A 138,088-nucleotide genomic window follows, 5' to 3' on the forward strand; every position below is an offset into this window, starting at 1 on the left:
GGCACCAGGCGAACGATCCAAAGAAGCAAAATTAGCTTCTTTTATGTATTTGTACAACTTAAAATATATCAATTTGAGTGATATATTCATGTGACCAGACTATGTGGAGAAACCAGAGACTGTCTGTGGTCCCCCAGAGGTCTAGATAGTAGCTCACATTAGTCCAGAGACCAGACCAGACTATGTGGAGAAACCAGAGACTGTCTGTGGTCCCCCAGAGGTCTAGATAGTAGCTCACATTAGTCCAGAGACCAGACCAGACTATGTGGAGAAACCAGAGACTGTCTGTGGTCCCCCAGAGGTCTAGATAGTAGTCCACATTAGTCCAGAGACCAGACCAGACTATGTGGAGAAACCAGAGACTGTCTGTGGTCCAAACAACAAGGTCTCTGCTGTATTTATGTCCACATGACCTTATTTGGAGTGTTGATGGAACAGCTACATTGTTAGCATAGCCTAGCACCCATCAACCAGACTCCATTCAGAAAACAAGCATTTTAAAAGTAGTTAGCTTGTCTCCTTGCAGACAGACCTAACAAATCATGATTTCAGACTTTTTATTGATCACCATCATTATGGAGTTATTTCAGCTTTATTTGTATTTGTTTATTGCTATTAAATCACAGCTATATTGTTTATTTTGGGTTCATCCAGCTGAGGTGTATCTTGTTAGATCCAGTGAATCCAGCTTGGTGAAATCAGACAGGATGGTGTTTGGTTTCCTGGTGTATCTGGTACTTCACAACATGAACCAAACAGCAATCGTGGTTATTTCAGCTATGATGGAGGAAGCCCCGCCTCCTCTCTGACACCAATAAAATAATCTTACGTAAGTAACGAGAGGCTGAGAGCTTTGTGTTTGGTGTGAACACGGCATTACAAAGAGAAGGAAAGTCTCCATGGACTCCAGTTGTTTTTATACAGTGGTCAGTTCTTTGTCTTCTTCCACAGTTCAGTGATTCCTGGTGGAGATCCAGACATTACAGCCATGTTGGCTCACTGGCAGAGTTTTCCTCTGTGATCCTTGAAACCGATTTGCCTCTTTTATATAATGAGGAGCTTTTACATGTGCAGTAGGGATGTGACTCTTTGTATTGTCATAGTTTACACACACAGGGGGACAAATTACACATTCAAATCTATTGATCTGTGAAAATCACTTGTCAATTCAATTTTGCAACAACTGCTGCCTGAGTTATCATGTTTTCAAAGATAGAAATAAGGTTGTTGGCCATAGAACAGAACAGACATTCCTCTTGAAATCTAGGTAGCAGGATGATCAGAAGTCAGTAGAGTAGTAATGTTACGACGCAGAGAGAGACGGACTAGATGAATAACATTTGACTTAAAGTCAAACTGAAATTCAAATTTGTTTTTATACGAGGTAATATTAACCATAATATTACTGCAGCTACTGTGCCTATTTTTCCATCCAAAGAGGCTAAAACCTTTTTTTGGATATAGTGTAAGCCTCTGGGTGGAAGTTTCCCATGGCAACAGTTGACTGACATCCAAGCTTTAGAGTATTTTAAGACATCTGCACACCCAGGGACGAATCACAGAGAACGGACGTGGCTGCTATCTGCCCCGACTCAAGGTGCAATTCACAAAAGATGAGTGCAACTTGCCCTTTTTTGTGATTATCCATGTGACAAAGTCAAAGGTCTACTGGCCTTTTTACCATCACAATACCAATTCTGATACCTGTACATGATTTTTTTTAAATATTTATAATTTTTGCCCAGATAAGTACATAATTCAAAACAAACACCAAGGATTATACACCGTCTAATATCTCAGAAAGAAAAAATATTGAATATCAAAAACAGCTTTAATCGTTCCTTTATATTATTAGAGACAAACTGAATTGTGGGAATGAGTGAAAACGTTTGAAGAGAGAGTGGTTTAACGCAGGCCCTCATCCTAAGTTTTCTGTTACACTTCTGTATAGTGTACAACACGTGCCTTGATCATCCTGCCTCAAGGTTTACAATCACAATATAGACTACTAATAATCTCTCCAGTGACTAAGTGGTTATAAAAGGTACACTCATGCCTATGTGAAACTGCTGTCGCTACAGGGAATGGTTGTAAATGTGATATTCATGGTGCTTTATCTCATTACAATCATGGGTAATTAGGTGTAAATATAGAAACTGAAGGGCTCTCAAACATTTTGAGGCAACGACAGCACTTGAGATAAACAAGAGTCATCGTGATTCGTCATGTTCATTGAAAGAATTATAATTTTACAGCCCTTAAAATGTGTTTCTTCTTGACCGAAAATTGTTTCCTCATGTTGTACATATTTTACATAAGGTTTCTACAACATGTAGATTTGTGTATAGACTGTTAATTAAAACAAATTAGATACAGTTAATGCTAATTGTATTATTTGTGTCATGCTTTCTTGTAGTTCTCTTTCTGTGATGAATGTACAGTAGTGTTTCATCACAGCACAACAGGGCTAAATCATCAGCGTAGAGCAGCGCCGAAAACTGATTTTTACTGTTGTCACCACAGCAATCATGATTGACACTGTGTTTTCATTGTGTGAGTGTTTTTGTTTACTTCTAAATTCTGTTGGTATTGATGTTTTTTTAAACATCTTTAATCAGTTGGACAATTTGCAGGCATCAATTAATCGACTTCTCCTGTTTGTCTGACTAATGTATATTACATTGTATATAATACATAAACTGTCAGGAATGTGGGTTATTGTTAAAGAAAACACTTCTTAAATGGATTTGTTGATGTTATTTTATTTTTTACAATGTGTTATTTACTGGAGAATGTGAAGATTCTGTGTTTTAAAGTTGATCTTAATTCGTAAGATCAATACTTGAGGATTTAATAAAACATAAAGTTAACAGCTGTTGATGTGTTGATGTTGTTTGGTCACAGCAAAGATGAGACAAGCAAACAATCCGACAGAAAAAGCTACGTCATGTGTGTGACGCTGCAGGGTTTTGTAAAGAAAGAACAGTTTAAGTGTTTAGGGTAACTAATGTGTCTTTTATTAACAAGAAATATTAGGATCTCTTAGATTATTTGAAAGGACATTCCATGCGGTTGCCTCAGATAGGAGGCAACTTCCGGTTCTGAAAAGCGAAGCCAATTCTGAAGTTCCTCAATCTTTCATTCTCTCTCCTGGCCATTAGGGGGCGACTCCTCTCTAAATTGTATAGAAGTCTATGAGAAAATTACCCTACTTCTTTCTCTCTTGATGTATTATCTCAGTAAACATTGTAAGGAGTTCATGGTCTCAATCTCTAGTTTCAAGTCTTCTATACAGCATGATGTTCATTTAGGACATTATGGTCCATATATTAAAATAGATCATAAAGCAGGGTATGCTTTAGGGTTGGGCTACCTTGTGATTGACAGGTTATTACCACAGTGTTGTCTGTGTTTTCATCTTACATCTGTAACCCTTTCAGTTTGTTTTGACTTCATGAAAGTCTTTTAAAAATGTTAATGTTTTGGTCGCCTAGAACTCTTGAACTCTTGTTCAGAGTTTAGTTGTACTTAGCTCCACCTTCCTGTCTGCAAAAATGTTTTTAAAGTAAGACATAGGTAATATAAAAGTGCTGTTTTATTCAAAGCCAGGTGACAGTGTGCTCTCCGTCACAATGTTGACATCTAGATTTAAATGTTATGATCAGGGCAATATTTGACTGTGTCCAATACATTTCTTTATGTAATACCTGCAGAACTAATGACATCAGCCTCAGCTGCACTTCGTGTTTACTGCTAATAAACAAATATTGGCATGCTAACGCATTACTATGCTAAATATCAGCATATTGGCATTGTCATTGTTATGCTGTTGACAGCATTTAATTCCCCTTGTTAGCATACATGTATAGTATAATAAATAAAAGTTAATCAGCAGACTGCATCTTTGTGATCAGCCTCTAAAGCTTTCAGTGTTCTACAAGAGAAAAAATACTTCATCACCACCATTAAAATCATAATTGCACAAGTGTGCTCAATATTCTGAATTGAGAGAGATTTTTGAATTTCTAAAGCACCTCCTGGCAGAATGACTTGTATTTTTAAGACCCTCTTGTGGTTTGTAGCAGGTCAGTGAAAGCGAGGATATTTTTATCCCCGCTAAGCCACTGTATGTTTTCCTGTGAGGAAATCCGTCCCAGCGGCAAGAACAATGTGACAGATATGTGAACAATGGAGCATCCAAGAGACTTTGTCCCAAACTCCCAGAACTTGGTGTGACAATGACATCACTACACGCTGGAAATCCATCATTCATCCACACAAATCCAGCTACTGTATGTTTACATGCATTTACATTATACATCTTACCTGTTGGAGAAGCCATATTACAGGAAGATCACTTTTACGTAAACTTGGTTCCTTAACCTCAATTACCAAGTTACGGGGGTGGGGATTAGCTCAGGAGATAGAGAGGGTTGGCTGGCAACCGCAAGATTGCCGGTTCGATCCCCAGCTCCTCCTAGCTGAGTGCCTGGTGTCCCTGAGCAAGACATGTCACCCTAATTGCTCCTGACGAGTTGGCTCTCGCCCTGCGTGGTTGACTCCGCTGTTGTGTGTGAATTTGTGAGTGAATGGGTGAATGTCAGTCATTCCTGTAAAGCGCTTTGGATAAAAGCGCTATATAAATGAGGACCATTTACTCTCCAAGTCCAGGGTTGCCAGGTCCTGCAAACATTTCTGCCCGATATTATGTTCAAAACAGAGATACACAGATATGAGTGAGTAATGAACTAATACTGTCATGTGTATAAAGATGGGTTAGTTTAAATGTTATAGTGATAGCAATATTATTATACCAAAAACTATAAAGCTGTGGTTTTTAGGCGTGGGCCTGTTATGTTCCTGCCAAACATCCAGAGAGGAATCTTCCAAAACAAACCATGTAAATTCCTGGTTACTGGTTTGCCAGGCTTGCACGCTGTCTTATACATGCAGCCCCAGTTAACACCCAGTTAACACAGTTGTTTTTGTTGGGTAGCCATGGTTACAGGTGTCCTGGTTATTTATGAGGTCTGCATTCCACTTCACAGCCTAGAAGTTGTTTTGTCAGAACCTGGGTGTGACAGTCAGCCAGTTTCATTTAACTCATACCTTTCCTGTGTAACCTTAATGAGATCTTCCACTGATGATATTGCTGACAAGGCTCATACTGTATTTGTATAATAACAATTTCTTAAGGAAAATGTGACAATATGTGGCATCTCTGGTAGTAGAAAAAGTAGTAGTTTAAAAAGCCAAGTTGAAATGTTTACAGGCTGTAGACAGGTCATTACTTTCATCAGCACATCAGACATTCCATCCATCCATCCATCCATCCATTTTCTACCGCTTATCCTGTATTCAGGGTCACGGGGGGGCTGGAGCCGATCCCAGCTGTCATTGGGCGAAGGCAGGGTACACCCTGGACAGGACGCCAGTCTATCGCAGGGCCGACATGTAGAGACAGACAACCATTCACACTCACATTCACACCTACGGGCAATTTAGAGTCACCAATGAACCTATCCCCACATCAGACATTCAGTAAATGAAATCAATTTCAAAAGAAATTTCATCTCAGTTAATTGAACAGGCAATTTTACAATGTAATGACATCAATAGCTCACTAAGGCTGACACAGGCACAACTATCTAAGCAGGTGAGCTCTACATATTTAGGGCCCGAGCGCCGACAACATTGGGCTGCGAAGCCCTATTGTTTTTCGCATTAACAGGATTACGACGCAGCATGTCACATCTGTCCAAAACCATCAGCTGTCTCTGTTCTACTCTCCGGTCGTAAAATGCTGGAAACAAGATTGTTCCATCGCATGTCAGCAGAAGAAAAGGAACAGAACCACGTAGGGACACCAAGCTGACGTACACAAGCCACTAGGTCACGCTGGGCTCCCTGCCAGAAAGATGGAGTACCTCTAATAGGTTTGAGGAAACGATATCCATCATCACACTCCAACAATTTCTTCAATGATTCTGGGTCTTTCAACAAATTATTCACTAATTGTTTTGTACGACCTCCTTGTCTTTTTCTTAAGGCTATCGACACCTTGGAAACAACCTGCTCTACCTCAGACATGTACTGAGCATAGTTTCCATATACACATCATCAGTAATGTAACCTGGGTGCACTGGGTGTTTCGGGTCTCGCAACATCATACACCCTCGCCCAGGCGACCCAGCCGGGGTTGACCAAGCCCCGGCTTGTTTCTAAGTAGAATGTGTAACCCCGCTCAATCCATAGCCATCTCAACGCCTTTTCTGCCGCGTCAGTGATGTTCTTGATGGCTTTTCTTATGTGCAGCCCCTTCATTCCCAACATCTTGAGTGCCCTGATGAGGGACTGGCCGGTGAATCCTCTGCATCCGACCTCGATGGGGTTGCACCGGGTCCTCCATCCCCTGCTTCGGCATTCTCCTGCCAGCACCTCATACTTGGCCCTCTTCCTCTCAAAGGCCTCCTCCATCCGGTCTTCCCAGGAACAGTCAATTCCAGCAGGACTACTTGCCTTGTTGTTACTGACACCAGGACCATAGCTGTGTCCCAATTCAGGGTCTGCAGCCTTCAGAGGACCCAGCCTACGCGGTCTACGGAGGCAATGCCTTCGGAGACTCCTCTAAAAGGCTAGGTCAACCGCAAATGGGACGGTCTAACCAACGGAGCATTTCCTGATTGCATCGCGACGTCATCACTTCTGCTGGCAAAGCCCGGGAAAAACACCGGTCACAACTTAAAATAAAACTGACAGATGACATTACATAAAATACAACTGACAGACGACATTAGAGTAAACACAACTGACAGAGGACACAGACAATACGACAGACGACAATGATGGAGCTAGAGGTTTTGCTTTTGTTTTTGTTTATATATTTTTTGTTGGAGGAAGAGAAAGAGGAGAGGCGGCTGCGGCGACACCTTGTTTATCTCCGGCTGGGAGAGAGGCGTGGGGAGGTAATGTTAAAGCTGTTATTTTAACCCATATTAATGTTCATACATAGCTACATAGATAGATACATAGCCGTTAATAAACGATACCGTTAAGTGACAAGCCATATTAAGTACAGATTGACATGGTTAATGTCATTTAACCATAAGACTTAATACAGGGTTCGTACAGGTGCTTAAAATCTTTGAAAATGCTGTCATTTTAATGCTCTGTTTTTCAAGGTCTGAAAATTGCTTGAATTTTAGTTTAAATATGGGGTATGTAATCCTGTTTAGAAGCTAATTTCAGAGGGATCAGTACATTATGTCATCAGGAACGGAATTAAACAGAGCTCTGTGGCCGCCGTGGGACTGAGAAAACAAACAACCAATCTGCGCCCCTCGCACCAAAGGGCCAGATTGGTCGGAGTAAAAAAACAAGCAGATGCCTTCATGTCTAGTTCTGCACCTGCCCTCCCCGCCAAAGCGCGAGTGCACAGCCTTCACGTCTCGCTGATGCCAGAAGAATCAGCTTGGACGGACTCACTGATGGGAGGGGGGGGAGGGGGAACTTAGAGGAGGCAGGGGGAGGTGCTATTTTCAAATCTTGCTAGCTCTCTTGCTAGCTTTCCAACATTACATACCCCAGCTTTAAATGGTTGGTTTATAAAGTGATTGAATTGAATAGTAAAATGTGTACGAACCCTGTTAATAACCCTGACTTAATTCAATATTAAAATGGTGTGTCTTTAAACATCAAAACCATATTGAGAAACCAAAGTGGATAGATGGACAGATAACGCATTATTGGTCTCAGTTTTAACATTAATTAGAATTGTAGTATTGACTGAAATTCAATAGCTATTGTTTAATCATTTATGTCCTCCTGTTCTTACCCTCCTTTATCCATCCAGACAATGCCACTGTACTGCCGGATCAATTTAGATGTTCCAATTTTTCAACTGTTCTTCGATGATCATGACACGACCAAAGACTTCATGCTGAGCAGAGAGTCCCTGGCGGTGCTGCTCGACCTTCTCCACTAGGAAAGACGTCATGGATGGGGTGCCCCAATAGAGACCTTGGTCTTTCTCTTCTGGTTGGCGAGTGGGACATCATACAGGGTGGTCTCAAGGGTGTTTGGGATGCCTCGCTCCACTGTTCACCGATCGAGTTACTGAGTTGGTGGTGGCCATTCGCCAGAGGGTCTTCTACCTCCCCAAGACCGCAGACGACCTGGCAACAGTAACTCAGGGGTTTGCAGGGCTGGCAAGACACAGAGCTTTTCGAAAAGCTGCTGGAGCCATCGACGGCTGCCATGTCAGGATCAAGCCACCAAGTGGCCCTGATGGTCAGTGCTATAGAAACAGGAAACTGTTTCCTTCCATCCTCCTGCAAGCAGTTTGTGACCATCAGGGCCGCTTCATCGACACGTATGTGGGCTGGCCGGGGTCGGTGCACAACTCAAGGGTCCTCCGGCACAGCCCACTGTACAGGCGTGGCATCTACCCTCCTCCAGGGTACTTCATCTTGGCAGACGGTGGATACCCATGCCTCCAACATCCACTCCCCCTCATCACTCCCTACAAACAACCAGTGCAAGGTGTGGGAGCCCAGCGCCTCAATGTCCATCACTCCAGGGCACGCTCCATCATAGAGCGTGCCTTTGGGATGATGAAGACCAGGTTCAGGGCCATCTTCCTCCAAGCGCTGGAGGTGCACCACACCTTTCTGCCTCAGGTATGTCATTACACAACAGAACAGAATTATTTTTAAATGGTGAATACCAGTAAATTAAGTTAATTAAAATAAAATTACAATTACTTTAAATTAGTGCTGTCAAAATTAACGTTAATCTTTGCGTTAATTATGAAATATTTAACGCGTTAATTTGTTTTTTAACGAAATTAACGCAGCTGTGTTTTGTTTACTTCCCGTGGCGGCTGACATAAGACCTATGACGACGTGTGCCGCAAAGCCGTTAGCCATTAGTTTTTAACGGAGTTCAGCGTAGATTTTGGCTGAGGCTGCGGCGTCAGCAGGGGGGGGGGGGGGGGATCGTGGCGAGTGATCGCCGAGCAGTTTTTTAAATTATCCTGGTAATTTGTCTGCGTGAGAAACACTAGATGTGGCGTGTGCTGCTTTGTCCTCTGACAATGTAAACAGACTGGTCTGTCTCAGTAACTGGTTGAATGTAAAGGAGGACTAAGCTGACTTGTTGTTCTATGGAGTGAAAAGGATTTATCATTCTGACTTCACAGCAGAATATTTCCTTGTTCTTTTTTCCATATTTGCATGTTCTATTGTGGACCTTTTTGAAATGTTCAGTTAATTGTGATGGTCTTGATGGTTTCTTTGGAAATCTGTAGTTCACATGAGAGAATCTGTGCTTAAAGGTTGTATCAGCGATTCTGGGCCGAAACATAAATGATCACATTCATCTGTTTTTACCCCACGATCCGCTAGCTGCCCGCCCCATAAGCAGGCCGTCAAAAAAACGCGTCTCTCTAGGCAGCTAGGCTCCAAGATCGCACACAAAAACAAATGGTATACTACCAACACCTCAAAAGCAAAATAAACAGTGTTCCAACCAATCACGTCCATGAAAATGTGCGTCCATGATCATTTTCAAAACATGGGAGGGAGGGGCTAGCTGGCTCTGTTTGTTTTGGATCTCGCAACGGAAGTGAGGGCAACCAGAATCGCTGATACAACCTTTAACAATAGTATTTAAATTTAAATACTTCCTTTGTGTTGATCCTACATAAATTCCATCATTTTACATTTAAATATCCATTATAACATACTTTAAATTAATCTTAGTTTTCTCTTGTTTTCTACAGGTCATAACAGCATGTGCCGTCCTGCACAACATTTGCCTGGGTGCTGGTGAAATCATGGCCCCAGAGGATGAAGTACAGGACGACATGCCGGAGGGTGAGGGAGAGAACGGGTTAGAGGCAGCCAGTGGTGCAACGTGGCGGGACCAGCTGTCTGCCGAGGTGTCTGCCCTGGAGGAGGGTGTACTCGGCATGACAACCTTTAGAGGGCAAGTAAAATAATTGTAAAGCTATTCCTATTTAAAGTGTTTTGTAAACAGTTTTGTTTGTTGAAGTAGTTTGTGGTGGGATGTATAAAATGTTGTGCAGTAGTATTTAGTATTAGTATTTTATTCTTGCCTCTCTTTTAAACATTTTAGTAACATGGCAGCCATCGATTGCATCAGCACTGCAAAGCCCGATGATGGACGATGTGGTGGACAGTGGAGACATGCATCCCACAACCCCCACCTTCCAGATGATGTCCCACTCAGAGCCAGAAGAGTCCAGGGTCCTTATTGTGGCATCCCATCCAGTCCAGCAGCACCACCAGGGACTCCTGCTCAGCCGATACTGTATATATGTTCTCTGTAAATAGTCATTTGTTAATTACACAAAAAATAAATTATTTTCTTGTCATTGAAAAGCAGTTCAAAACTTTACTTAAGTTGTAAATAAGAAATGGAACAGATAGTGTTACAAGGTTATAAGACTTTAATTGAACTATATACAATATTTTTAATTAACAAATTAAATTACAAACAACACAGAACTTAAAGTCCCAGTCTGCAAAAAATGTTTTATCATAGCCAACACTATGCTCCGATAGAACAACATAAATCAAACGGTTTTAGAAAAAAAAGCACACCTCTCCGTGCACGTAGAGCCTGTTATTTGTTTTGCAAAAATACGACAGCGCCCGGATCATCCTGTCCAATCAGCACGCAGGGCTGTGTTCGTGCACACACAGAGCCCCTCCCCCCTTAGGTCGTACCACTTTCACAGGGGGGAGGCGGAGGGAAGTAGCAACAAGCTTCCAATTCCTCGGTTAAAAACCGAAACGAGGAGGTCCAAAACAACCAAGGAAAAGAAAACACCAGTGGAAAAGAAGGAAAAAAAGAAAGATTGCGACAGTGCCCGTGATAAAACCAGAGTCAACATCGAACCTGCGTTTCAAAGGTGGCGTGATCTAAGGGATTTCAAAGGGCACGGAGTCGAGGGGGAGGAGCTCGGTGGTCGTGGGGGAGGAGCGTGAGAGTTGTAAACATTCAAAAATCTGACAGAGTGCCCTCGATCCACCGGACTTGCCGACTGGGACTTTAAGTGAAAAAAAAAAAAAAAACATCCACCCGGAAAAAAACGCCTCTCAATTATTCTCTCCAATAAACTAAAAAGTCTCTCCATCCTCTCTCTGCTCTCTTTCTCTCCTTTCCTTGTTCTCACTCTGTAACTTCCTGTCCTCCCTGATCAAATCAATCAATCCGTCCCTTTTCCTCTTTCTTCTTCCTTTTGTCGGTGGCCCTGGCTGCCTCTCCTCGTCCTCCTGCTGCTCACCCACTACAGCACTTGGCCCTGGTGTGTCCTCAGGGATGGAGGCAATTAGGACAGGCGGCGTAATGGACGACCTCTGTCCCAATACCTCATCTATGAGGAAAAACCAGGGCCAGGTGGCAGCAGTGGGCCTCCCGCTGACTCCCTGGCCTGTCCCTGGATATTTGCATTCCTAAGGCAGAGGAAATCAATCACTTAAACAACAGCAAATTTGTACAGCAAAGTGTTTATTTAAAAAGTCTTGAAAAAGGAGTACTTCATGGACTAAAAAAAAAAACCTGTTTGAGGTGCTCTTTGTAATGGGATTCATGCAGTGATAAAGAAACGAAGAAAATGAATGTTTAACTTCCTGATGAAGGCTTGATGCCAGGACCGATGAAGGACTGTTTTTTTTAAGTTTATATGACCATGCCATGAGGTGCCTTGGAGGTTTTTTCTGTTCCTTTATCAAAGTATTTATTAACTTGGGTAAATGAAATGTAGCTTTCATATCATTATCCAAACCTGCACACATACTTTATATATATATATATATTTTTTTTTTTAATTGTCCCACTTCTTCTTTGCTTGTTTGGGCTGTACTTTTCCCTCCAGGCCCATTTTTTGCAAGATTGTTCTAAACAAGAGAGAAGCATTGACAAAGGTAAACACACAAGATCACATAACAAATATGTAAAGATTTCCACCCCATCCAAAAACAACATTAATTTAATGTGATCCAAAGATGATATATTTGTACTTTGATCTTTGTACAGGATTTAGGTTAATTTATGTAACTTTTACATGAAAATATGTAAAGAACAAATGGGCTGTTTATTTATGCCTTAACAGTTACCTCCAAGTGTGGCCGTGTTCGTGAACCCTGTGAAGAGGTGGTCGTTCTGACCACAGAGTTTTATGAACTCCTCCGTCTGCTCCTTGCTCCCTACAACAAAACGACATATAAAGCCGTCGACAGGGAAAATGATTGTACGATATAATAACGATATTAACAGTAATAATGCTCCTAAGGTTAGCTCTGTATTCAATCCAAACGTTTACAGTTTTACAGTGTGTTTTAACACTCAAATATGTTTTAAGGTCTCTAGTTAGGTCGCAAAAATCCGTTACTTACATTTAAATATGTACTCTGCACTGCTACCGATGCCGGTGCTGCTGCCGTTGTTTGCCGCCATTGTTGTTGAACAGCGGCCCGCAAAGCATCTAGGGATATGGGGCCGCGAAGGATAGTAGCGGTGCATCCTCCGAATACAGGGAAAAGGAGGACGCATTTGTCGGCTGTGTTTGGCTGGATGTCATGGTGGAAATTACCTAGGGTGCATTTTACTCCGAAGCACCACTTTAACGATCTCGGCAAAGTCCTCCATTCGGCAACGCTATCCGGCTCCGTCGGGGTCTTTGTGTTCACCATCGTTCCACACAGGCTTTACTAGTCAAGGTCGCTGGTCGCTAGCTTGTTAGCAAAGTCCATGCAACAGCATTAGCTACGAAGTCAGCAGCTAACTTAAACGTCTGTCTTTTTGTGCTGAGCAGTTCACTCAAACTGACAGAACTACTACCATTAAATTTTCTCTAAGAGTCCTTGTCGAACACTTTCACTACAAATGGTGTAGACATTAAACGTAATACTTTGTGCTCCACTTCTAAGCAGACAACACACTTCTCACGTCTCACTAGAAGGTCGCTCTCTCAAACTTTTCTTCTGTCTCCGTTTTTCTCATGTCTCTCCACTCACTTCCTTGTCCTCTCACCCCGAATGTGATTGGCTCATTCACAAACGTTCACGAAATAAAATAAATCCACAACACATTTGTGTAAATCTTTCTTCCTATTCTTACAGGCATATTTAAAGCATTTTCACATATATTATTTCACAACAAATATTTAACATGCATCATCTGAAATTTGACATTTTTGACACTTTTATGTTTAAGTAGAGTCTACAGGGCTCTCAAGTCTCATGCATTGAGTGAAATGTGTTTCTGAAAACAATTTATGCGAGATATAAGCTATGCAGTTGCCGAATCTGTCTTTATTTTAGATCGACAACGGTCAGTTGCACGGCTTCTTACATAGACAATAAATGGGAACATCCAACTCCGTGTAAAGTTATAAACTCAGACAGGACGGGCGTTTAGTTTCCCGGTGTGTCCGGGACTTCCACAACATGTACAAAGCAGTAATAGTGTTTATTACGGCCATGAATGATGACACATTATCGGTGTAAATGCAGCGGGTGCCGGTGGGACTTCTCTCTCACCCTGACTTACCCCCCGCTGACGCTGCAGCCTCAGCTAAAAGCTCACTTTGAACTCAGTTAAAAACTTGCGAGCCCTGGTAGAGGCAGGCAACGTAGTCTCAATCTGTGTCTTTACTATAGTAATTAGGGCCCGACCGTCGAAGAGGTCGGGCTGCGAAGCCCTATTGTAATTGTACGGTTTCTTCTTTCACAGGTTCGACATGCCTTTTGGGGGCCTCAGCATTAAAAAAAAACACACCAAATTTGGTGTGTCCATGCAGCCTGGTGAAAAATTGAGAATTTGGCAGTTTCTTTAAGGTTATTTAGGCTTTTTTAAAAAGCATTTTTTTTATTATATGTTACCTGTTAATTGTTTTTTACATTTAAGTCCACACATGTTATGCTTTGTGGCAATCTGCACTTTAAAAGATTCATCTCAGTGGTGACTTTTTGAACACCATAATGTATTGAATAAATACAAACACACTTTTTGACTTTTCATTCATATTTTTTCCTATTCAGCTACACAAACATCATCTTTACACCACTCAAAATTGTACTATAAATGAGAGTATACCAGAGTCCTACACCGTAGTAATTTATTGATATGCCGCATAATGTCCTCCTTTTTGGTGTTATGGAAATGGTCACCCTAGCTGTCAGGCCTGTAGACACTTGTGTCACTGTTTAAAGCAGTAATGATTTAGCAATGCAGGAAAATAAACCTTTTGTTGTTTTTTTATACCACAAGATCCATTCAAAGCAAACTGTGGCATTGTCAGGATTACGAAACATGATGCGACCACTTCCTTTATTTTAAAAAAGCCATTCAGCCCTTTATGTGATGGACTGCGACAGTTTCTGTTTCTGTTTTCAGTCTCTGTCGGTGGTTTGTAGGGCAGACCAGGTAACACAATCTTCTCAGCTCATGTTTCACACTCGACCACTGTTGCTGCCTTGTGTGACCATCAGCTAAGAGAGAAAGGTTACCAGTCTATCAAAGGGCTGACAGGTAGAGACAGACAGGTAACCAGTCTATCACAGGGCTGACATGTAGAGACAGACAGGTAACCAGTCTATCACAGGGCTGACATGTAGAGACAGACAGGTTACCAGTCTATCACAGGGCTGACAGGTAGAGACAGACAGGTTACCAGTCTATCACAGGGCTGACATGTAGAGACAGACAGGTTACCAGTCTATCACAGGGATACATGTAGAGACAGACAGGTTACCAGTCTATCACAGGGCCGACATGTAGAGACAGACAACCATTCACACTCACATTCACGCGTACAGGACATTTAGAGTCATCAATGAACCTATCCCCATCCTGCATGTCTTTAGGGGGAAGCCGGAGAACCTGAAGAGAACCCACGCTTACACGGGTAGAACATGCAAACTCCACACAGAAGGAACCCGAACCCAAACCGGGAATCGAACCCGGGACCCTCTCACTGTGAGGCGACAGTGCTACCCACTACATTAGCATATCCTCCATAATAATCTGAAATAAAAAGAATACAATATCATCTTTGGCTCCATTTTATTCCAACGTTAATCTTGTCAATGAGAGTTGGTTGCTAGGCGACGTGAGCAACAAAGGGTAGGGGCCAGGAACAGCTGGTGATGCAAGCAGGTTCGGCCTTCGGTCTACATGGGCCACGTCCTTTTGTAGACCACGAGGGCCACGTCTCCCAAGCAGATGCTGAATTGGGACTTTGTGTTCTCTTTCTACTGAAGAGATTACCCACAACAGGTGATCCACAAAGGACAGTGCATGACTTTTCTAAAATAGTGATGAGACTTTAATGAGACATGTGAACATGTTGCTTATTACTTTAAAGTTACTTTCTCAAAGTCACACTAATCTGTAGCTGCTGTGAAAATTTAAGTTTCAAACAAAGTTCTTGTCAGATCAAGTTCAGCACATGATTCATATTTGGTCAACTGTTTCTGCACATGATATTTATATTCAGTGGCCATCTTAGAATGTCTTTTTAACCCTTTTAGGTCACATCCCCAGTCATATCGTTCAACTATTTACCAATTATTATTGGTATTATGTACCAAAAATTACAAAAACATGTATTTCTATGTATTTTAACTAAAAATGTTTTCCTAGAAAACAAAACATGACGTGAGCTTACATAAGTTAGTACCAACCACTTTCAATCAATAATAACATGACATCTATTCAACAAACAATCTGTAACTTTTGTTGACACTAATCGTTTCAACGATGACCTCAGTCATACATATGGAACTGAGTTTCCAACAACATCACCAAAAAACAGCAACCTCCGGTGCTGAGAAATGAAGCAACAAGGAAGTGCCACAAGCTGTAGTTCCTCAAATGACCACTTCAGGCTTACAAAATGAGTCATTCCCCATAGACCTCCGTGTTAAAATGCTTAAAAATGCAGCAGAAATGAATAGGTTCATAGCCTTGCACACAAAATGTTTTTGGTCTCTGTAACTAATATCCAGGTTCATGACAACTTTACAGTGGGTGAATTTTTATGTAACTCACCCTTTTGAATTATATTATTATTTTAGCTTAAACTCATGCATAATTATGCAGTTCCGTCATAGCTTCTAGCATGGCCATGTTTGTAGGGTCGGTGCCCTCTGCAGATTTTTTCATGCAAATACTGGATAAATAATGTGACTTGCTTTGTGCGGTTATTTGTACTGTATTTGTACCACACATCAAACTCAAAAACAAGCGGCGATGAAATTGCAGTTGTCATATATTTATACAGAATTACAGCAGTGTGTGTTCTGTTAGTTCCATGTCACCCTGGTGGAAAGACACGACAATATTGGCTTATCTGTGTGTAACCGGAGGGGTATTCCACCAAACTCGCTAATTAAAGCGGCGCTTACCTAGTTAAGCCTGGTTAGAACTAACGCCAACTTCCACTTGCGGCTAAACCCATTCCATTAACGCATTTCAGCCGCGCCTTGTTGAGGCTAATTCAAGCCAGGTTAAAGTTGTCTTGTGTTACACCGTTCACGGGATATGAAGCCAGACCAGAACCGTGAATGTTGAATCATCGAGAAAATGGCAGAAAAGACCAGAGCAAAAATTATTGATGGAACTGTACGAGGAGTACAAACCCATCATAACCAATAAAGGGAATACTGTAGTGATAAATAAAAATCGCGAGGCTGCTTGGGCAAGAATTGCCAAACGATTAAATACGGAAGTACCGTTAAGAGTGACATGTTCTAATATAACACTGACGACAATTTCTTAGACGTGAAGATAGTGTAAAGGTAACGCGCTGGCTTTGCATGCGGCAGGCCATGGTTCAATTCCCGTCTATGGAACTTTGTGAAACTTCTTTCTTTGGCCTGAACTCTCTCTCTCTCTCTCTCTCTCTCTCTCTCTCTCTCTCTCTCTCTCTCACTCTCTCTCTCTCTCTCTTTTTTTTAGATAGGCCTAGTAAATGCATCTACATTGACCAACTCATTTATCTCAACAATTCAATGAACACATTCAATGAACCTATTAATGAACTCACCTGAAAGGAATTTATGTGGCTGAAAATTGCATGCAGCAATGCCTTTGTCATTGGGATCTATAACATGCTATTAATAATAACATATTTATGCCTATCATGTTTTTGCTATTTGGGTTCTGGGGAAATTGTATGACATATTTATCATAGTTAAGGTAAAATGTTGGTCTAATTCTCTGATCTAAAGACAATTATACATTAAAAAAAACACACAAAAAAACCACACATGAGATGTTCTCGCCGGGATGTGAACCTGCGATGCCCACATTTGAGGGCAGGTGCATCACCAATCACGGGATGTGAACCTGCGATGCCCACATTTGAGGGCAGGTGCATCACCACTCACCCAACTGGGGGCTTTAGATAATGACATGGCCAGTCGGTCTTAAACAAAATAAACGATTTATTCATATTTTTTTAATTGCAAGCATGTATTCTTAGACGCTTGATGAAAATATAGTCTGTTTGTACTTCATATATGTAGTTTTGGTAATTTTTGGTCTTTGACGTGACAAAATCACGAGGACTAGGCTTGGCGGAACCTTCTGCTGGTACAGTTGTTTCCGACAGACGGACTTCTCTGAAACCCCCGCTAAAGTAAGCCTGATGGTTAGCCTGCCCCGGGGCAGGCTAGTTTGGTCGGATAAATTCCCATGGTTAATTAGCGGAGAGTGCCTCAAGTCACGTTGATGGAACGAAACTCTCGCTAAAGGTAGCGAGGCTTATCGAAATTAGCCCGGCTTTGCGCTTAGCGAGTTTGATGGAATACCCCTCTGGTCTCCAACAGATTCAATTTCATCACAACAGAACTGCAGGATTGAATTTTGTTGTGGATAACATTTGCTCTTGATGTATCACAAATGAGTTTTAAACAAGTCTGCGGAGGTTTGTATATGGAGTAGGTTGGGGTAGTGGATGGGTCAAAAACGGCATTGTGATGATGAGTAATCTACATCTTCAAAGTCATATGTTATTTGTTGTGCTGCCTTTGTGCTGTTGTTGTAGTGTTGCTAATGTGATTGTGACTGTACAGTTTTTATACTACTTCTTGACTTATTGGGCCCTAGTTTCGTGGCGCAGCGCAGGGCGGCGCAGGGTGGCGGAGCCGGCGCAATGCAAGTTTCGACCCGCGCAGCCTTGCGCACGGTCAGTTTGGCAGTTTGGTGGATCGCCTGCGCCAAGATGGGTGTGGCGGCGCAGCAGGGGGAGGCGTCACAGATTCAGCTTTGCGTAGCGGAAGTTTCGTGGCAAAAAGCCTCTCCGAGACTGCGCTGAAAGCTCGCCAGCTCCAACCTGGTCTACTTTCGGCGCAAGGCGTAAATAAAGTCCATTCATTCAATGCGAATCACAGCTGGCGGAGTGGAAGTTTGGCTGACTGCGCGCAGTGCGCACACGTCACCGAGACCTCACAGGCAGGTTTCCACAGTTCCAGGCACATTTAAATGCAATAAATAATCACAACAAACACTATTTAATGCAACTAATTGAATCAACACGTGAATGTATATCTATATAGATTGTCCCGTCACATCTGACGTCAGATCAAAGGCGGATGGCACGCGTAACGGAAACTCAGCCTCTCGGACCAAAACATCTCCCTCTCTCTCTCCTGTTTTTTATAATATCGGCATTGTTATTATTATGATACGCGCGCACAGCGCGTGATGAGCGTGGTGGGAGCGGCGGCGCTGCTTCTGTCATCGGGTTGTCAAGTGACGGAACTTGCACTGAACCTCCCCTAACGCATTAAAGGAGAGGAGAGGAGCTCATTTGATTGGTGAAGATCTGAATCGGCTGTATTAATCCCAGTCCACGCCTCATCTCCTCCTCGTCTCCCACTCACGCCTTCTTCTCCTCCCTCTTTCCCACTTGCGCCGGTGGGCGAGACGGGAGGTGTGCCTGCGCGAGCCTGCGCGGTGCACGAAACTTGCAAAGTCCAGGCGGACACACCCCGTCGGCGCGGCGCAGGTGCGCTGAAAGCTGACTGCGCCTGGTCTACGAAACTAGGGCCCATTGGGTTAAAATGTCAAAGTTAAGATATTTTGCAGATTAAGTTGCCTGGGAATTCTTTCGCTATGTAACTGACACAAGTCTCTCTGCCCATGGACTCAAAAAAAGGTATTTTAGTCTGTTTTGCAGGAGTTGACAACAGGAATCTTGACTGGATCCTTTTGCCACAAGATAGACATGTGAAAGTTGAAGTTGTTTCCTGCTGTGGATGGTCCACTCTGACCTGGAAACAGCTGACATGTTCAGCTTTACATAATGTAAATTCAAAATCATCCAGATCCTGCTTTGATATTTTGTATTTTATTTCTCAACAAACCATTTTGAGTTTGTCAGTAACAGTGACGTCATTCCTGAAAATCAAATATAGATCTACACAATATTCAGGGAACTGCTGGCTCAGTGTAAACATGACCTATTTGGATGCAGCAGCAGCTTTTCCTGCAGCAACAAACTGGGACTTTGATTGTTGTTGTGCATCTTGCTGATATCTTCAGGATGCAGCATTCTTCCTGTCTCTCATTGCTATTTTCTGCTGTGCGTTTATACAGTATCAGGCGTGGAGTTTGTCCGTGCTTGCTCTTGGGAGTTAGCACGTGCAACTCTGTTCATCTCCGAATGTGCTTGGCGGTCTGTGTCTCTTGGGTGCATATTTTTTGGTCCAGCTTTGATGCCACTGTTGTGAAATTGGCTCAAGCAGTGGCAGGGAGACATGCTTAAAAAAGATGGTTTAGTGGGCAAGCAACTTAACCACATCAAATCCAAACTATTATTGTTCAAGCTAATGATTGTTATTTCCAGTTCTCCACATCTCATTTTGAGTATCATTGTAATTGTTGTCATGGAGGCTTTTAAATCAATGTAGAGAGCTTGACGTAAACAGGAAAGAAGCTGTGTGGCCTGAGATCTATATCGTGAATCTGCTGTATACATGTCCAAAGAATGCTCCCTAAATAATACCAGCATATCACATGTCTTAATCTGAAAATGATTTATTCAGAATAAGGCCTAATTGAGAAAATCCGAATGGAATATGATGTTTATAAGACACATGTCAAATATGGAATATTATTGTTGTAGTATGAGTGTGCAAGTAAATGTATTCAGTGTTTACTCAGAATTCAGAGTGAATTCCTTCCAGGGTTTTTACGTTGGTTTGTCACCTGAGGCAGAAGCCGAGTATCAGTCAAGTCACACTGACTCACACACTGACATACACATTACAAACGAAGCTCTCTGACTGTCTAAGTCTGTGAACAACTCCTTGACATCTCTAAACCCAACGTTGGTTTTGTTGTCTAAACCCAACGTTGGTTTTGTTGTCTAAACCCAACGTTGGTTTTGTTGTCTAAACCTAACGTTGGTTTTGTTGTCTAAACCTAACGTTGGTTTTGTTGTCTAAACCTAACTTTGGCTTTGTTGTCTAAACCCAACGTTGGTTTTGTTGTTTAAACCTAACGTTGGTTTTGTCGTCTAAACCTAACGTTGGTTTTGTTGTCTAAACCTAACGTTGGTTTTGTCGTCTAAACCTATCGTTGGTTTTGTCGTCTAAACCTAACGTTGGTTTTGTTGTCTAAACCTAATGTTGGTTTTGTTGTCTAAACCTAACGTTGGTTTTGTTGTCTAAGCCTAACATTGGTTTTGTTGTTTAAACCTAACTTGACTGCTCTGCTCAGAGCCCTGACCTCGACTGCATCCAACACCATTGGGATGATCTGGGACACCGACTGTGATCCAGACCTAATCCCAAGCATCGATTTTGGACCTCTTAGTGCAGCCAGGTTCAACAACTGGCTGCAAGTCTGAAATGCTTGTGGAGGTCATTCATGAACATGGTATTAGAATAAAACATTCAACAATTCCATACAATTCTGTTGTGTAAGTTGCTTATTAAGATCTTAAATGTGGCACTGCATGTTGATGGTCATTGAATCTTGGAAGCAAAAGACCTTGGGTTCCCCCTCATATCAAACATAAAACCAATGTTCCATCACACACAGTGCTTAAAGGGCTGCCAGTAAACCTCCTTCAAACCACATTTTGTCTGGAGAAAGGAAGGAAGCTGCTTTGTCTCTTGTTGGTAAGTCAGAAACTAATTGTAGATTTGGGTTCAGGCATTGTGTGAGTAAAGCTAGTTGTAACATTTAGTCTTGTGCTGATAGCTTGTTGTTGAAATCCTAGTGAAACTGCCTATGCTAAGTGAGTAATCAACTAAGTTTGAGCCAGCTCAGGTGTAGTGAATAGACTTGATTAGAGGGAGGGGTCACACACAGTACTTGCGGTAAACTGAGCACTAAAAAGGCTGTCACTACAGCGTCAGCTGCAGCGTCTGGCCATCTGAACGAAGACAGTTGAACAAAGACAAGGGAGTCTATCTGCGGGAGTCCACCGAGGTAGGCATAACATCTTACCCCCCCTCGCAGCCATGTGTCTTATCCCAGTCAGGACATCACACTGGAGAAGATTTCACCGGAGACCCTTCACTCGAGGCTGTAACCCATCCAATCTCTGCTACCCACCATTCTCCACCGGTAAGGACCTTGAAGTACTAGGGGGGCTGTGGAACTGCCAGTCTGCAGTCAAGAAGGCGGACACCATTTCAGCCTATGCGTCCCTGCAGTCTCTCCACTTCCTGGCCCTCACAGAGACCTGGATCACCCCAGAAAACACTGCCACTCCAGCTGCCCTTTCAACTGCCTACTCGTTTTCACACTCCCCAAGACGAACAGGCCGAGGAGGAGGAACTGGGCTCCTCATCTCACCCAGATGGTCCTACCAGGTCCTTCCTCTGGACCACCTACCCCGATCTACACTTGAATTCCACGCCGTCTCTGTCACCCTTCCTTTCAAACTCAACATCATAGTGATCTATCGGCCACCCGGTCCTCTCTGTGACTTTTTGGATGAGATGGATGCCCTCCTGAGCTGCTCCCCTGATGATGGCACACCACTCGTCATCCTCGGTGACTTCAACATCCCCTCGGGAAAGCTGCACTCATCTGAATTCATCGACTTCTTTTCCGCATTTGACCTTACACTCTCCCCCTCTCCACCAACTCACCGTGCCGGGAACCAACTTGACCTTGTCTTCACAAGATCCTGTGGCATCTCGGCACTCTCTGTTACCCCGCTCACCATATCCGACCACCACTTTGTGACTTTCTCCCTCCCCATGGAGCCCACCACATCCCTCCCCTCTACGCCTCGAATGGTCACCAGCCGCCGCAACCTGAAATCCCTCACTCCCTCCGCTCTCTCCTCAACTGTTATCTCCTCGCTACCATCCTCAGAACAGTTCTCCTTAATGCCTACTGAGGAAGCCTCCTCCATCCTGATGTCCTCACTCTCCTCTTCTTTGGACACTCTCTGTCCCCCAATCTCACGACCTGCGCGATCATCTCCCTCCCCCCCCTGGCTGTCTGAACCTCTGCGAACCAACAGATCATTGTTGCGAGCGTCAGAGAGAAAATGGAAGAAATCGGGCCAGCACAAGGACCTTACTCACTACCACCACCTCCTCTCTGACTTCACCTCAACTGTTTCGGCAGCTAAATCTGCCTTCTACCTGGCAAAGATCAACTCTTCTGCCTCCAACCCCAGGAAACTCTTCTCCGTGTTCTCCTCCCTCCTCACCCCTCCCCCCCCTTCCTTCCTTACTGCCGATGACTTTGCTACTTACTTTACCAAGAAAGTAAATGACATCAGCTCCTCATTTACGCCTATTCCCTCCCAGAAGACATCTCCCCCAACCCTCAACTCGGATGGTCTTACCAGCTTTACCCCCCTCACCTCTGAAGATGTTCACGCACTTGTTACATCTAACCGTGCCACCACCTGCTCCCTTGACCCGATCCCCTCCTCTCTTCTCCAAGACATCTCACACGACATCTTGCCATTCCTCACCACCCTGATCAACTCCTCCCTCACCTCAGGTGTCATTCCAGCGGATTTTAAGACAGCTACCGTGAAGCCTCTCCTTAAAAAACCCACCCTAGACGCTACTGACATCCAAAGCTACAGACCTGTATCTCTTCTTTCATTCCTCTCTAAAACCTTGGAACGTGCCGCCTACAACCAACTGTCATCCTATCTCTCGCTGAACAACCTCCTAGACCCTAATCAATCAGGATTCAGGACTGCTCACTCCACTGAGACGGCCCTCCTCACAGTGACCGAGTCCCTGCGAGACGCCAGAGCCTCATCCCACTCCTCCGTTCTCGTTCTCCTCGACCTATCTGCTGCATTCGACACAGTCAACCACCAAATCCTCCTCTCCACTCTGGCTGAACTTGGCATAACTGACTCTGCTCTCGCCTGGTTTACATCATACCTGACAAATCGCACCTTCCAGGTCACATGGAATGGCTCTATGTCCAAACCCTGTTCTCTGGACACGGGTGTCCCTCAAGGCTCAGTATTAGGACCGCTTCTGTTCTCACTATACACCAGATCACTAGGTTCTGTTATCACATCGCATGGATTCTCCTACCATTGCTACGCAGATGATACCCAGCTGTTCCTCTCTTTTCCCCCGTCCTCTGACACTCACATTGCAACTCGCATCTCGGACTGTCTGGCTGACATCTCTGTCTGGACAACTGCACATCACCTCAAGCTTAACCTGAATAAAACCGAACTCCTCTTCATCCCAGGGAAAGACTGCCCTCACATGGACCTGTCGGTCACTGTCGAGGGCATCACAGTATTGCCGTCGTCAACTGCGAGGAACCTGGGTGTAATCCTCGATGACCAACTATCCTGCACCCCCAACATCACTGCTGTGGCCCGATCCTGCAGATTTGCCCTCTACAACATCCGCAGGATTCGGACCTTCCTCACAAAGGATGCAACGCAACTCTTGGTCCAAGCACTGGTCATCTCCCGCCTTGACTACTGCAACTCTCTCCTGGCCGGACTCCCGGCCTCTGCGATTAAACCATTGCAGCGTATCCAGAACGCTGCAGCACGCCTTATCTTCAATCTACCCAAATTCTCCCATGTGACCCCCCTCCTCCGTGACCTCCACACTGCATGAAAAGTCGGATTTTCGTCCCTGTAAACGCCCGGAAATCTCCCTAATTTTCGGGAGTTAACGACAATTTACAGGCTGCGAACGCCGCGTTCGTCTGTGCCGAAACTTGTCGAAAATGAACCACAGCGAAGGCTCTAATTAGCATATGAATAGCAGCGAAACCGCGCCTGGCCAGAGATGGCTTGAATATCCTCACTCAGGATTGGATGAAACCACTAGTTTTAAACAAGTATAATCGCTCGTGATTGGTTGGCAGATCTGGTCATTATAAATGTAAAGCCAACCCACGTTGGCAGATCTGTCACTATTGGTCAACCTGATGAGTCATTATAAATGTAAACCCCACCCCCGTTGGCAGATGTGTTACTATTGGTCACACTGGGTCTTTTAAACAAGAATAATCACTAGTGATTGGTTAGCAGATCTATCACTATATATATATATATATATATATATATATATATATATATATACACATATATATATACATATATGTTTATATATATATATGTATATTTATACATATATATACACACATATATTTTTTTTTTTATTTATATATTTATAAATATAAATATGAATTAATTTATTGAGGAAAGGAAAAATTGCCAGGAGGAAGTATTCAAAGAAAGAGCTTTATTGACAACACAACACACAACTGTACAAATTTGCCCACACAACAAACAAATGAACTGGCGACATTCTGTCCGAATTTGGTCAATTTTACAGCCGCCTGCGGTGCGTGGCCCTGTACTTGGGAGTCTTCTCTAATCGCGACTGTAGAGTCGCACAGAGCTCGGTGAGCTCCTGGCTACGAGAGGATGGAGGTCGCACAATCCATCCAGACACCCCGCCAACGACGCCGTCCTCCTCATCAGACATCATGTCTGTGGTGGCGCACTTCACCTCATCGCCAGCAAGCACACTCCGTCTCGCTTCCAGCAGCTGTAAAACAATCAATAAAGACAATCAGTACTGCGCGATGCACTGCGCATGGACACAACACATCTATTAATGCACCTGAAAAATAGGTTTAGGTAGGTTTGGTCACATTGACCAAAAACGGATCTAATAAATCTAATAAGTCTTACCCTCTTTCTCCTGGAACGACTCCGAGCTGACCTCTTCACAGCTTCCGCCTGCGATGCGAGATCAGGGTGTGTGTGTCTGAAGCTCCTGCGTACCGTTTCATAGTATGTCTTACAGGCAGCTGGAAAACAATTAAATGAGTGGTATGAATAAGAAAACTTAAGTCACAGTAAAATTAAAATAATATCGTTATGAGGCGAGGTTCGTCTGTGAAAACAAAATTAACAGTTAAGATTGGTATCTACTGTTAACGCATCTATTTCCTTATACAGCAGAATGAAAGCATATGCTTTAAATCGTACCCTTGCTCCGGTTCGTAGCGCCTACAATTCGTCTCCGAGTTGTGAAGACGGCGTACTGCTTCCTGTAAAAGACCAACAACATACACTTAACAAAGCAAGTTAACGTTACACTGGTTCCTCTCTCTTGTTCTTTTACAAGGCTACTATGCTACTTTTAGCTTGGACTATTAGCTTTTAAGCTACTTTTAGCTTGGGCTTGCTTTGCTAATTTTAGCTTAGCTAGCAGTCACCGAACATATTCTTACCGCAATCATCCTGAGAGTCTCCAGCAGTCCTGGATATAAGAATTATAACATTTAAACCACATTTTCTTAAGTGAAGCCTCTCAGAGCAGCATCCCTCCTGCCGGTGAACGTGAACGTCTCCTCATCGTTCCCTCCACTGAATGAGGCGCCCGGTGTCTGCATCCGTCCCTTTAACGGACAACGGTGCACGGCGTTATTAATCACCGTTAGTAAATATATAACCACGGTTTAGCATAAGCACTATATTATTAGTTAACGTCGGTAAAAACGGCACATTTTCCGCTTCGCTTGCGCTCGCTAACCTCTATGGTAAATTACCGTCTGTAGGCTAGCCGGCTGGCAGGACCTTCGATTCGTAACGTTAACGTACAATGCCAACAACAATAAAGTAACGTTCATTATCAATACGATTTAAAAGTCAGCTGGAAACATAAAAGTCATGTTACAGTATACTTACATGTGTACGCGGTTTGTGTCGGGCTCCTCGCCAGAATCACCGCAGTCGTCCGCCATTATCCAAAACTCAGGGGCGGATCTAGAAAAATATGTATGGGGTGGCGAGAGGGGGGCAGGAATTTTTGAGGGGTGGCAACATATGGCAGACGTCTATATATATACTGAATTTACTCACAGTTATCACAGTTTGATGATAAATAGTATGTACACACTACATAAGGGCACAGGCTGCCATTTACATTATATTTATGCTCTCTCTCCTCCATATCTTGACCGCTGTGATGTTCTCCCACCTTCTTCTGTCCCTGGTCGCCTTGGCCTTGTATTCTATCTCTGGCACCTTTCTGTTGCCCTTCTCTCTCTCCTTCCACCTCATATTCGTCTTCTCTCTCTCCTTCCACCTCTTTTCTCTCTCCTTCCACCTCATCTCCTCCGTCTACCTTGCTTAGATCATTTTCTATTTTTCTCTCCTTTTTCTTTGGTGAGAAAAAACTAAATATGCTACCTTTCCTCTTCATTTCTGTAAGATTCAAAGTAACTTTAGTACAATGTTTTCCTTGACAGACGTTGAATCAATATTAGCTTTCTTAGCCTACTTTACACAGAACTAACGTCAGACCTAGCTAACATTACATGTATAGTTAGCGAAATAACGTTCTTCAACCGGATTTTTATCATCTCAAATCAGCATCGCAACTATACTAGCACTGTGCTTTCATTATTATTTCATTTTGTGATAGATAGTTAATCAGTTTTTAAGCTCTTTCCTTGCGACTCCTGGCTCCAGGTACGTGTCCACAGGGGCGATTTTAGACGCGAGTGGACGCGCCGCTTCCCAGTATTGCACGCTTGGCACGCTGCCACTAGAGGATGAATGACAGGCGCTCTCCTTCATACAATCAAGGTGCGTGTCCACAGGCAGCGGTGTTTCCCCGCGTCCCATTCATTGTCTATGTGAAAAGCTGTGCAATGCATTCTGGTAGCGTCGCGGCGAATGTCGAGAGACGGCGCGCGAGTTGGCCGCTTCTCATTTGCCTAAAGTTGAAGTCGAATCTACTTTATGCTAATCAGAGGCGCCGGGCTCGACTCGCCGCCTCGGGAACGCTCGCGAACGCTCGCAAAAAAGTGTTGGTCAAAGGAGAGCGCCTGTCAATCATCCTCTAGTGGCAGCCCACCAAGCGTGCAATACTGGAAAGCGGCGCGTCCACACGCGTTTAAAATCGCCCCTGTGGACACGCACCTAATGAATGGGACGCGGGGAAACACCGCTGCCTGTGGACACGTACCTCCCTTCGCTTCGCGAATCGCGCCACTCAATTTTTCTAAACAAAGCAGCGTCTTGCTGATCTGACGTAATCTCGTGCTGCATTCACTGCAGTCGGACATAGGAAATTTGCGCTCGTAAATGTCAAATTGGACATAACTTTTCTTTTAATTCGTTGCTGCAAACTGGGGTGGCAGCAGGGGTGGCAAGGCTTTCTTTTAGGGTGGCATTTGCCACCCTATGCCACCCCGGTAGATCCGCCCCTGCCAAAACTTGTGAAGTCAGACGAGCCGCAATGCATTTTGGGAAGTTGAGTAGATTTAGCAAGGTCCGCTGTATAGGCCTACTCAGAAAGTCTTGCCAATGCAGTATACATCCGGGCATTTCTCGCGTACACAAATTCACATACTATTGTATGTGAACGCACTACGTACTCAAATTTACGTCACAATTAAGTACGAGTAGGACGTTAGTATGGCATTTCGAACACAGCCGAGATCTATGATCTATGAACCCATCCTTGACCCTCTAGCAGAACTACGACCAGTCATTATAAAGCAGTTTATAGTTGTTAATGTTGTGTCAAAAGGTACTGCATTTAAACATGTTATTGCGCAAGTTTCCTGGCTTCATCCCCATCCGGACAGACATTTTTATGGAAAGCCAATAGAAGTTTGGAGCTTGCAGGGAACAGACACGTCATACCCAGCATCATTTCTGCCTGTTGAGCGCATTGCTGGGAGATGTGTGGTTAACACATCCACTGTGCATTTAAGCAAGACCAAAGAAAGGGTCACTGTAGTCATGCCACTATGCACAGTGGTTGAGCTCTAGGAGACTGTGATGTTGTTTGCATGAATGTACATTTTACCTTTGTGGCAAAGCCTGATTAAAAGTAATTGTTGAAGCAAATTGTTTTGTGTATCTTTGAATGAAGATGAAATGAAGTTATATCTTTGAATGAAGATGAAATGAAGTTAACACCTTTCAGAAAAATGTCACCTGGGGGAAAACTCCCCCTGCTTCCCTGATTTGCATTTGTATAGCTCACAGCATTTTCATTTACATGTTAAAGTCTCCCCTAGGATTACGGGGAGGGGGGTCATGGGGGGACAACTGCCAAGCAAGGCCCACGTCAATTCCCGGCAATTTACGTCAGTTTTCGGTGTTTCCTGCAAATTGCCGTTTGCAGTCGTAAACCTGAACTTCCACGGCAATTTACAGGGCCGCTAACTGACAAAAATCCCACTTTTCATGCAGTGCCACTGGCTCCCTGTTGCAGCACGCATCCAATTCAAGACGATGACACTGGCCTTCAGGGCCATCAATGGAACGGCACCCATCTACCTTCAAACACTGGTCAAACCTCATGCCCCGAAGCGAGCACTTCGCTCCTCTACTTCAGCTGGCCGGCTGGTACCACCATCGCTGAAATCAAACAAATGTAGCTCAGCAAAGTCCAGACTCTTCTCTGTTCTGGCGCCTCAGTGGTGGAACGAACTCCCGACTAATGTCAGGACAGCTGAGTCATTTGCCATTTTCCGAAAAAGGCTCAAGACTCACCTGTTCAGACTTCACCTCGACTAGCATGACCCACTAAAAAAAAAACCCTTACCTATAGCACTCTGATCGTAGCACTGTTGCTCTTGAAGTACTAGTTTACTCAGATGAGGACCTAACACTTGTTCTATTTTTAGCTCTTACTTTATCGGCAATGATTCGTTGTGGTTTCCTTGTTTCCTTCTTTTGACAAATGTACTTATTGTAAGTCGCTTTGGACAAAAGCGTCTGCTAAATGACCTAAATGTAAATGTAAATGTAAATGTGTCAAGATTAATTGTAACACACAAAAACAGTCTCATTCCAAAGGCCTGATAAGCTCAAGTTGACTTTTGGTTTTGATAAGAATATACAATACATACAAGAGCAATCAGCATCATTAAGCAGGGTTCCACTGGGCGCGTTCCACTCAGCACACTGTGGCTTACCTTTTGTTGCAGAGGAATGTATTGGAATGTATTAAGAGATCAAAGACAAGCAGTTGTGGTTTGAGGCTTTAGTAGCAAAACTGGTTCCAAGGAAATGGGGTATCAGTCATGTAAGGGAAGAAAAAGACAGACAGAAGCACTGATCCACTCCCCACAGGGAGGGGATCCCTGTGATGTACCGGATGTGGAACCACGAAAAAGATGGCGCCCCTGTGTTTGGCTGGCCGTCTCCCTCTGCTGAGTGTGTTGCTGTTTTTCTTGTGCCTGCTGTTTGTTGCGAGGATTGTGTCACCGCTGCGGGTGTATGATCACCTGACACTTCTTAATATTCGTGACTCTTTCGAAAAGTTACCAATTTGTGGCTTTGATGGACACTCAAAGACGCCGCCGCCTCTCCTAGCGTCCATACCGCCACATCTACGGCGTCTCTCCTGCTGGTTACCTCGCAAAAGTCGCCGCAGAAGACGCGGAAAGCGAGGAGGGATCTTAATCAAAGTGAAAACTTATCTGGCTTCCTTCAACGATCCCTGTCGTTTGCCTGCCGGTTCCCCCGCAGACTACAGCGGCTACGATCTGCGGAGTTCCACGGAGTACAGATATCGATGGCTCCGGCCAGTTCTCCGGGACACCGGGGTGCTGCTCCCGTGTTGTCGGCCCGTACGGATCTCCCAGCGGCAGTGGTGTAGTGGAGGGTATACGCAGGTATACGGGGTATACCCACTTCTTTTTCTGGTGGTTTACAGTATACCCACCTAGCAGCCAGAAAGCCATTGGAATATATGGGAGAGTATACCCACTTCCTCCTCTGTAACCTACCCATCTACCTAGCAGTACACCCACCTCATCAACTACCACCACACCACTGCCCAGCGGGACTGTGTGCCGGGGAATCTCCGCCCGCTCAGCTGCTTTTCTAACCTGTCTGGTCGTTTCTCAGTTCATATGGCGCTGTTAAACACTAGATCTCTCACAAATAAGACGTTTATTTTGAATGACTTTTTCACAACACGTGATCTGGATTTCCTCCTGTTGACAGAGACCTGGTTGAAACCAGGTGCGATCAGCGCCTTCTTGGAGCTCCTCCCACCCAGCTGTTCCTTCTTCAGCACCCCCCGAGCTGCCGGTCGTGGCGGCGGTCTGGCTGCTATATTTAAAGACAGCTTCAGATGCAAAATAATAACTGCTAATAATTATTCAAGCTTTGCGCTACAGTTATTTGTGATCAACCTCTCTTGTCCTGTGCTGTGTGCCACAGTTTATCGCCCACCCAATTTTAACAAGAACTTTCTCCAAGAGTTCTCTGAGTTTTTGTCTGATTTTATTCCAAAGTTTGATAAACTATTGATTTGTGGGGACTTTAATATTCATGTTTGTTGTGCAGCAAATCAACTGGCAAATGAGTTTAAGGGCCTTTTGGATTCGTTTGGCCTCACTCAATCTGTTAATAGCTAACAGCTCCAATCATCCAAGAGTGCTATTTAAAACTATTGACTCTGTTATTAACCCACCCTCTACTGTCCTGTCTGATGCCTCCACCACAACTTGCGAAGAGTTTCTCTCTTTTTTTATAAACAAAGTGGCATCAGTCAGGCAGAATACCAGTAGTATGCTTATGTCCCCTGATGATGTGTGTGCTCCTCCTGCACAATCTGCCTTTTTCGAGAAATTTGAAACAATTTCCTTGCCATCCTTCATTAAGGTGATTAGTGGCTTAAAACCCACTAACTGTCCCCTAGACATTATTCCAGCCAAGTTTCTGAAGGAGGTTTTTAGTTCTATTGGATCAAGTTTGCTGGCTTTTATAAACACCTGTCTTAGCTCAGGGTCTGTCCCGGCTGCCTTCAAGCACGCTGTGGTTAGGCCCCTCCTCAAAAAACCACATCTTGACCCCTCTGTACTGTCCAATTTTAGGCCTGTCTCCCACTTGCCTTTTCTTTCTAAGGTATTGGAAAAAGTTGTTTTTATTCAATTACAAACATTTTTAGAAATTCATTCCATTCTTGATAAATTTCAGTCTGGTTTCAGATCCAGACATAGCACCGAGTCAGCACTTTTGAAGGTGCATAATGATATTGCCTTGTCTGTGGATGCTGGAACCCCGCTGTGCTGGTTCTGCTGGACCTCACTGCGGCTTTTGATACAGTTGACCATGCAATCCTTGTATCTCGCCTAGAGCACTATGTAGGCATCCGTGGCACCGCCCTCAAATGGTTTAGGTCGTACCTGGCAAATAGGAGCTTTTCTGTAATAATTGGTAACCTCTGCTCCTCACAGACATCTCTCTCTTGTGGGGTGCCACAGGGCTCTATTCTTGGCCCTATTCTGTTTTCCTTGTATATGCTACCGCTGGGATCAATTATAAGAAAACACAATCTGTCTTTTCATTTTTATGCTGATGATTTACAGTTATATCTGCCCATGAGACCCAATGAAAACACTGCACTTACTCAGTTACTGGACTGTATCTCTGATATAAAACAGTGGCTGGCTCTGAACTTTTTGCACCTGAACGACAGCAAAACTGAATGTGTTCTGTTTGGCACACCATCTATGTCAAGTGTTTTAACTACAAACTCTGGGACTCTGGCACCCTTTTTTAAACCTCATGTAAAGAATCTTGGGGTAACATTCGACAGTGGGCTCAGATTCGATAAACAGATTCGGTCTGTTGTTAGCACAAGCTTTTTTCAGCTGCGTCTCCTGGCCAAAGTGAAGCCTTTTTTAAGTCGGCAGGACCTCGAGAAGACGATCCACGCTTTTATTAGTTCAAGACTGGACTATTGTAATGCACTTTATGTCGGCATCAGCCAGTCTTTAATCTCCCGTCTTCAACTTGTTCAGAACGCTGCTGCTCGCTTTTTAACAGGCACGTCCAGGCGTGAACACATTACCCCTGTACTGTCGTCACTCCACTGGCTTCCAGTTAGTTTTAGAATTGATTTTAAACTGTTATTGTTTGTTTTTTACACCATTAATGGCCTGGCTCCCTCCTACCTGTCGGAGATTTTAACTGTCCGTGACCATGGCAGGGCCCTCCGTTCTTCCGGCCAGCTCCTGTTAGAAGTCCCAAGGTCAAGACTCAAACAGTGGGGCGATCGTTCTTTTGCTGTCACAGCTCCCAGGCTGTGGAACAGATTGCCCCCTGACATTCGCACCATTACTGACATCAGCCTTTTTAAATCAAAGCTGAAGACACACTTTTTTAGATTGGCATTTAACTGTGACTAGGGTAGTCCTGCTCTTAGGCATACTTATTTTGCCTGTTTTTACTTAAATGCACTTTAGAGGGCCTCAAACACCCTGCAGCACTAGTAGCACTTTTCCTGTGTTTTCTTGCAGCACTGTGGCACTTATGTATGCTTATGTATTGTTTTAATGTATTATTTTATTGCTTTGCTGTAAAGCACGTTGGGCACCGTCTGGCTATTGTAAAGTGCTATACAAATAAAATTTGATTGATTGATTGATTGACTGATGGGGAGAGAAAACCAGGGATAATGAATTTGTAAAAAAAAAAAAAAAAATGTAAATATCAAAATCTTCGCCGTTTTCTATTAGCATGCTAATTCTTTTCAACTTCTGAATATGATAAGGCCTCCAAAATGGCACCCGAAGTGGCGAAAGAAATGAATAAATAATAATAATAATAATAAACATTCGCATTTCAATAGGGCTTCGCAGCCCGACGTCGGTGCACGGGCCCTAAACAAAGAACTGCATCTTAAATTGTACCTTTTTAAACTGTAAACTTTTCATATAATTTTCCTTTGGTTCAATTGACAGAATTTTACAAAACCGTTCTGATTCCCATGGCATCAAACAAACACAGGACTTTCAACCAGGAGACCAATGTTTGGGTCAGAGTAGTAGTAACTTATAAGTTACGTTAGTGATGTTTGTGACTTGTTACATTGACATTTACATGCACCAAATCTATTTGTTTTTTTGTCCTTATTCCAAAAAGACAATATGCCTACTAAGCTGTTAACATGATAGTACATGAAAATTCATATTCCCCTATATTCCAGTTTACATGCAGCTGTTCATATTCAGATTAACGTAATGTTTGTAGTCTTCGTCCCTGGTCCGTATTGAGGAGCTCACCATCACATCCTCAACACCAGGTCAGTGAATTCCACGTCAACACCGTTCTCTGCTGTTTGATGGGTCGAGACTCTAACATGCCGTTTATCACATTAAAACATGAAAAGTGGAACGACAGGAGCTGCTTGTCGCATTTAGATACTTTGCTTGTTCAAAGTAGTCCAGTGGTGGTGGACTTGTTGGACTGTGTGAATTCAGCTTTCCTCTTTCATTCCTTCAACCTCCTTCTTGAAGAGTTTGGAGTTATTGGTTCATATCCAAAAAACTGTTGATCTCCAAGTCCTTCATAATGTTAAAAGTAGCTGTGTTTTTCCTTCTTTTCTTCTTTCGTCTCCATGCATCTCTACTCCAGCTTTATTAACTGTTGGCCAGTTGGTTTGTGTCCAACGAACAGAGCTGGACGGAAACAGGAAACACGATGTCTTAATCAGAAATTGCTTCATTCAGAATAAGGTCTAATTCAGAATATCTAAACAGAATAGGATGTTTACATGACCCATCAAAGTTGGAATATTGTCATATTTGGAATAAATGTGAAGTATGAGTTGGCATGAAAACGTAGTCAGTGTTTACTTTTGACTTAGTTTACGTAGACAACCAGGATGTTTTTCCTAAACCTAGCTGGGTAGCCTACCCAGCAAGTGAAGCCGAGGGGCCTGACCAAGCCTCAGAATGTGACGTGTTGAGAGGGGAGCATTTTGGGTGGACAGGATGCATAAATAAGTCGACAAAGCAAAAAACCAAGCATGTTTATAGAGGTCAACCACGGTTGTGCCATCTGCAGTGTAGAAGTGCCCTGCTCGATTTTGGCCGATGGCGTAGTCCTGTTAGTGTCATAGGACAGCGCCTTCCAGTGGTCCACGTACAGAGATTTCTGTTTGCAAAACGTTCTGAGCTCGATTTAGGAGTCTTAAGCCAAGACAACAGTGAAGCATGTGTCACCCATTAGGCATGTTTCCTACCTGCACATATGAGCCAAGACATGCACACAAACATGCACTCAATTTTGTGTTTTTGTGTCTTTCAGTTGGCATCACACATGAGACACATGACTCATAATGGGAAAACAGAGCTACGAATAACAATGGACCATGTGGTTGTTGTCTTTACTCTGCTGCAACTTTTTCTCTGTCTGTGTTTGTCTTGTGTTTCACCTTTACTTAGTTTGTCTCTTCATTAGCGTTTTGCAATCAGTTGCCTTCGCTTTGTTCCTTCCACACTCAGTAGGAAGCATTGATACTTAATGCCTATTTTAAACCTCAACATATTCATGAAGCCGGGGTGCAGGATTGCTCAGTTGGTAGAGTTGGTGTCCCATGTACGGAGGCTAAGACCCCACTGCAGCGGCCGCGGGTTCCAATCCGTCTACCTTACTCTCACACTCTTCTCTCTGAATAAAGGCAAAAAGGCCAAGAATCAAAACATGGTATGCAGTAAACTGATGTCCACTATACTTTATGTGATTTCTTTGAATTTATATTTGCAACCAGACATCACATCAAACGTTTTTTTTGGCAGGAGAGAGGCTTCCAAAACAAGAAACCACAAAATGCTAATAAATTCAGATGAAGTTCTGTAAGAAGTTGATGAGGGGAAGCTGCTTTAACCACCACAGTAAGTGTAGAAAGCTCTGTGTTGAGTTGAAGTTTACAGGAGATGCTTGGACGGTTTCAGAAAAGATGCTTACTCTAACTTTATCAGTACATTTGGTCAATACAATACAATTGTTGGGGTAAGATGCTGCTCAGCCTCCACAAGAAAGTTTCCAGGCTCCAAACGATTGTTGAACCTCAGATCCATGAGGAGCAATACAGATTCCATCCTGTCTGTGGGACAGCTCTTTACCTTTCCATGGCCGTTTGATGGTTCATGGGAGTTTGCTTATCCAGTCTACATGTGTTTAGTGGACTTGGAGAAGACTTATGACCAAAGTACACTTTGAATCAGATCTTGTGACATGTTGTCTGCACGCATCCAGGATAACCCGGTGTCATGTATGATCATGTCTTTTAGATGTTGCTGTCACAGTGATAGATTTGACGATAGCTCACTAACTAGATCAGAACTGAAACACACAAGGCACGTTCAACTCTTTGTGATTGCAGTTTTACTTGTTAACAAGAGATAGGTTATTGTTTTTTTCCTTAACGTAAGTGGTCAAGTGGTTTCCATAAACAGATGAAGTATACAAATAAATATTTTAAGTAAATAATACTATTCCAGTGAACGAATTATCCATAAGTCAACTTGCATAATTGTATAAATGGTGAAGAAGTAGTACAGCTATTATTTCTAACTTCAGTGCTACAGCCAGTTAGTTTCAGGTGCATGTAAACACTGGCAGTCCAACAGTTACAGTTACCTTCAGTGAACTACATCAGAGTGCTGCCATCTTGTGGTATAAATATGCACTTACATGACAAAGCAGGCGCCTGCAGCTGAGCGGTTCACCTGTTACAACAAAGCCTTAAAAACACTGTCGGGGAGGAAACACACGCAGAGCAGAACAGAAAGGTTTGTGTTCAGCTTTTCAGGGCTTCTTGTAAATGATTCTTTGAAAGATCCACCAGGATCTTCCAGCAAAATGTCTTGTAATTAGTGGCTTTGTGGATTCTATAATGTTATGATGTTTTTTGATTAGTGACTGAAGGTAAATGTCAGACAAAAGATCTGCACATGGTATAAACCATATGGTTAATACCATCAACTTCGTATTTTCATACTATGCTATTGACCATAATATAGCATAGACTATGCTATATTATGGTTAATACATAGCCTGTAAATAAGAAGTTGACCTCCATTTTCTCTTGCTCAGGCTAACTTAGTGGGTCGCTAGCAAGAGCGTGGGCTTGCTACTACTGGCAGCTACTGTGCTAGTGAAAAGAGTGCTTGCGCTCCCCTCTCATAGCCTGTTGCCTAAAGGACAAAGAACAATAGTTATATAGAATATGGTTTCCTGCTGGTTATCAGAGTGCTCTTACCCAGATTGACCTGAGCTCTCTCTTTCACTGCAAGCTTTTGCTCTGATGTCAAGAGAGCTGGAGGACCCTCTGTACTGTCCCAGTGGAGACGGGGGAGCTTGTTTGGTAGTTACATTCGTAACTTTCGTTCTATGAATCCTGACTGACCATCAGAGTTGTCAGTTACTCGGAATAGCTCGTGAAACTCGCGTGTGAAGATGCTGTAGGAATGATCCCCGGTTGACACCAGAAGTTATACCAGAGTCAGCATCATCCCGGGGTCACACGCAACTTTATTGATATAAATACTTAAAGCCATCCAGGATTCACAGAACAGTAGGTACATTTGTACTTTTGTTTAACTGCTTCATTTTTTTGTTAACATAAGAATGTAGACATAAGTAGTTAACAAGAGTAGTAATAATAATAGTTGTAGGCCTAATGATAATCAGTATTCTATTGATGGTAATTCAGTAACTGCAGTAGAGGAATGCATTTTGCTATGTTGCATAATGACCCTTAAATCCGGAGCAATAACGGAGCAATCTGTAGTCGTTGTATGTGATCTGCAACTCAATGGTAAACTACTTTTCTGGACCTTGGACACACTGGAAAAGTCAACAAATTCGCTGAACTTTCCAGCAGCCTGGTTGGTTCATCCTGGTTTATACGTGAGCATATCAGTCAGTGTTACATCTGCTCTTTGCGTGAGCCTCGCAGATCAAGTGGAAAAACATGGGCTCCTCATTCTCACAGGAGGTCTATGAGAGCTACTCTCTTGAACTTTATGAAGGTGCCTTACAGCAGCCGTGTCTCTTACCAGATGTAGGCATCGATGACTCTCTGCTGCAGTATTCTGGTCTAGACTCGAACGCTGTGCTGCAGGTTTACTCCAATGATCTGCTCAACCAGGTGCCAGGCTACATAGAGAAGTTGGGATCTGGTTTTGGTGCACTCACTTCATTCCCAAATGCTGTTGGACTTGGAGCGTTGGTGATTTCCATGATCATGGAACTGTTCATGAAGAGCGGCACTCAAAGCAATGGTAATTCCTACAGCATGCTGCGACGTGTATTTGGTGAAGAGAAAGCTTCAAGTGTCCGGGACACGATGACAGAGTATCTGACACGCCATCGCATGTTCATCAACAATGACCGACGATTACGGGAGGAAATACACAGACTGGAGAAGCAGCTGAGCAACCATCTCACCATCCTCAAAAACTCCCTGCTGCATGACGGACAGATGAGAACTCGTGGGTTTAAAATCTGGGTCAACGGAGCCTCCTTCCACGTCCAGATGTTGATCCATGAAGCTCGAATCAGTCGGAGTGGCCTAATTGCATCAGACTATGTTAATGCAATTGAACCTGCGATCAATGCATATTTGCTGGACTTGGATGATTTGTTGGAAAAATACAAGACTCACAAGATCAGTACTACTAGTAACACCTATGGAGAGGGTTTTTGTGTTGATGGTATAGGATGCGTGTCATCGTCTTGTCGTATAGCAAATGATGATGAGAGAGATTGTCGAAGAACTTTTAGAGAGCTAAGACGTCGTATGCCTTGTGAAGAACGTGATTTGATTAACGCTTATATGAATCACGTTTTCTCCAAATATGAACCAATCACAGGCTTAAAGAGTCATTTCACAAACATCAAGAGAAACATCAACTATCTAATCAGGCAACATGGTTCATTCACTCTGCCGTCAGCAGGTTAGTTTGGTTAGGGTTCTTCAGTTCACTCACCTTAAACAGCACTAATTATGTACAATTGACAGTTATTTAAAAGAAAATGATGAAAAGGAAAAATATTGTAAAATGATTGTGTTTGTTATCACAGATGTGTGAAGTGAAAGGACTTTCACTTTTTCTGATACTATGATATATTTTATAGGCCAAACAATTAACAAAAAACACCAGATTTTCCATTTATTGATTGATCCTGAATAGGGATATGACTTAAAAATCACTCACAATAATCTGATTATAATCACTCACAGTAATCTGATCCTCATGAGTTACTTTAAAAAGCCGTCTAGCTCACTATCGTGGTAGAGAAAATACAGGATAGAAAAATATATTTTTAAAAAGTATTCATCATTATTTATGGAAGAAGACCTTAGGATTCATGATTATTTTTCACAAAAAACTCAAACATTTTGATTTTATCTGTGACGCAATAACCAACAAATAAGTGATTCCAGTGTGTTTTAGTGCAATTTTACAAGTTTTAAGCACTTTTTTTGTCACAGATAATATTGCTGACTGTCTATCTTAATATATAGCTGTTTCTGTTTATCTGATTAATGTTTTATATGTATGTATGTATGTATGTATTATGGCTTGTTGTGCTTTTTGGCTTTTATTTGACAAATTTTTTTGCCTCCATTTTTTTATCCAAAGTTTCATTTTGAATCTTAACAGTTGAAATCTTTCACAAACATTGAAATATACAATTTCTTGGTAATTAATAAGTTAGAACAGCAGCCAATCAGAATCAGAATACCTTTAGATAAAATCCAGTGGGCTTGTTAAAATAAAACAAGGATGGACCAACCAGGCCTCTGAAAAGTAAGGCGTATTTGTTGACTTTTGTCTGATGATCCCAATGTGTCCCCAAGGTCCAGAAGTTTCCAGCTAAAACAAATATGTACCTCTAAAAGGTGAATAAAAACCCTATCTAAATATTTGTTATATCAGTTGTGTCAGTTCACAACAAAAGTAGGAGTAGTATTAAAAATAGTAGTAGTATTAACAGCAGTAATATTAACAGTAGTCACATTAATAGTAGTAGTCATATTAACACTAGTAGTCATATTAACACTTATTAGCAGTGGTAGTAGTATTAACGGAAGTAGGAATATTAACAGTAGTAATATTACTACTTTTACTTTACATGTTAAATTGTCTTAACATCATGTGTAAGTCATGGCACGTGCCAAATGGGATAAAATAATATTTGTCTTTCTCCGTTGACTACCGCACATATTTCTTCCGAAATAAGGTCACATAGGGAGCACAGGTAGTGGTGGGATCAATTCTCTTTCTGCCGTTTAGGAAGAAAACATGAGAATCACCCCAACAGGCAACATCAGATACAAGTAAATCAACAATATACGATGAGTAAGAGATGAAATGAGATCTGATATGAAGTCGTTATTGCTCAACCACATCCTGCATGCAACACAGTCTCTGACAAAATGAGGCTCCGACACAGCTTAACTGCATTCTCAATGTCGTTTCCATGGAAAGATATATTTTCTGGACGGCTGCAGTTTTTTATGGTTTACAAAAAAAAAACAATGAAAGAAACCCAACAAAATGACAATGTCAGGTTTAGGCAAGACAACTACAAACATCATGTCGATCAAAATGACATTGAAGCAAAAAAAACAACAAAAAAAACAGCACGTCATTGACACGGGACACAAACAGCAGTCTCTTGTGTTTTCTGACCTCCTATGCAGACCATAACAGCATTTATGTTACTATGGCAACAACAGCGCCGCCTCTTTGATGTTGCCTTGAGGGACAATCAGACAGAGCTGAGTGAAGAAAGAAAACAGCTGGAGAGAAATAGCAGAGTAGGATGACATCACACACTGGTGAAAGATGGGAAGCTGTGATTGGTCGGGGACTCTCTCTTTATGATGCTATAATCACTTAATCTGACAGTGACCATTGTAGCCACCCTAATATTGTGTTATCTAACACCAGGCATTGAGAATAAATCAATCAATAAAAGTATAACACAAGAAGAGAAACCCTAATTAAACACCATTTTATAATAATGAGTTTTTAATAGAGAACACTGAGGAAGTTTGTGTTTGTCTCAAGCAGAAGCCGGTCTTCAGATCTGAGAGTGGACAAGGAATAAAACCAGCGCTATGAGGCGGGGATAGTGCAAATGTCTTCTCATATTTCTGTTTCCTAAAAGACCGAAGTGCTGTTCTGCTCAGTGTGTTTGCTTTGCTGTGTCATGTAAGTGCATATCTATACCACAAGATGGCAGCACTCTGATGTAGTTGAATGAAGGTAACTGTAACTGTTGGACTGCCAGTGTTTACATGCAGGCTGACTGCATGTGATCACCTGAAACTAACTGGCTGTAGCACTGAAGATGTGTTCAGAAATAATAGGTGTACTACTTCTTCAACATTACATATGCAGATCAAATTATGATTCAAAGTCTACTACCAGTAACAAGTCATTCACCACCTTAGGAAACGCTGTTTCGGTGGAATGACTTGCTCTAAAGGCAGACTGACATGGCTCAAAGAGACTGTTAATTGGTCAATTCTGTACAAGCTGATTTGAGACCACTTTCTCCGAAACTTTGGACAAGAAGACAAGGTCAGCATCCAAGCCAGGCTCCTTTAACAAGGGTTTAACCACTGCTTTTTTTAAACAAGCTGGGAAAACTCCTGAAGAAAATGATGAGAGCAAAATGTTTAATACGCAAGGATTAAATGGTGTTGAGGCCCTGGTGTTGACGATAACTCTTTTACAACCGAAGACGGCAGAGGGCAGGTTGTACCCCAAGCTGCCATAACAACCTTAGTAAGAGCGGCCAAAGAGATAAGTTCAAAGTCATGAAGACCATGCCCTTCATGTACAGGCCTAGCAGCAAAACTCACTGCCTCAGATTAGAATAATATGCTGCTTCCACAGTTGACATCGATGTAAATGGTAAATGGCCTCATTTATATAGCGCTTTTCTCCAAAGCGCTTTACAGGAATGACTGACATTCACCCATTCACTCACACATTCATACACTGACGGCGGAGTCAACCACGCAGGGCGACAGCAATTAGGGTGAGGTGTCTTGCTCAGGGACACCAGGCACTCAGCTAGGAGGAGCCGGGGAGCGAACCAGCAATCTTGCAGTTGCCAGCCATCTGCTCTTCCTCCTGAGCTAACACCCCCCCATGTGCGATATGAGATCATTGATAGAAAACCTCAAGCCTGGAGTGAAGCTACTGATGCTCAAGTTTTCTGCAGCTTTTCCTGAGGGTTAACAAATCCTCATTTAGCCAGGGGGTATGGCTCTTTTTGGGCCCTTTGCATTTTTTTTTTTTTTTTTTGCAGGGGCCACTGAGTCAAGTTGACCCTTGAGCCGATGTTAAATTTTGTTTGTGTGCACTGCTCAGATAAGACCCTTCCATCTATATCATCCATGGTCATCCTGACGAGGAAGGTTGCGCAGGAGGCTGAGACAAGCCATGGTGTACATGCTAATGCAGGAGGTGAAGAGAGTACCTGAGCAGGTAGTGAACAAAGTACCTGAGCAGTTAGAGAACAGAGTACCTGAGCAGGTAGTGAACAAAGTACCTGAGCAGGTAGAACATAGTACCTGAGCAGGTAGAGAACAGAGTACCTGAGCAGTTAGAGAACAGAGTACCTGAGCAGTTAGAGAACAGAGTACCTGAGCAGGTAGAGAACATAGTACCTGAGCAGGTAGAACAAAGTACCTGAGCAGTTAGAGAACAGAGTACCTGAGCAGGTAGTGAACAAAGTACCTGAGCAGTTAGAGAACAGAGTACCTGAGCAGGTAGTGAACAAAGTACCTGAGCAGGTAGAACATAGTACCTGAGCAGGTAGAGAACAGAGTACCTGAGCAGTTAGAGAACAGAGTACCTGAGCAGTTAGAGAACAGAGTACCTGAGCAGGTAGAGAACATAGTACCTGAGCAGGTAGAACAAAGTACCTGAGCAGTTAGAGAACAGAGTACCTGAGCAGGTAGAGAACATAGTACCTGAGCAGGTAGAGAACAGAATGAACTAGTTCAAAGTTCAGTTCACACATGTTCAAAGTGAACTGTTCACGTTCATAGTTCACAATTTCAATTCTGAACTAGTTCAAAGTTCAGTTCATTTTTTTTTCGGCGACTGGTCTATTTTGTGCGCAAGCCTCGAACGATTGTGTCAATTCTGGCAGGAAGTCACACAAAGACATGAGAAAATCAGGTCAATTTTCAACATAAAAGCAATTTTCGCGATTGACAAATGCGATCATATTTGTGTATCTAAACAGAGTAGAGAGATGAAAACAAACAAACAAACAACACACACACACACGGTATATCTACACTACTGTCTACTACCATACACACTCTCTCTTTCTCTGTGTGTGTGTCTGTGTGTGTGTGTGTGTTTGGATAAATAAAAGAAGTGTACAAACTTCTTGGTTACAGAAACATGGCGTATTAATTTTATGAGGTTATTTACTTGCCCATGATGAAAAAAAATAGCTCTGAATGAACAACAGCTGAGCAGAAGCGCTTGTCGACCGACACGGAGAAATACACGTCTGGTCTGAACTGGGGGGCAGCGGATCGCGAGCGATTGTCGTGGGCGCGCCACTTCGGCGGCGCTTCGGCGACCTGTGTGACCCGAGATGTAGAGAGGAGCGCTGCGCAAGCCCGGCGTGCGCGCACACAAACTCTGTGAAGAATATATAGAAGAGATACTATGCTGTTTCTAAAGTGCGAGCAGGTCGTGTCACTCGTTTAATTGGACCGCAACATTGACGTTCGTCGTTCATTTCACACAATCTGTTCTTTTGAACTCGTTCATGCACAACACTGAGAACAGAGTACCTGAGCAGGTAGAAATAGTACCTGAGCAGGTAGAACATAGTACCTGAGCAGCTAGAGAACATTCAGTCAGATCAATTGATCGTTAGTGACCAACATGGAAGCAGAGGAAAGACAAAGTCCCAAAATAACCTGATTCTGCATATGATTATTGGGCCTCATTCACCTATATCTTCTTAAGAATTTTCTTAGATTGTTTCTTAAGCTGTTCTTTAGAAGGTTCTTAAGACAACTCTACGTGGCATTCATCAACATGTTCTTAAAGGGATAGTTCGGAATTTTGGACATAAGACCTATTTTCCAAGTGAGCCGGTGTGTTCGAGACGTCTGGAGACGTTTTCAAGAAATTTCATTCAGTTCTTCTAGTTGCCGAGTTCGCTTATGCTATGGCTAGCGCATGTCAACGGTTCTTAGCTAGACAGGCATTAAAAACAGTCTTGCCCACTCCACAGTGCACCCGAGGCAAATCCATTAAAACACTAGACTGTCGATGTACATATCTGTGTTGATAGAATAATATTTGAAACAAAACTAACCTTGCATCGCATGAATCATCCATTTTTTGAGGAACTAGTTTCTCAGCAGCAGCGGAACTTTACTTTGCTCCGTCGGACTCAAAACTCTAAGACGCGCCGCCCGAAATACTGCCCGTAAATAGGCAATCGAACCGGGCCAAACTGTTGGCACTTATACCCCCAAGGCTGTCTGAAAAGCCCTCGGAGCTCCCTCAAACACCGGGCAGCCCACGGCCACACGAAGCCACAATTACGCACCGCGAACCGGACCACTGCTCCGTCCGGAGAACCTTAAACCCTCGGACGCCTTGCGGTGATTCCCTCCGGTTAATAGACACATGAACACCGACGAACAGTCGGGCCTCGTGCCCTCAAAGCTGGGTGAAAAGCCCTTGGTCCTCACTCAAACACCGGGCCGCCCACGGCCACGCAAATCTACACATGCAGACTTTCCGTCGGACTCAAAACTCTAAGACGCGCTGCCTGAAATACTTCCCGTAAATAGGTAATCGAACCGGGACGAATTGTCGGGACTCGTGCCCTCAGATCTGGGTGAAAAGCGCTTGGACCTCACGCAAACACCGGGCAGCCCACAGCCACGCAAACCCACAATTACGCACCGCGCACCCAGACCTCTGCTCGGCCCTTAGACCCGTAAACCCTCGGACACGTTGCGGAGGATTCCCTCCTGGCACCACCAGTCTCCGTTTGTTCGGTCCCGGTTCTCAGCTCCAGCGGGGGCTATCTCGGTCTCCACAGACGCTCGTTCACGTTCTGCCCTTTGAGCATCCCTCTCGCGCAATTCTTCCTCTGTATATTCAGGCTCGTACAGGTACGGTTGGGTTTGGGTGGAAAAAAAACTCCTCATCAGAGTCTTCAAAAGTTTCAGTATATTCTCCAAAAGTGTCCATTTCTGTGAGATTGAAGAAACTAGCACTGCAGGCTACTCTGCGTCTGTAGCAATGACAGCAGGTAAACAAACTATTATAGAACCTGTAACTTATAAGTGCTAGGTGATATCAGTCCACCGCTGCCATAGCCTACTAGGAAGTATGACACGCTGCTGCTGCTGCTGAGACATAAATCCTTAAAAATGCAAGGTTGGTTTTATTTCAAACATTCTATCAACACATATGTACATCGATAGTCTGCTGTTACGATGGATTTACCTCGGGTGCACTGTGGAGTGGGCAAGACTGTTTTTAATGCCTGTCTAGCTAAGAACCGTTGACTTGCGCTAGCCATAGCATAAGCGAACTCGGCAACTAGAAGAACTGAATGAAATTTCTTGAAAACGTCTCCTTACGTCTCGAACACACCGGCTGAGTTGGAAAATAGGTCTTATGTCCAAAATTCTGAACTATCCCTTTTAACTGCAGAATTGTTCGCAGCTGTGTTCGTAAATTGATGAATGCCACAATCTTCATAAAAACTTCGTAAGTAGGACTTAAGAACAAATTTGTTCTTAAGAACGGTTCGTGAATGAGGCCCATTGTACATTGATGATTTACATGCACAATGTGATGTGGTTAGTTATTTGATTTGATTTCATGATAAATGCTAGAGAACAGAAGGTGTCTCAGTGCTGGACCAGAGCAGAACATGTCAGTTGCTGAAAAGTGGGTCACGACCCTGAAATTAAAATGCCGTTATAACTGAACAGGAGGGAGAGGGAAGGTGTGAAGTGGCATCTGACAGCCTGGAAGAAAAGCGCAGACGAGAGATGAAATCAGGAAAGACTGAGGAGGAGTGTCGGTAATAAATGAAGAGGAGAGAAAAGGCAGAGGAGGGGACGAAGGTTAAAAAAGTGAGATGTAAAGCAAGTGGACACAGGAGAGACAAAGACATGGAGAAAGTGTGAGAAGCCTTCTGGCTGGCCGACACACTGGTTTATTGAATTGGCGGATGATGACGGATGCAAAGCGGGAATGAAGTGTTGCGAAGGTGGACAGCTGACTAGCCGAGGTGAAGACGAGAAGAAGAAGAAAAAGAAGAAGGATGTGGAGGCGGCAAAGAAGGAGTGCTGAACATCAGAGCAGTTCAGATTCACTGATAAGATCAAGAAAGGGATCTGTGTTGCTGCTGGCCGCCTGCTCCTCTCAGATGCTGTTTATTCACACAGTGTCCGCGACTGAGCATGGAGGATTGTGGGTAAGGACTATGGTTTAATGTCTGATCCGAGGGGCAGTCAGTTCTTGAGCATGTTTGCATAATACAGACTTTTAAAATAAGTGTGTATTAAAGTGTTTCCCCGACTATAATTTAGTAATAGTAAAATGATTATTCTTGGTTATTTTCTTATTGATCTTGCAAAACGACAGGGGAAACCTTTATCCAGTTTTTTTTTTAAGTGACAACAATGTCTTGACAAAATATCACCACTCTAACTACTGTTGTATGATGACCGGCATGGACCGAGGACCGACCGGCGGTGCAGATGAACGTATGTGATCATCTGGTGACTTGATGCTCGTAATATATATATCTGACCACTAAATTGGGTAATTTGCTAATGTATTCTTCCCACTCACTAACTCACATCAGTGAAAAATCAGTTTGTTCAGGTTGCATTTAACATCTTTGGTGGTTAATGTTCTTGACAAGCTGTTGCTCTTCTGTTGCCCAACTGCGTGTGCACTTTAACGTACACATCATTCTTTACAAACGGATGGATCCAGAAAGTCAAGCAGCTTCCAGGTATCGCCAAACAGATGGAGCCTGAGCTTCACAACTTCCTCTCCATTATGTAACCTAGAAAAGAAGAAGAAGCGATGCCAAGCACATCAGACGGAGGCACAAGAGAGGGATGGAATGAGTTTTCACTCAGGGGACAGTAAAGCTGCAGTCCAGTTCAGTTTGTCATACATCGTAATGGTTATTTTAATTTTTTGTATTTCATTAGCAAAAAGTTGTGGATGCTACCGACAGAACCACCATTCTTGGTACAACCTTGTTGAGTTTCCAAGTAATGATACAAAAAGTTGGGGTGAAAACACTGCAGCGCACTGTTTGTTAGAATTGTCTCTCACGCCATATCCTGCACAAACCGATATTTTAAATAGCCCAATTTTAATTCACTCAACCCAGATCTTTAAAAAAGTGATCGCTCACAAAACTACGCCAGACACATCTTTTACCCTCGGCCGTACAATTTACCAAGTGCAGACATTCCTCTTGTTAGGTTGAGAGAAAAAAGGTACCAAACATGAGTCAGGCTGAATCAAGCAGAACCATTCGTTTTCAACATATAACATGGACCTACGAGGTACCCTGAGGACAAATGCATTATGAATCAATACACACTCATTTATAATTAAATAGCCTGTGGAGGCAGGTGAAAGCAAATGGTGTTGGAATGACGTAAGCAGTGACTGCCAAGTCCTCTGAGACATTTCTGATTCTACATTTGTGAAACTCTGCAGATTTGATTATATGGTTTAGACTGTCGGAGAGCTCGTCGACAGGGCTGTGATTAAATTGATTTTCTGCTTCAGCAGCGACACTGTATTTTAAGTCCAAGGCACTTTTCGTATGTGTTGTGTGCTTTGATTTCTCTGAATGACGAATCTCTTCTCCCTATATTCTCTCAGTCTTATCCTCCCTCTGTTTCACAGAAAACGGTCACATAAAGAAGCACACACACATATGGGATAGCACATGTAAAAGGTGTAAATGTGTTCAATGTGGAAACGTGAGGAGTTACAAGTTAGTCACACCTGTCGCAGCTGTCATCTTCTCTTTTTTTGGCCTTCTATGCTCGTAAGCCAGCTGGTTTGAACACCTCCTGAGAAATGTTATGGCCGTCATGTATATTTAAGAGCCCGACTGTTTCAAGAGATGATATGTCAAATTAACTCTCATGTTGTTGTTAAAAGCGTGTGTAACCCAGTAGAAAACAGATAATATTGTTATTTCCCTTAAAATATATTTTTCATTTATTTCACCCTCTTTAATTTATTATTCTGTCAATAATATTATTTTTGCACACACTCAGTCCTTATTTGTTGTATTATATGCATGATAGGAAAGAGAAAGTAGTCCCACCCTCTTCTCGCGAGAGTTACAGTGCGCGAGTGAGAGTATAGAGTAGCGCGGTGCAGAGTCAGAGCAGCAGTACGAGCAGATGAGAAACACGGAAGAGAAAGTCAATAAGAAGTCACGAAAACGGCGGTTGTTAACTCACTTATCAACACAGAATAACCCGTGAGAGTGTACCTACCTGAGGCAGAGAGGTGGTCGAGGACCTGTGGGTTATTGTTTTCGGCAGAGACTTGGCTAGGTTTTTTGAGACCCTTGAGAAACCTTTTGATGTGGATCTGGATTCTCCTGATTGAGGGAGATGGCGAGCCAGTGAAATTTTCCTTGCCCAAAGGAGCAGAGAACCAGCACCTGAGCCCGAGGAGGACATCCAGCCCTTCTTCACATTAACTGAGTGTGTCTGTGGTAGGACCACCACACACACACCTGACTCTTTGAACTTTCCCCTGACTTGACTTACACACAATTGACTGAAGCGCACTGACCAACAACAAGAACATTCAAGAACATTAAAGGAACGTTACGGTTCCTATTGGACACTTTTACTTGGTTTTATGTTAAAGAGAGACTGTGAAACATTGAGCAATCAGATGTCATTGCATTGAATTTTATTTTTATTTTATTTTCATACAGTTCAATACAGTCAACTTACTTTAAATATACGCCGTGGCTCCATTTATTTATTGTGTCTGTCACTTCCTCTTTAAACCCTCCTCTACGAACCTAGTCTCTGGTCCAAACTCTATAGTAACTAGTGGGTTACACGTGTATAAAAAATTTGACTACAGGATCATTTGTGTTTTTCATGTCACTAAATGCACCAGAGAGGAGGCGGGACTTAACTCCATGTAGACACCAATCAGGTTTCATCCATCATGGCTGAAATCACCACTATTGCTTCTTTTACATGTTGAAGTCCCAGATACACCAGGAAACCAAACACCGTCCTGTCTGTGTTCATGACATCATCCAGAGGTGCTCGGTGGATTTCACCTAGCTGGATTCACTGGATCTTACAAGATACACATCGGCTGGTTTACTACAGCTGGATGAACCCAAAATAAACTATTTAACTGTGATTGAATTGCAATGAACAGATACAAAGGATGCCGAAATAACTCCATAATGATTGTGATCAGTAAAAAGTCTAAAGTCATGCTTTGTTAGATCTGTCTGCAAGACGACAAGCTAACTACTTTTAAAATGCTTGTTTTCTGAATGGAGTCTGGTTGATGGGTGCTAGGCTATGCTAACATTGAAGCTGCTCCATCAACACTCTAAATAAGGTTATCTAGACATAAATACGGCAGCGAACTTGTTGTTTGGACCACAGACTCTAGGTTCTCCACAATCTGGTCTGGTCTGTGGACTAGTATGAGATACTATTGTAGAGCTCTGGGGGACCACAGACGGCAATGATATGTTTTGTCTTGCTATTCAGTGACAGGAGAATCTTACGTTACGCACATTTCTATCCTAATTAGTCATGGAACCGTGCTACATTGGATTCAGCCCTGCGATCTCCTCTGTGGCAGTGTGCTACGCCAGCCACACGGATCACCAACCGCGTCCACGGTACTGTGTGCAGGCGAGAGCCAAACACCTTTGCCTCTGAGGAAGCCAGGGTGAAGTTCACCATAAACCATCTGACGGGTCACGCTCGGCTGTGGGGAACGGCAGAGTGGGAATGACGCATGCCAACCTTGCTCCTTCTTCCAGACCTTCGCCACCGAGCTTCGCAGGGTGTTTGGAGTAGCATCGTGGGGTCCTGATGCCTCAGGTGGTCTCCAGGGGCTCAGCCAAGGATCATCGACTTCCGCATCCAGGCCCGGCTGAGCGAGTGGAACCAACCAGCCCAAGTCAACGTTTTTCTTCTGGGGCTAGGGACTACATCAAGAACGAGCAAGCTGGTTTCCCACATTGATAGATGCATCTAGGCCAGACGACGGGAGAGGTGCTTGGATGGATGTCCGATCAAGCGCCCGTCAGGTCCCCCCTAGTCATCATCCCGTCCACGAGGGAGTTTGAGCCCATGCAGTTCGGCCGGGCCAGCCTCACCTCTGAGGAGAGAGAGAGACGCTGCATACTGTGGCCAAGGGAGACACTTCGCCTCCAAGTGTCCAGTAAAAGCCCAGGCTCACCAGTGAAGGAGGAGGTCCTGAGCCTCACATTCAAATCCTCCTTCTTAGGGTTGGGCATCGTTTGGATTTTACCGATTCCGATCTCGATCCTCTGTTTCGATTCCTGTTCTAAACGATTCTCGATTCCGATTCTTTGAGGTGCAGGTCAACAGGTCCAGTGTTGCCACAGTTACTTTGAAAAGTAGTACTCTTGACTTCACTTAACTTAAATAATTGTTTGCATATTGTAATGGCAGTAACATCATGAATGAACATTTTATGAATATTGAACCGGCATTAGAGCAGCAAGGATTGGTTTTATGAAACAAATGAGCACAGTCCTCAAGTATGAGCGGCGTGATGACGAAGGGAGGGGGCGGGGCCAGCAAGCAGCGAGACATTTCTCCACTAAACACTCTCAAGAGAGACTCCGCTCACATTTCAGCACAGACTGAGTTAGCAGGACCTCCGTGAAATCGAGAACTCGTCTTGTTTATTCACACCTTTTCACCGTCACCGGGCGGGACCTGCTCGTTTAATGTGGTCGTGCCATGCTGTTTGACGTATTCTTGAAAGTAGACAACACTTGTTAACACAGAGTGTACAACGAACCTTTATGTTGCCATCTTTTGCTGAGATGAAGTCGAAATAATGCTTGTATTTCCAGCTGGAAAATGCGTATCTCTCCCCCTCCATTGTTTACGTTTCTGCCGGTATAGCGACTACACGCGACCGTCCGTGAAGGTGTCGGCTAACATACGTCATCCCCGAGACGCACGAAGAAAGCAGATTTTTTTTACTGACAAAAATAGTAACGCACCGTGTATTTGGATAAGTAACTTTAATCTGACTACTGGTTTGGCAATAGTAGTGCGTTAGACTACTCGTTACTGATCGTTCTATCGCGGAGTCTCCGCACGCCGGGCGGAGTAATACAAACAAACTAGTGCGAGCGGAGTAAAACAAACAAACTAGTGCGGACGTTTAAGAACCGAAAAAAAGGATCGCAATTCCAACAGCTTCTTAACGGTTCCGGAACCGGAGGTTAGGAACCGGTTCCTATTTGGAACCGGATCTCGATGCCCAACCCTACTCCTCCTACGTCCCCTGTGCCAAGCCCAACTACTGTTGCCTCGGGGCTCTCAGACACTTGCCACGCTCATAGACTCTGGTTCCGATGTGAAAATTATGGAGGACGACCTAGCACTACAGCTGGGGGTCCACCGAGTTCTCCTGCCCTGTCCGGTTCCCGTCAAGGACTTGAAGACCGTCACCCACCAGACAGTACCCATCCGCATGCTTCTCTGCAACCACCATGAGATGGTCCAGTTCCTCATCCTGGAGTCTCCTCGCTATCCGCTCCCGCTGTGGTTCCCCTGGCTCCGTCGTCATAACCAGCGGCGGCACCAGAAAATTATTATTGCGGGGGCAATGAGGAGGTCTGATTGTTTATAGGAGGTGCTAGTGAATTCTGACACCAAAAAAGAATACTATAATAGATATAGATTTACTGTTCCCGTGCTTATACACTACATATTGTCGAATGCATGTTACTAAATATTTATCATAAAACAAACAAGCATATTTAACTACTTGAAATTAATCAACAAGTGCCAAACAACAAGCACAAAAAACAATACAAATCATAGCCACCACAGAACATCTGTGGATTTACAAGAGTGTAACTGTGAGAATTGTAGCACAGTGTATAGTTGTGTAATACAGTATACTCTTACCACTGTCTCTTAACTCACAAAATCTTTTCTCTCTCTCCTTCTGTTCTCCTCTCCTTCACTCTCCACTCCTGTCTTTCTCATCTCTTCCTCCCTTCTTCTCCTCCTCACTCACTCTCCACTCCGGTCTTCTTCTCCTCTAAACTCCTCCTCATTCACTCTCCACTCCTGTCTTCCTCTCCTCTTCCTCCCTTCTTCTATCTTCTATATTGTTTAGCTAACACAGAACAACAGATATCTTTTTTGCTCACATCCTTTGTTTCATCCACCATTAAAGCAAAGTGCTCTGCCAGTTTAACCTCATTGCTCACTTGTTCCCTCACCATGCTGGCCATAACATCAATCAGCTCATTTTGGATATCATGATGCACGTATTTGGCATTCCCATGTCTACTGGATACTTTCTTTGAGACAGTGCTGCCAAACTTTCCCAGCAGATTTAACAGTTCAAGAAAATTACCTCTGTTGGTGGACTGTTCATCCTATCCGTATCCTCTCTGTGCAATCGTTTGACAGGCTGTAAACCACAGTGACTCAACTACTGCTCGCATGTACTGCCTGTTTTCTTGCACAATCTTGTCATGTCCAGCATCAAGTTTAGTCAGGATCCTCGAACCACTTTTCACCCTCTCCTTAAACTCACACCAGCCTACCATAGCTAGTTTGTGAGAAGCACTTACATTGTGCTGTGCAAGTTTCTCTGCTCCTTTCCTCCAGTTTCGGAACCCGCCTTAGGTGAAGCTCTTTTCTGTGTGACCCCGGGCATGGTGGAAAAAATGTCGACAGGCATAGCAAAAAGCCGCATCAACTGACAGTGAGTATTCCAGCCACGAGTACTGTTTGAACCACAAGTGGCTAAAACTCCTCAATGTTAGTTGGGATCCAAATGTCCGATGCGGGTATGTCTTAAGTTGAGGCTGCCTCGGTCCCTCTGCTGGGTCTTGACTTAATTCCACAGGGCCACCAGGATTCCCGCCACCCGCCATCGCAGTTACAGCGATCGGCGAAGCGCTCCCTTCACTCCCCGCTTCTTGCTCCACATTTTCGGGAATGTTACCACCAGTCTCCGTGTCATGTGTTAAAGACGTTGCCACCACTGATGCCACCGGCGCCTCACCTATTACTGCCCCTTCTTCATCCTTGCTTTCATCCTCATTCTCCAGGTCTGTTTTCACTCTGTCCTGCGTCCATAAATCACCACCGTCACCACCATCGTCCACTCTCATTCGCTTTGTGGCTATTACAAACCGGTCCATTTCGCAATTGCTAAGTTGCTAACTAGCCGTTATGCATCAACCACCGCCATTCATCAATGTGAATGTCAAATTCAGCCTGCCGTCTGCGTGCAAACCAGCCAATCAAATCGCACGACACAGGAAAAAAAAAACAATCACCATAGGTATAGATGATTGATTGTTAATGTCTCAGTGTCTTCATTTTTTCTATATTTGTTATAGTTTTTAATCCATAAATATTTCGAGGGGAGGGGGGCAAGAGGGGGGGCACAGCCTTTGACAGGACGACCCTGCTTACCCCCCGTGCGCCGTCATTGGTCATAACCCCTACCTCGACTGGACCACTGGGGCCATCCTAGGTTGGAGCTCCTCCTGTCATCGGGTCTGCCTGAAACAAGCCGCCGCACCCAAGCCAACCCCCTTATCCAGTTCTGCATCCGAAGTGTTGGAGGTCCCTGTGGAATACCTGGATTTCAGGGAGTTGTTCAGCAAGCCAAGACTACATCTCTTCCCCCGCATAGACCTTGCGACTGCGGCATTGATCTCCAACGGAGCTCTGCTCCGCCAAGAGGCCACCTGTATTCCCTGGCCGCCCCTGAAAGAGAGACGATGGACAATTATATAAACAACTCTCTGGCAGTAGGCATCATACGCCCCTCATTGTCTCCAGCGGGAGCTGGGTTCTTCTTTGTGTTCAAGAAGGATAAGACACTTCACCCGTGCATTGACTATCTGGGGCTGAACAGCATTACGATGAAGAATCGCTACCCTCTGCCTCTCTCAGCCGAGGATACAACACGGTGGCGGCCCCCCTCACGGCCCTCACTTCCTCAAATGTGCCCTTCCGTTGGGTGTTGGCTGCCCAGGACGCCTTCCGGGCCATTAAGACACGTTCACCTCGGCCCCCATTCTGGCCATGCCTCTGATGTGGGAGTCTGGGGTGTTTTATCCCAGAGGGTCGCCACCGACCAGAAGCTACACCCCTGTGCTTTTTTTCTCCAGGCAGTTGACTCCGGCCGAGAGAAATGATGACATTGGCAACAGAGAGCTTCTCGCAGTAAAGTTGGCCTTGGAGGAGTGGCGACACTGGCTTGAGGGAACGATGCTGCCATATCTGGTATGGACGGACCACAACAACCTCAAGTACATCCAGTCCGCCTGAGACATCCACGTCCGCGACCACTCGTGTTCTCAGGAACATAAAACTACCTGAGCAGTCTCAGATACACCATTTACTAAAAAATAATAAAGAACACAAAAACTGAATTGTTCCAGGCTGCGCTGATTATTCGTTTTCTCCTTTTTATTTTAATTTCAACATAACAATGTAGAGTCCAGTAACTGTTTTTTGTAAATTATTGCAATTATTACTGCTCAATATGTAACGATGATTTCTGGTTCGCATCATTGAAGTAAAGTAGTAAGTATGATTTGTGCGGAGCTTCCTGGTACTACTTGCCTCTTTCCACTCATGTGGCGCTTTTACCCAAGTGCCCCTGTTTGTAAATACCGTTCCATGTTTTTGCACTTGTTGCGAACGGATTGCGCCTCAAGTGGGCACGAATGTGTTAGTAAATCTAGTCCAGAGTCATCTGGTTTTGACAAACAGCTAATGAATCAACATTCATCACCTATCTCTCTCTCTCTCTCTCTCTCTCTCTCTCTCTCTCTCTCTCTCTCTCTCTCTCTCTCTCCATCTCTCTCATCCCTCCCCCTTCTCCTCTTCAATGATCCGACCAACCTGCATCCGCGCTGTTAGTAGCCCGAGCTGCCCGAGCTGCCCGAGCAGGCTTCCCCAGCTGTTCCGCTCCACCTAAGTGAGTCTGCGCAATGGACCCTCGTCAAGTGTAGGAAACCAATAGCGCGTCTGCACTGGCGCCACACACACACAAACGCAGACAGACAGACAGACAGACAGACAGACAGGCAGTTGGATCGGACGGGATGAAGCGCGAGCACACGGACCGTTTCCTCCAGTAAACAAGCGGAGAAGGAGCCTGGAAATCGAAGTGGAGGGGGGGATTTCGGGGACACGGCCATGGCGACGGGAGGAGGAGGTGTGAGGCGGAGGAGGAAAGCGGGGCTCCCCGGATTCTGCTGGAAAACCTGCTACTTTCCCATTTTGTTCTGGGTCGTCTCCGTCTGCGGGGAGGAGAAGACGCTGATCGTGGAGGTAGGCGGCGGAGAGTCCAAACACAAACACGAGCCGTTTCCGCTGCATCCTCCTGGATGTACAGGAATGAGCACGTATGTCTGCTTCGCTCCCATCATTCCGTGTCCGAACGCACGCGGGTCGGAGCCGGGAGTCGCGCGCGCTCCTCCTCGGGATGTTTCCATGCGCGTTTTCACCCTCTCATCCCTAAAGTGACCCCCTTCCCGTGAAGAGATATCGGGGATAAAACATTCACGAGTTCTGCTACTGAATGAATGAACGCGCATCAGGCAGCAGCGCTGAATGCGCGCGGACCCGTCGCTCTGGTTTTGTTGTCTTTCCACCTGCCGTCCTATGAATTTCATCATTACTAACAAAGGAGGCGTAATTGCTCGTCGGGTTTAATTGTTTCCCGTTGGTTTCGGGGCCGCAGAGCGCCTCTGAGTAATGTGTCCCTCCGCTGGTTTTGGGGGGCTCGTGGCAAACATGAGAAGCTGCCTTCGAGCACGTCGTAAGGTTGAGTGGCAGGCTCATTATTCTACTTCTTAACGTCTCGCGCGCATAAAAACTGGACAGGGAGGAACATGACTAACGCGCACGTGCATGTGGTTGTCTCTGAAACGAGCTGTTCAACCCACGCTGTCAACAAATAGATACCAGCATGCAGAGAGCTTTAAAGTGAGCCTGGATGCTGCTTCCATGCGCGCTGAACAAAGATCCCCTCATCCTTCACCGAGTCCAAATATAGCCGGCCTCCATAATTCATGGAGATGACAGGGAGTTGGAGGAGTGAAGAAGAGGTGCAGACACATGTTTGGTTTAATCACGTTGCACATGAAGGCCAGTCCCCTGCTGTCACACAAAAGGCAGCTGTCAAGACACAAGTTCTTTGTTGATGTTGAGTGCACAATTAAATGTGTTTTTGACGATGATGCGAGCGATGCCGTTTGTCATCACCTTTTGTTTGTAAAAAATTGGGTCATGCATCATCTGATGCTTGCAGGAGTCTTCCAGCTCTGTTGGCGACGGTGTTTTATTTTGTGTGGCTGCTGACAAAGGAAGCGCCTGGCTGCGCTGAGCGTGGCTGCTAACAGCGGCGTACAAAGGATGAGATGTTTTCCCTGAGAAAACCTAATCCTCTCTGGTGTTTTCCCGCCGTGCTAATGTGGCCTCGCTCTAATGTACTGCGCAGGGGTTTTTTGTTTTTACAACAAATCAAGGTTTTCTTTATGAAAAAAAGTGCGTAAAGTAAATATTTCAGCTAATGGATGATTTCACTGGTGTAGAAAACAAACAGGGTGATTATGTCTTGACTATTTGTGTGGAAGAAGATTTTTTTTTGTCTGACCAACAGTTCAAACCCCAGAGATTTAAGTTTACTGTCACATAAACACACAAAAAAAAACAGGAAATCCTCACAATTTGGAAGCTGAAACGAGAGAACGGGGAGAGAAAAATCAATTTGATTGAACGACTAATCGTTTGCTTTGCTTGCATGCCGGTGATCCTCAAGCCACATTTCCTTCAGCACACAAAGATAAAGTCAACATGGCATCGTTGGTTGCACGTCTGTTGTAAGTTTTGACCAATCTGTCAGTTGATCTGTCAGTTGGATGTTTTCTGCAGACGTTCCTGCGTGCAAAGTGGAATAAATGCTTGCTTGTTTTTTAAAATATTTTTTATGTTAAAATGACATAAAAGTAGTTCCCCTTTCTGTCTCTTTCGAATAATTTATATCATGTGATGTTTTTTTTTAAAGAAGCTTGTCCACAGCCAACCAATCAAAAGGCTCAGATTTTCACAGCATCAAGAATCCTTTGTGTGCACCGTGTGGCCACATGGACTGCAGAGATGGTGTTTACAAGACCATGTAAACACCATCTCTGCAGTCCATGTGGCCACACAAAGGGTCAGTGTGACAATAAAGACCTAAAATCTCAAATATTAATTCTGGATCTTTTTAGACACGAAGGCCATGTCCACACGTATCAAAACCGTCTTCCCGGTTCTCCTTGGCGTGGTGTCAATAAAATCTGCGTCCTAATGAATCCATTGTAAACGGCTCAGCACGCTTTAGTAACGCTGTAGTAACGCTGTAGTACATATTCCAGGCCTATATGTGGCGCTGTTTCTGCTCCAAATACACCAAAGATGGAGAAGAAGAGATGGAGCATGCACCTAAAGCTGTATACAAACATAGAAGATAGGAGAAGAAAGGATGGAGGTGGGGTGATGACATCATCGTAAGCGTATTTGCTGTAGACACGTACATGAACGTTTTCACCCTGGGACCTGGTCTCAACAAAGTGTGTTTACAGGCACCAAAAACGCCACGGCCGGCGCAGTCATGCAAGACTTCTGCTTTTACACACAAAACAACGTTGCCATGTGGACAGGCCCTAAACGCTTCCCCATATTTTAAAATGGGAGGCTTTAATAGGTGAAGGTTTGGAGTACAGGTGGTCTGACTGGATGCATCAGCATCAACACATACTGCCTTTCTGAACTTGCTGAGATGTTTTTACTGACGGCTGTGGTGCAGATAAGGTCGTGACTTCTTTAGGGGACATCTCGCTGTTCATTCATCATTCGGTGAACACGTTAAATGCTCTCAATGAGCTGATGTCACGAGGTGTGGAGCTCAAAGACGTTTTCTGGGAGTGCACTTCTGTTGTTAGGTTGGTGATAGTGGTTCTTAAAAACAACATTGCTCTTTACACACTACTACTTTATTCACATACTTCCATCGTGTATCAGCTACTTTAGAAGTAACCTGCAGTGGTGGACGGGGGATCTCAACTGCCAGACCCTGGCAACTGAACTGCATTGTGAAGTTAATTTCCATGGAAACGTATTTTGTCATGGACTACATTTGTTCTTGACGTATCACAAATTGATTTCAGTGGAAGTCTGTTTTGAACCTAAACAGACAGCTGTTCATGTCCCGTTTGAACCAAGTAGTTTTCTTGTGTTTTGTTTCAAGTCATTTTAAGTGAAACCATGATGTTTTCTACTAAACGTAGCCAAAGTAGTTTCGTAGCATCTTTTTGTTTGATTTTGTTCATTAACCGTGTTTCATAGCGTTTGAAATTGGAAACTGTAAATACATGTCCCCCGAAACGTGATTGAAATGGTTGATGATTGTATATGATTTAAGGAGACGGGGTCACAACAGGAGTTGTGGTGTCACACTTGGTATCAGCAGCAGTCCTGGTGTTGACTCAAGGCCGCCACACAGTGGGGGGGCGTGGCCAACATACAACACAAATACAAATACCCCTCATTTGTATCTAAACTGTTCATACTGGCAGCTATGCAAATATGTGAAAGCTGAAAAACCTTTCCGATAAAAGCAGCGTCTGGCAGGCAGAGGACCAAAAACCAGGGTCCTGTAGACCCAGACCAGGGTCTGGCAGATACTCTTTTCTCCATACTTTGTGTGAATTAAAACCTCATACCCTAATTAATAGACCACCTACGTTTCTACTAAGTACTAGAGCTCATTTCTTTACTCGATGTAAAATAGTTTAGAATGTAAACATGAAATGACAGTTGATAATGTCAACAGTCAGAGGGATTAGGTCACTGTAAAACACTCATTCTGCCACCGACCACCCCACCAAACTAATTCCTCACTTTACAGTTTCTCTGTAAATATTCCTCATCAGTGTCTTTTGTAAATCCTCATGAACCACTCTTCACATCGGCATAAATTAGATCCACCACACGGCACTGATTTAAAACAAAAAGCTGGTTAATGACCGGTGGATAACAAGCAATCTAGCATATAAAAGGCTATTCTTTTAAACAGAGTTTTGTTCAGTGATCACTCCACATGAAACGCATCATTACATCACTTCCTGTAAACTTCACAGAGAACAACGAGGATGTGATTTAACTGATTATTCTCGGGTCTAGCGCAGATAAAAATCTGTCAACACATTAGTGTGACGTTCACTACCGGCACTCACCTGTCTGTCCTCTGCTCACCTCTGTGTGTGTGTGTGTGTGGGGGGGGGGGGGGGGGCTGGATGAATATATAGAAAACACGTCCATAGGTTTGATCACATGTTGGAATGTTGGTCTTGTTTCTCTGCTTCTACAACAAAGCACGACCATGAAGCAACAACATTTGGAACAGTTTTCCTCAAAACGTCGTCTTAGACTTGGACTCGATTTAGCTGGTCTTGGCTACAGCTCTACCTTGTTGTTGAATGACATCATGAGAAAAAACTGTCAGTGGTTCATTATCACCACGCCGAACCGTGAAACGCCACACGTCCGCCCGACCGCCGCCACAAATGTGCTACGTTGGGCTCCTCGGCTCTGCCGTCGCCGCGGGAAGATGCAGCTCAGCAGGCGAAAGCAGGCGCGGTGGAAACACAGAGGGAGAAGAGGCGTTGGGGTCTTTGTCGGACTCACTGCTCTGTGCTCCTTTGTCTGTTTGCCTGTTTACACAACAGGTCAAACCTGCTAATGTTTGTGGTTTTTTGGACAGAATATTTTTGGCTGGCAGGTATGGGACTGTTGTGTGGGCTGGAGCTGCTGGTGAACAGCCTTCATGGTGCAGATCGCCAAACGGTAGATGAAGCCGGCGTGAGTGAAGGTGCTAATGATTAGAAATGATGAATTGATAGGAGGGAGGTGTTCATCGATCGTGGAGTGACTGAGTGGTATTGATGGTGTTTGTTAATGAGGCTAATAAGAAGCATCTGGGATTTACGAATGTTCCTGTGATGCTGTTCTGTGTTTCCGAGAACAAGGGCTGGGGCCAAAGAAAATTGATTGTTTAATTTTAAATTGCTTGGGGCGATTCACTATTTTAATAGTTTTTTTCTTTTCTTTTCTGCAACCACTACAGCTGGTTTATCCGTGTGTTTTCTGCTGGAAAGGGGGTTAAAGAGGACCTGTTCTGCTTCCTGCTTCTATTTCAGCTTCCTACTGGAACATGTTTACATGCTTTGATTCATTTTCCCATCAGGCTGTGCTGAGCAGCTCTTCTCAGCCTCTTCTTATGCCAATGTGTTACTTGGTGGCATCACCTTTTTATTGGTAATACTAAATATTAGATACACGAAAATATGTAATATAATGTAATGATAAATTAGTGACAGTGTCTAACTCGCTATCATGGGGAAGATTGTTTTTCACTAAAAAGGATGTTCACAGAAAAAAAGACGTCTTATCTGTATGTTTTTGATGCCAAAGGAGTTTTTTAGCATATTCTGAAAATGATCCATAAAATATTGTGAAAAAATAATTTTGTGCAGGATGATCTTAACATTAAAATGTTGGTCCTATGCCCAGCTCTGAATGGGAATTTCCATACTCCTATTGTATGTCTATGATCCCATGACTCTCTGTCCATCAAAAGACCTGAAACCCCGATGTGGCTCTCCAGAAGAGTCACTCCTCCGATGACTACGTCTCTATCCGATGTCATAGAAGACTGAGGTACAGGAGGGATGGCTAGATTTGGTGGGATTTGATACAAAGCCTGTATTTGATCTTTTTTCCCACCACACTTCCTGTCAGCAGACTTTTCCTGACTGCTGAGCTTTTCAGGGACAAAGACACCTTCTCAAAATGGCTGCACGTTCTTGGTGGTGATGGCAGTGCTGCTGGGTGATGATGATGATGATGATGGAGATGACAGCGGTGCAGCAGTTGATGGGTTTTCTCACATGAAAGTGTGTTTCCAAACCTCTCTGGGCTTTTTTTTTCTCTCTCCCTGTCTGTTTTTCTCCTCCCTCCCAAGAGGAGAGGCGCTGGGGGAGAATGGCTCCCTGGGGTGTTATAAACACCACATTACACCCGAGAAATGGGCTAAATGAGCGTGCGGCGGCGGCGGCGCTCATCAGTGTACACTGCGTAGGTGTGCGTGAATGTGCGGCTGTTACTAGAAGTCTTAAGCTTTGTCCCGATCTGCCGACTGAAGCGGACACACACTTGTTCCTGTTCTGGGGTTTTTTGGCGATTGCCACCAGCTGCGTGTTCACAACGTTTTTGATCGACAGCCTCACCGTTTTGCAGCCCTCCCTCCCTCTCTCTCTCTTTTCATCCGTCCGAGGATGTTTTCTTCCTTCACTTCCCTCCTCTCCAGCTTTGTCTTCCTCGCCCACACTCGGTGCAAGCTGCAGCTGCAAATAAGCGGGGTTGTCATTGTGCATTTGATGAGGCTATTGTGCTGTTTGTTTGTATGCAGGGAGCCGGGGACAAACTACACGTGAAGCTCAGTTTGAAGTTCTTCGAAGGAGGAGGGACACGTTGGATGCTCACCTCGGCTGAACTCGGTTAACTACCGTTTGGAATAAGCGACGTACTTAAGCAAACTGCTCGCATGAAAATTCATGACATGCATCAGCGTCCGTCGTGTCACTCCATTCTGGCTAATGCAAGTCAAAGGCCAATACCAGCCCCTTCTGTGTTTCAAAAAGGAGCAGGTCAGGCAGGCAAACAACACGGAAGGAACGAGCAGAATCCGAAAACCGCAACACAGAATCTGGGAAAATGATGACTAGAAATATAAGCTGGAGAGAAATGCACTTGAAGGAAACAAAGACAATCTGGCAAGGAGCTGGGAAACCAGGGGAGACTATGTAGGGGAAGGCTTGATGGGAAACAGAGGCAGGTGATCGTGGGGGAAGATGACACGAGGCAGGAAACGACAAGACAAGTTAGAACTACAAAATAAAATGAAACAAGTAATGCTATTTGTTTTTTTGTCTAAACTAACTATAGTTTTGGAGCGTGTTTTGTTTTGTAAGTTAACAACGTGTTTCAAACTGAGAGCGGTCCGTCTCGAGAACTTTTTTTCCCCCTGGAAAGGTAATTGAGAGTGTAGTTTAGTTGCATAGTGATTGGATCGTTTTTAGGAGACAGAGTTGCACTATGATCCAATCTGAACTGCACATTTTGACAAAACATAAACAATGAAGCTAAAATGAATTGGAAGCTTTGAGAGGCTGCAACTGGCTGTGTTTCTGTTTTTATTGCCAGAATAGATTTCTGTTATTGAAAAGAAACCAGAATTAGTGCGGTGAAACTCACTGGCAAATAACAGTGCATAAATTAGTGCAATACTGCGTTTTGCATGCCACTTGTTCGACATTAACTTGCCAAGTCACTTTCAGCCCTGTTTTTTTTTAATGTCACTGGTTTCAACATCAGCCTTAAGAAAGGCCATAAAAAGGCTGAGAAGTTGTATATCACTGCAGCAGCAGACTGGACGAGGCAGAGGAGGGAGACACCGAACGGCTGAAGAGAGGGAGAGAGGAGCTGAAGGAAAAGCAAAAGGGAAGTACATATATATGTGCAGGGAAAATGGTGCACAGGGACATTGACATGCAAAGCAGCAGAGACTATGAAGGTAAAGATAGAGATGAACTAGACATGAGGAAACGAGGGAGAGTGGACAGCAGGGAGGAGATACGTTTGTCCACACCCTGCAGGGTGGATTAAATCCAACACCATGCTCACTCCCTCTGATGTGTTTATGACATGCATACCCATAACCCACCAGACTGCTCGCGGTTATTCTGATGCATTAAAGTTATGCACAATTTATTTTTTAGGTTTTCGATGGTTTAATGCATTAATGTATTTTGAAGGGGCTAGTTAACATCGTTGCATCCCCTTTAAATGTTAATGTTAAGAGTGCAGCTCCCTCGTACTGCTATGAGGTTTGACATTGTGAACTGAGTGACAATCAGCAGTTATATAGTCTACTGATTCCTGTACATGGGTGACATTCAGCACAACTCGAATAGTGGTCTCGTGGTTGGAAGTCCCCATCTGCCTCCCCACCCTCAGCCATAAGCAGCAGGGCTTCACCATATTGCAACAAAACTGACATTGCAATATTTATATTTTCTTCCTGCAATATAAACATACTGTGACAAATGTATTCATAACCTCACTGGTTGTAGAGAAACACCCACCCATGTTAACTAGACGGGTCAGGTGAGTTCAGGCTCCGCCCACTCTGGACATCGTGCCCTGTTCCTCCCTCAGAGAGAGAGAGAGGGTCAAGAGAGTACTGAGGAAGGTGAGGGCTGCTGGAAAGCTCACACTCAGATCCACGAGACCCCTTCAACCCGGGTCTCAGCAAGACCACCTGATATAGCCCGTCTACGGGGAGAGGTCCTCCCTGTCCTTTCCACCATAAGTCCCGAATTCCACGGCAAATAGGCCTATGTAGGCCTACAGGCCAAATAGGCCTAGATGAGGAGAGATTAGGCTGTAAATTGGCTTTTGTTTTTGTCACGTTTGGACAGTTTAAATAAACTAAATGTATGAATTGTGACCGGAGAACATAGGACCCTTTTTGGGAAAAACGGGGAACATAGGGACGACCCCTTCAATACGAGGTCCCCTGCTCTGGCTGTTGGGATCGTCACGTGTCTAATGTGTGTGGCCACCACAACAATGGATCTCAGTTGACTTTTAATTGGCATTATTTTAGTGCCGAGTGACACTGGAAAAAAATCGTGTCCCTGTACAGAAAACCAGTCATGATTATTTCACAAACTGCCGTGAGACTGTGTCGGATATTTTAGCCCTTTGTTTCCAGGCGCAGCAAGTTGAAGTGACTTGGTTCATGGTTTAAAGAAAAGTCACAGCTTCAAACTCTGCATGGAACTACTTCACTGGCGTTTGAAGCTGCCAACAAAGAGGTTTCTTTATCAGGGTTCATTGGGTCTGTCTCACAAGTGGAGACGATAAACTCTGATTGTCTTTGTGGGGTGTTAAGAGCTCATTGTCTTACATAATCACAAACAGAAACGGCCACGAACTGAACGGCATTGTGCAGGACGTAAAGTACCCTGCGGGTCACTTTTAATACTCGCCAGAAAGTATAAGGCAGCGTAGTGCGTTCTCGCAGGGGCGTCTAGCAGTTGGTCGCTGCTAGACGCGCGGCGGAGACTCACAAAGCGAGACGCTAAGCAGGACGGACATGCGAGTGCAGCTCTAATTAAAAATGGATATCAGGCAGGGCTCTGTCTGTGGGGGGGGGGGGGGGGGCGTGGATTACGTTTGATCACTGGCGGTGCAGGAAGAGGAAACAGTTTCGCACTGAGCTGTAAATTTAATTATGCTATGTGCCTGCAGCGAGATCAGCTTATCCTGGTGTAGCGCCGCTATGCTCATTACTAATCATACAGTTATTGGATTGTTTGTCGGTATTATTTTTGAAGGATTTGAAATGAAAACATTGAAAAGCACCAAAGGGCAGCTCCGTGGTTAGCGTGTTGTCTCCTGTCAGAAAGGCTTCAGCTGCAGTGTTGCCATATCTGCGTTCATGGGTTTCCTCCACCGTCATTGGAAACTTTCAAGTAGCACAGACCAAACTGGTGAAAGTATATATACAGTATATATCAATTCGTGGCACATTTATTTGTGAATCAACATGAAAGAGACATTTGTTCCATTGTAAATCCAAAGATATTGAACATTGAAGAGATGACAGATGTCTCTGAGTACATCCCATGCCCTGCCATCCATCTTCCAGGCCTCCTCTTCTTCTTCTGCTCCATCCATCTGCCAAATCTCCATAGATCTGTCAATGAATCTGTTCATCCGTCTGTCACTGATTGCTCCGCACCAAACGTATGCTTCATAACTGTCGTCGCAATCGTCCCACAGTTTTACCTCGAGGTAATGGTGTGTACTTTACAGGAGGTCGCCTGTCAATCCAACGGCTACAGTAATTGTTAGATTTCTTTATTATTATTATTATTATATTATTATCTCTGCAGAAAAACAGTAAACTAGGATTAAAAACAGCAGATTAGAAATGAGCAGAGTAAAATTGTGCATTGAAAAGGAAGTGAAGATGATGTACAGCTGGTGGAAAGTTCAAATCACCCCATGAAGCCAATGATCCCAAACAAAACCAAATATGTAAAGAACAGATAAACCAAGTGAGGAATGTTTGAATTCTTGATCCCAGTACGAATCTCTAAATGAAAGTCACTTTTATGTCTTGACACAATAAGTGTGCCGAAGCGTCTGTGGTGGAGAGACAAGCTGCCACTTTATATCACAACACAATGAACGCTGACACGTCGTAGAAAGACCTGGCATCCTCGCTCGCTGTTTAGTCGACAAATAGTGAATGCATTGATCGTAAATCCCAGCGGCTGTGAAGGCAGCGCGGTGGGAAGTAGGCAGCAGGAGGTTACTGCTGACGATGGCGCCGAGGTTTGACAGGCGTTATGAGCCCTGCAGACGGACGTGAACCTGAGTGGGCTTTTGAATTATTGAATGTGTTTTTTTTAATCAAGACGGTTGCATTTAGATGAAATGACTGACTATAGTGACATGTCATTTAAATGAAATGAGTTTCACAGAAATTCCAAATGGCACACATGGTACCCAAATGGCCAATTTGGAGAGTCCACGTAAACATGGCTGTACTAAAAGCTGTCCACCTTTGCTTCACTTGATTAGCATCCAACTTGGTCATGTTCAGATGTTGTGTTATGGTTTGCTGGAGCTTTTTCGGCTGCAACTGCATCATTCCAAAGGGATATTCATTGTTGTGTTTGATGTTCATTTGAAGCCCAAACGCACCGAAAGTGTCGTACACTACGCATGATGAGGCGATTAAAATGAAAACGTCAGACAGTTTGCAGCGTGATGGCCGTATGGTGTGCTCTCTGCAGGACACTCTCTGACGCTGGACTCACGCTGTTAAGGGGTTTCTCTAATGTACAAAATGATTGGTTTTGCTAAAATACTGCTGGTTCTGTGGTGTTTGCATGCCTGCATAGAAGCATCAATTGATTTGTGTCAAATGAGGTGAATTAATGCTCGTATCAGTGTGTTTATGTGCCAAGATTATTCAACAGACTTTATATTTTCAGTTATACTCTATTCATAATGTTCCTGTGTTTACATCTCCGATACTATTTCATAGTATACCACACTCCATCCCCTGCTTTCTGGTCTGGTGGACTCTAAATGGACCATAATGTACTAAATTAACATCATGCTGGATTGAAGAAGACTTGAAACTAGAGATTGAGACCATAAACTCATGTTTTTATTGTTTACTGAGACAATAAATCAAGAGAGGAGTAAGACAATTTTCTCATAGACTTCCATACAGTTATTTTTGTCACCTCCTGATGGTCAGGAGAGAGAATACAAGTGTAAGGCACTTAAGTTTGGCTTCACTTTTCAGAACCGAGGTTGCCGCCTGGTTTTGATTTCCAATCAGATTTCATTTGTTGATCTCCCCACCACAACACTAGACACCAGTGGCGCCGCCAGCCGGAATCCTGTACGCACTGTGCGTACTTTTTTTGAAGGTGGAAAAATTGATGGTGCTGAACTGGGGCCGGATTGGAAGATTCAGCGGGCTAGATATTTAAATTATGCAAATCAGCGGGTGACACCAAACAACGTCTGCCCAAGCAAGTCAGTGCTGGAGAGACGCAGCCGCATTTGAGAGGATGATCGCGCGTGTGTGCGCAATTACGCATAGCATGTGTTGGCCCCTCTCCACTACACAATACAGCTCGGCTCTAGTCTCGTCACCTCTCTGCTGCTGAGCACTGTGGGCCGAGCCGATGCATGTCTCTCTCCCCGGGCCGGGAGAGTTATACCGTACTGTGCGTGTGTGTCCAAGCGTGTGTGTGCGTACGTGGAGTGCTCACAAGCGTGTGCTTGTGATTAGGGCGGGGATGGAGGGCACAAAAAAATATTTGCACCGGGGCCTATCACCATGATATACACTACTGATTTCACTGATACTGAAAACATTAGATTTTGTCTTAAAAAAGTATTTTTCCATTTGTTGTTGCATTTGCCGTTTCTGTGCGTACATTGAAATTGTATCCTGGCGGCGCCGCTGCTAGACACAATACCGAACTGTACTTGATCAGGCTGTTTCATGCTGTAATTGCTGCATCTCGTTGCTGAGCAGGAGATTAGCTCCACGGTGCGATCGCCACCGGATCGCAGTTGAGCAGTCAAAAGGAGTAACGGCTCCTATGTGGAGCCGTCCTCACGACAATGCATGTTTGAGGAGGCGTCTGCCAGCTTCAGCAGCTGTGCATCCATATCGTTGCTGTTACACATTGTTGTGATTCACGCTGCCTCATTTAGTTTAACTTAAAACAAATACAGCAGCAAGTTTGCAAACTTACCTAATGTATGAAGTGTGTGTTTATATTGCGTACTGTACTTGTTTGTTATATTCATAAGTGCATTCCATGTACTTACATCTTCTAAAGCTCTGCCGACACTTCGGTCAGATTCCTGCTTCTTCTCTTACCAACACAGGTAATTACATTTCAAATGGATCGTCTTCTGAGCATCAGTGTGCCTTACATCATCTACATCCAGGCAGTCATTGATCGGTGTGTCTTCCAGCATGTGACCAGTGTGTATGATGAGTGTTATATGACACCACAGACGTGAGGTCATAGCTGGGAGCCCATCAGTCCTTCTAAAGGGTTTCACATTACACAAACCTCTGTGTGTGTCCTTAGAGTTTGCGATTATTTATCCTTCCATGCCTCCATTATCTTTTCCTACTCTCTTTTTTACCATTTCCTACAACTTTAGGACACAAATTCATTTTCTTGGTCACAGATTTAAACGTTAAACACTGCACCCAATCCTCCTCCCTATGTTGACTTCCACTGACTCATTTGAAACTAATTTGTGATACATGAACATAATCCACGACAAAATGTTTCCCTTGAAACGTAATCCACAATGCAGTTGTGTTGTGTAGCACCTGCAGAAAAAAAGGCAGCAAATAGAACTTGAAGAGATGCTACAGTTTTTGCTACAGACACTGATTGCCGATAATCTGTGAGCCATATCGGTTGATGCAGATCATTAGCAGCATGTATCCTTGATCAATCATTAGTTAACCAGGCTGCAGGGGCCAGCAGGCCTAGCAGGGTATTTCAAATGTCCCTCCGTCTAGCAACGGGTCCCAGGTCTTCCTGGGGGACCCCGAAGCATTGACAGGCCAGACTAGAAATATAATCCCTGCAGTGTGTTCTGGGAAAACCTGTAAAGGTAGGCATCCTGACAGAGGATCCCTGTCAGGCTGGGCAAGGAGGGAGGACTCAGATGCAGGGCAGAGGCAGTAAAAACAGGCTTTATTTCTAAATTAAAAAGAGAACAAACAAAAGACCGCTCCACAGGGAGGAAAAACACAGCTAACGGTATACAAACAAAAGAATGCAAAAACACAAACTTAGCTTCACAAGGCTATGGGTCATGGCTGAATCTTGGCATGACAAAAGACGAAACGAACCATATGAACGCCAACCAACATATCGTGCTAGCTAAGTATATGAATTGTCACGTACTGAAAACCAGGCTGTAGCGATCTCTAATTGAGCCGCGGCCGTGCTAACGGTAGCTAACTTGGCTCCATTGACTTGCGTGTTAAGCAGCTAGCGGGCTAGCGGTCGCTGGCTTTGTTTACGAATTTTGCGGCCCATGGTTTGATTTACAAGGTAATTAATGTGACGTACATTATACCATAACTGTTTAAACTAACATCAACCTGTTCTGAGTTTATTAGCGTTACGTCATTGGCAACACAGCAGACTGAAAATAGGCTACGTGTGTACAGACCAGACTGCTACAGTGCTTTGGAAACCTAACATTACACTGTGTATATGTGTGTTGTGTATGAACTATGCAGTTCATTCAGAAGTGTCAGAATGCTACAGTAATGCTGGGAAAATCATGCTGTTATCATCATGCACACAATTTCTGTGACTATTGTGGATTCCCAATGAAGACAAAGATATTACTCCTTCCCTCTCTTCTACTTTCAGAGCCCACTCAGCTATTAAGGACAGGGTCTGTATGAGTGCTGGAAATCCTTGGAAATGCTTCAATTGCAGTGATAAGTTGTTGGATTTAGAATAAAGTGCTGGAAAGTGTTTGAAATTGTAGTTGCATTATTTTTATGTATTATAGCTTAATCAGTGACACAATTAGATACAATTTTTTCCATCCTAATTTGTGTCCCTTTATGTAGAAGGCTCTCACCAAACATAATCGCCAAACACTTTTGCTACACCTTAAATGTTCTTAAATGACTCCAATTTGTTTCAAGTAATGCACTGACATTTTAGATTAAGTGTAATGAACATCTTGAGTAACAATATCTAGCAGAAGCGGAGCTGAGACATTGTCAATCCAAGTCAAATCCACCTCTGAGGTGGGATCCAAATGATCCTGAAATTTTGGTATCAAGCTGATCCAGATCTCTGCCTTACGTATTGAAATACCCAAATCCAGCCCTTTATCTGGATTCAAGGGAGGATTGGATTACCAAAGCTGAATCCTGATCTTCAGGATCGGGATTCTCTGGATCTGTGTTGAAATACCCAGTTTTCAGATCAGATCACGATTAAATCCAATCCGACCAGGATAATCCAGTCGGATCACTTTTGAAATACTGGGCCCGGGTCACCTATTAGGATTTAGTTTGAGTTTTTTGGTCTGTTCGTCCAATGGTTTTTAACACAGACGATATCTGTGCATTTGCAACCTGTTTTCACTGCTGAGGCATCAAAGAATGCAGAAATTCCCAGAATCCTAAATGACGTCTTCCTATGTTTTTTTAGTTCCAGTCAACTGTGTACAAAGTATATAGAACAGGGAACATTTGAAAAAAAAAAATTTCTCCTCAGTTATAAAAGAAAGAAGATCCTCCGCCCTCAGGCTCCGGGGTTTATAAACCCCTCGGGACAAGTCTCCAAACTGCATTATCATCAAGCTAAAAACGAGGCTGTTGTTCCAAGACAGGATTCGACAGCGACAACATGTTTGGCAGATGCTTTTATCGGGCGGCATGACTGCATACACTTTGAAGCTTGGATTGCCCCAGTGGGAATTGAACCCTTAGCCCTCACTGTATTAGTGCTCTGTTACTACATTTCATCGTCAGCAATCCTACAGTCACCGCTCAATGTGCTTTTAGTATCAGATGTGAAAACTTCTCCAGCTCATGACTCATGTATTCATCAGCACCAACATCATTTTCAGGCAATACAGAAGCTGTGGGAGTGGTTGCTAGGAGACAATCGTAGAAATACGCTGTATTATCCTGTAAGAGGACTTTATAGATGTTGGAGTGTGTGCGCATATCCTCAGGAGACTCAGATCTTTCAGTAGTTGTGTCCAAAGTTGGCGGCCGCATCCATCGGAGGACGCAGCCAACGTAGACGACACGCTGCACTGATTTTGATTTTGTTGTCCATCATGAATCACACAGTGTTATAAAGGTGCAGTGCTGAATGAACGAAGAACTTGTTTTAACACTGCTGTGTTGACACCAAACATGAAATGACTATTTCACGCAGGGTGATTGTATACAAAGTCAATGCAAAGACGCAAATAGACATGAATTCCCGCCACGTGCAAATGAGGTGATAACATGATATTTGCATGAAATCTGAAATATTTCAACCTGAGCAATACGCTTTTGTGACGCTGTCACAAAAAAGCCTATCAGCATTGAGATCCTCCTCCTGTCACCCTGCCGTTGAAACAGAAATGAACAAATGTTGTCTCCTGTGTCTGTGGTCCCCCAGAGGTCTACAATAGTAGCTCACATTAGTCCAGAGACCAGACCAGACCATGTGGAGAAACCAGAGACTGTCTGTGGTCCCCCAGAGGTCTAGATAGTAGCTCACATTAGTCCAGAGACCAGACCAGACCATGTGGAGAAACCAGACACTGTCTGTGGTCCCCCAGAGGTCTAGATAGTAGTTCACAATAGTCCAGAGACCAGACCAGACTATGTGGAGAAACCAGAGACTGTCTGTGGTCCCCCAGAGGTCTAGATAGTAGTCCACATTAGTCCAGAGACCAGACCAGACCAGACTATGTGAAGAAACCAGAGACTGTCTGTGGTCCCCCAGAGGTCTAGATAGTAGCTCACATTAGTCCAGAGACCAGACCAGACCATATGGAGAAACCAGAGACTGTCTGTGGTCCCCCAGAGGTCTAGATAGTAGTCCACATTAGTCCAGAGACCAGACCAGACCAGACTATGTGAAGAAACCAGAGACTGTCTGTGGTCCCCCAGAGGTCTAGATAGTAGCTCACATTAGTCCAGAGACCAGACCAGACCATGTGGAGAAACCAGAGACTGTCTGTGGTCCCCCAGAGGTCTAGATAGTAGCTCACATTAGTCCAGAGACCAGACCAGACCATGTGGAGAAACCAGACACTGTCTGTGGTCCAAACAACAAGGACTCTGCTGTATTTATGTCTAGATGACCTTATTTGGAGTGTTGATGGATCAGCTACAATGTTAGCATAGCCTAGCACCCATCGAACAAGACTTCATTCAGAAAACAAGCATTTTAAAAGTTGTTTGACAGACCTAACAAAGCATGACATCACACTTTTTACTGATCACCATCATTCTGGAGTTATTTCAGCATCCTTTTTATCTGTTTATTGTTATTAAATCACAGCTAAATAGTTTTTGGGGGTTAATCCAGCTGTAGTAAATGGCAGATGTGTATCTTGCTTGATCCAGGGAATACAGCTTGGTGAAATTCACCTCACTAAGATGTTATGAACTCAGAGAGAATGGAGATTGTTTTCCTGGTGTATCTGGGACCTCAACATGTACAAACTCATGCAAGTAACGGAATGTGAAAATTCTCTTCACGTTTGGTATGAACAGAACTTTTAGTTCTGACATAGAAATATGAGATCACTCTTAATCCTGCCTACGAAGCCCTGCTTGGCACATAGTTCTACCAAATGTCAGTGAACACAACACCAGGGCCCTCATTTATAAAGCTTGCGTACGCACAAAACGGGGCTGGAAACGTGCGTACGCCACTTTCCACGCAAATGTTGTGATCTATAAAAACCAAACTTGACGGGAAAGTGTGCGTACCCGTAAGCAAACTCTGAGGCATGCGTACCGGTACGCACATTCTGGAGACTGGAGGGGAATCAGCAGTAAACGTGAGAAGAACTATATATTTTTGATGACTCGCACACATTTAATTACACTACATATCATACGTTAGATCTGCGTTATCATGATGAACTCCAGCAATGTTTTTGACGCTTTTAATGAGTGATAGTTTTTTTCATATTAACACCTTCTTTTAAAATCTGACTTGTATCTTAAATCAAAATCCTTTTGAAATATTGCTGTCACCGCAGGAGGAGGAGACGGCCCATTGCATGTACCTTCCATTAGATCCCTGTAGAACACAGCGGGAATAACTAAATATTCTCCTTATTTATGTGCATATATCATCAACACACATACATACAGCCATTAAGCCATCGTATAATTGTTACACTTTATCCTCGTTTTTAAACCACCAGAGCGCAGAGGAAATGCGCTATAATGAGTGGCACGCTCGTGCGCGCTCAGTCGTGGAGCGTGGAGAGCGCAACTTTACCGAACTTCAGGAGGCAGACTCCACCCGGCAAAGGTGGTAGAGTCCCCAGCATGATGAGCCTCGGCCCCCTGCCCGACTGGAGGGGTATCAACAGGGCGCAAGAATCCGTGAGGATGTCATGCGTTTGTAAGATAAGGAAGACAACAATCAATGTTCATTGTAAACGTATTATTTTATTAATCACAGTGCGCGTTTGCCGTAGCTCATCTGCAACGTTGTTGATGGCGGTGATTGTGTCTCGCTGAAGTTGCAGGACGGCATCAGTGAGCACCCGACCGCTTGACGTGCCATTCGTCCGGGGTGCGCTGCTGCTTTGCGCCGGACCCGGACGCTGTGCCGAGGGCCCGTCACCTTCACCCTCCTCACATCACCCTCCTCACCGTCACCTCTGAGCCCAACGCTGCAGACTCTGGAAGGACAGAAACTATTGAACGTTTTGTTTTATATACAATAAAAGTTTAAAATCTATTCACCCTTATCCCTCTGGTCTCAGTCGCGTCTGTGTCTCCCTCCTTTTCGGACACAATCCCCGTCAAAGTCACATCAAAATCAAACTTCCTCAAATACTCTAGCAATACATTAAATCCATGTTTGGAGCGGAAAGATGTCATTTACCTTCAGATCACCGTCCGCTCCGTCCAGCTGACGCCGTTGACTGCAGCAGCAATGTGTTGTCACTCGCACTGCGTCTTTTTATTCGTGATCCCGCTGCTGTGGCCACTAAATTAAATTATTGTCCGGGCCTCCACCTCCCCAACAAGTGTCTCTTTCTCCGTTTCTGAAAAGTTACGTTTCTTCGCTTTTTCCTGACCTGTCGCCGTGATTCACCACACGGAAACGATTGCATGCCGGCTCATTAACATAGTAAAATGTGGGCGTGTACAGGGCGGGACTCAGGTACGCACACTTGTAGGTGATCCTGTGATTTATAAAGCAACATTGCGTACAGCTTGCGTGCGCACAGTTTTATAAATCAGATTTTTTTTTGGCGCACGCAAACTTTGGCTTTTTGCCGTACGTACACTTTTAGTAAGGATCCTACGCACAGTTTTATAAATGAGGGCCCAGGTCTGCAAAAATGGTCAGCGATGTGGGCAACCTTTACAAAGTCTGGAAGAAACACAACTAATTGATTTATCTCCGTGGCAGGTATTGTTGATGACAAATGTCTACAAACACTAACAAACTACATTAAAAAAATAACAGCAATACACCATACTTCCAAATATCAACATTATTTCATATTCATCATCACAAATCAGAAAATATATTAGGAATTACATAATCTAGGATCAAAACTATTTTGTGAGAAATAATGATTTATCTTAGAGGACTTGTTTCATTTGATTGAGAGTTAGTTGTGAGAGTCTGACAAGTGAAGGAAACGGTTATTTAACATGCTTAGTGATGTATCTGAGAGAGGCCGCTGGGTGATCTGCTGCTCTGAAACACACCTCCACCGGGAGTCATGGGACAATATGAAAACTTCATTTCAATATCACAAAATCATTGTGTTTACAGATATTAACCCGATAATAGTCAAAATATGCGAAAAACTTTTTTGGGGAAATAGGTACTAACACATACTGGAATCACTTTACATTTTGTGAAGAAACAAATATTTGAATTACATCACAGATTAGACACATCTTGTTTAAATGAAAAACAATCAAAGAATCTTAATTACGATGATCATAAATCAAAAGGTGTCGCTGCATAAATAACAGATGAATACATTTAATATATATAATATATATATATATATTCTGTTGTTATACCTACACTGTAAGAAAAAAAACGTAAAAAAACGACGGCTGACAACCAAAAACCGTAAAATTAAAGTAAAATACCCTAATTCAAATAAAGTGCAAAAACATTATTATTACAGAAAATTTAATTAAATGTTCTGCAGAAAAATACCGTTATTTTACAGATTTTTCTTAAATTTTTTATGATCAAACACCTTTAATAAAGTGAAAATGCTATAAGTTCTGCAGAAAAATACTGTTATTTTACAGATTTTTCCTATATTTTTTAATGATCAAACACCTTTAATAAAGTGACAATGCTAAAAGATCTGCAGAAAAATACAGTTATTCTACAAATATTTCTTAATCTTTTTACAATCAAACACCTTTAATAAAGTGACAGTGCTAAAGGTTCTGTAGAAAAATGCCATTATTCTACAGATTTTTCCTAAATTATTACAATCAAACACCTTTAATAACAGTTAAAAAACACCTTAAAAAACAGTCAAATGACTGGCAGCTACGGCTGCCAAACAAAAACCCTAAAATTAAAGTAAAATATCTATAATAATACATCTAATTCAGATTAAGTAACATTTTCATTCTGCTGCTCAAAGATTATTGTGAAATATCCTCAACTCAAAACATACTTAGGAAATTCAAAATCGATACATCTAAAGGTTTTCACTGTTTCAATTAAAGTAGGTCGCGAAACTTAATTATAAATAAAATACACACCAATATTGATTCTAAAACCACTTTATTTAATGCATTGAGTTGTAAATTTACAATATCAACCAATTATTCACAAACAGTTCTTCAGAGACCCCCAAGGAAGAATTGAAAAAATGTAATTTCTCCATGTGTCTATCTTGTCTGTTAGCTGTACTATCATGACAAGGTGATGGCGTTTCACTTTTGAAACAGGTGGAGAGCTGCTGGGCTGAGGGGGTTGTTTTTTAGCTTGTATTTTCCAATTCAGTTTTATATTGTTTTCCACAATGTTCTCCTGTCCCTGGGGGCTCTGTAGTTCCAATAATATTTGTAGTATTTGTGCACATGCATTACATTCTTAATTTAGCCTAACTAGCCCTCTTAATTTAACCTTAAATGTACAGTGTATTATCAAATAAAATCAAAACATACCACAAAAGGTCAATTAATCTGTACCAGATGTGACAGTGCAATGCAGCAGATCAAGAAGAATCCTCCTCCAAATTGCCAGTAATCAACTGGATCTTTGGTGCACCTGGGGGAGGGGGAAGAGAAAAGGGACAAAGTAAGATCCACTGAAAAGTCCTTACTATAAAAAGGATTTAATTTATTTTTCTATTATTATTAGTTGATCCAGAGTCAGTTTTTTTTGCCCATAGATATGGCCTTGCCTGCCCTGGGCTGGAAACTGTTTATTTTATTTGGGTTTTGTTTTTTACCTCGGAGTGGCCAACCCTCTATTATTCCTATCTCGGTTTGTCGATACAATTCAACCAATCAAATCAACGAACAAATGTGCTGGCCAATTACAGGGGCTGGGGAGGCGGGTCATTGAGTCAGACTCATGAGAGGGACGCTGTTAGTACTTGGCGTTCATGGTCGCAGTTGCTCAGTCACTAGTTAGCTGTGGTGTTCGGTATGGATATCCGTATTTTTTCCCAAAAAATACGCGGACAAGAAGTGATGACGCGAATGGGAGCGAGCAATCAGAATCAGCGATATTCACTTCTACTGGAAACGTCAGCACTGAAGTCAACAGTAACACTGGAGTAAACATTCATGCTAGGAGAGGTAGCTCCCTAGCTGCTGCAGCTACCTCTCCCAGTATGAATGTTTACTTCAGTGTTCAGGTTGACATCAGTGCTTCTGTTTCAAGTAGAAGTGAAGCTGTATGGTGCTATCTGAATGCCACAAACTGTATTGCTGTTCTTGAATTAATGCTTGAGTTGAATAAATGGACACAGCACTACACTATTTTGTTTGTTTGCCGTGCAATGGCTTCGCGTCGCGGCAAGTTTTGAGAGACGGGGCGCCATCACTGTAAATTAAGGGAATGAACACAAACACTGCGTTAGGTTATGATTTTACAAAGGGAAGGGAAATGTATTCTCACCTGATACAGCAGAACAGTTATGTAGTGAAGTCCAAGTAATAGCTGACCAAACAGATCCGCCTGACCCTTCAACTGTGTCCATACTCCACGTTTCTGTTCTCCGTTGAAATCCCACAACTCAGATTCGCTCCAAATGAAAACATGGCAAGCAGATGTAAAATAGTCCAGGTAATACGTTAGTGGTCAGGTAGTCCACTAGTGCACGACTGCCAGCGTGTACCCATTCAAACTGACGTATTTTCAAAAAGAAGGCGCGCACAGTTGTCATTGGCCAGTTTTCGTGATGACAGCCACATCAACCAATCATATTCAAAGCAACATGGCAAGACAGCCAATAGCAATTGTATCAGCGTGGTATCTTTTTCTTTATCAGGAAAAGATGATAAAGAAAATAAATGTTTATTTATTTTTATTTGTAGGCGGTATATTTAATTACATCTCTCTCTCTCTCTCTCTCTCTCTCTCTCTCTCTCTCTCTCTCTCTCTCTGTCACACACGATCTACTGCATTATGTGTAAAGCACTATATAAACAAAGATGAGTTGACGTCACTTGATTTAAGCAAAATATCAAAAGCATCAATATTTTTACTGGTACTTGCATTACTTGCTGAACAGCAGATAAAGGCCTATTCCAGTTTAATGTAACATAGATATAATAGATAGAAATTATTTTAATTGGAATGTATAAATGCTAACCCACTCATATTTTTTTTATTTTGCGATAATCAATGTTATTTAAGCATCATCCGAATTCAAGCTTTACCCATCAACAAGTTTACCGATTGCCGTCATTGACCTGTTTTTGACCTCCCCACACATTACGCTGCTTCAGCCACTGAAAGACGCACCATACCTGTCTGCACAGACAGCCTGACCTGTACGTATTTTTGTTAGAATCATTGCCATTATATCCAGAATTACAGTTTGAATATTAAAGTACTCACTAGTCTAATACTATCTAGTCTAATCCAAAGTACTTTTATACATACCACATAGTACTAGTGAACTAATAAGATTTACCTTAACCTTACAGAGAAAAACGTTAGTATGGACATAAATCTTAATATAATGAGCTACATATTTAATTACAGAGTTTGAATGTAAAAGTACACATAAATCTAAAACTAATAAGATTTACCTTAAAATGACAGAGAAAAACATTAGATTGTTAGTATGGAAATAAACCTTCATATAACAAGCTACATATTTAATTGCAGGTTGAATGTATAATTACATGCAAATGTGAAAATAATAAGATTTACTGTAAAATTACAGAGAAAAGTGTTAAGATTGTTTTTATGGACATAAACCTTTTTATTACAAGTTACATATTTAATTATAGAGAATTACTGTCATTTTACAATAATTTGTATTTAATTTAAGAAAACAGAAAGATAATGTATAATTAATATAGTATTTTCTGTAAAAAGATGAGAAATAAATGTAGTTTGTCATTACTGTCATAATACTTAAAATAACAGGCAGATTGTTCATTTACTGATAAAGTCTGTAATTTTACAGTTTTGTACACTATTTTCAAAGAACAGAACTACTGTAAAAAATTTGAGTCATATACCGTAAAATTAGGATTTTTTTTTACAGTGTACGTCACCTGCATACGCCACCTGGGTATGCTGATCCTGGTTGATGCTACGCTGATGCTGCTCCTTTGGGTCTTTCCATTGTCACCGGGTGGGTGTTTGTGCCATGTCAAATTGAAGCTTCATTACCAAACATCTACAAGTCTGTCTCTTCATTCCTCATCTCAGCCGACGAGGGAATCCTCCCCGACAGAACGACGCCGGCTCCTTTCCTCACTTCCTGCGCAAACAGAAAACAGCGCCAGCATACGCTCTGGGAGCCACAAACGACCCGCGGCTTCATTCATCCATCACTCGCTGCTCAGCGTGGCAGACTTTGGCCACGTTTTCTTCAGTGGAATTATTGTAGTTGATGTTTGAGAGGACGGGAAGAGCAAGGAGACTTTTCATCCTGCTGAACCTCAGCACTGTTTCACTGTGGTCATATAAGAAGCTTCAACACTAAACGGCTGAATGACCCACTCAACGCGATATAGCGACATTTAATAGAAACACTCACAGGACCAGGATTATGGCTGTGTTTACTTTGTCATCCTTTTCATTCTATTCTTTTACTTTCCAGTGTGGTATGTGAGACATCCTCCACTGCTTTTTGATTCCCTCCTAAAATATGTCTGTGGCACCGAGGTTTGGAAACTCTCTAATAAGATGTTAAGCTCCTGTTGTTTAATGCACATTTTCTATTTGCATGTAAAAAGATGTTTTCCCTCTTGGCTGAGGTGGAAAATTCGGCATCTTGATAAAAAACATAATATCTTGTGTTCTTTTTTTTAAATCCAGGAAACGTTGTTTGTTGTGTAAATGAAAATTGGAAACATTATTTTAAGTACATGCCGATCTTATTTTTTCCAAAACATCCACATTAAAAGTGGAATGGAAACAGCTTTAGTGCATACAATGATGAAGCACTGATGAAAAGATTCATTTGTTTTCTACCATCTGAGCTTGGAGCTCTTTTAATCACCTCTTCTTCTTCAGTGGTGGTTTAATGGCACAGACTGGAGAATTGGCTCTACCAACTAATAAAAGAAACATTAATTAGCATTTTCTTTTACGCATTTTTGTGAAATTAGTTTTTGTTACATTTGGATAGAGACGTGTGGCATAACGTATTGACACATTGGAAAAAATAGGGATTCTTCAAACTATTGTGAAGAAATCTATAATGAAGACAAATTTCAAGAGTCCTCCACCAGAGGCCTGGGATCCTGAGGGTTCTTCAGTATATCAGCTTTAGGACTGCATTCTTCTGGACAGAGATCTGGTATGTTGATCCAGGACTCTGCTGGACCCACTGTCCCAATTTGGGGGTTACAGCCCAGAGTGCTCCCATTATCACCACTGATGCCTTTACTTTAAAATGTTCCATATTGAGTATTCAGCGGCTGTTGAAATCCTGGAACAGCCCACTCATCAGGCCAGACTCAGGGTTAGAACGGGGGTAGAGCCTGCCGGGTTGCACCCGCTGCACTCAGCCTGAGACGGTAAATAGTTTAGCAGGAGATGAGGTCTATTTTTATCGCAGCAGACAGACGGAGGAGACACGCTGGCAGGCTGACGCACAGGTCGAAGCATCAGAGAGGCACGGCCAAACAGGCAGTGAGACGGACAGACAGACGGAGACGGAGCCAATCAGGTAGACAGACAGGCAGGTGGACGTAGACGCAAGCAGACAGGCTGGCAGAGAGAGAGAGAGAGAGAGAGAGAGAGAGAGAGAAAACGGGTTGGACTGGGAACAAAGAGTGAAGTGCACAGGAAAACAATCACTGCACGTCTGCTTTTTCTCTTTTCATTCTGCCTCAAAGGCCGGTATGTTTCAAATTAATATACATTTACATTATACTGTTAAGTTGCATTGTTTGGCCTGACGCAAATGTGAAAGTTGTAGTCACATTCCAATTTCGTTTTTTATTAATATATACGAAAATAGCCCCTCCTGGGCTGCCTGCAGATGCAGTAGCTATAGTACACTAGTAGCTGGCATGCTTATTTTCTAATGGCAGGCTGTACGATGATTTCATTATTCATTTACAATATTTGTATAATTTTTTAGGTGGAGGTGTGTTGCTTTCAAGCAGTGGTTGGTGTATTGAACCTCTTAGTAAGAATCTACACAGGGATGTGGGTGGGTGGGTCAAAGAGACACAGGACTGTAGTCCAGCAGGCCGCTGTTACTGTCCTGAACCTAACAAAGTGGTTTTGTTGTCTAAAAATAACTTCCTGTGAAGTCGGAAGTTCATTTTGAAAAGACACAATGCATGTTATCAGGCGGCAACCTCCGTTTCTAAAAAGTGAAACCCATGCAAAAAGAAGAAGTGATTGTATAGAAAGAAGTCTATAAGAAAATGGTCCTACTTCTCTCGATGTATTATCTTAGTAAACATTGTAAAAGTCTTCTTCAATCCAGCATGATGTTCATTTAGTCCATTATGGTCCATTTAGAGTCCACCAGACCAGAAAGCAGGGGATGCTTTAGAGCGGGGCTGCTGATTGACGGGTTGCTACTGTGGTCTCGCTACCGTCACTACCAATGCAGTTAGATACTAAGATGGCTTTAACACTAAGCTGTAAAGTTGACCTTGAATTATGAAGCTAACTTTGTTAACAGCTTCACTCCAGAATCCAGATGGATCCAGATCCAGTAAGTTTGCTGCTCTGCTGCTTGTGTTCATCAGATTCACCCATCGCTCATCCACAGTCGAAATATGGTCACTTCCTTCACTGGTTGTAAAAATTCAAGATGACGAGGGCAAAAACACCTAACTCAAGACTTCAAAACTATTGGCCACATACTAATGGGTGACGTCACCGTGACTACGTTCACTTCTTCATGTTTGGGACATATGGTGTCCAACACCATTCTGGTGGTTGAAAGTCCTGTGCTGTTGGACCCCCCCCCCCCACCACCATAAGTTGTGTGTCTAGTTCTGGACAACCTGAAAAGGGGATTCTAATTAAGTTTACATTGACACATTTTTTATGCGATATAATACAAATGTGACATGTCCCTGTACATGAACAGGGATGAATAGATTGCATTTTGGCGACTGTTTCACAAACTGCCATGGACTGTTACATTGCAGTTACTTGGAAGCCCGGTGAACGTTGCCTCCTGCATTGGTTTGACGAAGCCGAGGGGCCCTGCCCCACACAAGTCTGAGTTCTGGGCCCGCAAAGTAAAACCAACATTAGTTTGAGACATTAGGAGCTAAAAGCAGACGAACCCTTTAAGTGTTCTCTGTATGTTTTTCAAGGTTTGATGTCGTTTCCAGTAGCAACTGATGCAAACCAAATACTGCAGACGAGCTTGTTTATATGTAATTAATTAAACTGAATAGGTGAGTAGATTAAAAGGAGACGGAGAGAGAGAGGCGAGTGGAATGTTTCATGTTCGGAGGCAGGAGGTTGATGCATTTAAATCAGGGGTCTCAAACTCAAATTGGCTTAGGGCCGCTGATGGTACTGTCATCTCATAGGGGGGCCATGTCAACGTTCTGCGTCGCTCCTTTCCCTCTCCTTTCCTCTCCCTTATATTTTGTTTGATATTGTATTCCTTTAGAACCAAACTTTTTCCTTACATATCAGGCATGTGGCATTTCCACTGAACTCCACAAAAAAATACTGCATTGTCCATCTTTGTTGAAACAGTGTGTGTTCCCAGCCCACCTTTCTTTACTGCTTGGAAAGACACATCTTTGCCGTTTGTGGTGAAACAAGGTAATCGACAGCCCCCCGCACTTCTTTGGATAACGGCTCAGTCAAGGCTGGACATGTGCAGAATCACGACCTCTGACCTTTGTATTGCGCAAGCAAAATACTTTTTATTTAACTTTTTTAAACAAATATAATTGTTTTTTTTTATTACAAGATGTAGTTTAAATTTATCTGAAACAAGTATAAAATAATTGAATGTAAAAGTGTTTATATATTTTTGACATTAGTCGTGGGCCAGATGAAGAGGGGGGATGGGCCGGTTCGAGACACCTGATTTAAATGCAGGGTTCACCACAATAACAGCACAAGCTCTCTCATACTATCATGAATTTGTGCTCTTCGACCGCCCACTGAAGATGAAGGCCAGATATTGATTGTCGATCCTGTTTTTTATTAGGGAAGGACTGTTGATCAGGACTCATTTCTTCACTCCCACTTATTCAGTGCAACCTACACAACAAATCCTTAAATAACCCAAAATGACAAAATAACCCCACATTTATCATCACTTTGGAAACTATAATTATTAATGAAATTGTGACAAATGACCTGGATATGTCTGGATTGTGTATCCAGTGTTTAATGCTGCAGCAGCTCCACCTCCAGCTGGGTTTCGTTGCCTGAACCCGACATTCATATTTTAGCATAACATCGCTCCGACTGAGAGGAAATGGGAATGATAGTTTTAATTTAAACACATCTGTTTCAAAGTCATGCTGAGAGAGACAAACAAAATGGAAACATTCATGTCCACCAATCAGTTGACACCACGCGTCCTGAAGTGACCCCCGTTCTTCCTAAAAAAAAGCATTCTTTTGAAAGCGTCCCAAACTGACAGACAAAATACCTGGTGAAGGCACGATCGATGCTTTGAAACCAATTGAAATATATGAGTTTGACAGTCTTGCTGAGCGGCGCAAAAAGGAGAATTCCTGTCCATTCGTGACTATTTGACAAACTGCCATGAGACGGTGTTGTGTCATGAGAGACAATTCTTTGCTGTGTTGTCATTGTGGTAACTAGGGGGGTCACACACTACAAGATGTTTCACCAGGAGGAATCCCGTTATAAATTAGGCCTGCACTCCATATTGTTTTAGCATCGACCGTGATGTGCACCTGCACTGTACGTTTCAGGACGTGTGATGTTTCAAAATGTAGTCAAAGCCAGTTTCATGATGAACTATAGATTATTTCTCTTGAGTGGAAGCAGCCTCTTCCCAGCAGATCATTTCCCCTAGACCGACTATCTTAGGTGACAGTTGATTGTCGCCTGCAACACTCATTATCGTCCTGGCCATCGCCATCAAATCTAATTTGTCTCATATTACAGTTATATTACAAAAAATAAATAACGACAGCCACGAATCAATGTGTGATGTCAAGATAACAACGACCACATTTTGTCCCCAGCGGGTCCAACATGTTGAAGCAGTAAATCCTTCAGACTCTGATCTAAACCGTGAAACGTGATGATAATTTAATGCTCTATAAGGATGGATGTTCACCGGGACCACGAGGTCTTTACTGCTCCATTGCATTCGGATTCACTGAGGCCTTCAGGAGGCTCAGGTTCAGAGTGGCTGGACAACAACATGCATCCACAAGCAGAAATATTAAAGTGGTTGCAGCAATGAAGCTTCACTGCGCGCTCGCTGCCTTCAAGATGATGTTAGGCATTGTTAAAATATTTACATTTTACAACATAACACTTTTGTTATTGTGCTTTTTATTTGCTGTGCTATTTATGGCTTGTGTCATCGTGTGTGTGTTTGTGCATGACAAAAGTGCATGACACTGCATAGATGGAAAAGAACCTAGGACATACAGTTGTGATAAAAAATAGTCCAGACTGCTTCTTTACCGTTGATATTTAAAAAGTGACCAACGTGGTAAACACAGCACGAGGTATGTCTTGATATTCCTGTTTGCAGGATGAAACTGTGTCTTTAAATCCTCCTGTCATCCTGATGTTGCTGAACCAGGAATGGAGGAAACTGCTGTGTCTGTGGTCCCCCAGAGGTCTAGATAGTAGTCCACATTAGTCCAGAGACCAGACCAGACTGAGAAACCAGGGACTGTCTGTGGTCCCCCAGAGGTCTAGATAGTAGCTCACATTAGTCCAGAGACCAGACCAGACTATGTGGAGAAACCAGAGACTGTCTCTGGTCCAAACAACAAGGTCTCTGCTGTATTTATGTCTAGATGACCTTATTTGGAGTGTTGATGGTGCAGCTACAATGTTAGCATAGCCTAGCGCCCATCAACCAGACTCCATTCAGAAAACAAGCATTTTAAAAGTAGTTAGCTTGTCTTGCAGACAGACCTAACAAAGCATGACTTAACACTTTTACTGATCACCCTCATTATGGAGTTATTTCAGTATCCTTTTTATTTATTTATTGCTATAAAATAAGGTAAATAGTTTATTTTGGGATCACCCAGCTGTAGTAAACCAGCTGATGTGTATCTCGTTAGATCCAGTGAATCCAGCTTGGTGAAATCCACCGAGCACCTCTGGATGATGTCATGAACTCAAACAGGACTGTTTGGTTTCCTAGTGGATCTTGGGACATGTAGTAGAAGCAATAGTGCAGTGGTGATTTCAGCCATGATGGATGAAGCACTGTTGGTGTCTACATGGAGGTAAGGCCCGGCCTCCTCTCTGACGAGTGACACAAATGTATTAAAATGTATTAAACATGTTCATGTATGGAGGTTTTAATCGTGCCAGTGATTTATGTTGCTGCACTCGCGTTGGATGAAACTTACGTGTGCATTCAGAGCTTTGATGGAACGGTAGTAATTGTTGTATAATAGCAGCTGGTGAATTATTTAATTCAAACTGCTTCCTCTGAGCCAGCAGCAGCTGGCCCACTCGTCGGCAGAGTGCACAGGGACACACACACAAGCACACACACACATGTGACGCACAACAAAACATGCTGTGTAAAGACACATGCGTGCACGCTCACACACACACACACACACACACACTCAAACATACTGACTAATGCAGTATGGAGGTCCTTGGAGACTTCATTGCAGAGTGCTTTGTGTGTGTGTATGTGTGTGTGCTCGGCATGAACAATAATCCGAGTTTCTTCAGGCTCCACTTCTCTGTCAGAACCTTTTTTAGCGAGGTGTGAATCTTCAGTGGTCTCTTTCCATTACGAGTCACCTGTCAACATTCTTGCACATTTTCATTAATACAGACAATACGACAACACTCTACAATGTGAAAGGTGCACCGTTTCAATAACAATCCACACATTTACGTTTCAAATTACAAATTACGTTTTGACGGAAACATATTTAATGGTGGATTATGCTTGCTCTCAACTCACAAATGTGTTCCAAGCAAGCACACGTAGGGAGGAGGTCTGGGTGGTCGACGGGTCCAAAAACACAGGACTGGGACACGGACTGATGTTAATGGCCCTTTAGGACCAAGTAGGTTTTTCTTTTGTTTAAATGTAGTTTTTTTTAATCTAAACCATGATATTTTTTTACTAAACCTAACTAAGTAGTTTTGTTGCCTAAACCTAATTTGGTGTTTAGTTGCCTAATCCTAACTAAGTAGTTTTGTTGCCTAAACCTAATTTAGTGTTTAGTTGCCTAATCCTAAATAAGTAGTTTTGTTGCCTAAACCTAATTTGGTGTTTAGTTGCCTAATCCTAACTAAGTAGTTTTGTTGCCTAAACCGAATTAAGTAGTGTTGTTGCCTCTACCTATGTAGTTTTGTTGCCTTAACCTACTTAAGTAGTGTTGTTGCCTCTACCTAACTATGTAGTTTTGTTGCCTTAACCTACTTAAGTAGTGTTGTTGCCTCTACCTAACTATGTAGTTTTGTAGTGTCTATTGCATTGATTGACTGCTAGCACAGGTTTCCTTATTCAGAGCTCATACTCTGTTTAAGTCGCTGCATCAACAGGTCACCATGGTAACATCTCAGCCTGCATGAACATTTATATTTCAGCCCAACATTGTTGACAATGGAGCAGCTAATATTGTTACACAATATATACAATAATAATACAAGCTAGCAGACAGGTCTCGCTGCTCCATGTGGACCGCGAAACAACGCTATTGTTGGAACAACAATAGTGGTGTTGCTGTCACCAAAGATGTTTTTGTGGCACATTGTGTCCACATATCCACTCGGGATGAGTTTGCTGAACAGTGGAGTTAGAGACGAGCACTCAAACAACTTTATTCAGAGATCTTCTCCTGTTTGCAGGAGACGCAACAAATGTGTTGAAATGCAAAAAGTCGTTGGGAAAGTTTAGATAGAAGAAAGCTCAAGATTATCGTAGGCTGTCTGTAACAGTCATGCATTGCAATCTGCTGGGGACACGAATTGTCCATTTTTTTCCCGTGGCGCTCAGCATTAAAACAATGCCAATAGAAAGGGAATTAGGATCCTTTTGGAAATGACGTTCCCACACAATTAAAGTGCATTGTATAATATGTTTCCAAGGATCGTCTTTTGTCACGGATTACGTTTAGTTAGTTTCAAACAAGAGGAAGTCCATGTTGGGGGGAGGTCTGGGTGGTTGGACACGGGACGATAGGAAAACATCTGGGTTAAATAGTTGGCATTCAAAATATTATCCGTATAATCAGTACAAGCTATGTAAAGATCTACAAACTTGAATTGTTCTTGTTCATGTTCTTTCTAAACCAATAAAAAGAGCTAAGCTGATTGTAGGATGTCCTGATGTTGGTTGGTAGTAGCTGATGTAAACACATATATTCTGTTTTCCATGAAGAAAAAAAAATCAGATTTTGAGTTACAAATATGACAAAACCGATTTTCTTTTTCTTTTTTATGTGCATATTTCATTCAGGCTCGACTTGAAATGTTTTATTTTCGAAGAGCATTTTGATTTTCCCCTGTCTTTCCAAAGACTTACTGTATATTAAATTTTTGTAATAAACGTGAAATGAGGGATTTATTTCCTCTAGTTTTAAAGTGTCTCGGAGGTTCGTGAGTGTTGGAGGTGGGCTGTGATCCGACGGGGAATATGTTTCTCCTCGGGGGAATGACAGCCTGAATCCCCGGTAACCTCCCTGCGTCCGTCATGGTAGTTAGGCAGACGTTCGTGTTGGTTGCTGAGCTCGGACTGGCTGGCTGACATTCTGAAATATTAATGACCTACTGTAGAGAAGGACGCAACCCCCCCTCGTTATCCCTCCTCTCATCTATCTCCCTGCTGCTCCTTCTCTCTTTCTATTTCCTCTGTGTGCCCTCCTCTTTATTTACCTCTCTTTCCTTTCCCTCCATCATTTTCCTCCCTCTGTCTCTCTCTCTCTCTCTCTCTCTCTCTCTCTGTCTCTCTCTCTCTCTCTCTCTCTCTCTCTCTCTCTCTCTCTCTCTTAGGAGGTTTGTGAGATTGTGTTATGTCATATTAAAGAGACAGGTGCACTGCAAAGTGAAAAATACGACATAACAAGAATCGTCAGAGGAAACTTGTGGATCAGGCATCGATTTTGGATAAATGTGAATCAAAATGTTTGTGACATTTTCGGGAGAAGGAGCTTTTTCTCTCTGACATATTCCATAAATGTCTCTGTGTCATCTCTCTCTCTTTTAGATCCTCTTTCAGTTTGTCATCGCAACTTTTTATTCCTTCCTCTCTGTTGCTTGCGAGCATATTTGCGCCTCATTTGCTGGTTTCTGTGAATATTAGAACTGTACAACAGGGTTTTCAATGGCTGCCTCCCCCCCCACCCCAACAGCCCTCATTGCCTTCGTCTAAGATTTAAAAACATTAAAAGCATGCCGAATTAGCCATTAGCAGCTCCTGTTTGCAGCATATACATGCATATGCAGGCAACTTTCACTGGATTACTTTAATGCTGAGCAAAATTTTAAAGGTCCCATATTATGAAAAACAGGTTTTCTCTGGTCTCTACACCAATAAACTGGTCCTCCCTGAGCCTGTCAACTCCCAGAATGAGGAAAACAAGCGACTCCTGCATGGTCTCTGCAGCCCCCCCACTGGTACAACGGAGCTCCTACAGGCTGTTCAGATTCAACTCCTGTTGTTACGTAACGAAGGGAGTCATTTGCCGAACTCCTCTGATGATGGGAGATATCCGAGAGGGGGCGTTCATCACCGAGGTGAAGTTTGGTGTGTCCTGATAGGCCGAACTCCTCTGATGATAAGGAGATATCCGAGAGGGGGCATTCATCACCGAGGTGAAGTTTGGTGTGTCCTGATAGGCCAAACTCCTCTGATGATAGGAGATATCCGAGAGGGGGCGTTCATCACCGAGGTGAAGTTCGGTGTGCCCTGATAGGCCGAACTCCTCTGATGATAGGAGATATCCGAGAGGGGGCGTTCCTCACCGAGGAGTTTGGTGTGTCCTGCGGTGAGACAGCAGTGAGATAGCAGTGTTTCACAATGTCGTCGCTCACAGCTAGACACACAGATTGCTCTGTTGTTGGTTGTACAAATCAACATAAGTGCTTATATTCTGTCCCAGCTCCAGAAGAACAGAAGAGACAGCGGTTGCGTTTCATTTTTAATGACAATGAGCCGGCTATGGTTCGGGTTAGCTTGTATGTGTGTGCTAACCACTTCATATCGGACTGCTTCAGTAACGAGGGTCAGTACTAAGCTGGCTTTGCCTCGACACTGACCCTCGTAAAAGGATCTGTCCCAACCATACAGGACCAGCAACTTCACCTGAGCCACATAGGCGAGCCATAGCGATACATCCACGAAAACATTGGCGCATGCTACCGCGTAGCGTAAAACTACGCCCAACCGGACCGCTCGGTTTGCGACACCGGCTCGGACGTAGATGGTGAGACAGGACTGGTGTCTTATGGGAGGGGAGACAGGTGTTATGGGCAAATTCTGTACGAAAAAAACGATCGACAGTCGGCATTTTTGACTCACAACATTCAGCAGAGAAGAGACCGGGGTCAGAGCCAATAAGAGACAAAGACCCGCCCTACTGGGCCTCTGATTGGCTCAGACTGTGGTGATTCATCTCTGTATGCTGTGGGGAAAACAACATTACCAGAGCACCGGTGCGACCAAGGAACAAATTTAGCTGCACTTCACTGATTTTGGTCGCCCTAAATGGTCACTCTGGAGCCCTGGCTTCCTCAAAAACGGTCCATGTGGAACAATGTTCCCTGCTGAGCAGCCGCATAATGCATTCAACAAAGCTTCAAGGCAGAGTTTTTGCCTTGAGCCTTTTTTGAGTTACTCGAATAACTCGAGTAATCGTTTCAGCCCTACACATCACCATCACGATAATATCCACAAACATGCTTGAAATACAAGAAGTATTATTTTTAAATTAACTTGATTAGTCACAGAAATGTATATGTCAATTACCACTTTCTATTGTTTGTCATTCAGTTTCAGTAACGAATAGAATTTCCTTTGTGCTCGCCTGTCGTTGAACACTTTCTCAGTGGTTAAACACAATTGAAGCTTCTGACTTCCTTGTATTGATCATACATTAACCGACTTCTGCTCCTCTTCCTCTCTATCAGACGTGGCTGAAGAACTACGGCTACCTGCTGCCTCACGACGTCCGCACCTCAGACCTGCGGCAGGAGAAAGCCATGCAGTCGGCCGTGGCCGCCATGCAGCGCTTCTACGGCATCCCTGTGACCGGAATACTGGACGAGACCACCATGGAGTGAGTTTGCTTGTGCTTGTGTCACACATACGTTGATTACTCAAAGTGTGTTCCCTTGAATTATTGAAGAAAACGCTTATTTTTAGACCTGCATTTTGGAAAATGATTAAATCAAATCAATCTTTTTTCAATACATTTTGACTTTTGGATTTTAAAACTCTCTATTCTACAAATGGTATCATATGAAAAGGCCTAATATTAGTGAACTGTAGTTCTATTAAATTCAAATGATGAAGCTTCTATTCAGTACAGCTCTACCAAAATGTTATCACACACGCCATCAGAATACATATAATCCACACATCAGTTTAATATAATGTAGCTAATTATAGTCAGATCTATGCTGCTCCAGATGGGCTGTGATATAGTAGTTCTATTAATTCACACATTCATACAGTCTGAACATTTTTCTTGTGCCAGCGGTCCTTTCCAAACTAAAATCAGTTTATACTTGCCCTGAGACTTCCCCTTCTTCAGAGTCATCAATGAACTGATCCTGCACAGCCTTGTCCTTGTCCCAGAGAGAGCCCACCCTAACACGGGGAGAACCCCTATTTGACCCCGCTGCTGTGAGGCGACCGTGCTAACCGCTACACCACCATGCCGTGAAAAAATGATTGAAAGGGATTTCATCCAAAAACCTGGCAGGAAACAAGAAGCTGCTGTTGTTTACTGCTGCCTGTAATCACACTATTGATGTAAATGTTAGAATTGTTCTCATCATCAGTGTAAACCTCAACAGACTGATCAACAGGGCAGTTGAGCGGACAGTAAATTGTGTATGTCGCTGCCTCCAGATTCAGGAGTCCAGCTTTTATCTCCACAGTTAGAAATGAGTCCAGCAAATGTTCACAAACGGAGTCACAGATAGAGTTGGTTCCAGGAAATGCAGCTTTGTGTCTACTGCTAAACGGCTCTTAGTTGACTCATCGGTTATTTTGGGCTTTTGTTTTTATGCTTTCTTCATGCCGAATGACTTATTTCCAATAAACTCATGAGCACATCTCTCATAGCCACAAGATTTAAAAGCTTTTGTGTGAATCTTTTCTAAATCATGAATCATGGCGTCCAGGTGGATGAGGAGACCTCGCTGCGGCGTCCCGGATCATCCTCACACCAGCCGCAGACAGAGGAATAAACGCTACGCCCTGACGGGACAGAGGTGGAGAGATAAAAAGATTTCCTACAGGTATCCATCTTTAAACGCATGTTCTCCCGTCTCTTCTCCGTCCTCCTCCCTTCCCTCCCTGACTGTTTGTCTCCGTCTCTCTCTCTCCTGGGCTGAACTAATGTAAATTAGCTCTGTCCCACGGGACCCTGAATGCATCTCTACATTACATCCACCCACTCGTCTCTCTCTCTCTTCAGTCCTCCTTCCCATCCACCATATTATATTGTCTTCTACAGTGCACATGATGTGACGATCCAGCCGGCAGCTCAGCCTCGTAATATAGGTCTAATACAGATTACAGCCGTCCCACGAGACATTGAACACACCCCAGCTCCCATTATTGCTCCTGCCCACTTTATCCTCTATTTTTCTCTCACTCTCAAATATAAATTGAAGATCAGAGTTAGTGTTGGTAATCAAATAGAAACTGTGTATTTGGGCAGTTCTAAAGTAACTAAAACATAAATGACACCTTGCCTCCCGTCTCCTGTTCGTCTCTTCCATAGTTAATGAACTATTTAGTCCAGCTGCAGTTTCAAATAACACTCATGACAAGAGGTTTCATCATGAACTGAAGATCTTGTCCACAAATCTTCCAGCCTCTCTATTTTTGTCTTTTTTTTTAAGATAACTCTTTTGGCTAGGGCGCCGTTCAAGCCTTTTATTACTTTTTCAGACAGTGCGGAAACCTGCCTCCCTATTTCTAACGTCTTCTCCTCTTCCTCCACACCGCCCTGCTCAGCTCCAAGTTAATTACAACACTTCCACGAGACAGTGAAGGCATCCCAGCCCTCCTGTATGACATCTAGCCACTCAGCGCTACATAACCAACAGTGTGGGATCATAGTCCAATCTAGTTTCCCTGAATTGTATGTGAACCTCCTGCTTGTTTTTCACCTGATATCAGCTGTCACGTTCCTGCAGGACAAGTGGGTTATGTCCGGAATCACTCACTCATTAACTCACTATGAAGGGGGTTCTATGTAGAGGACTATGTAGTGGACTATGTAGAGGATTATATAGAGGACTATGTAGAGGACTATGTAGAGGAATATGTAGTGGACTATGTAGAGGATTATATAGAGGACTATGTAGAGGACTATATAGAGGACTATGTAGAGGAATATATAGAGGACTATATAGAGGACTATGTAGAGGACTATGTAGAAGACTATGTAGAGGACTATGTAGAAGACTATATAGAGGACTGTATAGAGGACTATGTAGAGGACTATGTAGAGGATTATATAGAGGACTATGTAGAGGACTATGTAGAGGACTATGTAGGGGAATATATAGAGGACTATGTAGGGGAATATATAGAGGACTATGTAGAGGATTATATAGAGGACTATGTAGAGGACTATGTAGAGGATTATATAGAGGACTATGTAGAGGACTATGTAGGGGAATATATAGAGGACTATGTAGGGGAATATATAGAGGACTATGTAGAGGATTATATAGAGGACTATGTAGAGGACTATGTAGAGGACTATGTAGGGGAATATATAGAGGACTATGTAGAGGATTATATAGAGGACTATATAGAGGACTATGTAGTGGACTATGTAGAGGATTATATAGAGGACTATGTAGAGGACTATGTAGTGGACTATGTAGAGGATTATATAGAGGACTATGTAGAGGACTATATAGAGGACTATGTAGAGGAATATATAGAGGACTATGTAGAGGACTATATAGAGGACTATATAGAGGACTATGTAGAGGACTATGTAGAAGACTATATAGCGGACTATGTAGAGGACTGTATAGAGGACTATGTAGAGGACCATGTAGAGTACTATGTAGAAGACTATATAGAGGACTATGTAGTGGACTATATAGAGGACTTTGTAGTGGACTTTGTAGTGGACTATGTAGTGGACTATGTAGAGGACTATATAGAGGACTTTGTAGAGGACTTTGTTGTGGACTATGTAGTGGACTATATAGAGGACTTTGTAGTGGACTATGTAGAGGACTATGTAGAGGACTGTATAGAGGACTATGTAGAGGACTATGTAGAGGACTATAAAGAGGACTTTGTAGTGGACTATGTAGTGGACTATATAGAGGACTTTGTAGTGGACTATGTAGTGGACTATGTAGAGGACTATATTGCCTCTACATAGTATTTTTGTTTCCTCCATTGCGTCAGTGGTGTGGGACAATTGAAATATGCCTGATCAAAAGTAGCTGGTTGACCATCAATAATAATATTGACATATGTGATGACAATGTGACAGGCATAACCAGTGTGTAGTCTTAATAAAAAATAAGATCCCATGGGGGTCCACAGGAAGTTTTAGCACTTAGCCTCACTATGGTTTTGATTTAAGTCTGCATAGTTATTGTATTGTATAGTGCAGATAAATCATCTTTTGTCACGGAGCATTTTGATTGTTATTTCAGCTCTGTAGGCTTAAAAGTTTGTTCTCTTTTGTCGGTCTGTTTGCTCCTTATGGTTTTAGATGCTTTATCCCCAGAGAGTGACAGCACCACACACAAGTCTCACATCCATTGAAATAATGAGCGATAAAGTTCATTGTGATGTAATGTCTACCTTGTGAAGAAACTAATGATTTACAGGACTTTTTAGAGCTGCTGGCATCTGTAAATGATCTCCCACTGCGAGATGCTGGAGCTGCAGGGTGATGCAACTGTGTATCCCAAAATCAAAAAAATTACATTGACGCCCCAGGACAGGGAGGCGAATTTAAAGAGAGGATGAGAAGGCAGGATGAATAAAAGAAGCAGCAGAAAGACAGAAAGTTGCTTCACTTTGATGTTGAAGCTTCTGCGACGTAGTTCTCAACTTTCCTGCCAACGAAGCAGATTTGATTGAGAAGAAAGAGGACGAGAAGCAGAAAACATCTGCATCTTAAGCTACACATTCTGTGTGTGTGCGTGTGTTTTGAAGTGATGTAAATTAAGAATTTCAAAGAATCAGAGATTTGTTTCATCTATTTTGAGCCACGCTGGCGGCACAGCTGAAGGGAAGGCAACGTCTGTCTGTCTGATGGTCCATCACTTTGGTTCAAACTGAAATAACCCCAAACCTACTGGGTGGATTACCACAAGTTTTTGTACTGACGTTCATGTTCCCCAGTGGTTGAAAGCCTGTGTCTTTGATGATCCTCCTGGCTTTTCCTCTAGCATTACAATGAGATTTATGATTTCCAACAAAACCAACGTTAGGTTTAGACAACAAAACCAACGTCGAGTTTAGACAACAAAACCAACGTTAGCAGAATGTTCATATTATAGTCACAAAATGTAAATAGAGATTCCTTTTCAAATTTAAAAATGTTTTTGTGTTTTTCAGCACGACTTTCACACTAACATGTTTCAGTTGGAAGGATCATTCGTGTCTGCACCATTGTTTTTTTACCATCAGTCTGGATGACGTTAGGCTACTAAATGGGAGTTAGGTTTAAATGACAAAATGAACACCAGGTTAAGCCAACAAAACCACTCAGTGAGCTTCAGGAAACACTGCAAGATTGGGCTTAAAATAACTGCACATATTTAGTTAACTTAGTTAGTTTTAGATGACAAAACCTCTTCGGTGTAGAAAAAACATCATGAATGCATCACAACAACACATTGGGATAGCGGTGTCCTGTTGAAAATGTTGTTGGACCGTCCAACAGCCCGCCATAAGTACTACTTCTCAATATTGAATACTATGTCACTAGCTGCGGATGTTGCATGGTCACATGGATGTGTTGTTGTCATGTGTCCACCATGTTGATTCCTGTACATGAAACCAATAGATTGACTTTTGGGACTATTTCACATACTGCAGTGAGACTGTGTTTCATGGTGCATTTGGTCCTTTTTCTGTGACATCTGTGCTTCTGAGTGAAGTATTTGCATAAGATGGACTGTCACGCCATATGGTTCGGGCATTCATGTTCCGTTCAGGATGAATTGTAATAACTTTGGTTTATTGCTAAATACCTGCAGACTCTCTGTTCTCCCTTACTCCCACCATCCGTCTTAGTGAGGAATCTCTCATTCAGTGAGCTGCTGTGATACACTAAAAGCTTTGATGGAGCGTCATTTTACTAAAAGTCAGACACTCATCCACTCAGTCGCCTGTTACCTTCGTTCTCATACTCTGCAGCACTTTTTGTTTTTTAAGTGCATCGGGTGTGTGTGGCTGCTGTCTCTGCTTATCCACCTGAAGTGCTAGAGATGTGTGTGTGTGTGTGTGTGTGTGTTTGTGTGTGTGTGTGTGTGACAGTACGCCATCTGTGTGTTTTGGCCACAGGTCATTTGGCCAGCTCCACTGCCCCAACGTTCCACACCATTTACTCAAATCAGACAACTGCTACCTAACTGTCTGGCTGGCACACACACACACACACACACACACACACACACACACACACACACACACACACACACACACATACACACTCACTCAATCGCTGGCCTTCAGGGTGGAAAATTGGATTTATAAATAAACGTTCTAAATGGATTTACATGCAGATAGTTCTGAAATGCAGTGAAAAACATTTTGACTCAGAGCCTCGCAGACATACTTTTGGGCTAAAATTTATGGAATATTAATCGGGATCACAACATGAGCTTTCCACAATTAAATGCACACGATCGACTGCAATATTGACATTGCTGTGCTCATAGAAAACTCTGTTGAATATCAAATCAAGCGCTTCCTAAACAGCCACTAAGTTGGACCAGAAACACGCCTGATTGTTGCGGCTGCAATCCAGAGTAGAAGAATATGTAACTTTTTTTTTGGAAACCAGACAAAATTGCACTGAATCAAGAGAACTGTAGCAGGGAAAGCAGTGTTTCATTGATTTATTTAAAATCTCAATATCATCAAAATGATTGTGATTATCATTTTGGCTTTAATCATGCAACTCTACTTGCTTGTGTCCACAAACAGATGTTATTTGCATATATTTGAACAATACTTTAATAAGTAGACAAGACACCAACTGTTCAAATGATTGAACATCCATCAGTTTAGTTATTTCCAAAAATTGCCGACAGAAGATTTCGAACTGATCGTTTAGAACTATACAATAAAAAGAATGTTGTCAAATCAAAATTGAAATCATTTTTCTCCTCACAGTCCAGCTGCTTTTTATGACTCACAATGAATTGTTTCCATCTGTGCACGGCGTTGCAGCTCACAGCCTGTCAGGAGAATCAAATAAAAAGGCTTTCATTTGCTTAACTCTAACTCGAGTCAGTATGGCTCTTCCAGATTAGCTGAGACAGCACAGACTCCATCCAAGCACACAGCAGCAGTCCTGAAAATAAATTCCTTCTGACTCTACAACAACGTCTTTCTATTTCAAGGCAAGTTTTATTCTTCACGTGGCCGTTCAAAGCAATCATCCAACAGAAAGCAAAGTATAAAAGGAAGAATCGAATTGCGTAAATTGACTCCTTCAACCCGAATGTAATGATGCCTGTGTGTGTGTGTGTGTGTGTGTGTGTGTGTGTGTGTGTGTGTCTTCCTCTTGAGTTTAATTCATTGTCATTATGCAGCACAGGGATGCACAATGGTGTCTACACAAGAAATACAAAAACAGTCTTCCCTCACGTGAATATTTTATCACATCATCTACTTGATTTTGTGTACAGTGGGTACGGAAAGTATTCAGACCCCTTTAAACTTTTCACTCTTTGTTTCATTGCAGCCATTTGCTTAAATCAAAAAAGTTATTTTTATTTCTCATTAAATGTACACTCGGCACCCCATCTTGACAGAAAAAAACAGAAATGTAGAAATTGTTGCAAATTTATTAAAAAAGAAAAACTGAAATATCACATGGTCATAAGTATCCAGACCCTTTGCTCAATATTGAGTAGAAGCCACATTTTGAGTTAGTACAGCCATGAGTCTTCTTGGGAATGACACAACAAGTTTTTCACACCTGGATTTGGGGATCCTCTGCCAGTCTTCCTTGTAGATCCTCTCCAGTTCTGTCAGGTTGGATGGTGAACGTTGGTGGACAGCCATTTTCAGGTCTCTCCAGAGATGCTCAATTGGGTTTAGGTCAGGTCTCTGGCTGGGCCAGTCAAGAATGGTCACAGAGTTGTTCTGAAGCCACTCCTTTGTTATTTTAGCTGTGTGCTTAGGGTCATTGTCTTGTTGGAAGGTGAACCTTCGGCCCAGTCTGAGGCCCTGAGCACTCTGGAAGAGGTTTTCTTCCAGGATCTCTCTGTACTTCATTCATCTTTCCTTCAATTGCAACCAGTCATCCTGTCCCTGCAGCTGAAAAACACCCCCATAGCATGATGCTGCCACCACCATGTTTCACTGTTGGGATTGTATTGGGCAGGTGATGAGCAGTGCCTGGTTTTCTCCACACATACCACTTAGAATTAACGCCAAAAAGTTAAATCTTGGTCTCATCAGACCAGAGAATCTTATTTCTCATAGTCTGGGAGTCCTTCATGTGTTTTTTTGGCAAACTCTATGCAGGCTTTCAGATGTCTTGCACTGAGTAGAGGCTTCCGTTGGACCACTCTGCCATAAAGCCCCGACTGGTGGAGGGCTGCAGTGATAGTTGACTTTGTGGAACTTTCTCCCATCTCCCTACTACATCTCTGGAGCTCAGCCACAGTGATCTTTGGGTTCTTCTTTACCTCTCTCACCAAGGCTCTTCTCCCACGATTGCTCAGTTTGGCTGGACGGCCAGGTCTAGGAAGACTTGTGGTGGTCCCAAACTTCTTCCATCTAATGATTATGGAGGCCACTGTGCTCTTAGGAACCTTGAGTGCTGCAGAAATTCTTTTGTAACCTTGGCTAGATCTGTGCCTTGCCACAATACTGTCTCTGAGCTCCTTGGGCAGTTCCTTCGACCTTGTGATTCTCATTTGCTCTGACATGCACTGTGAGCTGTAAGGTCTTATATAGACAGGTGTGTGCCTTTCCTAATCAAGTCCAATCAGTTCAATTAAACACAGCTGGACTCCAATGAAGGAGCAGAACCATCTCAAGGAGGATCAGAAGAAATGGACAGCATGTGAGTTAAATATGAGTGTCACAGCAAAGGGTCTGAATACTTATGACCATGTGATAGTTCAGTTTTTCTTTTTTAATAAATTTGCAAAAATGTCTACATTTCTGTCAAGAAAGTCCTTCTAAATTCATGAGAGCCACTGACAGCAACATATATACCTACACCGCCGTTGCCTTAGCAAAACAGTTTATTTCAATGACTTTAATATATTTATAAATCATCATAGCATTAAAAGCATGATATATGTCCTTATTATGACTTGTTGTCTTGACTTGAGACTTAACTTGGGAGTCCACTGTCTTGAGTTCAGGCTCAACATGAGCATTTCCTGTCTTGACTTGGGCCATGACTGACTACTTTCCACTGGCTTTGTGTCAAAAGGAACCTCTTTGATACAGTCCTCATATTGGGGTTCAGTCAGGTTAAAAGAGAATACAGTTATTATAACACAAATATCAGTAAGGCCCATAAACAATAAGAAAGTAAAGCCAACAATCTTGAAGATTGGCTGAAAGCTGAAACAATATTTCATTTCCACTCAATCGGCCTCATCTGATCATTCAAATCATATTTCATATTCCATCACAATCAACAACATCCCAGCTGGACACGGTGCCAAACGCTCATCTGTAAATGTTGAATTATTGCAATTGTGTAATGTGCTGATATTTCTTTCCATTATGTATTTTTTCTGATTGGGAGGAAAAGAAAAAACATTCACCCCCTGTTGAGAGACAGATTGTGTGAAATGAACTAAAGCCGCTCACTTTGCTCTCTTCGCCCGCCATTTGTTGTATTTTTTCTTCATCACGCTCTCTTGTATTGGCTTTTGTTGTCCATCCTCTTCTCTCTGCTTCTGCCAATCACTCCATCTGTCCTCTAACTCGGCCTCCCTCCCCGTCTCTCTCTGGCTCCGGCAGGACATGGAGGTTTAAAAGGCTTTTACATGAAAGTGTTTCCTCACAGGACACAGAAAACATGTAATCATATACCTTCACCCTCTTACAGCAGTACACATATGGATGGGTTGGCTCCTTTCCTGCAATTACTCTATAAAAACCTTTCTGACTGTCTCTCATAGCTGCGCATGCATACTTAACTCTGCTGATACAAGTATTACACCTAAAGTATTGGCCAACGCAGAATTTTAAATTCATTCATTCATTTTACGAAATAATACAGTTACAATAATACTGGCGCTCACTTCTGATTGTGTTTGACGAAATCTCGGGGTGGTTTGTCTGACAGCGATTTAGCTGATGTGGATGAACAGTATTTCTGGACTCTGGTTGAGCCAGCAGATATCTGGGCCAAGACCTATTCTTTAGTCTGATGAGCAACTTGAGACGCAAGACTGGAGACGGAGACGGGAGACGACGTCTTCGACCAGATGGTTTCACAAAGCTAAATCCTCATCAAGCAACAGAGGTGTGGACTCAAGTCACATAATTTGAAAATGCAAAATAATTGAGATTCAACTTGGACTTAACACCAATGACTTGTGACTTCACTTGGACTTGATCCTTTTTGACTTTCAAATTGTTATTACCTTCGCCCAAGCCCAAAGATTTAAAAGTGGGCCAAGGAACCCTTAATTCTCCATATCCACTTTGTTTGAACCAATCTGACAACATCCAATCACATTGCAGAAGAGAATCATGAATAACTAACATTCTCAGTTTAAAAAAAAATAAGCTAAAGGTATTATTAAAGCTGGAGCGCTTTACCTATAAATGGACGTCCGTTGCCGTACCAAAAGTGTTTGAGCATCCGACATGCAGCCCTGTTGTGCACCGGTTCTCATGTTCACACACGTAACTCGTAGTTCTCTGTTCTTGTTTTCCCGGCAGCATATCCAATTTCACCCCAAAGGTGGGAGAGAAGGACACGCAGAGAGCCATCCGACAAGCCTTCAACGTTTGGCAGACGGTCACTCCGCTTTCCTTCCAGGTCGGAGAAAAGGCGCTCTCTCACACTGCAGATGTTTGTGTGACTGATTGTGTTTGTGATTGGATGATTTGCGACTGGTGCATCGAGATCATGTAATGTGAAGATGAGTGAAACTAATTCAAGTAAACATAATAAATCAAGAGAGCTGAGAGATGCTTTTAGGAACTTCTTTATTTATTTTATTGAAAAAAAGGCACCAATGCAAGTCAAAACCAAAGCGATATGAAAGATTTTTCTTTACTTGTGATCCTGTCTAACCTTCATCTTTTTTTTATCTTTATCAATGTCAATGAAGGAGATTTGAACTAATATGAAATATCCTGTGTTTCTCGATACAGATGATTGTGTTTGCTCACATTGTGTCTCAGTGTCTTTACTCCGCTCTGCTTCTTCCGTCGCCCATCCAGGAAGTGCCGTACTCGGAGATCAAGAATGAGGGCAAGGAGGCTGACATCATGATCTTCTTCGCCTCGGGTTTCCATGGTGACAGCTCCCCATTCGACGGAGAAGGGGGTTTCCTGGCCCACGCGTACTTCCCCGGCGCCGGCATTGGAGGAGACACGCACTTTGACTCGGATGAGCCGTGGACGCTGGGCAACGCCAACCACGACGGTGAGACGTTCAAGTTCATTGAATCCAATTGTTTGTGCTGAGGGCAAATAGAGAACTTGAGCCTTGTTTGGATCTAGTTTAATTCTTTAGAGGAGGTGGGCTGATGCTTTAATTAAAGTCCAGTCTCAGGAGGCACTTTGCATAAAAATCTATCTCTGAGTCTTTTATACTTGGAGCAGTGTTAACTGGTGATCTGAAGAGCTCACAGTGTCACATGTGAAAGAAAAATGAAAATGCACGTTCAAGACCAACCTACCTTCTACAGCCCAACTGATTCTATTGAGCTTCATGTTGCAGACACTGCTTTCCTTCCTGTTGTGTAGCCAGAGCAAGAAGCTCTCTGAGGCTAAACATCAGCATGCTCACAATAGAGAGGTTAAGTCCCGCCCTTTCCTGTGGATTACCAGGGGACCTTATTTTAGAAAAAATATGGACGGTAGTCAACAATGAGACAAATAATCTTTTGATCCTGTTGTACCATGAGACTCAGTCTAACAAGTAGGTATCGTTCTGATAAAAAGTTGCTGGATAAAAGCATCAGGTAATATAACTAACTCAAATGGATGACAAAATAATTTTTCAATCGCTGTTGACGACACATGGAGGGGTGTCCCCCATGGTACTTTCATAGTATCATTAAGTTTAGTGTGAAACCGCTCGGTGAACTACGTCCCTCGTCTCTCACAACGTGCATCACCAACACAGCTGTTAGCTTGTATGCTAGCTAGCTATCTAACGTAGCTACGTTCCATCACTAATGTAACATTATCTTAGCTGATTTTGGTGTTTTATCCAGCGATTCCTTTTATCAGCCAAACTGTTGTTGGAAAGTCTTTAGAATGATGTATATTCATAGTCACAGCATTACATGCGACTTTCTCAGTGATTCATGGTACAATTCATACAGGATCAAAACATTTTTTTGTCTCACTGTTGACTTCACAGTTTTTTCTAGAAAGGTTCCATGTTGGTCTGAATTTCAGCATAATACTGTAATTGTAGTGTATATTTATCACTGCTTTTTCCATTTCCAATTACAGTGTCATTTACTTGAAACACAAGTACATAGCCTAAGTGTAATTTCAATTGTTTATTTTCAATTTGCTAGCAATACGTTGCTGTAAGCATCCATTTCAGTGCGGCAGTGTAAATCTACAACCAACAAATTACAACATTTATTATTTCAATTACTATAACACAGCTTTTGTAAATGAAATGTGACTATGTCCTCATCGACACTCTGCTATCGTTGAGCACTACACTGCTCAGTCATTGGATGAAAAATGGAGGGGGAAAACACTCCTTTTACATTTGTTCCTTGCTCCTTCTATCTCGGTTTGAAAAATGACTAATGCCAGAGTGCATCTGCTGGAATAACCAATGTGTTGATAGAGAGAGAGGGATTGGCGGAGGAGGAGAGGAATCTGGTTTGAGAGCAGAACAGAGAATTTGCTTTGACAAAAAAGCTTTTAAATTTGCCATAATATAAGTGTGGACTTCTTGTTCCTGTATGAGGGATTCATGATTCATGAAGTTTTATTTTAATATAACAGATTTTTAAGCACCTCATGCATGCATTCTTTTACCCCTTTTAACTGCTGATTTTGTTGATACAAGTTTTGTATTGATGGTTGTAAAAATATAGATCTATCAGTATGTGTGTGTGTGTGTGTGTGTGTGTGTGTGTTAGACCTTCACATACATCTCTTTATCTGTAAAATCCCTCCACACACACTGAAGTAATTGAATGATCAGAAACTAGATAGTGAGAAGGCAAAGTCCTCCAAAGCTACAGAAAGTAATTCAAAATATCAGCTTTGGAAGGACATCGCTTGGACCAACAGGCCTCTTCTTCTCCAGCGTCTGTTAAGAGGAGACGCGTCAGGTGAACAAGGTATAAAAAATGTAATAAGATATCTCCTCTAGCCATGTGTTAGCTACCACCTTCTTTCAAGATGCGTAAAAGCTTCAAAATTCCCCAGAGGGGTATTGACTGAAATATTTAATACTGTAGAACAAAATGTTAAGACTTCACGCATCCAACCAAAAGCACATTCAAGGACCCATTGACTTTGAGATGAACAGGAAGTACGAAAATGCTGACTCATTCCTAAGTTTTAGAACTCATTAGGCTCCGTAGACCAAGCCAAGATGGCAAACTTTATTACCCCGAACCACTCCTTCTGGTCTTACCATTCAAAATAAAAGCCGGACACAATAATGTTTAGCTTTCTAAATAAGAATGTGTCCCCTAGGGACCTTGAATATCTGCAACGAATTTCACAGAAATCCATCCAGATGTTAACCTGAATCAAAACTGTGAGTCTGCTGGTGGTCTTATAGGAAAATGAAAATCCAGCAGGATTCATCCTCTGGAGACCGGGAAGGTTGTTGCAAAATGCCATGCTAATCAATGTAAAAGTTGTTGATATTTGAGTGCTAGACTGACGGTGTTAAAAGAATTTTTCCGTAAAGTAATAAATTCACCCAAGGAGGAGATCGGAGACATAAGTAAAGTCGACGTCTGACTTTAATCTTGATCAAGAGGAGCAGTTACAATGCAACAACGTGTGAGGATGCTACAGAGGAAGTGCTCAAATCACTGTTGTGACTTGAGTCTTTTAAAGGCACAGGAGATAATGCATCACTGGTAGATAATCTTTGTGCAGAACTAGACATCATGACTACCAGGCCTCTGATAACATTTAGGTCAGCCATGGGGATACTAAAGTAATAAACAGTTCAACACATAAAGCTGTAACCTGAACTAAGGAAACTTTAAGACATGAGGTTATACAAAATTCTTATAACAGACGGAACCAGTGGACTTTGTCATCATGTATCAGTAAATGGTTAGCTTAGCACCATTCATAGTCATTTTAAGCCAAACCATAGCGTACTACTTTTGTAGGATGTTTCCTTTAGTTTTGTTTACTGTTTAAAACTACCATTTGGTCTTGGTAGGAGACAGGGTTGCATGGTGCATTAACATTTCTTATTCCTTTTCCTATTTCTATTCATTTTTCAGTGTTCTATCTAACAGTGTATACAGTCCAAATATGGTAATTTCCTCCACACTAAAATGCAAGATGGCAACGGCCAAAATGCCAAACCCAAGGCTTCCAAACGTTGTGATGATGCTCCCGCTTAGATACGTGACCCTTCTTCCCACTTCTGAATTTAATGTTATTTCCTCAAGTTTGATGTACTTGTACTCTCAAAAATGAACACACTGTAAGGGATTTTGGCCGAAAAGAGAAAAATATTCTTGGCAGATACTTTTTTTTACCAGAACTGAGCCAAAAAAGTTAATTTCAGACACTGCTTGTACAAAACGAATTCTCTCCGCCAAAGAAGGAACATTTGAAGTGGAGGAACTGCTGCAGTCAAACAAAGCAGACTCTGTGGACACGTCACACTGGGATTACTTGAGAGACAGGCTTCATCACAGCGATATATCAAACATCGTCTTTATCGCAGGCGGCCAGACGGCTGCCGGGGCAAACATGATAGGGGAAGGCGTTATCGTCACCGCGGGGCGCCAACGCAGACGATAGAGCGACCACAAGGGGGGAGACGGGCACACAGAGAGCCCAGTGGGAATACCTCCGAGCTGTTGTACATGAAGTGTACGTCTTGTGCTGTAAAATCATCTTTATCTTTCCTGCAACGCAGAAGAGAGAGACACGCAAGGAGTGGAGAGATAAAAATGCTGGAGGAGGAGGGAAGACAGGAGGAGGAAGGGAGGAGGAGGAGGAAAGACAGGAGGAGGCTGAAGAGGAGGAGGATGATCAGGGGGAGGGAGAGAGGAGGAGGAGGGAGGAGAAGGAAGAGGATGAGGAGGGAGAAGGAGGATTAAGAGGAGGAGGGAGGGAGGGAGGAGGAGGACGATGAGGAGGAGGATGATGAGGAGGGAGGGAGAAAGGAGGAGGATGAAGAGGAGGAGGGTGACGAGGAGGAGGGAGGGGGGAGGAGGACGATGAGAAGGAGGATGATGAGGTGGAGGGAGAGAGAAAGAGGAGGAGGATGAGGAGGAGGGAGTGAGGAGGAGGAGGAGAAGGAAGAGGATGAGGAGGGAGAAGGAGGATGAGGAGGGGGGAAGGGAGAAGGAGGACGATGAGAAGGAGGAGGATGATGAGGAGGGAGGAGGAGGAGGACAGAGGGAGGAGGAGGGAGTGAGGAGGAGGAGAAGAAAGAGGATGAGGAGGGAGGAGGAGGATGAAGAGGAGGATGAGGAGGGAGGGAGAAAGAGGGAGTAGGAGGGTGATGAGAAGGAGGATAAGGAGGAGGAGGGAGGGAGGTGGATGATGATGAAAAGGAGGAGCATGAAGAGGAGGATGAGGAAGAAGGAGAGGAGGAGGGGGAGGGAAAACAGCAGCATTCATTCAGGAAGACTGAATGAAAGGTGACAAAGAGAACGGGAGGGAGGAATACATGACTATTTGATTGGATGCTTTTTTCCCTTCAGTGTTTGTTTGTTTGTTTGTTTTGAGGAACCCCACCCTCCCCATGTCCCCCCTTGCCATTCTGCTCCAAGCAAGCAACCCAAAGGACACTCAAAAACAAAACTATATAATAATAACAATAATAACCACAGTAGGAATGTTACTCAACGTTTGGATGCTTTTCAACCAAACGTGGTCCAGACGGTCCAGACGTCCATCTGTTTAGCTTCGACAGAGAACCAGGAAATACAGTTACATTTCTGTCTGTAAGGCCTGCTGGCTGTAATCTTCAAACCTGAATAAAGGGAAAAAAAGATAATTAGGTTCTGTAATTAGGTTCAAACAGAGTCAAACCAATTACTGAGCCGATGAAATGTATTCATTTGAGTTGTGCGTTCAGAAGTCATTAAGCGTCTGACAGCAGCTCTAATCTCAGCTCTTAAGATTGTGACAGAGAGCCTCGTGGGTTTAATCAACCTCGGGGAAAACAAGACATTCAGGAAAATGTCTCTTGCTGTTGTGATCTGTAACAATAGAAGCACACGCAGGAAGAGGAGAAATAGCTGTTTCCACACAACTGAACATTGTGAATTACATTTCAAGTATTTGAGGGTGGGTTCAGTTTGTCGTGGATTTGTTTCAAGGTAGGAAGGAAGATGGTGTATTGAAAATCAGGAACTTGAGCCAAATCATGATGTTTTTACTAAACCATTTCTTTTAGCAATTTTTTGTTGTGTTTTGTTTTGTTTGTTGACTATGTGTTTCAAACTGTTTCAAATTTTGGTAACACTTTAGATTAGGGAACACATTAACCATGAACTATATTTTTATTAGCGTATCCTTATTAAGTGGTTTACAACAACTCCCTAACTCGTAAACTCCCTAACTCACTATCAATAAGCAGTGATTAGGAAATGATTGATGGAAAACTCTCACAGTAGTTAATGGCCTAGTAGTTGCAGAATATGATCATGCAGAATAAGGCATTAGTAAGTTATTTATAATGGCTTAAAAACAGCCAATATGCTACTAATATGCATGCTAATAAGAAACTAGTTCATAATTAATATGTGTTCCCTAATCTAAAGTGTTACCAAAATTTTGTGTCCAGAAAAATGATTAGTGGTTTAGTTGTATGGGAGAATCATTTTGTAGGATTGATCACATGAATAATGAAATCACATTCCTGGAGACGTGATCTCTCAGACGGTTAGAAGGTGACTTGTTTTTTTATCCAGATCACTACCTCTCCTTCTTCTTTTATTACATTTACTGCCCGATATTTACCAACTGAAGTCCAATAGAAACAAAACAACCAATTATATGGAATTAGATCAACTTCAACGCTTTTAGTCACCAATCCACATTGTGATGTTGAACTAGTCCGGAGCAGCTGGGGAGCTCAGTCCTGATTGGCTAAATAACAGCTAATGACGTTCACTGAGGTCACATTGAGTTACATTAGGATGCTTTCAGGCCATATAAAGAAGTTGGCGTAGTCATGGTGATGTCATCCATTAGTTTGTGGATTACGGTTTTGAAGTCTCGAGTTCGGCATTTTGGCCCTCGCCATCTTGGATTTTTGCAACCAGCAATAAACAAAGTTTCCATAATCCAAACTTTACAGCTTGGTGTTGACGTAAACTTATTAGATAATTGTGTGGCAAATCGATATTCTAGAGGGAATGAATGAGAAAAAGCTTAGTGTGGTGTGTTTTTTTTTAACCTGTCCCGTCCGACAATGTAGGCAAAAAAGTATGAAAACACTATATAATCTGTTAAACTTTAAAGAAAATTAACATCTTAAGCAATTTGCCTTTAATTTTTTTATATTTTGAAACATTTCATGTTTCATGCGAAATACTCAGTGTGGATGGTGCCAAATACACAAACACCCTTTTTCCAATTCCCTTTCCGCCTATTTGGGACAGAAATCATCCAGTCGTGAGAATGCAAACATTATTTTCTAGCGCTTTTATTTTGACATGATGGACACGATAGTGCGGGAGCAGACAACAACTGCCTTCTAACACTTGCACCAAAGCTTGAACCGAAGATGAAATGTGCAAGAAGGCACATTTCATCTGAAATTCAGCTGCGTTTCCTGAACATGACAATCTGTCAGCTGTGTTTCTGAGAATCGGAAACATTCACACATTGTATCCGGGTGTTTTCATATTCCAAATTCAACTGATTTGCTTCTTCATGGACAAAATCTTCAAACGGCGGTGCATTATTTATACATTCACAGATTATAAAATTTAAAATCTCATTTTGTGTGAGTGTGACGTGAATTTGACTGGATGTGGCACTAAACACTCTTAAAGTAATCCCCCGTCAGGCAGCTGCGTTTGAAGAAGACAACTTTTTAAAAGTGGGAGCAAATTCTTCTTTTGATGTGCGATTCATATTTCATTGATGATGAGTCAACAGCATGACACGCTAACTTCCCTTTCCCAGTGCGTTTCATGCCGTGTCTTTGCTCTTTCTGGTCGTGTTTACACTGGGGAGGCTTTGTTCCGTTTCACACAGGACAGAGATGTTAAGGGTTTTTGGGGGAGGGGGTTTCTCTTTAACTGAATAACAACCAGGGAAAAGCCTATCGGCGGCACAAACTGGCTTCCTGCCTGATTTCTGCAGTGGAAAATCTTTTTAAGTGTGAGTGCCAGCCATGTTGGAATGATGTTTCTCTTCCCGGCTTTTGTCCTCGTGTTGATTCAATCCTGTTTGACGCCGTTCTCTCTCTCTCTCCAGGTAACGATTTGTTCCTGGTGGCGGTCCACGAGTTGGGTCACGCGTTGGGTTTGGAGCACTCCAACGACCCCAGCGCCATCATGGCTCCTTTCTATCAGTACATGGACACGCACAACTTCAAACTGCCTCTGGACGACCTGCAGGGCATCCAGAAAATCTATGGTGAGTTTAGTTATTAATTTCCCCTGTTTCCTAATGCATCGTACATAGGACTGTGGGTGTTTTAGGAGGATCCTCACATGTGTCCTATAAAATCCTTTGAGTCAAGGACTCAGTCCTCGGTAGACTTGGAAGGATCCTGGACATTCGAACAGTTCTTCGGTGGGATTCGACATAGCTTCCTAGCAATTCAGCCGTTGAAGGATCCTTGCTTGAGTCTTTGTATCACCCAATAATACTGTATTGTCTCATGCTCTCCACCAGGCATCCCCACGGCCATGCTGGAGCCCACCAGGCCGTTACCCACCTTGCCTTCCCGACGGACACACTCCACCTCCGAACGCAAGCACGACCGCCACTCACGTCCGGCGCGACCATCCGGCGATCGGCCCGCGCTGCCTGGAAACGGCAAACCCAACATCTGCGATGGCAACTTCAACACCGTGGCCTTCTTCAGACGGGAGATGTTCGTCTTCAAGGTGAGCGGAGAGAAAAAAGACGCAGACGGGAATAATGTAGATTTGTGTTTGAATATGTTCCTTTTTATCACATGGAAACCTTACTGTAGTTTAAACACACATGATGCAGGCACGGTCGCTCTGCAGCTCGGATATGCGACGATATTAATGTAGCTCTATTTCAGCTGTGGGTTAAAAAATGATCCATGTATGCATGTGTGGGAGAGAGAGGGAGTTCCACACTGAGGACCAGCCTCACTGAGGAGGAAAAATCCATTTTGATGTCTCTTTATACTGAATGTTAGAAAAGGTCACAGACCCGTCTAGCTCTCCGTCTGTCCACCTGATGTGTCTGCTCACCTGTCTGTCTCCTCTCTGGAGGATTCCTATCTATGTGACACATTATCTTATTACTATTTTCCCTTATCTGCCTGTCTGTCTGCTCATCTGTCCGTCTCACTCTGGTTGCCTCGGTTTTACGTGGTCTATCTGTCTGTCTGCCTGTCTCTCTTACTGTGGATTATGAGACAATGGGCCCGTGGACACAGACATGCACCTCCACACAGGAGCAGGACACACATACTTGAGAAGTGTTTAGCCATTTTGTTTTTGTCTTTCAGTAGTTCATTTTGTCTGAGGCTGTTTTGCCTGTTTTGTAGTCTTTTTAGTCTCTTTTCTAGATTTTATTTGTTGCTTAATTCTCTTTGTTGTGTTCATGAGTCTCTTTGTGGTCTTTTTGTGTTACTTTTAGTGTTTTGAGTCTCTTTGTAGTCATTTTCAGTACCATCTCTTCCTGGTTGGTACATGTGTCTTGAGTGACAGTCTGTATGTGAAGGCCAGGGGCCCTGACCGTTCAGTAATCCATCCATGCAAATACTGTCTGAATAATTAACAACCGCATGAGTAAGACGAGAAAGAGAGTGTATCCGTTGCTGACCCGAGTCAAAGAAAAACAGCTTTTGTTGCTCTTACACAAAAGGTCTTTCTTCTTCATTGTTTTGCTCTCGTCATTGGTCTTATTGAAGAAGTGGTGCACTAATCGCAGGATGGTGTTGTCCGAACTTTTCCAGTAACTGGAATAATAATAAGTGTAAAACACGTATTGAAAAAAATGATCGAAGAAAGTATTTTGCTTCAATTCATACCGTGTCAATTTGAAACGGACTGGGAAATGATTGGTTTAATTCATGTTACACCAAAACACACTTTCATTAATTAAGGGACTGATGCAACCACTTTGCCCCCTGCACCCTGGTTTGCACCAGATTTCTCAACACTGTGTATATTGTACGTTGAGAGGTAACACGCCCTTGTTTCAGACTCACTACTCAGTGATGCACCCAGCAGCTACTTGCAGATTGACCTGTGAATTTTGAACAAGGGATCCCTTTATAGTAACCCAATGATATCATAACGTCCTGTTTGACAAGCTTGTCAGTTCAAACCTCTCACAAGTCAAAATCAAGCATTAAAAACAATAAACCATTGGCGCACAATTTATATACATTTAAAAAAATCTCTGCATACAGAGTTTGACGCCAAAAAACAAAGCAGTATTTTACATTGTGGTATGTAGTGAATTAGAAATTACAATTTACATTTTCAGCAAAAATGTCATTATCTGGATTCTATTTTCAAAGACATTTTATTACTGATGCAATCTGTTTATCTCCTTCTGGGAGGATAAAGCCACATTTAACATAAAAATACACAGAATGTAAGGTTAGTAAGAGGTGTTCCTTTAATGACATCATGAATAATACTATAATTAATACAATAAATCGCCAGATAGCAGAGAATAAGATGAAACAAAAATCTAAAACACAACTCCGCACCTGTTTATCTTTCCCAGAATGAGGGAATAAATTACTTCCATGAAATGCTTCTTTATGAAAGAAAGATAGATATGTATATAACTGTAATCTATACAGCAAAAAGACGGGGAGCACAGGAAGAAAGGAAATTATCTCCAGAAATGACATCCATTCTGGCTCTAGCACCCATCCAACGCATGCCTCGCTCTAACTTTTTTTTTTGTAGAATCATTATACTAATACTGACCAAACACACCACAGATAATAGACTGTATCTGTATTGGGGTGTCAAGTTCAACATCTTGAGCATCGCCTTCTCCGATTTTGGCCATTGCCATCTTGGATTTTATTGCATTGGGATTCTGGTGTGAAGCTTTTGGTAACGACAGGAGTGAGGCTGCAGTAGCGATGGCATGACAATCACAAGGCAGCCCCGCCCTAAAGCATCCCCACTATTTGACTCTAAATGGACCATAATTGACTAAATGTCATTTTCTCATAGACTTCTTTACAATCAGAGAGGAGTCGCCCCCCGATGGCCAGTAGAGAGAATTGAGGTTTAAGGTACTTCAGTGTTGGCTAATCTTTTCAGAACCAATGGTATCCTTTATATTTCTCTCTCTCTCTAAAAAAAAACAACCACTGAATAAAGCAGAATAAAACACCACCGAAGCAGACCGCTTGTTTCACTCGTGGCTGTGTGAACATCAACTAAGTGGATCATGATGACAGAATATAGTCAAACTAGGAGCAGCTGCTGCAGAGATATTTCAGGCTCAGTTTAGGTTTAGGTCCTGCATATACATTTTATGTGGAGCAACTCTTCCAAACTGGGTTAAACTGCTTAGTAGCCTGCAGGTGTGTGTTGGTGTTGACGCCAATAAAAAGTTGTGACAAATCACCTCTCAGTGTAAGCTCTGTTAAAGCAGCAGTCCACCCAAAATTATAAAAAAAATACAAATGTCAGCAAGAAATGTAAATCGTTCACTTACAATAATGCAGTTGTATTATATTTATTTAAAGCCTGTGGGTGTGTTACTAACACTACAAGGAAACCAGTGAACTGCTTAAGCTACTCATAAAGATCAACATTTTGTAAAACTATAATTTATAATATAATTTATAAAATATTTTAGTTATCAAATGTTTGGCTGCGAACAAGTTCCACAGAACCAGGATTACGTGTGGAGGTTTTCCTTCCTCTGACTGTTTCCAACCGGTCGTATTACTAAAACATAAATGTTGGATATGTGAAGCTGTGGAAGGTGACTAGTGCGTTTGGTTGATTATGATTAATAGTGTTATTTATGACAAGGAGACATAAGTATATTTCTCCGATCGTAAACAAATGAAACATAAGTTGTGTCTGAATTCAGCAGCCGTATCCTTCGGCCTTCTAGTCTGCCTCAGCTGCGTCCTTTGAAGTCCACGAAGGCCAACCCGAGCGGTCTCTGAAGTAGGACTAAGAATAAATCTGGTCTACAAGGGATTTTCTGTGTGCGTCACCTTAGCTTCTCCCGTCGCCTAGCAACCAGCTGCGCTTAACAAGAAAGAGCATAGAACTGAACGTTATCTGATTAAATTGGAGGCAGAGATCATATTTTATTCTTTTTATCTCAGATTATGATGGAGGGTGTGCTTCATGATATATATTACATGTGAGAGTTTATTTTGAAACATCTGCTACTTATGATCCACTCGTAGACGCCATGTTGATTTAGGTGCATTCATCTCCAGCGCAATGAATCTTGGGATATGTTGGACTGTGAAGGATCCATCAGTTGGCTGAATTATTATTTGTTTAAGTTGATTGCAGGAAGAGTGATTTTCTCTTCTAAGAGTCATCATGTACCGAAACACTTGATGTCCCCGAAAGAAACAAAGAAACACTTTCCATAACTTCAAAATTACATCTTCATCATCGATCAGGAAAACAAAGCCGATCTTCCTCTCCCTTTCACTGTGGGACAGAAGCGTATTAGGACATAAAGAGCACTGAGCCGGTGGGTGTTTGAAAGGAGACACTCATTATAGGATGTTTCCTCGGCGAGAAACACTCACGGTTTCTTTCGCTAGATATGAGAAGCATTGATTTTCTTTTATTTCTCTTTGGGTTCACACAGAAAAGCATTAGCGTCCAGCAGATAATGTTGGATCATTTGATAGAGTGTGTGTGTGTGTGTGTGTGTGTGTGTGTGTGTGTGTGTGTGTGTGTGTGTGTGTGTGTGTGTGTGTGTGTGTGTGTAGGGACCGTGTTTGGCTGTGTCCTAGATTCACCGGAGCTAAATGATAATAAGCTAAGATTGATGCTCGCCGTCTCCTCATCATCATCATCATCATCTTCCTTTCTTCTTTGCACTCTTTGTCTCTTTGCTTCGTCTCCTTCGAACATCTCCTCCTTTGCTTCCTCCACCTTGCATCGCCTCGCTTGTCTTATCTTTGTCTTCTGATCCTCCATCTAGATATTCCCTCTCCTCTCCTTCATTCCCACTCCATGATGCCTTGTTTGAATTACAAGACATTATTCATTTCACCAAAGTCTTCCTCTCTTCTTTGAGATTTAGGGGAAATAATACATATTTTCAGAAAAAGTGCAAAGACAATGACAGTCACAGATGGTTCCCGTAGGGAAGCTGAGGGAAGCGGCTGTGGGCTGCATTTTATCAGCGTTCCAGTTACTCTTCTCTCTTGTAAATCTGAAAAATACTGTTTGAAAACACTTCCAATAAAGCGTAAATCTCACTTTTGTGTCATCCATCAAAGTACGTTTTCATTTGCAGCATCATTGTGTTGCACCAAAAGGTACATTACCGGCCCCTGAGGCCAGAGGGCCAAAACACTCTACTACTTGGTGCTTGGTGAGAACAGACGGCATCTGAAGTGCCTTAAACTTGCAATCTCTCTGCTGGCCATCAGGGGGCGACTCATCTGGTTGCAAAACAAAGTCTGATTGCATGGAATACTATGAGAAAATTACCCTACTTCTCACTTGATTTATTATCTCAGTAAACAATTTCTAGTTTCATGTCTTTTCTGTATCATTTCTCATATCATTCTCGCAATAAACCAAGATGGCGACAGCCAAAAAATATAAATTGAGACCATGATGGCGATGGCAGAAAACCACCTTCCAAACTTGAGACTTAAAAATGGCAGTCCACAAACCAATAGAGTGCTGGAGGGAGTCACGTATTTTTGTAGTCCAACAGGAAGTTAGCATCTCCCTGGTTCACTTCAAAAGGCCAATAGGATTTTTTTCCATCAGATTTTGGATTATTGCAGAAAATAATCTCTATAGCAAACAAACATTTATGGTACTCTTAAAGATTTTGTTCACCAAGGTTATCTTCACAAATGAACACCACATTTCAGATTTTTTTGAGCTCATCAGAAGTGAGAAGCTAACGTCAGGCTATAAAAGAATGACACAACGTGACTTCACATCACCAACACTTTAATCTAAAGGTGGACTAGTGCAGAGATGGCATTTAGACACCTCAGTGAGCACTTTGCCCAGTTGCTGTAGATTTGGTCCAACTGTCTCCAATAGAGCGGCAAAGATTAATGTTATAATCAAGTAGTTGTCAACTATAAAGTTAACCAACAACTGGTTTCATCATCAATTGAGTGATTTGAATGTTTTTTTTTAAGGAAGAAATGAAAAATTATCTGATTCCAGCTGTTAAATGTAATTATTTTTGAGCATCTTCACTCCTCTCCTCCACCTGACGGGAGTATCTTTGATTTGTTGAAAACCACATTTGAGTACATCTACTTTGGGAAGCACTGATCGACATTTTTCACAATTTTATAGGCCAAGCAGCTAATCGAGGAAATGATCAACAGATGAATCGACGATAGAGATAGTCTCCAGTGACATTGAATTTCTAACTGGTGACTGGTTGTGTTGCAGGACCGGTGGTTTTGGCGTCTGAGAAACAACAAGGTGCAGGAGGGTTATCCCATGCAGATCGATCAGTTCTGGAAGGGTCTACCACCTCGCATCGACGCCGCCTACGAGAGATCTGATGGCAAATTTGTCTTCTTCAAAGGTACGAAGATGCTCCATATTCAACATTAATAAATCACAGGTGTGCAGGGAGCTAGGCCTGGGGTCAAGACATATACACCAACACAGTCTGAAATAGTCACATCGAGTACAGTGTCATGATTTACCTCCTTTTTTTCATGTCGTTCAGCACAACTTCCAAACTAATAACCGCTTGGTTAAGTTTAGGAAAAACATCTGGACTTATAATTAACCACGTACAGTTAGGTTTAGGCAACAAAATTAAAGGTAGGTTTAAAAAAACGTCACAAACGTGTCACTTCACAACAACACAGTCTGGTGGTTGAAAGTCCTGTGGACCCGTCCACCTCCCCTCCCCCACCTGCCATATGTATCTCTCTGGACATTGCATAGTCACATAGATGGGTTTAATTCATGTGTCCACCACGGAAAGGATCCTAATTAACTTTCCACTTGCTTTGTTTTAGTGCTGAGAGACACGAAAACAACGAACAATCCGTGTCCCTGAACATGAAACCAGTAGATTGTGTTTCATGACTATTTCAGAAACTCCCATGAGACTGGGTTGTTTATACAGAGGTGCTGCAAACACTGCAAACAATGTTATATTTGGTGAATTATTAATAATTGTTTTTCCATTTTAATGGCATAATTTTGGGAAACTGAAATATGACTAAACATGATGCAGTGCAGTTAACAGTGTGCTGACAGATGGAGGAAGGTGTTGAGAGAGAGTAGCTGGTGACTACATGTTAATTGAGAACTCATTGTGTATCACAGATATCTCACCAGATGTTTGGTCTGATTTTGGCTATATATGTTATTATTAAATGATTCTTATTATTATTGAAGTTAAAATGTTTCCGCCTGTCATCTGGTCGTTCCAGCTATCACAGACCTCACTGGGGTTAATTAGTCATACTATTTAAAGAGGCTACAAGGAACTTTTAACTTTGCCGCCTTCGACCTGCAACCAGGCCGAATTGCCGGCCCTGCTGGAGGAAAGGGAGGCACAGAAGGACCAGAACCGGGGGCAGGCAAGGCAGACTGTCAGACCCTGCTGCGGTAAAATGAGAGGTTTTTTAAAGAGAGTCTGGGGACTATTGGAAACGCTACTACTTTTCTCGCAGGGACTGCCAAAATCAACACAAAATTTCCTTGAACTAAATTTAACACACTATTATGAAGTGGGTCGGTCTTTAAATGTACACAATATATCACAAAGATTGGTCAGATTTGCTGAGTCAGTTTTTCCTCACCGAACTGCTCAGGAAATCAGCACATTTTGCCCACAGTCTTCAGTGTAAAACTTTTCTCAAACATATCTCCGTCTACCATCTGCTCCAGTGTTATTGGATCCCGTCCTGCTCTCTACGTGTCCTCCTCCTCCTGAAAATATATTTAATAAAGTGTGAAATAGAGAATGGCAGTGCAGCGGGGAGCACCCGGCCTGAAGTAATAGAATTTTAGTCTATGTATGAATCCTCCCTCATCCTCTGGCTGCTGACTGTGGATTCACTCATTTCTGTCTCTTTCCCTCTCTGCTTCCATCTCTGTCTCACTCTTTCTCACTTTCTCTGTAACACACACACACACACACACACACACATCGACGTGTTCTGATGGAGTGTCCTGCTATCACGGCCAGCCAGGAGCAGATATTAATAGCTTCACTCTCTCAGCTGCTGACTCTCAAACACACACAGTGACACACGAAGACGCTTGGTGATGCTTCCACACACATTGAGGACACGTGTGAACCAAACACACACACACACACGTACAGAAATAGGGTTTTTTGTTGTATTGTTAGTATGTTTTTGTATTTGCAGGTAGTTCTATTCTCTGAGCTCACAAAGAGGCGAAAACTACACTATGACTACCTCTCCCGGCTCTTTTTGAAATCTTCTATTTTTACATTTACCTGCACCACCTAATGTTCCAAAAGTTGTAAGACACGACATCTGAGAGGTCACTCAGGCCGCGTTCTCTGCAAACACAAGAGAATTCTCCAGATTGGCTATGCTAACATTGTAGCTCTATCAACAGTCCCTCCACATAGTCTGGTCTGGTCTCTGGACTAATGTGACCACAGACACAGATATGCTTTCATGACACCATCATGAGAATTTCTCGCTCAAGTTGAAATATTTCCACTCCAATTAATTTCCAATTTCCTGACAATTAGGCAAACTGCTGAGGAAGACCCTGTGAAATGATTGAAAGCTCCTATGGGCCTCGTGGCAAGCTCGCTTTAGTCGGCGGCTGTTTTCAACATCAGGAATGAACTTTCAATTGCAATTTTTTTCCCAGATTTTAAGTCCCCACACACCTACAATGTGCTCTTTCCTGATCATAAAAAGACTCATATCTCCGCTGGCTGCAGTAAACAAGGTTCTCATGAGACAAACTCAGGAAATCCAAGAAAAGTAGAGAAAACGCTGCTGTTTGTGCAGCTGTATCCCTTTAAGGAAATGCAACAAACAGGTAGTCAAACTACAGATTTCTTGTCTGGCAAATTGTGTTATATTTTATGGGAATAATAACTCAAACTCCAAAAATATGAGCTGAATAGTAAAGGTTTTTTTTTTAATCCCTTGTTTGTGTCTTTAGCTCTGTATGTACTATTATGATAAAAGCACATGCTAGGCTACATCTCAGTTATATGGTTTACACTTTAAAAGACTCCTGCTACATTAAATGCCTGCAGGAAAGCAATTATTGTCTTTGTTTGTATTCATTGTTCCCGTGTGTCTTTTATATTTGGTACGGGCTATTTAAAGGAGCTGCTGTCAAGTTAGCTAATTGAATCTCCTCTAAAGCAGCCGTAATAGAGTAGTTGTATAAGTTAACCATGGGTTTTTAATCTCTCTTTATATTGTCCCACATCTGTCTTCTGGACAATAGTAACTGGATATTAAACAAAGCTGCAGAGGAGCTATAGTTACTGCGTTGTACTGCAGTTCAATCATGACTTCATTGGTTTCTGTCCCATTTAACAAAATAATAATCACATTGATTTCTTAACTTTATGTTATGGCACTTTTAAGGAGGCACGTTTTCACCATTGTTTTTTGTGAACATTTTTGCGACTGATCTGAATCAACTATTAAATAATCACTTATATATATATATATATATATATATATATATATATATATATATATATATATATATATATATATAAAACAGCTCAGACTTTAGTGACATCTGTGTTTGTTAATGCATCTTAAAGAAACCAAACTCGACAATAAAGTTGAGATAACTACACTGAAATTGGGTGGATTGTCATCTAAGTGCTGACTCATCTTTTCCCACCTCCTGCAGGCGATAAGTACTGGGTGTTTAAAGAGGTGACGGCGGAGCAGGGTTACCCTCACAGCCTGGTGGAGCTGGGCAGCTGCCTCCCCAAAGACGGCATCGACACGGCGCTGCGCTGGGAGCCGGTCGGGAAAACCTACTTCTTCAAAGGGGACCAGTACTGGCGCTACAACGAGGAGAAGCACACGGCGGACCCGGGATACCCCAAACCCATCACTGTGTGGAAGGGAATACCGGACGCACCGCAGGGGGCCTTCATCAGCAGGGAGGGATGTGAGTGTTCAGTCTGAAGCTTTCCCCTGGCCCCGCCCCAAAAATGTTTTTGTAACATTTCTTCATTCACTTCAATTCTACAGTAAAGGTACTGAATGTTTATACGTCATAAACCAGAACAAGAGAATAGAAAGAAGAAGCTGATAAGAAAGTTCTAAAAACTGAAGCCAATGCTAAAGTGCCTTAAGCTTGCATTCTCTCTGCTGACCATCAGGGGGCGACTCCTCAGATTGCATGGAAGTCTATGAGAAAATGACTCTACTTGTCTTTTAATGTATTATCTCAGTAAACATTGTGTTTACAATTGTTACGATGTGACGACTGAAGACGTCACAACGTCGCTCCCTAACACTCAAATCTCTGTTGAATATCCTGGACATTATCCCCGAAAGAAGAGACATGGCTCCACCTACAACATACGTCATCGCTGTCTTCAAACAGAAAAAAGTCTCCAGAGATTTAGTTTGAAGTAGTGTCCTCGTTCCTTCAAACTTAACGATGACGCAACAAGAGAATAGTTCAACAACTCAAAGAGTCAGTTGGTTAACCGGCTGTTCATTGAAGCTTCTTTCCAATTCATTGCACTCACATTGAATTACTTCCTCCTCAACACCATGTTTATCGTGCCAAAGCAAAGGCGACACATGCACACATGCATGATGCCTGCTGGAAGGGAAGTTCCCATCATCACTTCCACTTGTCGAGTCGTGACCTCATGACCTTGTGGCTGCCTCAGAGGGTGTGTGTGTGTGGGTGTAAAGAGAGAGAGAGAGAGATCTGAGGCAGTGACATCTTGGGTCTTGCATGGTGTCCTGCAGGGACGTCGGATGCAATAGACAATGTGTTTGTGTTTGTCTCCTTTGGGCTGTTTGGAGGTGATGGAGCAGATAAAAAAGGGGAAATCAGATGAACCCTTCTGGGCTTTGTGTGTGTGTGTGTGTGTGTGTGTGTGTGTGTGTGTGTGTGTGTGTGTGTGTGTGTGTGTGTGTGTGTGTGTGTGTGTGTGTGTGTGTGTGTGTGTGTGTGTGTGTGTGTGTTTGTTATAGTGTTCTCTGCCATCTTTAGTTTGGATCAGATGTAGTTTTAATAACCTTTTAGCTGTAGATGTGTTATTCTGCAGAAAGTAAGAAATTCCGCTTAATCCTAATGTTCATTTTGAAGCATAAAGTAGTCCTGTCTGGAAAAACATTTTTTTTAAAGTCAAACTGAGCAACATGAAAAATAATAGGATGTGTGTGGATCAGTAGATTTCACAAACTGCTAAGAAACTGTGTTGCATCGTAATTAAAACTTACTTGGCATAAAAAAACAAACTGCATTCTGGTAACACAGCGTTAACGTGGATGAATAACTTTTGGAAATTATAATTCTTCTTTTTTATTGGAGAAGTAAAAAGATGAAAGGAAGCCCAACACTGAATATGAAAATGAATACAGAGAGAATACATGGGAACAAATGAAAGGAATCAAGGAAACATGTTTCGTCTTTCTGTAGGTGAAAAAACTCTGACCCGCTGATATTTCATCAAATGCTAATATTTAATCAAATACTAATATTAGCTTACACGTACATGCACTTCTTTTAGCTTGTTCTCACATCTGCCTGTAAGTGTGAAGCTGTGAATCCCTTCATGTTATCTCTCTCTCACATACCGTCCCATTTGTCTTCCAGCAACTGTGTCTGCCTCACAGGCATTACATAATATTGCCTTTCAATAAAAACAACCTCTGCTGGGAGTGAATTACTGTAGCCTAGAACTGCCGTGTCACAATACAAATGTTATTGCCTCTAATGAGATTCTGCGTCACAGGGATGAACCAGCGCTGAGAGAGGGAGCGCAGGATGTTTTTCAGTTCAGAGGAAGCCTTTAAAAAAGGAGCGAAGGCCTGTGTTTGTCACTGCATGGAAGTGTTTGTCTCCTCAGAGTCAACTTGCTAGTTGTAGTCGTGCGATATTTGCTCCCCGTTCTAGTGATTTTACACTGAACCGGTAATTTTGAGGCTCCAAATATCTGAAAACCTTTTGCACAGTGCAACTATATGCAAAGTCAATGCAGACACAACACACTTATGATCAGGGGCAGACTGGGACCAAAAATCGTCCCTGGCATTTTGGGCCGGACCGGCCCACCACATAAAATCAGAAATACCACCCGTCTTTGCGCTCCCCTGAATATGTATACCAACTCCTACTTGACTAAAGTGTTTTGGGCCTGGCCAGTGTCAATTGAAAAAACAATGGGCTGCCAGACTACGACTACCACTTTTATGGGCCGGTCCATGGGCTGGACAAAAAGAAAAAAAGTGTTGGCGGTTCAACCCAAGAGGTCACCCAGAGCTCTACGATAGTACCTCATATTTGCACAGAGACTGGATGGAAATGTGCGCTGGCGTTTATGTCTCAATCACTGTTAGTTTTGATGGCGCAGCAACAATGTTAGCATAGTGTAGTTCCGATTGTTGAAAACTCGCTGATACGCTTTCGCGACACAGCATCATGAAGTATTTTGAGTTGAAATGTTGAAGTTGTCTTTGCATCAGTTGTGTCTTTGCATTGACTTTTCACGCAAACCATTGGCTTCACATTTGGTGTGAACAAACTACTACAAACTTTTCTGTTGTCTTTCTTCTCTCTTGCCTCCAACCCACATTTCTCTCGTTTCCCCTCCACCACCCCCCATCCCTCCTCTTCAGACTACACATACTTCTACAAAGGGAAGGAGTACTGGAAGTTCGACAACCAGAAGCTGACAGTGGAACCTGGATACCCCAAGTCCATCTTGCGTGACTGGATGGGCTGCGACCAATCCGACATGGAGCGCTCCGGTAGCAAGGGGAACCGCGGAGACCGCCAGCTGCCTCTCGACGACGTGGACATCATGGTGACCATCAACGACGTACCGACGACAGTCAACGCGATTGCCGTGGTGATCCCTTGCATTCTGTCGCTGTGCATCCTGGTGCTGGTCTACACGATATTTCAGTTCAAAAACAAAGGAGTACAGCAGAGCACCATGACGCAGCACTACTACAAATACCCTGTTCAGGAGTGGGTATGACAGACCACTTTGCTTTGAAAAGGGGGAAGTTCATGGATTGAAGGGGTTCAAGCAGTCGTCATACTTTTAGCTAGCTTATGTTGGCCAAGAAGGCTAGCAAAAAAAACAACAACAATGGAAAGACACTCATTATGCTTGCTAATGATAAACGGGCAGACACCGAAGATGGAGTAGGTGGAGTAGGTTTAGACGTTGGCTCAGAGTGTGTGTGAAATAGATTCGTGCCTGTCTAGTGACTTGAGCACTTCAGTGTAAAATCTTGGATCTTTACCAAGGACACGTAAAACAAACATGGCCGAGGACAGCGAGAAAAAAGACTGCAGGATGGTTGTGATTGGCTGATAACACGTGATTTGTCCACAACTTCTCTGGCCAAGTGAAACAGGGTCTTATGAGCAACACTGAACTATTTCCTCTGGGACCTACAACATGACTCTCCTTCTCCGTAAAAATAAAAGAGGATTTGGGGCTGATAGAATATGCTCCTTAAAGCCAGATGTACAAGTGAACTACTTCAATTATTAAGTCAGATTAAATTTCAATTTAAAAAGAGAAAATACATGGTTTATAAATTTCAAACTTGAAGATAAAATGTAGGTAGAAAGGCCATAACACAATAAGAGCTCTCTATGGATCTCTGAATTTATTTATACTTGGTATGGAGCTGTAAAACTGTCAAAGAGGACCTTTTTCTCTCTTTTTTCACGCACACAACAAAAAAAATCATCATCACCATTATTTCAGATATTGTGTCAACTTAAGAAACACTCCCCTGTTTTGGTTTACAAAGCATGGGCTGATGTTTTTTGTAGATGTAGAATAGCTGGTCGTCAGCATATAGTCACAGAAAAGATGAATGACAGTTCAACAGCCTTATATGTGCACAACCAGGGCTAGTATTCATCAAACTTATTCAAACTGAAAGATAAATATGAAAATGCTTCGCTATTACTTTTACTCACACACTTCAAAATAGAAGCTGCTGATCTTTTCAGTGATTGCACAAATATCATGATGAGTAATACATTTACTGAGTGTAAATCAGAAAAAAAGTCATTTTAACCCGCTATTCGTATTTTTACAAATATTTTTAAGATTTGATCGGCTGTTACACATTTTGGGGGGGGGGGGGGGGGGGGTTAGAAGTGATTCAAACAACAACAAAAAACTGTTTCATCCATCCAGTTTTCCATTTCTTTGACAACTTTTTTAAAAACATTATTCCTGGCAGTAGAATGTTGTTAAAATTTCAGGCAATTTCCCACAAATGTATCCCTATTTACATACTATTTATTTACGAAACTGACATTTTTCATGTTAATTGCTACTTGAGATATCAAGGATTTCACACAAATGGAATGAGCCTATTGAACGCATTCAATTACTTATGTTTTGAACATATTTTAACTACAAGGGCCAGGGCTAAAAAAAAAGACTAAAAGTAATTTCAACATCATTGTAGACATTTCAACTTTACCCCCAAAATGCAAAAATGTAATTCATCTTTTTTTTTCTTATTATGCCTGACCCTAATACTCTTCCATATTCTGCTGTGAACATGCATGCGATCGATCACTTAAATCTTTCTCTTACACTTTGAAGTTTGATAAATACTTGTCCTGAGCTGAACTGATTGGTTAAGTTTAGTTCTGGAGTCTGTTTTTGCCATCATGTTTCTCTCTTTCCACTCTCTATCGAGGATTGAGGCTTGTCAAGGTGCAAAAAGGGAGGAAATAGAGAGTAAATGGACATGGAGGGTTTGAATAGAGGGAGACGGAGGGGGAGGGATGCACAGAAGATATATGTGAGTCTGTATTAGTATGCTGTCTGCGGCACAGCGACATCGACAGAGCTTAATGAAGTACTTCTGTTCACAAAGCTCTAATAGGGGCTACTCGCCCTCCACATCTCTCACTTTAATCCCACTGTCCTCCTTTGTCTTTTCACCTCCGTCCATCTGTCCTCTCCTCTCTCAGGTGGTTCGTCCTCTCCTTCTAGTTAATCTTTCCCAGTATTACCTTATCCTTCCATCTGTGCTGCTCGCCCTCCCTACTCACCTTGTCTTTCTTTTTGTCTTTTGAGGTCCAGCGTCTCACAAATTCTTTGTCAATACATCACCGTCTGTATCTTAACGCTCAGTCATCAGTGCTGCATTCACTATCATTTATTAAGTGCTTTTATTGTTGGTTTAGGATAAGAAACGTGTAGTTTCTCTCCAGTTTTGTGCCAAAATGTCTTGTCGTCTTTGGTTCTGAATTGTCCAATTTTACTCCTCACAAGGATTTCATCAACACATTTGGAACATTGGAATGACGACTTGTAGGTTGTATGTGTTTCTGTGAGACAAAACTCAAAATTGGGTTTCGATTTACATCAATTTAAGGATTTAAAGTACAACAACCTGCAAAAGGGAACCCATTTATAGAATTGGGATTTAGGATGCCAACATGTCAAGTTCCATTTTGATAAAAAACTGTATTCAATCGGCCGCGTAAAGGGAGACATGCATGCCCCAAAAAAGGTAGATACCTTATGTAACACTGAGATCTACACCACATATTCTACAGCAGCAGTTCTAAATGTAATTTAAATACACAAGCTAATTTTTTAAACATCAGCAACTCCAATATGATTCCCAATGGTTGACTCAGAAGCCAGTCGGCTCCCCAGAGGGGATTTGGAGTCCCCCATCCATGATGTCCTACCCTGGGCTGCAGGATGAGTTGGGACCTCCTAACTGAGTCACTGACTATGTTTACATGAACCAAATATTCAGTTTTCTTTCCTTATTGTGAAAAAAGACAATACTCCTACTAAATTGTTTACTAATGAAACCCTCTGCTGTTTGACGGTTCGATGCCCTAAATGTTGTTTATCACGTAAAAACATGAAAAGCAGAACGACAGGAGCTGCTTGTCACATTTAGATACTTTGCTTGTACACAGTGGTGGTGGACTTGTTGGAGCGTCTGAACTCAGCTTTCCTCTTTCATTCCTTCAACCTCCTTCTTGAAGAGTTTGGAGTTGTGATATTTTTTCATATCCAAACACCTGTTGCTCTCCAACGTTAAAAGTAGTTGTGTTTCTCCTTTTTTTTTTTTTTCAACTGTTGGCTAGTTGGTTTGTGTCCAACACACAGAGTTTGATGTAAACAGGAAAGAGGACCTGCATTACAAAGTGACGTAAAAACACCACCAGAGACTGGTATCGTGAATGTGATGCATACGTGTCCAAATAATGCTGCTAAAACCTGAATAATATCAACACGTCTTCTTCTGAAAATGACTCATTCAGAATGAGAAGCAATTCAGAATATCCAAACTGAATATGATGATGAACATGACACAAATCAAATTAGGAATATTGTCATATTCAGAATAAATGTGAATCTGAGTGTGCATGTAAACGCAGTCAGTGGTTAATCAGTCTGCTGTACAACAGCTGGAGACTTAAATGCCTCTCTATGATGGGCCGTCAGGGACATTATTCAGAATTACCTCTCACACACACATGTTAATGCTCTCATATAGACTACTGAAACACTCACATAAACAACTGAACAATTATTTGCTCACACACTACTGAAATGCTCTTATATGCACTAGTGAAATGCTGTCATACTTACAAGTGAAATGCTCTCACACACTCTTGTGAAACGCTCTCATACACACTACTGAAATGCTCTCATACATACAAGTGAAACGCTCTCACACACACTACTGAAACGCTCTCATACACACTACTGAAATGCTCTCACACACACTACTGAAATGCTCTCACACACACTACTGAAATGCTCTCATACAACGCTCTCATGTGAAAACAATTATCCCATTGGGGACAATAACAATTATCCCCTTGGGGACAATAAAGAACCTAACTAACAAACTACACACTACTGAAATGCTCTCATACATACAAGTGAAATGCTCTCATACACACTACTTCAGGATAATTTGTGAGAGGATTTCAGAAGTGTGTGTGAACAAATCATTTTTTCAGTTGTTCATGTGAGAGTGTTTCACTTGTGTGTATAAGAGCATTTCAGTAGTGTTTATGAGAGCGTTTCAGTAGTGTGTGTGAGAGCGGATCACTTGTATGTATGAGAGCATTTCAGTAGTGTGTATGAGAGCATTTCACTAGTGTATATAAGAGTGTTTCACTAGTGTGTATAAGAGCATTTCACTAGTGTGTGTGAGCAAATAATTTTTCAGTTGTTTATGTGAGTGTTTCAGTAGTGTATATAAGAGCATTTCACATGTGTGTGTGAGAGGTAATTCTGAATTATGTCCCTGGCAGCCCCTCATACCTCTCTGTGGCTTGATCATATCAACCATCCATATATACATCCGCACTCAGCCAACGTGTCTGTCCACATCATTCTCAAGGCTACTTTACATTTCGAAGAGAACATAACTTCAGCCTCTGCACACCTCCCTCTGCCTCCCTCCCCTCCTCCTATTGTTCTTAGTCTCTCTCGCCCAGCGTTGTTACCTACTCACCCGGCTCGCTGTCCTGCAGTAATTGAATGTGTTCTCACTGCATATCCGTGCTATTACTTGCTGCTGTCGAAGGCAATTCAGCACACGCAGCAGCATTCAGCACAAATCGATGCCGTTCAATATCACTAAAGCACTTTTTTTTTCTTTTTTTTTTTTACCTCGGTGGGGAAAACATGCACATTTGTTCCTTGAGGGTGTACAATAAACACAGAACAAGACATTCTGCTTTCTTTTTTTTTAACCTTTAAGCCTATACACAGTATACCAGAGTGCTGGGAGGGGATGTGGAAACATGAATGTCTATCTTAAGAAAATTGCCTATTGGACCAAACTTGTCTTTAACTTTGTGTTTTCCCAGCCTGTGAGTGTGAAGGTCGGGACACAGAAACATCTGATCGGAAATTAAGTCGATGAAATTGAAAAGTTGCATTCCACAAAGACATAATCCAATGTTTGGATGAAATACAGTTAGTTTCACTATTAATTAATCTGATGATTATTTTCTAAAAAAAAGTTTTGTTAGAGAATAGTGATTTTATTTAAACTACTGATATTTAACTGACCAAAGATATTCTGTTTATGATCAAACATACATTTGCAACCAACAAATGTTTACTTTAAAGATTACTTAAATCACTGGTCTAAATGGTTGAATGTTCTGTCAATCGATAATCGATGAGTCATTTCATCTCCGTACGTATGCATTATTATTTATTTTATGGACTGCTTATTTCACTTTCAAACCTTTTTGGAATGAAACCTTTCAATGGAGATGAACTCCAGAGATTGACAGGAAATGAAAATGTTTTCTTCCATTAAAGTTAACATTGATGTGGAGTTAATAGGCTGATCATGACACGACGGTAACTGTAGTTTCAAAAGTCTGGACTTTTTTTTTTTTATCTATATCACTATGTTATGTTTTAATTTGATTGTCTTCCTTATGTTTCAGGGGGAAACACTCCCACACATTTGATCAGTTATTTTATTTCTCTGCTGAAACTTTTATTGAAAAAAAAAGTTTTTGTGCACTTCTTATGCCATGTTCACAACAATCATGAAGCGAGTTTGATCGCAGGATCTTTTGTTTTTATCTGCAGGATCGTTTATTCACATCACTTGCGCTAGATGCACCACGGAGGTTTCATCCACCTGGCTAAAATAACCAATAATGTGTTCATGTTGAAGTCCCAGATCCACCAGGAAACCAAACACCATCTTGTCTGAGTTCATGACATCATCCAGAGCTGCTTGGTGAATTTTGGATCTAACAAGACACACATCGGCTGGTTTACTACAGCTGGATGAACCCAAAATAAACTATTTATCTCTGATTTAATATCAATGAGCAGATGAAAAGGATGCTGAAATAACTCCATAATGATGTTGATCAGTAAAAAGTCTGAAATCATGTTTTGTTAGGTCTGTCTGGAAGACAACAAGCAAACAACTTTTAAAATGTTTGTTTTCTGAATGGAGTCTGGACTGATGGGTGCTAGGCTATGCTAACATTGTAGCTGCTCCATCAAGACTCCAAATAAGGTAATCTAGACATAAATACAGCAGAGACCTTGTTGTTTGGACCAGAGACAGTCTCTGGTTTCTTCACATAGTCTGGTCTGGTCTCTGGACTAATGTGAGCTACTATCATAGACCTCTGGGGGACCACAGATACAGGAGACAACATTTGTTTTTCCTCCATTTCAGATTCAGCAACGTCAGGATGACAGGAGGAGGATCTTAATGCTGACTGACTTTTGTGACACAGCATCATGCAAATTTCTTTCTTGAGTTGAAATATTTCAGCAAGTAATTGAATGAATACGCATCATTTGCACCACCTGAATTCACAACTATCCGTGTCTTTGCATCGGCTTGTATGAAATCAAGCCATACGTAAAAAATGTGCTTTGCTTAGACAACAAAGACGGGTGGTAGATATTCTGTGATCCTTTTTGAGGTGGTCATCAGGTGTGTGCTGTCTCTACCGGATGCTGGTGCACTCTGTTAATATAGTCGAGTATTGCTGGTTTGTTATTTCTCATGATGGGAGGAGAGAGTCTTAGCATTCCCTAAGACAGAAATGAGGGGTTTCTATCCCACTTCAACATATTATAATATAAATATCCTAATTTATTTCACTCGCTCTTTCTCGTTTAAAATGAATGGCATACTGGATTATAACTTGACTTTAGTGTTGCTATCAGGTACTTATTGTAGGTTTAGAGGCAGATTAAACATTCAGCTCCCTTTTAATGTTGCAAGCGCTGAGGCACTGCACTGATGCAATCAGGTGATTAAGTGCCTTGCTTCTCGGCACATCAGCAGAAGATGGAGTAGTAGCAGACGGAGAGAAGGTTTCATGCAGTTCCCAGTGTTGATTTTGTGGCATTTAAGCCGGCATCTTTGTGGTCGGTTGCTTGTTTTGTGTTGATTTCTTTTGGCTCCTGATACCCCGATGTTGCTTTGACAACGAATGACTCCTGTTCTCACATTATCTTCATCAGATTCTTTTATAAAAGGACACTCTGTGGAGGTTGTTGAGGGGGCTGCAGTACTTCTTGCGTCTCACGGCACTTCATAAAATTGAAACAGACACAATTTTTTCCTTTTTTTGTTGTTGTGTCGCTCAGCACGACTACAAGTATTGTTCTTGCCTGTGGGTACGATGCTACGCTACAAAGTAGCTCATCCACCTCCCCACCATAAGTAGCCTCCTGAATAGTTAATACTACGTCACCAGCTCTGGACGTATATCATGTGGATTCGTTTCATTTGGTTGTCCACCATGAAAAAGGAGCTCAATTGACTTTCCATTGGCATTGATTTAGTGCTGTGACACATGAAAAAAAAATTGTGTCCTTGTACACGAAAACAATTCATTTTTTTCCGATCTGCCGTGACACTGGGCTGGTACTTGACGAGAGGGAAACATGTTGACTTCTAACAAGGAGGGTGGTGGGCAGGTAAACATTATTTTCTATCATGTTTTACCTGGGAAAAACACATTTGAATATATTGAATTCTGTATAGTGACACCACCCTCATTAAGTCTGAACCTGTGTATATATTTACTGAGATTTACGGAAGAATAGCAGTTTACAAAGGTAGAGTGTATTTCAGCAGATGTCTGTTTGTGGAAATTGGAAGAAGGGTACTTGAAGAAAACATATTGTCGTGATTTATTGTTGCTTATTCATAATACTTACACACAACTATATGTACATGATATTTTTTAACCTATGTGGTGGACACTGTCCGTTCACCACTCTTCTGTTTGAAACATATCGATTCGACTGTACTTGTCAGAGGGCGAAGGGTCCTCCGAAGATTTGCCTCTTTTATGGATATTGTCTGCAGACCTGGGAAAAACTGGCGCTGAAACAAACTTTTTCACCGCTGGTTGTTGTTGTTGATTGTCTCAACATTCCTTGTCACTCGACGCCACTTACTGTGTGTTATTCATGTCAGCATCACTTTCAAAAAAACAGAGTTACTCAAGGTTCGATTTTGCTCTGAAAACTCTGCTTGGTGTCGTCTTCACCTCAGGGTCAACGCGTCCCAGGTCTGGTGATGTTCTGGTGGCTTTGGACAACAGTGAGTTGCCTTTAAAGGTAGACTTAGTGATCACATATCGCCACTCCTAAACCGGGGTGACATTTGCCAGGGATGGTACATCTGCATTACTGTAAATTTAAAAAAACATTCCACACCTTCAATCCATCGCTTCAATTACAACACAATGATGCAGATTCATCTTTTAGTTCTATAAACATTTGTGGACCTCTCAGAAATCTTAAATTTAACATTTTGATTTCATTGCCAATCGTTTCCTAATAATTCCCTAAAGAACAGATATGTAATTGTTTTGAAATTGGACAGTGTTCAGTTGGTACACTTTTTAATCTGTACCAATAACCTTCTTTTACCAAAGTGACTGTATTTTACACAGTGCGGGTCATTCTGTGTGGTTTTGGATTAGAGGCGAGCATTTCATTCAATAAATACGGTTTTGTCCTCTATCATTTCCACTAAGAGAGACGGCCTTTATGGCGGCCATATTCAGATCTATTCTATAACACGTCATGGAACCAGAAATATAAAAGTGAATGTAGCTTACTCAACACAGCTACCAGGAAAAAAACAATATGGTTAAAAAATATACGTTTAATGTTGACTAATATGTTTCAGAAATACGTTTCATATCACACTTGCAGAAATGCACAGTGCCAGGATGTGAAATGATTGGTTAGGTTCAGGTAACAAAACTGTAAGGTTGGAAAAAAGATGATGATTTGTATTAATATAATAACATAACTACCATCAATGAATAGCAATCGTCCTTTCCAGACTTTCTTACATAATTTTATGTAAAAAACGCAACAATGTAATATAACAATTGTAACGTCAACATTTTGTTGGTGACGTGACAATGTGCCATTATTACAAAACACTGATAGGACGAAAAATGTCCAATTGTTCTGAAGGCAAATTGACCCATACAGAAGCACATGGCTAATTATTATGCAAGATGAAATTGTTTGCAATCATTTTTTTCTAACATGTATGAGTGGTGGGTCATGCCTTTGCCAGTATACAGAAACAAAATCATCAAGGTCCAGTGATGTACATTTTTCAGACAATCGAAGTTTCGGAATAATAGGCTGACAGAACAATGGGCAGTCCCCGTTGAGATCTGGTTTCATGCAGGATAGAACCAGAGGTCTCCTGGGTGAAAGTCCTGTGTTTGTGTGACCCTTCCACCACCAATCAGTTGTGTCACTTTCAATAACGCTCTCACTGCTTAGCCTTCCTTTAAAGTGTATCTCGCATCAAAATTAGTTTCAAATTGTTTGTTCAAACATTTTCACATTTACCCCTCACTCTGATATACCTGCTTGTTTGGGTCCAAGCTCAACGGCTGAGTTGAAGCTTTCTTCCAGAAATGATTTTTTTCCCCGCATTTCTCCACAGCTAATACTGAACAAACAAACTCAAACAAACTCATCTCTGGCAAACATTGCTGCTAGCTTGGAGTGTGGCGTCACGTGGCTAAGTCTTCCTTTAACTTGCCTGTTGTTGCCTTTAGTTTCTAACCTTCTTTTTTCAACAACAACAAAAAATGATATATATATATAAACGTAGGTGAATAAAAACATATCAATGGTAGTCTGGGCAGATTTTTTGAAGTTTATTGATATTGATTGGATAATATCACAACTACTACTACTACTACTACTACTTCTAGGGAGATTTTATCAGATATAGCTTTAAGAGAGATTAATTTCAGTTAGTTTTTCTTCTTAAGAAAAATAAATGTTTACTGTATATACGTTACACATTTTTTTTGGTTTTGGGTTTTTTGACTAAATGGGTTGATTATAAAATCAAAACAAAAAAAATCTGATCGAAGCTCACTTCTTTACATGCAAAACGATGCACCATTTTGTTTGAGGATTTTTTTTATAGCGTCATCACGTAGTCCTCTCCTGTCGGATAGCAAATATCAGCTCATGTAAATATGAAGATCCAACAAAGGCTTTTGAATAGTTTTGTATTTTTATTTCTCTGTTATTTAAGATGAAAGTCATCATCCTTTGCACATAATGTTATCCCATCATTATGACAATGCTTATATTTGATAGGCATGTTTACGTTTATTACTTGAGAAGATTATTATGTAAAACCAGTTTTATTTCAAATGAGACAAAGTTTTATTATTTAATCTACTAACATGACTGGTGCAGACATGATTTTTTTTCTGTTTGGTTTGGTTTTACTGTCCCACGCCAATTATAAACCAATAACACCATGTTCTGTTAATAATGAAATGTCAATAAAAGTGAAAACTTCATTGTCTAACGTTGTTGTTGTTGTTATTTGTAGCATTGTTGTTCATGAATGACACACATGCTCATAGATCCACATGTTCTATACAGTTTTGAATCTTCTAACTAGGCCTCTTACTAGTATCTGCCCGTCAGTGCTATGATCGATTGTATTTGTACTCTTAATGGAGATAGTTTGCCAAAATTTAGAACAAATGTAGAAAAAAACAGAGCTCCAGATCACCATCTCACAGGGTTCACAGGTCACAGGATTACCCCAGCAAAAGTACATCCATGAGCTATTTCTTTACTGTAATGTATATTTTCAAACTAAATGAATATTAAATAATAAAAACACAGATAAGCAATATATGCATTACATAATAAATATAACAATTAATAAAACAAGAAAAAAAACTATAGAGATTTCTTGTTTAACAGGACCAGATACCCTTAAAAAGGTACACAAAAATTGATTTTCAGCTTCCCATCCTCGCCACATTCTTCTCTGGAGCCGACTTAAGACCAGCCTCCAGGCTATCAAGGGGCAGCATGAACATGCTGGTCCAGATGCTTCCATGACAGAAAGCCCATGGATGGAGCCACGAGTTGGAAGTGCTGGTCACGTCTACTGGCTTGCCTGTGGAGCCTCCTACAGGGTCACAGATGTCTTCAGCATGCCACTCTTCACGGTTTGCAGAACCGTCCACAATGTCATCAAGGAAATGATGACCATCCTCCACCGAGTGATTCACTTCCCGAAACCAGCAGAGATGGAGGAGGTGGGGGCCGGCTTTGCTCGCCTTGCTGCATTGAATTTCAACTTAATATTTATTTAAAATGTATTCAGTTTTTCAAAGGCCGACAAATGTTTGTTGGCCCATTCCTGGCGAAGACAAGCAAAGAAATCGGTCAAAAGTAACGTTATCAAGACAGCGCTCTTGTACAACATTAGTTATTCGTAACGTTAAATTCAAATATGAACCTTCACTTTTACAATCAGTATTTTCCTGGGAACAATTCATAGCTTTCAAACTTGAGAAACGGTACAAACAACAAGGTCGCTGCTGCTGCTTTATTTTCACTGTTTACGGAGCAGCTACAACGTTAGCATAGCTCTGATCGATCCGAACACCATTCAGAAAACAAACATGACTTAAGGCATGTTTCTAATCGTCGTCATTATTCGTTACTTTGGCGTCTTTTTATATGTTTATTGTATTTAAATCACAACAAAGTTGTTTAATCTGGACGCATACAGTTAACCAGCTGATGTGTGTCTTGTTAGATCCAGTGAATCCATTACATTACATTTACATTTAGGGCATTTAGCAGAGCAGACGCTTTTGTCCAAAGCAAGCTAAAAATAGAACAAGTGTTAGATCCTCCTCTGAGTAAAGAAGTAGCTGTTCAGCAAACATACCTTAAGAACAACAGTGCTATGATCAAAGTGCTATAGGTAAGAACATAGAAGTGTTTTTTTTTTGGGGGGGGGGGGGGGGGGGGGGGGGGTGTTAGTGGGTCATGCAGAGTCGAGGTGAAGTCTGAACCAACCTCTGAACAGGTAACAGGTGAGTCTTCCAGCTTGGTGAACTTGGTTTTACTGCTTGGCAGTTTTTCCTGCTAAAGAGTAAAAATAAATAAACTGTATTTGATATTATATGATTTAAGCAATTCATTCTTATTATCTTTCTATTGCCTTGATACTAAATTCACTTCCATAATGCCATTAACAGTGTTTGGGCATCTGTGAGAGTATGTGCAGTATACATCTACCAGATGTGCATAATAAATCTTGCCTTGTGGTATTTTGCCAAAATATCACTTTAGGGATGTATATGCACCTCCTCTGGCGATATGCAATATGTTCAACCACCTGCCCAGTAATGGGACTGGACAGACCGGCTCTGTGGATGCTGATGCCTTCCAACACCATTTCAATTTCATGGTAATAAGGAGTTTTCATGTGAAACGTTCCTTTCTTCTATTTCAATGATCACATCAGCTTTCACACTTTTTCTTTACCATTTACCATATTTGAGGTGCCCATGTTGAGTTTTCTGACCTCTGGTGTCCGTCTGGTCACAGTAGAACGATAGTTTGATGAGCCAGCCCAATAACGTCTGTGATGTTGATCACGTCACCCCACATGGGTGTAACTGAGATTAGTAACTAAAACTATGACAAAAAATCTTCATCAACAACCTTTTTTCAAGGAATCAAGGATCATTTTCTTTCATTGCACACATTTAAGTTTATATCTTTTAATTGATAAAATACAAAACTGGAGGTATTTTAACCAAATATTAGCCTCCTTCTCTGACATTCAAACTCAGAAATCATGAAGAGAAACACATTCAAACACGGTTATCAGTGGAGAATTCTGCTCAATAACTTTGTGTTTACAACACTCCATCTTTATAAGGATAAGTGGGTATACTCAATGTCTGGAATACCATGAACAGTCCATGAACCTTTATCACATCTCCGTTCCTTCCTGCACCGCTTCCTTTCATGGCTGAATGGGATTTTAAAGTAAGTGTGCTTGGGCTCATTACTTTTATCTTCACACACATTTACCTGGTTGGTTTCCTTCATTCAAACAGAGCGGAGGGGATTGACTCTTAAAACAGGTTTCATAACCACCATCTTCTCATTGTGGACGAGACATCGGGTTGAACTAAACGCATGCCTGATAGCTTTCAGGAGCCCCCCCCCCCCCCCCGGATTGCCAGTGTAACGACATGTGGGAATGTGCTTTGTGTTTCCCATACACTGCAAATGTGTTTCCCACGCTGGCAACGCGAAACGTAGCCTAAGTCATGGACTGCAACTTTATGAAGCCAGGGGAAGACATGAAACTGGTCGATAAAGGACTAAAGAATAAATAGCGCTGGTCTTGGATAGAGGGTAGAGAAGAAAAGCCCTTTGGAAGCTGGTGTCAAAAACTCCGGCAACCAGAGAATGCTTCTGCACTTTGTGCGCAAGGAGAATATAATATGGAACTAGCGGGCAAAAAGTGCTGCCTCGGCACAAGTTAGACCCCTCGTCATCAAGCAGCTTTCCGGGCAATTCAACACACGGACAACTCACGTTTGCCGGGGGCAACAGCCACAGCAGATATCCGATCCTCAATGGCCGAGCTGATTTGAAAATTTGCTTGTGCTCCTTCATTGCTGAGTTTGATCTGTTGTTTACAATCACTCATCCACTCGTCACTTTGTGTAAGAAATTAGCGGAGGATAAACCCGCCCTTACGTATCTGTCTGTCTCGAGGCAGCATGACGATCTCATCACACACGGCATCTCGACAGAGTTTAAAAGAAATCTGTCCCACAAGAATGGCATGCTTGTATTATCAGGTCAACACATTTTTATAAATGCTTGTATTATCAGGTTAACAAGTGATGACAAGTGTTGACCTGATAATACAAAGATTTATAAAAATTCAGCGAAACTTTTTCATACTCTCGCGTGAAACAGCTGGGTAAACACGGAAGTGGCGTCTACGCAGCAAGCGTTAGCAGCCGAGGATAGAAGTTATCAGGCATGTGTTCTTTTAAATAAACTCCTGGTGTACTTACAAACTTTCAAATGCCTCGTTTTGTGAGTAAAGACCCTACACTGTAAAAAAGAAGAAGTGACGTCAACTCAAAATTTAAAGGCAACTGTCTGCACAGGATTTTGGGGTTTTGATGTCAACTCAAACTTTTACGTTTTGGAAAAACGGCACACCGTTGTGCCAACGTAATTATTACAGTAGTACCCACTTAATTATTACAGCTGTAGCAACCTATTTCTTACAGTTGCGGCTACTTAGTTATTACAGTAGTACTAACTTAATTATTACAGTATACTAACTTATTTGTCACGGCTGTACCAACTTAGTTATTACAGTTGAGACAACTACGGTTTATTGGTTCGAATACCTTGTCTTTCATACCAATGACAGCTTCACAAATCCAGTTGTACACACTAAGAATTATAAGTCAATATAATATTGAATCCATCCATCCACTTATCGCTTATCCTGTATTCAGGGTCGCGGGGGGGGGCTGGAGCTGATCCCAGCTATCATTGGGCGAAGGCAGGGTACACCCTGGACAGGACGCCAGTCTATCACAGGGCTGACATGTAGAGACAGACAACCATTCACACCTACGGGGAATTTAGAGTAATCAATGAACCTATCCCCATCCTGCATGTCTTTGGACTGTGGGAGGAAGCCGGAGAACCCGGAGAGAATCCACACTTACACGGGGAGAACATGCAAACTCCACACAGAAGGAACCCGGGGCTGTGAGGCGACAGTGCTACCCACTACACCACCGTGCAGCCCTTATATTGAATCATTCATGTGTAAAAACGGAAAAAAAGGAAATCCTATTAAAAATTACACAAATGGACAATAAACGGGATTTTGCATTGAAAATCATTTTCCTTGTTTATTTTTCACCACAATCGTAATAAACAGCTTTAAAACTTAACATTAACAGCTCTTCATCCAAATCAAATAAACCATGAGAAGTAAATTCAAATTAAATGTCAGTACCTGTTCACTGAGAAAATGTACTTGTAATAATAATAATAAAAACATACATAAAATAATTCAGGCAGACATGTAGGGCTGTTTTGCATGCATGCAGATCGAACAATATTTCTGCAATAGTTTTGAGATGAATACAAAATGCAATGCTACCTTACTGTAGCTTTGGTCACATAACTGACCCCACACAAGCTTCCCATCTACAGTATGCTGTGTGTGAGTGAGTGAATGAGCGTGTGTAAGTGAGCGTGTGTGAGCGTGACCGAGTGAGTGTGTGTGTGTGAGTGAGAGTGAGGGTGTGTGTCTGTATCTTAACGGTTGAATACTGAAAACATGTACTTCTTAAGTACAACACAAGTGCACACCATCATAAAGGCAGCCATATTTTGTAAATGTAATCCGAGTCAAAAATAAAGCTCCGGTGTCAAGAGAAAAAAAAGACACATCTCAGAGAACAGGGGGAGCTCCAACAAACTCCAAATGTAGGCCAGGTTAAAAAAAAAAAAAAAAGTTCCCTGATTATGTCTGGTCAGGCCGCAATATAAGAGGAATTCAAGAAATGAATGAACCCTTGGCTCAAAGTAACAGCTTAGTTTTTAAGCTCCTGACACGCTGTGAGCAATTGGCAAACATCTCCATGAAAATGTGTTGAATAGTTTCAAATGTGTACTTGAGTTCTTTTGGGTACTCCATGTTCAATGTATATAGCAGCCCAAAAAGATAGGCAACCGCTGTTGGGAGGTCTGGAAGATCTGTGAGGACAATGGACTCCTCCAACACAACGGCGACGTTGATGACAGTGGGCTGTGCATTAAGTGCATCATCATCCTCAAGCACGGCAAGGACGCACATCTGGATGCCTTTAGTCTGCTTGTCTTCTGAATCGGTTGCCTGGAAAAAATAATACAACTGAAATACTGCTATGTAGCAGGCTAATAAAAATACAGTCTGAAGACAATTTGTGTACAATATTCTCAAACTCGCCGTGATGGCATTGCACGGCTTCTTACATAGACAATGAATGGGAAGCATGGAAATAACGCTGCCTGTGGACACGTACCTTCAGCCAACATCTCACGCTAAACTAAGTTAAAAACTTGAGAGCCCTGCAGCTCAAATCGGCCACTATACGGCCAGCATTGTTTAACGTTTTTTTCCACTAAAAGGGCCAGTAAATATTCTGTCGCGGTCCGGATTCCTGTGAAAAGTCGGGGTGGGCACCGGTGCTTCCTGCGCACCTGAGCATGCTATCATGGTCAAAGTGAGGGAGAGATTGAAAAGGACCACGCTTTTGCCTCATTTGTTTCGCTGTTCTCCAAAATCATAGCTTGTCGTTTATTTTCCATATCAACATAGCGACAGAGCTCTCAAGCTGATAACATGTTGCTGAAATTTGCTGCACAAATATCCTCCTGCACAAGCATTACATTGGCTAGGATAGGATAGTTTAGTTAACACGTTTTACGGTTAGCTCAGCAACTAATTTACATATTACACATAAAACGCCATCTTAAGCACATTTCCACAAACAATCCCAACAAACGCCGAAATTCAAAATGCTGTTGAGCTTCAAGTGTTGTAACTTACCTTTTCGATGAGAATTGCAACTGCAATGTTGGCAAGGGCACAAGATGGTGGAAGAAAAATTTCCAACGAGGCGAGAATAATCCCTGAGAAAATGGCTGGGAAACCCGGTGCTGCCCCTTGAAGAGCTTGTGCACTTAAATAACCCGAATCAGCATGCGCAGATTAGTTGACCCGCCCTCAAGGAGGATTCGATTCTTATTTGTTTGTTTCGCCAACTCAGTTTATGAATTTAGCTCAACTTTTAATCAGCAACGTTTGGAAGTTAGTTGAAACAGCTAAAATAATCAGTTTGAAGTGCAACTTGTAGTTTTATATTCACTTAATATAAAAATCCTTTTAAGACCAGCAATTTCAAGTTATTGTTTTTACAGTGTATGTGTACTACTGCAGAATTTGGTAACATTCCATGCATTATTAGTGGGGTAATTTACGAGATATACTCTATGTACCATAGCGCTAGTACTAAGCTATTCGGCTGATTAGCCCTATCTTGACCAATGCTGACCATCGCTAAAAATGCTTCTGAGGGGGTGTTTGGCTGGATGTCATGGTGGAAATGACCTAGGGAGCATTTTACTTTTGTCATTTTGAGAAAATGCATTTATTTGCTTTGTTGCCAAGAATTGGATGAGCCGATCGATAACATTCTGTCAGGTATGAAGCAACCAGCAGAAGCTGCTGAGCTTAAAGACGTTTTTACACTTGGAAAAATGCAGAAAGCAAGTGGGACTAATTTCTGATTTTAGGTGGGTCCATGAATGCAGCATCTGGCCTACAGAGTTACATTCACAGGTACCAGGACCAGTTTAGTACCAGTTGGTGCACGAGATCATGAAACACATGTTGTCCACCTTTCTGTTTCCCATCTGGCACTGGGGCAGCTCTCCAGGGGGGTCTGTGGGGGTAAACATATTATTACAATGACATTTTGTTTTTTGGAGCCTCATAGGCGGGGTGTTTCAATTCTGAACGAATTCTGAATGGATGGCTCACTTATTTTGTAGAAGCTTTCTGATCATTTACTTAAGTAAAGGTACCGACACATAAATGTAAATTCAATTACAAATAAAATTCCTGAAGTAAAGTACTGAGCTATTAGCAGCCTAACATATCAAAAGGGAAAGTAAAATGTCTCTAAATGGCTAAATGTACATAATCCAGCCTGCAACAACCTCAGAAAAGTAACTACACATAGTACAGTTGCACAGTACTTGAGTGAAAGTACTTAGCTACTTATATCACTATGAGGGTTTACCTGCAGGTGCAGCAGCAGATCCTGAGTGGTCCGTCTGGCCAGACTCTTCATGTTTCCCAGCCTGCTCTTCTCTCTGCTCAGCCTTCCTCTCCTGGCTCTGCTCTCCTCCCATCATCACCCAGC

General features: G+C 42.4%; 2 protein-coding genes and 1 long non-coding RNA gene across 3 annotated transcripts in view; 2 read left to right on the forward strand and 1 right to left on the reverse strand.

Moving 5' to 3' along the window:
* Positions 1-2,875, forward strand: part of fam83c (family with sequence similarity 83 member C) — a 17,006-nt gene extending 14,131 nt beyond the window's left edge. The window contains exon 5 of the mRNA XM_084025686.1: positions 1-2,875. This exon is cut by the window's left edge and continues 956 nt beyond it. The gene's annotated coding sequence lies outside the window, so the exon portion shown is untranslated.
* A 51,931-nt stretch (positions 2,876-54,806) lies between these two features.
* On the forward strand, positions 54,807-120,271 carry mmp24 (matrix metallopeptidase 24; the record flags this gene model as incomplete). Its single annotated transcript, XM_084025676.1, has 10 exons — positions 54,807-54,941; positions 89,036-89,184; positions 90,257-90,373; positions 99,225-99,324; positions 99,732-99,936; positions 107,136-107,297; positions 107,559-107,773; positions 113,480-113,618; positions 116,924-117,190; positions 119,884-120,271. The coding sequence occupies 10 exons, from the start codon at positions 54,807-54,809 to the stop codon at positions 120,246-120,248; spliced, it is 1,854 nt and encodes a 617-aa protein (XP_083881802.1). The 3' UTR covers positions 120,249-120,271.
* A 16,921-nt stretch (positions 120,272-137,192) lies between these two features.
* LOC311024909 overlaps positions 137,193-138,088 on the reverse strand; it is a 4,819-nt gene continuing 3,923 nt past the window's right edge. Inside the window, exons 2-3 of the long non-coding RNA XR_014598343.1 lie at positions 137,966-138,088; positions 137,193-137,605 (exon numbers count right to left, since the gene is read on the reverse strand). The exon at positions 137,966-138,088 is cut by the window's right edge and continues 9 nt beyond it. This is a non-coding gene — a long non-coding RNA (uncharacterized lncRNA). The remainder of the gene's footprint in view (positions 137,606-137,965) is intronic.

Source organism: Eutrigla gurnardus, assembly GCF_963514095.1.
Source record: "Eutrigla gurnardus genome assembly, chromosome: 2".
Taxonomy (NCBI): Eukaryota; Metazoa; Chordata; class Actinopteri; order Perciformes; family Triglidae; genus Eutrigla; species Eutrigla gurnardus.